The sequence below is a fragment of the Zootoca vivipara genome, chromosome 5, assembly GCF_963506605.1.
Source record: "Zootoca vivipara chromosome 5, rZooViv1.1, whole genome shotgun sequence".
Taxonomy (NCBI): domain Eukaryota; kingdom Metazoa; phylum Chordata; class Lepidosauria; order Squamata; family Lacertidae; genus Zootoca; species Zootoca vivipara.
The window spans coordinates 44,641,724-44,759,073 of record NC_083280.1 but is presented as its reverse complement, the minus strand read 5'-3'; the positions used below and the strand labels follow the sequence as shown (position 1 = coordinate 44,759,073).

At 42.5% G+C, this 117,350-nt stretch overlaps 1 protein-coding gene across 2 annotated transcripts; it reads right to left on the bottom strand.

Moving 5' to 3' along the window:
• Positions 1–38,714: 38,714 nt before the first annotated feature.
• On the bottom strand, positions 38,715–115,366 carry SUFU (SUFU negative regulator of hedgehog signaling). 2 transcript variants are annotated; one of them, XM_035132658.2, is made up of 12 exons: positions 115,032–115,366; positions 106,937–107,071; positions 98,860–98,996; positions 87,905–88,047; positions 83,987–84,072; positions 81,824–81,896; positions 78,922–79,078; positions 77,834–77,945; positions 63,970–64,104; positions 62,979–63,117; positions 48,705–48,773; positions 38,715–45,454 (listed from the first exon to the last, which is right to left on the bottom strand). In XM_035132658.2, the coding sequence occupies exons 1-12, from the start codon at positions 115,304–115,306 to the stop codon at positions 45,365–45,367; spliced, it is 1,551 nt and encodes a 516-aa protein (XP_034988549.1). In that variant the 5' UTR covers positions 115,307–115,366; the 3' UTR covers positions 38,715–45,364. The 2 variants fall into 2 exon arrangements, with proteins under 2 accessions (XP_034988549.1, XP_060130690.1); XM_060274707.1 differs by having other exon boundaries at positions 78,922–79,075.
• Between the last annotated feature and the right edge of the window lie 1,984 nt (positions 115,367–117,350).

Below are 117,350 nucleotides of genomic sequence, written 5' to 3'. Positions count from 1 at the left end.
AATCTCATTGAGTTCATTGGGGCTCTCTGCCTTTCAGTGTGCTTAGGATTGCAGGCTTAGGCTACTTGTGATCCAAACCACATTTACTCGGGAGTGCGCTCTATTGAACGCAATGGGGATAATTTTGGGTAAACATGCAAATGTTGCTCAGTATGTAGTTGTCTCAGCAGTTCTTGTGATTTCATTTTGGTTTGTCCTTCATTTTTCCCATACTTGTCCGTATACATTTGCTATACTTAAGGGCACCCCATTCTTCTTAAATAAGGCAATATATGTGCAATGCAGATGCATACTCTACCAAATATGCACTAGTTGTGATGCAGTGAGTAAATAAAAATCAAAGGACATGTTTGTGTACCCTGTTTCTCATATTTTAAGGCATCCCCATAAAATAAGCCATAGCAGGATTTTTAAGCATTCAAGGAATATAAGCCATACCCCGAAAATAAGACATAGTGATAGGAGCAGCAGCAATGCCGGCCGCGGCAGGAGGAGGAGGAAAAAAATAAGACATCCCTTGAAAATAAGCCATAGTGTGTTTTTTTGAGGAAAAAATAAATATAAGACGTGTCTTATAATATGAGAAACACGGTATGTGCCCTTGAGACTTTTCTATGACATTATAAAGTGGCAGGGACTTTGCAAAGTCAGAAACAACTCTGCCTTTCCTTAGCAGATAATTAACAGAGTAAATCTGCATGGAGTCTATGGTGATAAGGGATATGTGTCTAAAATGACCTTATACTTTTTAATGAAAAATGTCCTGATCATGAAGGGGAAATGGTGGGACAGTGACAATGTCAGGGAAGACAGTGAGAAACTTATTCAGACATAAACAAAGTGGCATGCTGGAAAATTACAATTGGTTAGTTCCTAACTCCCTGAAAAAGACCCTGATGTTGGGAAAGATGGAGGGCACTAGGAGAAGGGGACAACAGAGGACACAGGGCTGGCTCTAGGTAGAGTCCTGGTGGCGTGGCGTGGGGTGCCAGGGCGCTGGGCCAGAAGGCGGGGCACTGCGCGACAAAGCCGCACAGAAGCCATGCTGCGCCCTGAGAGGGCGGGGGCGCCGGAGCAATCTCTGCCCCTCAGCGCCAGGGCGCCCGACCTGCTCAAGACTGCCCTGAGAGGACAAGATGGTTGGACAGTGTTCTCAAAGCTACCAACATGAGTTTGACCAAACTGCGTGAGGCAGTGGAAGACAGGAGTGCCTGGTGTGCTCTGGTCCATGGGGTCACAAAGTGTCGGACACGACTAAACGACTAAAGAACAACAAGTTACTAACCCAAAGGCAGACCACTAACTGGGGAAAGTTGCATGATGAAGTGTGTACAGTGGTACCTTGGTTTGCAACCATTTTGGATTAGAACTGTTTTGGATTACAACCACGTCAAACCCGGACGTACGTGCCCTTTTTTTTAATTATTACAACCCTTTTTTTTTATTACAACCAATATTTTTTGAGAGGCCCCTTTGGCGAAAGCGCGCCTTGGGTTACAACCTGTTTTGGTTCACAACCAGACCTCCAGAACGGATTATGGTTGTAAACCAAGGTACCACTGTACTTACTACACAATCCATTGGGCACTTCCAGGTATGAATCAGCTAAACCAGCCAGCAGTCTGGACTTATCATTGGTCTGGCAAGAAAACCTATCAATATTTAGTGTCAAAATCAGAAACAGATTTAGTCAGGTCATCCAGACATTGGACTTGGCTGAATCTGGAAGAAGCAGACAGCACTGCCTACAGGCAATGGGTAATAATCAAGCACAAAATTAACATCCATAATTCAAGGGGTATAAGTGCATGGATCTTCCTTGGATTGTGGACAAAGCTCTTGCTCTGTCATAAAGAAAGACTTGTGGTGTTCTGTAGAAATGTGGATGCATTGTGGCATCCTTTCTGAAATACTTTTCGACATAGCTAACTCATCCCTCTTCCCCTTCTCATCTTGCACACCCATGTGTCATCATTATCTTAATTCATGGGCTTGCTTCACTTTGCTTTTCTCTTTCTCCAGCATGTCTCTTTCTTCCTCCTTTTAATCAACCAAATTCACCCTGCACAACCCAACCCTAATCATATTTACCTGGGAGAGTCCATGGAACTCATTCCCAGGTACATATGCATAGAGTTACTGCCTTAATTTCCATCCAGCTTTTAGTGATGTCAAACATGACTCTGTGAATCCTGAGATATCTCCAATTATGACATGCACGTTTTCAAAAATTAAAGGCACTGTCAATAATAATAATTTATATTATTTTAAGCTAGTCCCCCCACCAACACAATGATTGTGGCCAAGCACTTCGCTGTGGCTAAGAATAGCATTACACATCTCTGATGGACAATGTTATAGATGCACCAATATACAGTAGGTATAGTTCACTTTCTAGCAAAGTCAGTGAAAAAACTTCATTTCTTACATGTCTTAATTGAGCAGGGACTTTGTGATATATCTGCATGAGCTCTTATTTGTTCCAAGCACTTTCTTGTTGTGAAGCACAAGTACTTCAGAGTCCTCATGTACCAAAATGAAGTGGCAATGGTCCATTTTAGATCATAAACAGACCCATTATTGGAGTGGAGGTGGGATTATGGTAGCAAGTCACTGATCAACATGTGATCAACTGTGTATATTCACAGACTGTGGGCTCTATAGTACACACAGAGTCAATACATGCAGTCAGGAGTGAAGTCCGACATTTCACTCCTGATCCTCCCTCCACTTATTGAATCTACATTTTAAAAAGGCCTGGACAAGGACTGTGTTCTCTAAATTGAGCTACTTCTTGAAAAAGCAGGATATGAGCCAGTTTGGTGTAGTGGTTAGAGTGTTTGACTAAGACCTGAGAGACTGGAGTTCTAGTTCCCACCCAGCCACGAAGCTCACTCCGTGTTCCTTAGCCAATCACTGTCTCCCACCCTAACCTACATTGCAGGGTTGTAGTGAGGATAAAACAGAGGAGAGGGAGAACTGTCTGCGCCGCATTGAGCTCCACGGAGGAAAGGTGGGATATAAGTGCAAATAATAAGAACAAACAAATCAAAGATATTTTTACAGAATTTGAACACTGGGTTATGCTTTTTGTCACTCGTGACTGTGAGTCTTTGAAGGCAATACAAGGTTCTCTGTTTTTGTTGCAATACCTTGGCAACAAAAAATAATCAAGATCAAAGATCCATCGAGCCAGTATCAGACTCACCCCCCCCCTTGCATTCTCCTCCATGCTGCTTTTCCCAGCAACATGACTCCATTCCTTTTTGGAAATTCCAAATTTCACAACCAAGGAACTAATCTTCTTTGGCCCGAGCTCTATAAATTATGCTGTTTGGCTCCGCATCCTATGATTGCATAACACAATCTGTTGCATTTGAACTATCATCCACCCCGCCCCCAATGAATTATTATATCCAAGTCCTGCACAATATACACTGCTGCTTTTTTCTCCACGGGATGCAGTTACTCTCAACTCCCCATCAGAACCGCTTTCTCCCTTCCCACTTTTCTCATGAAAACGGGTGCTCCTTGCCATGAAGAAGGGAGACTATGACAGAGAACAATGAGTAAGATCACTCCCAGGAGGCAATAGGCAATGCTTGTTCTGTTCAGTGCTTGGAATGCCTGCACGGGCTTTAATTATTATCACAACTATAATACTGATTCATCACAGCCAAACCCTACAACAGGAAGGGCTCTGCCAAGTAGGAATTAGGGCAAGACCAACAGTAAAGTGCTAATGCGAATGAACCACACCATGTTGCACTGTTTGCAGTTCTGGGGTGCAGGATTCTTAAGTCCTTGAGTACAGGGCCTTTCCTGCAGTATATAATAGCTCTAGCTGCGTTTATAAGTCAGAGTGTTCAAGCAGTGCTGCAACAGAGCCTTCCATACGTTTAACATCCGAATGCTTCACACCAACTGCACATGTGAAAGCCAGGTGAAGTAACAAGTGTCCAGCCATGCTTCAAACAGCTGCAACTGGGTCTGGGGGTGGAAGCGTGCAAGAGACAGGCAGAATGGCTTTTAGAGGCTGCAGTTCAGTGTGTGTGTGTGTGTGTGAGAGAGAGAGAGAGAGAGAGAGAGAGCACTTCCAGGCTAGTCATACCAAGGACATCTGCCAATAAACATTAAATATATTGTCAGTTTGGTCATCCACTCAGAGGCATGCAGATTTATAAGAACAAACCCAAATAAAAAGCAGATTCTGATATACAAACGGGATCTAACAATTATCCAGATTAAATTAAGCCACTGCGACCAATTAATTATTTCAATGTTAAAGAAAGAAAGAAATCAAAGCCCTACAACTGCTTACAGCACAATCTTGCATATGACTAGTTGATAGCAATTCTCACTGAGTTCCATGGGACTAACTCCCAGATGTGCAGTTAAATTGCATCCTTAATCTAGCATGGCTGCAGTCCTGTCCACTCTTACTTTGCATGGAGGGATGGAGGAGAAATTCAGTCCAGTTTGCAGGTTAATGCCAACCTCCTTCCTCTTCCTGAAACAACATACAAATTGAAATATAGGTACGGTATACTTTGAAATTCCACTTTTTTGAATTTTCTGATATGGTTCTCTACCAGATGTATACAAACATGCATATATGGTACATACAATATGTAAGTGCAAATAGCATACAAAAATGCATTACGTATGGGGAAATCGCTTATCGAAATCTGTATATTACACAAAATTGCATACAAGAATACATTAGAAGAGATGTGCACTAAAACACCAATGACATTTGGTGAGGATATTTTTTTAATATTTTAATGTAAACTGATGCAGAAAATTTGAGCTGAATTTAAGATTGGAGAACAAGAAACAGAGATAAACCCTCACAGATTCAACTATGAGGATTTAATCTGTATGGTCTTCTTTTTATGGCCCAGAAGATTCCAAAGAGATCTCTTCCCCCCCCCCCAAAAAAAGAAACATTGAATCCTATTCTAATCACAACAGAAAATTCTCTCAATGACTTGTAATAAATTCTGCCAATTCTGCCTTTTCATCTTCTACATTGACAGGGTTGATCTCACCCATTTCCTTTCATTTAGGTTTGTGGTGCTGTTGGAAAGCCAACCAGCTGCAGTTTCTTCCAATCTTTTTCTAACCATGCATACCAACACCACATTTCCTGTGCAGCAGAAGTTGCGGAGCACATCAGTTTGGGGAATTTTGCTTCAGTACAGAAGTTACTGTATCAATAATAATTTCACATTTTTCAGAAAAACAGGGACCATCAGGGATAACAGAGCACTAAAATAAATATTTTAAGGGCAGCAGCATAGATCTTTTGTCAGTTTTTAAAAAGTTTTTTAAATGTTGAATAAAAACCAACATCACACCAAAAATGGTTTCATTCAGTTATGTGAACTCAGGGCTGACTATGGACATTTTGTTGCATAAGGCAAAGGACCCCATTCATGACCCCAACCCACTCCGTGTAAAATAAACCATCCATTAAAACAATGGAATTTTACTTTAGTTTTGGCAGTGGGACAGCACACTCTCTTAGCTGGCTCAGGGCAGGTCACATGGCACATACCTACCTCTCTGCCCTCAAAGATCTTCCCACCCACCATCGTCTGTTGCCTGAGGCAGCTGCTTCACTCTGCCTAATGCTGGGGCCAGCATGAACTGTGAAGCCATGAAACTTTTTCACCCCAGAGGTTGGAGGTGCTTCCACTGGACTTTATATTACAATACAGTAGCTTAAACTTCTAGCTCCCTGCTTTTAAGCTGAATTGTTTTACCCTGCTTTTGGTTTTCTTACATTACTGTAATTTTAACCGTTTTTTCCAATGTGTTTTATTGCCATTTTTTGGTAAATTGCTTTAGATTTATTTTACAAAGAAAGGTAAATAAGCAAACACATCCCCTCAACTCAAATGTGGTAAGTGAAGATAATGGATAATATTTTTCCAGACTCCCATAATGGTTTTCTGATGGAATGATCAGCATGCTACCTGAAGAGGCCAAGGCACTTCTGGCAGGGTAATTTTCCCCAAAGAACTGGGATGGAGGTGTTTAAGCTTTCCCAGTATCCCTCCTTCTCCCCCACAACTTCCCTGCTCCAAACTGCTTTTCTCCTAATGCAATTCCATACATGTTTTACCTTGCATCTGGAACCCCCCATGCGGGTGGGGAGACAGCTCAGAGAAAAGAGTGGGGCGAGTTACGCACCTCCTTGCTCATTTTTCTCCAGCACAGATTGCCTCTTCCAAAAGTCTCATAGCAGTTGCTCCTGGACCAAAAAGGTCAAAACAGCCTATGGGCAGAAAAGCTAGTGTTACAGACAGCTGGAAAACAATGTTTTCAGCTGTTCTTATTTTTTATCTGCAAGCCGCCTTGAGTCCTTGTCTGGGGGGGGGGAGAGAGAAGGTATAAATAAATAATTCTAATAATAATATTCATGTTTACTGTGTCCAACGGAGCTGCTTACCCAGGTAAGTGTGTAGGACTGCAGCCAAAGGCTGCTCCTATGTCATTACTGTGTTCAAGCTTTAGACATTACACTATTTATCCATCTTTTCCTCAGTGTACTGAATACACAGCCACACCACCATCTACATACCTGCCTTCCTGCCTAAACTCACAGACTCCACCTCTTATTATAAAAGGATACGTTTCTAATATTGCATTACAGGTCTGTGGCACATAGTGGATATATCGTATTTTTGCATCCTGCAGTGGGGGCTCCTAATCCTACTGAAGAGACCTCCGGCAAAACCAAAGAAAGAGCTCAGCTGCCATTGTCCATAAAATGTTGGTCCTCCCTGTCAGTGTAAAAAAAAAATTGATTCTTTACCCAAGGAACCAGCCATTGGAGCCAGCAGCTTCCTTCCGCATGTAGTCACACAGGCCACTGGCCGGTAGCAGCTATCAACCACCAGGGCTGGACACAAACTGGCACTGTAGCTTCAAAAGACCCCGTAGCCTCTTAGTCATCCCCATGAGTCATTTCTGTCCCAGAAATGTGCCTTTATATGCTGCAAATGCTTGCATACCCTGTTTTTTTTTGGGGGGGGGGAACTGTTTCATGCCCAGGGAAAATACTGTGAGGGCAGTCATGTCACTCAGTTTGCATCAAAAAATTACTGGCTCATGCTGCAATGTTCATGTCCACCATTTCACAGACTCCTCTGAGTGGAGGAAGATGTGGTTTACAAGATGGTTCATTAAAGCAACGGAGCTGCCTATGAGCTGATCTTGACCTGTCTCCTCACCCCCTAAAATTCAGTCACTGACCAAAGACCCTTTCCTTACAGTTGTTCTCACTTATCTAAAAACGTTCCTTTGGGAATAAAATAAAAAAAAATGTGCACATTTCAAAAACAAAGTGCTTTCTAGCACCCCAAGTTTGACTCTCACGTTTTAACGCAGATTAAACTATTTTTAAAATCTAAAAAGAGGTTAAAGGTTTTTTTGGCCTGAGGGGAATGTTGGAGGGTAAACATCACTCCTCCTCTCCCTTCCTCCCCAGGGTGGTGTGAGTTTAAACCAAAGCTTTACAAAAGACTTTAAAGATTTATAGATTGGGTTGTGGCTGGAGACGCCAGGGCTAGTTGCTGTCCAGATCCAAATAGCTGCGGTCAGGACTTATGCATATGCTGCATGACCAGAGCCAGCACAAGAAATTATGTTGTCTGAGGCAAAGGGCAAAATGGCATCCCACATACAGAAGCCAGCCAAACTGACAGTTGAAACTTTCTTCAACGCTGGTGGCGGAAAAGTACCTTCTATTGTAGCCGAGAGCAGCAGATTAACTTAGGGGGTGCAGGGCAGACTGTGTGGCACTTATAGCTGTGTCCCCCAACATTGGCGTACCCAGCGAGGGGCAGGGGGGCAGCTGCCCCCCCCCTAGAAGCAATTTTTTAACCATATTTTACGGACGATAACCTGCACTTTTTCCCTCCAAAAACTGAAGGGGAAAAGTCACTGCGGGTTATGGAAATCGGGCTGCTTTCGCCCCCTCCGCGGCTGCAGCCAGTGACAGGAACGGGGGAGGGGGGAGGAGCAGCCTGAGCTGGGGGGGGGTGGCGGGCGGGAGCTCCATCCTTCCTTCCCCCCTCTTTCTTTCTTCCTTTTTTTTTCTCTCTCTCTCCCTCCCTCCCTTCTCTCTCTCTCTCTCTCTCTCTCTCTCACCCCTTCCTTCCTTCCTTCCTTCCTTCCTTCCTTCCTTCCTTCCTTCCTTCCTTCCTTCCTTCCTTCCTTCCTTCCTTCCTATTTTCCTTCTCTCTCACCCCTCCCTTCCTCCCTCCCTCCCTCCCTTCCTCCTCTCTCTTCCCTCCCTCCCTCCCTCCCTCCCTCCCCCCTTCCTTCCCTCTCTCTTCCCTGCTCTTGTCCCTGCCCTAGTTTTGATCCTGGGTACGCCCCGTCCCCCAACACTAGGCTGCCATTTCCCTTCACATGCCTTGTATGAGGTGGCTGGCTGCTTCACTCTGCCTGACGGCATGGCCGGCTCTGCTCACAACAATGTCTTCTTTGAAATCTGCTCAATAAAGGGCAGAGTGGGGAAGCAGAAGTCGTAGTAGAGTTACTCTATATCTTTGGCCATCTTTGGGTGCTCCGGAAGGTCAAGATCAGGTTGCTCTGCCACTTTAACAAACCACCCACTAAACCTGTATAAATAGCACCATCCTCCAATCAGATTAAAACGGAGTATGTGGGCCTAAAGCTAAACTGCCAACACACCAATTCATGTGGGTAAGCATAATCTACATTAGAAGAAGATGAAGCAGAGCAGCCATTGCTTTGTGAACAGTACAGGCCTATTCAAATGTTATTTACACAAAACACACAATTATTAGACTTCTGCACCGGGAGTACATCGCAGCTGCCTGTAAGATTCGACATTGCTTATATATATTTCTAAATGTGTACTTTTTAAGCTGTAACCCTTGGGCACTCCTTCCTGACAAGGGGCTGCTATGGTAGGAAGGAGATATAAACAAGGGGAAAGCTACTCACTAACACACACACACACACACACACACACAGAGAGAGAGAGAGAGAGAGAGAGAGAGCTTTTTGAGTCTCTGTCCAAAGAGCTCTTTTAGATGTGCCCAACAGTTTGTGTGCTGGCAATGTTCTGGACGAGCAAGTCAAAAGCTACTCTAGGCAGATGTAGTTCTCTGAATTCTGACCATTGCTCTGAAAACCCACTTTTAGGCAGACTGATGACCTGCTTCCAAGTCACCCACAAGGTCCTGGTATACTACGCTGGGACGGCTTTTAAAATAAATAGAGCAAATGAAAATGATAAAAAGCACGACAGAACACAAAAGAGGCCTAATATCCAACACCACACGTTTGGGACATCCGTTAATAAAATAATAGAATGCAAGGTCCAACTTTAATCCTGTGTGGCATACATACATACAACTACCGTATGCCCCTCAAACTGCTGGCACCCAGTGAGAAACAAGAGGGTCCTAGATCCCGGACTGCAATACCCTCTCCCCAGCGGTTTCCCCTTCAGCTTTCTCCTACCTGCAGCTGAGCCTGCTTGCGAATTTGCCCTTTTAAGAGCAAGCGTCACCACTGCAAAGGACAGGCTCCCATCCCTAATTATTAATAAAAGGGGACTTGGAGGCTGCCAAAACAATCCACTCTCTGTCAAAATCCCAACGCACAAAAGGGCCTCCCACCCAGCCTGCCCTGGACCCCACCGACCGACCTACTTGGGTTAGCTCAGTGCAGGAGGAAAATTAATCCCTTTGCAGGCAGGAATCGATTGAGACAATGGAAGCGATGCTAGAGCAGTTTATGCCTGTATCATCCCCCTTGCCAGAGCTTTGTCCTTGTGCAGCCAGCTTAGCAGGGCTCCTCCTGGGAAATAACCCAGGGCCCCCCAATGGCCTTGCCCCGACCCATCCTAATGTGCCAGGGAGGCTGGGTGGCTGGGCCATGCGTGTGTGCTTTCTTTTAAACAGAGGTTTCATGTTGACTTTACAGGCAGCACTTTAAAAAGATCCAGACCCTGAATGTTTGGGGTTCTGCAGGGTGAGATATAGCAGAGAGATGTTTGAAGGGCAGGGGTGGGAGCAGCGAGGGGGGAAGGAGGAGGAAGAAGAAGAGGACAACATATCAAGACAGAAGCCTGCAAGCTAGTTGAACGTGGCGCAGATTTTATTCAGGACAGGCCGAGAGGCCTGGTGTCATTTCCCCCTCCTCTGCTGGTGCTTCTCTTTATGCAAATGGCTGAGAGCAGCTGCCCTACCAGGAGTGACTCATTTCCTGCTCTTGTGTCACATTCTGGTCAAGCCAGTTTGGCAAAGTCTTCTCTCCCCCTCCACTCCACTCCCCTTTGGGTGAGCTGGGATCTACATTCGTTCAGTCCCTGGCAGGACCAGGCAGGACTTTCAGGAAACTGCGTCAGAGCCACATACACATTCAGGGGGAAAGAGGGGTGGGGGCGGGGAATCCCAACCTCCGACACTAGGAACAATTTATTATTAAATCATCTTTCCTCTCCAGGCAACCTCTCCATTTGGGGAGTGTCACAGCAGCCCAAAGCTGAGAGGCAAAGATGGGTGGATTTGCTTTGGAAGTACATTTCTAAGTCTAAAAACAAAGCAGCAAGGTAAAGGAGAAAAGCAACTTGCTGTCTAAATTTAAACACTGAACTAATATTCACAGATCCTGCATGCTCAACTATAGCAGTGCTTTTCCTGTTTTAAAATACAGTCTCGGAAGCAGGAGACCCATACTCAAAATTCCCAGATCTAAAGAATGTGGGGAAATGAACTAGGGCTATGTAGACAGTAATATTTTCCCCTCTGCACACAGTTATTTGCTAGCAGTGTTGTATACCACTGGCAATGGCATTTCTACATTTTGTGTTCTGCCAGGCCATTTGCAAGTTTCTGTTAACAGGCTGTGTCTCTCTAAAACATGTGATCAGCACTGTTAACAATAGGCGTGTGTTCATTTTGGTGTGACATTTGCAGGCGTCGAGTGGCTAATGTCCATTAGTAATACATCCCTCTGTCTCCCATTTCCAGATCACTTTTGGAATCATTTTACTTGATTTTATACAAAAAAGTGTATGTTAAAAGGACTGGAACCCACCAACATCCTTTATCATATTGTCCTTTAAAACAACAAGAAGCAGCACTCTTTCCTTAAGTGTAAAACTGACTAGTCAATATCATATTTCCTTTTAATATGCATGTCCAGTTATCAAGCTACTGCTCCAGAATCAGAACTAGCACCATAATTAGCAGTAAAGACATTCCTGTTCCTTCAGACAGCGCTTGTCTCTATACAGGCTCAGACCAAATCCTGACAAAAATCAGTAAGCGTGTGACAGCAATATTTTCTGCATGTATTTTCTGCCCAAAAGATATTGTCCAGATATACCTGGATTTTACTTTGCCCTGGAAAAGGACTGAATATTATATAGCTATACCTTGGAATGTATGCCAATCCATTGCACTGGGTGGTTAATGGTGTTTGGAAGCATTTATTAGTGTCTGAACTCCAAACACCATTCCTGCAACTCTAAAACCTTATTTCCATAGAAAGACAAAGACACACACACACACACACACACACACACACACACACACACACCATAAAGTGTTATCCTTATGGCACAGAAGCAAAAGATTAGCAGTGCCACTTTTCAGGAGGATTTCTAGCAAACCACCATAATTCTTTCCCAAATACACAGCTTTATGTGACAAAGTAAACTCATCATATTTTTTTAATGAGTGAAATGGCTCTCAGTCTGAATGGATGGTGTGGCACCTACGGTCGTATCTGCCTGGTTGAGTTGAAAAAAGAAAGAAATGAGATTCTTATCCTTGTTCTGCTATGCTGCTTGCTCCAGTGGCATGGTCCTACATATAATCTAAGTCAGGGATGGAAAACCTCTGTCCCTGCAGGTGTGGTTGTATTCCATCAGCGCCAACCAACATGGCCAATAGCCAGGGATTTATTTTATTTATGACTATTGTCTATATATTCCACTTTTCTCCAATGAGCTCTAGGTGATGTACCACCAGGTGCCTCCCTGCATTTGCCCACAGTGGTTCCTGGTAGCTCTCATTATGTCACAAACAAACCATCCTCCAACTCAGGTTAAAGGCATCTTTGCTTGGCTGCTTTCCCCAGTATGAGGAACAGGGAGATGCAGCATCAATAGGCAAAATCAATTATTGCACCCCAAGACAGACATAATGGAAGGCACTGTACTTAATTTCATTTCCGTATGCCAGAGGAAAAGCCAGCTATTACCCTCCCAGTACTACAGCAGTATCATTGTGTCATGCATTTCACAGCCATTCACCCCTGATTCCCTACTCCCGTTTTCACTCATACACCCCAAGCACTGTAGGAGCAGATTGTTAAAGCTGCAATCCTTACCTGGGACTGCAGCCATTTAACTACTAAGAGGCTTCCTTTTGAAAAGGCATTCATAAGATTGTGTTGCAGACACATGAGGTGCTTAGCAGAATGCTCCAGACTAGTGACAGCAGTATGTTCGTTCTGTGTGTGTGTGTGCAGGTCCGGCTCTAGGTGCAGTCCCGGTGGCACGGGGCGCCAGGACGCGGGGCCGACAGGGGGGGCACTGCGCGGCAAAGCCGCACGGAAGCCGTGCCACGCGCTGTGAGGGCCGGAGCGATCTCCGCACCTCAGCGCCAGGGCGCCCGACCTGCTAGAGACGGCCCTGTGTGTGTGTGTGTGTGTGTAAGCAAAAGCCATCTCAACAGCTAATTACAGATATGACGAGGATGCCTCTCTGAGAAAAACAGTGCCTCTCATGCACAGATTGCAGGAATGTGCACTGATCATGGGAGCATAGAGTTCTGTGGTGCACCACAGAACTGATAAAGCCAGACCTTAAATTGCCGCCATGAATTCAATGGTACATGCAGCTAGGGGAAACCCCCCTCTCATTCTTTAGAGGCAGAGAAGTACATGTATGGTGTGGTCTGCCACATGTGACCCAGGCAGGGTGGAAAATGTTTTCTGTGCATGGGTGGCACACAGGGCCGTCTTAAGCATATCCGGTGCCATGGTACAAAGCTCGCTCTGCCCCCCCCCGTTTCCCAGAGGTTTTTTTTAGGGAGGATGCTGCTGCTGGCAGGGCTGGAGGAGGCGGCTCCTCCGGTGGGGCAAAGGTGGAGGCTGGATGCGGCACCTCCTGGCTCAGCTGGCCGCTTCTTGCCGCGGTGGCCACGGCAGATGGAGGCTCTGGAAATGGAAATGGAAAGGGAGTGCCAGGGCTCTGGCAACATCCAAGAGCCCCTACTCCATAGGCAGGGAGAGAGGGAGGTGGAAAGAGAGGACAGGAATCGGTCAGACCGAAGACCCATCCCCCCGACACCAGAATTGAGGAAGAGGAGGAAAGGGAGGTGCTGCTTCGGCGCGGCATGGTGGAGGCAGGCGAGAGGGGTGAGCTGATGCCGGGAGGCGCCGTGTCCAGCCTCCGCCTCTTCCCTGGCGTCCTCCAGAACTCAGCGCCCTGGTGCCCGTGCCACTAACCTCTATGGGTAAGATGCCCCTAGTGGCACTGTTGCTTCCTGTTCATTACCAAACTCCCAGACGCAACTGAGACAGGAAGTTGCAGGCTCTTGTGTTTACTTCTTGGTTCCCAGTGAGCATAGTCTACTCTGCTGCCACAGATGCAGTGGTACTAATCAAGTCTGCATCTTAAAAGAATCCCCAGAGGGAAATAGCTTTCCAGTAGGCAATCCATGGGCACCAGGAAGAAGGGCCTAGGGAAAGATGCATGTACAGACAGGCAACAGAAATTAGACCTTGGCTTCCCCCACAGTGGCAGCTGGGGCATTGCCTTTACTTCTTTCATCTCTCTGAAAAGTGCTTAACAGGAGCATCCCCTGATGTGCAGTAGTTGCATAGGTATCTCACACCTCTACACACCAAAGGCTGAGGGCCTTTCCCCACTTACCATTTATAGTGGTATAGTTCCTGGGATGTTGTTTTTTAAAAATAAAAATAAAAAATTGCATGCTGTCATATGACATTGTCATTATTCAGGTAGTATTCAAGAATAATGTACACAAAAGCTGCTTTGTCTTGTCCTGCAAAACGCCTGACTTTTGTGAAAGATCTGGAAGGGATCCTCACTATTTTCATTTGTGTGGCATGTGTACAAGCATCGTGGTGGGCGTGGCTTGGGAGGCATCTGTTCCGTGCCACTTCCCCCTGACTGCTGTGAGCTGTCAGTTTGCAAACTCAGTTCAGAGGAGAAAGAGAACAGCAAGAGACGATAGCACTGAGCCAAAGTCCTGCCCGTGACAGCAATCATTAGCTGAAGGCAAAGTTTCATCACAATAACCAGGTTTGCTATAGCTCAGGCAGACTCATAGTTCCTCTGCTCATCTCCTCTACTTCCAAAAGATCAGAATTCTGGAATACTAGGTATTAAATAAATAAAATGCCATGAACATACTATCCCCGTGCACATGCTCATAACTCTGACATTCATTGGCTGGTCCAGGGTTTCCCAAACTTGAGTCTCCAGCTTTTTTTGGACTACAACTCCCATCATCTCTAGCTAGCAGGACCAGTGACCAGGGATGATGAGAATTGTAGTCAAAAAACAGCTGGACACCCAAGTTTGGGAAACCCTGGGCTAGAGGAAGATGAGGGTACATAAGGGGACTGACTACAGCCACTGAGCTTTTCTCAATTCTGCAGCAACCCACCATTAGTGTGGAAATTTGGCTACAAATTCGCTTTTAAAAATGTTGGATCAAACAGTGGCTATAACATTTTAAATGGTAAGTTCACACTATACGAATAGGCTTTATGGCCAGTATCTGGGATGACTCAGATTGCAATTTTATACCTGCTTACATGGGGCTAAGCCCCATTAAACTCAATTGGGACTTATTTCTGAGAAGACATGTGCGGTCAGTGAGTCCAGAAGCGTTCCTATACAGTATTTAGTATATTACATATGTAGGCAGCATCATCTTTAAGTAAGTGCGCTAATTACTTGCACTCATGGAATATTGCTGAAATATCGCAGAATCAGTTTCATATAAATGGCATCATAAAGTTTAACCGGCATCCATTCCCATATACACATTCACACTCACACACCCAATGCAAACCAGCATGTATTTGGTTGAAACCTTTCATCTGGGTGCACAGAGGCACCACAGTATTTGTGGTCAGAGGTGCGGGAGGAATTACAGCCCTGAACTAAGCAATTCAATCACTTTTGCTGTTTCTTGGGATGGAGGTGTTAATTTAACTTTGATGTTGGCTGCTCAAGTGCCATTAGATCAAAGCATATTTGCTGGATGACAGTTTCGAAAGCGATTTGTGGGGGGAAACGCAACTGGTTCACAAGCATTCGTTAAAAAGATTAGAAGTTCAGAAAGGTGGCTATTATGTTTTGTGCTTGGGGAGGGGGATAACCTGTGCCTCTCCAGGTATTGTTGGACTGCAAATCCCAACAGCCCCAGACAGCATGGGTAATAGGGATTTAGATGTTGTTAGGGATATAGATGCCAATAGTTAGGGCTATAGACACCGGGTTCAAATAGGGGAGGGTGTAGGATGATAACCGAGAGCCCAGGGGCACACAATAGCAATTAAAAGGAGCTAAAGCGCCATAAAGCAAAATGTATTGTGCCAAAGACATTTGGAAAGACGCACCATGTGCAAGTGTTTAAATACTAATACCAGAAGCCCCCGAACCAAGATGGGTGAGCTGGAGTTTCAAATACTTTAAAATAAATTTTAAATAATTTTGTTCAAAACGATAGTAACAGAAGATCAGCTGGACTGTACATGGCAGCTCAGGAAAGGTACCACCAAGCCCAATAAAATGTTAGTGCGATTAACAAGCCACATCAATAAAGCTGCTGGAGGCTGTAGAGAAATCGTATTTTAAAATTTGTTTACTGGGGCAGTGTTTGTTTTATATTCAACATATAAGAGTTCATTTGTGTATGTGAGGTTATATGAAGAGTTAAGTATCCCTTCGTGGCTGTCAATTGCTTAGTTGCATAAAACTGATCTCAGAAGAGCTGGGTTCTTTTTATGCCATGTTAAAGGATTCTACAATTTAACTTCTGATCCGCTTGCTGGGTAGAAATTCTTGGTCACCCATATTTACTTATAAAGCAGGTCTGGCTGGTTTTGTACCATGTCTAAAATACCACAACTACGGATTAAGGCTTTGGTAAACCAGCGGAGCAGAGATGCACAGCGACGGCAGGTGGGAGGTTTTGAAATGTGTGTACAATGGTGGGAATGGGAACAAAATAGGAACCTCTCCACCCACCTGGTGAATCAGCGGCGGTAAATAGAAGCTTAGTTCTCCATATAAGAAGACTTCCTTCAGAAAATGGAAGCCTTGTCCAAATGAGAAAGGAAAGAAACACAAACTTTAGCAAAAGAATGCAAGTGGACAATGAAGGATACATCTTTTTAAAAAGTAGAAGAGCACGCTGCTAAAAACAAAGACCACCACCACAAATCTTTAGATACATGAGAAGCTGGAGATCACCTAGGGAGGCACTTGGACATAACACTAGTTTTTTGGGGGGTGCAGGGGGAGGGACCCAGGAAATTATTGGCTGGTTACCTTAACATCTGTTCTGTGAAAACTGGTGGAAAGCATTATAAAAGATAAAAATGCCAGGCATATAGAATAATGAGCTTTGCGGAAGCGGAACCAGCATGACTTTTGCAAGGGTAAGTCCTCTTTCGCTAACCTTTTAGAGTTCTTTGAGCGTGTCAACAAGCAGATAGGCAGAGGTGATCCAGTTGACACTGTGTACTTAAGACTTTCACAAAGCTTTTGATATTGCCCTTCACCAAAGACACCTGAATAATCTTAGCAGTTGTGGCATGAGAGGAGAACTTCTCTTGTGGACCAGTATTGTCAGGATTAGGTCTAAACCTTCTTGAAGAGGAAGTGGAGGGATGTAAAGAGTGGAGTCCCCTAAGTATCAATTTCGGAACCTGCACTTTTAAACTTGTTCATAAGAGTTATAGAGTTAGGGGTTAACAGTGAGGCAGCAAAGTTTGCTCATAACACCAAATTGCTAGGATTAGACACAATAATGGATGGCAGGATGGAAATGTTCTACCTCGACTGTCTGAGGTAGGATGCCTCTGAATACCAGTTGTTGGAAATTGCAAGTGAGGAGAGTGCTCTTGCACCCGTGCCCTGCTTGCTTGAAGTTTCTCATAGACATCTAGTTGACCACTGTGGGAGCAGGATGTTAGACTAGATAAGCCTTTGGCCTGATCCTTCTGTAGGCCAGCAACATCTGGAGGGTCACAGGCTGCAATGGTAAAATATAACAATGTAAAATAGAAACACCTATGGAACATTGCCAATAGGTCATTTTCAATTCAGTATTACCGTTCTCACATATTAACTGCAGCTTGGTAGGTCATTTGTTCAAAGCCACTTGCCAAGTTGCTGCAATGGAACAGAAAATTCAGGTGTGGGAGGCATTAAAAAGTGTTACCAGCAGTGAGGGCGGTGGGGGGGGGGAGCTGTAGTGACGATCTGTTGTGCGAGTGAAGTTCTGCAGCTTTAATTAAAGATCTGCATATTAACAAACTGCATGCTGGATCAGCCCTCACAGCAGTGGAAACAGCATTAGATTGCTTCTGCCACGTTTAGAATCGCACATCTGTCTTCTCTCTTCAAGGCCCCCAGTAAAATCATGTGGCCTCCCTATCCAGCAGGATTGTTCAGGATTTGGAATCTTTTAAGGATAAATCAGTGCTGATGCCAATAGCTAGGGCTGCTGTAGAGGTTCAGCACACACCAAAGTCATCTCAGCACACAGATGCAAGCTGTGATGTGGCAATGAGTGCAGTCACCCTGTTTGCTCGCCTCTAGCACCAGCCCTGACATTGATCACCAAGCAAGCAGCCTGAAAACCTCCACTCTGACCTCAGCTTCTTTAATGTACTGGTTGGCATTCCCTCCCCTCAACTATTTCCCCAAAGCCCTTGAGTTGCCGTATTTTCCCACGGCCCGTGATTGTTGGAGACAGATTTGATGTTGGCTGGAACATATATTGAAAGTAAAGTGTTTCCATCCCTATGCATGTATACAAACTTCCTGCTATTTCTCATGATAGTTGACTAGATGACTCCTCATTAAAAGACATTGCAGAATGGAGAGAGATGGAAGGGACCACAAATGTCACCAAATGGTTCTACTTCCTCTGGACGGTAGAATCCCTGATAGGTGCTCACCCAACCAGTGCTTTAAAAACTTATAACGAACAAGAGAGTCCACCACCTTCCAAGGCAGCCTAGAATCATAGAATCATAGAGTTGGAAGAGACCACAAGGGCCATCCAGTCCAACCCCCTGCCAAGCAGGAAACACCATCAAAGCATTCCTGACAGATGGCTGTCAAGCCTCTGCTTAAAGACCTCCAAAGAAGGAGACTCCACCACACTCCTTGGTAGCAAATTCCACTGCCGAACAGCTCTTACTGTCAGGAAGTTCTTCCTAATGTTTAGGTGGAATCTTCTTTCTTGTAGTTTGAATCCATTGCTCCGTGTCCGCTTCTCTGGAGCAGCAGAAAACAACCTTTCACCCTCCTCCTGTTCCCCTACTGTTGGGAAGTTCTTCCTAATGTATAATCAAAATTACCCATCTTGTAATTTGAATCTGTTAGTTTGGGTCCTCCCCTCGGGAGCAGTGGAAAACAAATATTCTATGTCACAACCCTTCAGATATTTGAAGATAGCTATGACATCACCTTTTACTAATCTTTTCTCCCGAATAGATATACCCAACTCCTGCTGCCTCTCCTCTTAGGACTCTTGTCTCCCATAGTTCTTTGCATACAATTGATTGCTTATGCTAATGTTATCGAACAAACAAAAAACAAAACATCAACACCTGGATATTGCCACCACCTGATTTGCTACAGAAAAGAATAATAAAAAAGCAGGCATGTAAAGAAAAAAAGCTATCTATCCATACCTCTGTGTACTTCCAAACCCAGGGAGGGATGTATCCAAAAGGGCATAATTTAAATGGATTTTATTATTGCCTCAAATGTAATTTTCAGCTTGTTGCAAACAAGCACATTTTACAATAACTGGTATGAAACATTCATTTGTTTTAATCTATATTACCTGTATATTTCCCTGCTGGCAAACTAACCGACAGGAGTAAATGACAGCTTGTCTCTGAAGATGCTTCTTTCTATAGGATAGTAACGTTGCATGCCACCCCAATCTCTGAGCAGTGTGAAATTCCAGAGGTTCCAAGCGCTTACCCAGGGTTTGTGTTTCCTTTAGAACAAGAGACAGCGGAGACTGTGGTGTCTTTATAATATGTGGTTTATTTACACATATATACAACCTGAGCCTACGATGAAGGGGTTGACAGCATTAACACTCCAAGAAGCGGGCCTTGCTTCTCCCATAGCCACATAGCTTGGATTCAAGCAGAAATCAGGCATGGCTCTGACGCCCTGGCTTCCCAGCCTGATTCTAGCTTGCACACAACTAAACTCTCCACTCTGTTCTTTCTAACTACCAGGGAACTGAGGAAGGGAGGGCCACCCATTTGCTGTTTGGCACAGAGCCACTTCCTTGGTTACCTTAATCTCTCTGGGCTGCTTCTCTGTATAGAACAGGGATGGGGAACCAGTGGCTCTCCAGATGTTCATAGAATCATAGAGTTGGAAGAGACCAAAAGGGCCATCCAGTCCAACCCTGCCAAGCAGGAAACACCATCAAAGCATTCCTGACAGATGGCTGACAAGCCTCTGCTTAAAGACCTCCAAAGAAGGAGACTTCACCACACTCCTTGGCAGCAAATTCCACTGTCGAACAGCTCTTACTGTCAGGAAGTTCTTCCTAATGTTTAGGTGGAATCTTCTTTCTTGTAGCTTGAATCTCTTGCTCCGTGTCCGCTTCTCTGGAGCAGCAGAAAACAACCTTTCACCCTCTTCTATATGACATCATTTTATATATTTGAACATGGCTATCATATCACCCCTTAACCTTCTCTTCTCCAGGCTAAACATACCCAGCTCCCTAAGCCGTTCCTTGTAAAGCATTGTTTCCAGGCCTTTGACCATTTTGGTTGCCCTCCTCTGGACACGTTCCAGCTTGTCAATATCCTTCTTGAACTGTGGTGCCCAGAACTGGACATAGTACTCCAGGTGAGGTCTGACCAGAGCAGAATACAGTGGTACTATTACTTCCCTTGATCTAGATCAGGCATCCCCAAACTGCAGCCCTCCAGATGTTTTGGCCTACAACTCCCAGGATCCCTAGCTAAGAGGACCAGTGGTCAGGGAAGATGGGAATTGTAGTCCAAAACATCTGGAGGGCCGAAGTTTGGGGATGCCTGATCTAGATGCTATACTCCTATTGATGCAGCCCAGAATTGCATTGGCTCTTTTAGCTGCTGCATCACACTGGACTACAACTCCTATCACACTGTCATTCTAGTGTGGGATTGATGGGAGCTTTAGCCAAACAAAAACCAAAGGGCCACAGGTTTCCCCATCCTTGATTTGGAGGCACAGGCTTTTTAAAAAGTACACACTGCAGAACCCTCACTGATAAGAAGCAGAAATGCTTCTTGGTTATTTCATCTCATCAATCACCATACTAGACCTTGGCAGATACATGATGAAAATGAACATTTTAGGAAACAAAGATTTCATCTTCTTCGCTTCTGTACACAGCCTTGTGCTAAGCACCACAATGCAGCTCAAGCCCACAGGTCCTACCACTATATTATAGACGACAACAAAGACTCTTTTCATTTTATTCTTAATTTGTATACCACCTTTCTACATTGCTGAACACAAGGCAGTGTACAAGCCACAGAAACAACAAAATATACAACCAAAATCACACACCCTAAAACCATCAGATCATATAATAAATCATAATGAAAAATATGACAAGTCAATAAAAATAAGCAAGTCAATCAATTAAAGTAATATTCAATAATCTGCTTGAAATCTATTACATGATAAAAGCAACTGTTAAAATCAGCAAATAATTAAACAGAAAATCACTCCCCACAATGATCTTTACACAAAATCACTACTAGACTATAATGAATAAAAATAGCAGCAAAGTCACAATGCATAAAATATCGCAGATCATGTTTTAAAAAACAAATGAACCAAGCAATGAAGTTGCACAGCTTACAAAATTCCAAAATGTACAGAAATAGTAATCCCGTGGTCCAGGTCCAACATCTAATCTACAAGTACTTGAAGAAGAAGAAAGGTCAGTCTCAGTACTGATCTGGCAGTGCTGAAAACCTCAAAAGGAAAAGACGTTGCAAAAGGTGGACCAGGGTTCATGCATGCTGAAAAATAATTGATGGGCATGAATTGGGGGTGGAACAACAGGAGTCCTGGGTCAGGTTTGATGAGCAACAGTAAAGGAAGGAAATGGAGATAGATGTAGATATAACAGGGTGATAAGCAAGACCCCATTAGCTTTTTACCAAATGTTTTACTGTTTCCCAGATTGCAGTTGCCCCAAATCCAACCTTTTTTCATGGCTGTTCACTACTATTCAAAATCTCCTCTGCCCTTGCTGCTGCTTCAATGGTCATTCCTTCCCCCACCCCGAATTTCATTCCTCCTCAGGGATCCTCAGCCAATCAGGGGTCACATACTGTATGCAATTACAAAATTATGCGCATCTGAAGCAAATGAATCCTGTTTAGAATGAGAATATGTGAAGGGACCATTCACATTTGCTGCATCTGAAAGACTAACAAATGTATTACGGCATAAGCTTTTGTAGAATAGAGTCCACTTTATTGAAAAATGAAGCGTACGAAGCGTAATCCTGAGTTGTGTGTGTATTAGATGGAGAAAAGCAACACTGTTGGGACAGTGCAATTCACTCAGGTTCAATGCGGCCCTTCAGATGTTGTTGGACTTCAACTCCCATCAGCCCCAGTCCACATAGCCAACGATTAAGGATGATAGGAGGTGTAGTTCAGCAACACCTGGAGAGCCACAGGTTCCCCACCCTTGGTCTATACTCTCTCTCTCTCTCTCTCTCTCTCTCTCTCTCTCTCTCTCTCTCTCTCTCTCCCACATCTGCCAGTGCTGTTTTAAATACACTTTACCTTGTAGCACTCTTAAGAATTCAAAATAGCTGAAGCTTAGAGAGTGCTTTTAGAAGTCACGGCGAAAATTCTGTATGAAAGTCTGTATGATTTTGCAAACAGTTAGTATACTTCTAAAGTATGAAAGACCAGGGATGATTGGAATGGTGGGCCTGGGCTCTCAAAGGCAATGATCCCCAAGGCACTGTTTTCGTGTTCTACCATCCACTTTCATTGCAGTCTGCTCTCCTGTCCTATCTCCTCTTTAGCAAGGGTAGCCAAATATGGTGCCCGTCAGAGGTTGAGCTACAACTCCTGTCATTCCTGGCTATGGAATCCAACAACATCTGGTGGACATATCATTGGTTACCCCCCCCCCCAAATGCTGTTTAGGAAGTTTCTTCACTTAAGGAGCCAAACTGGAAGATGCCTGTCTGACCTTCGCATGGAAAGGTCATCACCCGGGCCCCATAGAAAGCTCCTGTGTCAACAGTCAATATTCCTCTTTGCCGGATGATGGGTAGCTAGGAAGCACAGGTGGAGAGGGTGCTGTTGTATGTACTCGGGACCTGCTTTTGGTCCTCTCATGGGCATCTGGTTGGCCAATGTAAGAAGAGAATCATGTATTAGATGGGCCATGGGCCTGATCCAGCAAGCTCTTCTCTAGTGCTGTCCTGGTCCAAGGGTAAGAGTGCATGTCCATTATTAACACATTTGGAGGATTCCCCTGCACAAGACTGAAGCTCCTTGCTCCATCACAGTAGATTACTTAAAGCAGGCATCCCCAAATTTCACCCCTCCAGATGTTTTGGACTACATTTCCCACCATCCCTGACCACTGGTCCTGTTAGCTAGGGATCATGGGAGTTGTAGGCCAAAACATCTGGAGGGCTGCAGTTTGGGGAAGCCTGACTTAAAGGGATCCAGCCTTCTTCAGTAAACCAGCACCTTGTAGTTCAGGTGGGACTAACAATTGGGCTGTACCTGCTGCTGCTGCTGCTGCTGCTGCTGCTACTACTACTACTACTACTCTATAAGGCAGGCATGGCCAAACTTGGCCCTCCATATGTTTTGGGACTACAATTCCCATCATCCCTGACCACTGGTCCTGTTAACTAGGGATGATGGGAGTTGTAGTTCCAAAACATATGGAGGGCCAAGTTTGGCCATGCCTGCTAGTAGGGCTCGATTCAGTTTGTTATCCGCAGAAGCAACTTCAGAGCTCTGTCTCCAATCCTTAACCTTGCCTCGTCTTATACCCAGATTGGGCCTTGTCTCACCACAGGACATCCTGTTCTTTTAAGAGTTGCATATAAGAAGGTGGAGGAGAAATTCTATGATGTGCAACTTCCCCCATCACTGCAACCTAGTACTGTAACAGGGGAAGTTTCACTAGGTATAGCTTTCCTTTTTATGTATCTCTTAAAAGATAAACGTCCATTCAAAATCTGACACTGGCACCCCTATCTATCTTAGCTGCCCTGGCGGATTTTGCATTCTCTGAGTGTTTGCATCAAGCTGTTCTTGATAAGGGTCAGGTGATGTTCCTGGCTGCTGGGTTCTTAGACTCTGCATTGGAAGTGGGGAAGAGTTATGAGGTGTGGGTGAGACTTCTCCTGCAATACAAAGAAGCTGGACACCCAACCGTTGCTATGAAAGACGTTCAGAGAATCTGAAACAGCAACATAGCTTTTGGGCTGATCCGTCTTGACAAAATGTTAGACAGCCTCAGAAGCAGCAGAGCAAAGAGGAAGAGAAAGAGATTGTGCATTTCATATGCAAAACTGATGCTTTCGGAGCGGCTCCAGCTGTGTTCCAGGTCACCCCAGCATTGCTTGCAATTTAAATGTTCAAAGCCAGCAGTGAGGTACTAAAAACGTAAGAGGAGGAGGGGAAACCAGGCCAAAAGGTACCAAAATGAATACTGTAAAATCATCAGCTGAAGATCAATATACTTACAGTGGGCATAGGAATATGCACAGCTGCAATTGTACATTTCAGTATCACAATTTGATAGTTGGTCTGGAAGTATCCGTTATTAGCTTTCCTTTATATAGAATTAGCCTCTAGCAGTGGTTCCAGGCCCTGGAGGAAGGGCATTTCAAAGAGGAGAAGGCAGAATTCTCAGCAGGTTTCAAAGGCCTACTCTAGGATGTTTAACTGCAAGCAAAACAACACAGTCTGCTTGAAGAGCGTTGAATGTGAAGAAAGCCTTTGGACCAACAGTCAGGAAAACTGCACCGCTGAAAACCTCATCTGGAAAGATCATCACAGACCATAGCAAGCAGATGAAGTGATAGGTAGAGCATTATTAAGAACTGTACTTGTGGGAAAACATGGTCTCTGACACAGCAATTGACAACATCCTGACTCTGCCTGTCTTGAAAGAGCTGAATACCCCTCCGTCCCTTCCCTTGATAAACTGAAGGACACCATCAACTCCTAAGCAGGTGGTAAAGCACCAGGACAGACGGAAATCCAACAGAAGTGCTGAAAGCTGACCTCAGTTCCTCCCTCATGATGCACCTCTACAGGCTTCCCTTCCAGATTTGGGGGGGAAAGGATCCGTGCCACAAGACACGTGCAACCCTAGCATTGTGACCCTCTGTAGGAACAAAGGTGATAGCCATGATTGTAATAACTACTGTGGGACCTCAAGACAAGGGATAGTGGGATGGAAAACCTCATAGACTTCATGGTAACCTAGGTTGATTCAAGAAAGATCCAGTAATATTCATAGATTCTCTGGAGGAACTTGCCCATACCTGGGTAAAAACCTGCCCCATGTCTATGTGCTGAGCCAAAGAATGATATATGTTGAGTACTGAATTGTAAACATTTTGGTGTACCAACTCTGAAAGGACAAAAATATATCCTGCAGTGCCACAGGATAGTAAATTACTCCTGGCCACTGGTGTTTAAATCCCTTGCATGTGAACAGTTAACAGTAAACAAAGATTCGACAGACACACACAGATGAGCACCTGCTCTGAACAATTCCATTATTAATGAGAAACTGGTTAGCCAGAAGGTGCTTCTAATGAAATTCAGATGGGAGGGGGACCACAGGAGCTGCCATCTACTGCTTTCCCACAGATCTTAGGTATCTCTCTCTCTCTCCTACAGTGGAGAATACTTGTCAGTGGGGCGCAGCAGGGTAAGATGTTGGAGAGACAAGTGCTAAGAATCCAATAGCCACAGGAAGCAGCTACTGGTCTGAAACTAATTTAAACAGAGGAGGGATGGGAAATGGCAATTCGCTGACCTCCCTCCCGAGGGTTTCCGATTAATATCTCCATATCTAAGCTGAGGGGCTGAATATGAAGGCAGGAAACTCGTTTACAAGGCAGCCCCATTTTAATCAAACCCCTGCGTTTTCAACAGAGTTGTGCAACATATGTCACAAGCAGAGAATTGGTACAGTAAGCCTGCAACTTATGCACATTCAGCTTTATGCACTTGGCTATCTATCTATCTATCTATCTATCTATCTATCTATCTATCTATCTATCTAATCTATCATCTACCTATCTATAAAATGGAAAGGGGGTGGAATCCAGGAAAAGGGACTTCGACAATCCTATCCACCATTGCACCCAATGTGCTCTGCTTCTACGCAATCTTGGCTTGAGGGTGCGATCCCTGGAATGTAACCCTTGCTTAAGTTGCAGGTTTAGCCCCATGTTTCCACAGGACATTTTTTCCATCACTGAGCTTTCCATTAAAGGTAGTTTAAAGCTCTCATAGTGGCTGTTTTAAAGAGACAGGACCAGAATTTGCTTGAAGAGAAAACAGAATTGGTTTGGTCTTAGACAACCAGGATCAGAGGATGTTCATACCATATTAGACCTGTTGAATGATGGGTGATGGAAGAGCAGAAGAGATGGCTCCAGGGGGTCACACAAATATCAAATGATAGCTCCCCAACACTGGAAATCCCATGACATATCTAGTATTGAAGACCTTGCAACTGGCATCCCATAAGAAGATCCAGTCCAGTAAAATGCAAAAGGAAGTTTTCATGCAATTTGGAATGGATTCCTAGAACTCTTTGCTGAATAAGCAGTAGAGCCTATGGTATTGGAAAATGCATTACATAGAGTTCAACCTTTTCTGTATTCTATCATAATATCAACAGCAAAACCTAATAGGCAGCCATGTTGGCTCTTCTTATATAAGCCCCACTGTTTTTTGTCTGCTTGTAGCAAGACTTGTTCTTCTATATACAGTACTTGGCAATTCTGTTCTTTAATAATACGTTAAGCCTACCCATCAGTGAGCTTCAAGGCTAGGCAAGAATTGAACTTTGGACTCTCCAGGACTAGCCATATACTTTTAACCACGGCATGACTTGCAGGTATCTCATAGGCACCTAGTTGGCCAATGCTGGATGAGATGCTAGATAAGGTGAGGCTTTTGGTCGGATACAGCAGGTGAGGAATCCCAATTTGGAGTGGTTGGAAATCTGAAGGAACGCCTCTTCCCATATACTCTTCCCTGGGCCGTGAGGCTGGTTGGGAAGGCCCTTCTGGTGGGGTCCTCCTCAGCTGAGATCCAGAGATCTACAACTCACCAAAGGGCCTTCTTGGCAATAGCACTCCTGTTGTGGAGCACTCTCCGCTCCCAGACTCATTTGGTTCCTACTGCCAGGACTTTTGACTTGGGCACATTGAAATGTATTTTTACTTTTATTAGTTTCTGAAATTGAATACTGCTGTGACTCGTCCCATTATCGCTAGTGATGAGGGGCAGGACATACTTTATATATATCCATAAAAAGAAAATTAGCAATAATGCAATCACCCAATTAAAAATGCATTGCACCTCCTTCTAACTGAACAATAGCAGCCAGTGACCATGTTCGATCTGCCTGTATGGTAAAGCTTGAAAACCTGCAGTCCCTTGCACTGCCTGTCTTTTGCCCAAGGGAAAATATCCGATTTGGGGCACCTTACTGAGCATCAGGTAGAACAAGATACATTTGTCATAGCAGAGATTGGCAGGAAAGGGCTTCAGAGTCTCATGCAGCACCCCAACGTGACCATAAGGCCCTGCCATTCACTCTGTGTCACAATTAATGAAAAACAATTAGACACTGTCAACCAGGGCTAAATCTTTCAGACACACAGCCGACCTCTGCCTGGGGTCACATCCAGTATTTCTTCCCCCCCCCCAAAGACCCTCCATTCCCAATCACCACAGAGCTTTCCCAGTGGTTGGAGAATGACGTTGAGTCATATATTCCCTTATGCTCCATGGATCTTAGACAATGGCTCAGTCCTTGCTTTGACTAAAGGGCTCAGAGCTTGGGCTGCAGAACTGTATGTCCCTGATGAGAAGGTATTTTTTCTTGAGGGCTCTTACAAAACTAAGGCCCTTTCGGGTGCCCAGAATTTTAGTCAATCAAAGCAGACTAATTAAGATGGGAAAGAATAAAATCTCCTCTCCTCCCTGCCAACATCCGGAGTGTTCGTTCCTTTGGCCAACACATTTATTCCGAGGGTCGTGACCTTTGGGGGGAGATCACAAATGGGCATTGGGAGGTTGTGACCCTTTCTAAGCAGAGAGGGAAGGAGTAAGCAGCTATCCCCATCTATTTCCTTTGGTGGTATGGGGTTGCCCTCTGGGAAGGGTCAAGCACTGTAGGATTAGTTCTTTCATCTAGGCCACCCATTAAAAATCCCAGATCATTAGCAACACATTAATGCTGTCTCAGAAAAAAAGGGGTGATCCCCCATTACCCAATACTGCCTCTCAGCAGAGCAATGAAGCCAGTTGCTTCACAAATTCCCCCCAGGACACTGGGATGGCTGCAAGGAGCTCTAGAATTGATCCTCCATTCTTCCTAAACTGAGCTGCACCCAAGTTTTCCTGGAACTCAGAAAGTTGACTAATAGTAAGATGCCTTACAGCAAGTTAGATTTTTCTCCATCTAGCTCAGCATTGTTTGCACAGACAGGGAGTATTACTCCAGGCTTTCAGGCGGGAGTCTCTCCCAGCCGTATCTGGAGATATAAATTCAATTAACCACCACCACCACCACAACACTGCTAGGGATTGAACCTGAGACCTGCTGCATGCATGGCAGGTGCTCTACCACTGAGATACGGCCTTCCTCTATTCAGCTAATTGAAACATTTCAACTCATACTCAGCCCTACAGATCCTTTTCCAGCCATTGATTGTTAGAGCCCATAATGGGTGGGTGGGTGACTATGTCAGTTATCTTACTAATATGACACATTGATGGCTACACAGAAGAAAATGCACAGCTTGCAGAATGACCTTTTGTTGTTTTCCCAATATGTTAGGGGAAAGGCATTAAAGTGGGCATGGCTATAGGCCTGGGCGGGGCAGAAGATAGATCAGGATCTACTGGTAACTCTCCATGTGATCTGCAGTAGATCAACAAGAATTCTGACTCCCAATTGTTTGGCAATGGCAACAACTAAATGGCTCCTTCTTTCAAATCAAATTAAGAACACTTGGGTTAACCAGGAATGGATTTTGCTGCGGGAGGACTGTGAGTTCAGCTGGTACTCAAAACAAATCCCTGTGCTCAGCAGCAACTTCAAAGTACCCTATTCTTTCATCTTAAGTGTATGTCTTTTACACCTGGCCCCAGGTGGCAGATCTTGAGGTTCAAGTCAAACACAAAATAGGTACTAAAAGTCTGAAGTCTGGCCTCCTCTGCTAAAGACTTTTAAGTCCTTTCCAGCTCCACTACCCAATACCTTTTTAAAAAGCAGAGGGGCACCCAAGGACATACAGCATGCAAAGTATTGCCATGTTCAACCTTCAAACCCAGAAGGAAATTCGACTAATGTGACTTTGTTCTCTAGCACTTTTCAGAGTGTGCAATGTTCTGCAGCTCTTGCCTAATTTATCCTCCCAGCAAGCCTGAAAGGTAGGTTAGGCTGAGAGCACACACACCTTGCTCAAGGCCACCCACCGAGCTTCAAAGCACAGAATAGCATTGCTCGAACCAGATGCTCTTTCCATGGCCAAATGCAGTCTGATGAGCTGATTTGAGGCTTTGTAGTTCATTCATTGATATTACACTGTCCTAATGGAAGGCCACAAAGAACCTCCCTGGATTTAAGTCTGTTTCCCCACAGACTTACCATATTTTTCTGCGTATTAGACGAGGTTCTTTGACTAAAAAATTGTGTCAAAAAACTGGGGTCGTCCAATACGGGGGGGGGGAGCGGCACACTCGCCAGCCAGCCAGTTGGCAGGAGCGCAACTTCCCCGGATGCTGCAGCGAGCAGGAAATGATCTAGGGAGTGTTTCCTGCCTGCAGCTGCATAGGGGAAGAAGCTCAACAGCTTTGGGCATCTCCCCTCATTTTCTTAAAACTTGAGCCCCGCAAAACAGGGGGGGGGGTCTTATACATGGGGGCATCTTATAGACGGAAAAGGGTTATAGCCTATGGAGCTCACACAACATCCCACCAAACCATTTCTTGCTGTTCGCCTCATCATTAATGGGCGTATAAAGTGTCCAGAGGTGGTCACAGGGCTTGAATTGAATACAAAGCCATGTGGATCCATTGATTATGCAAACCGTTGATTTATTTTTCAAGTAAGTGGTATATAAATCTTGCTAAATACAATAGAATAAACCAGGAGCACACCAACTCCACACCCCAACAAGCCTGCTAGTTTGGGGAGGGCAGAATTATATAGGCCGTTCCTTAAGAAGCCTGTGATCCTCTTGATATAGAAAGCCAGGTGCTTGTGGAGACCTGATCAGGTGCTATTAAGGTATATAAAGGCCCACAGACCTCCTGTCTTCCATCAGTCTGGGCACTGTGTAAAGGGGGCAGGGGGAAGGGCTTGAGTGAGGTGGCTAAGGGCCATAGCTAGGTGTCAAAGAATCTGGTTTAAATGCAAAAGGTTCCAGGTTCCATCCCCAGTATCTCCAGGTAGGGCTGGGAGAGACCAATGCCGGAAATCCTGGAGGCTGCTGCCAGTCCGCGTAGGCCAGGCACCCCCAAACTTCGGCCCTCCAGATGTTTTGGACTACAATTCCCATCATCCCCAACCACTGGTTCTGTTAGCTAGGGATCATGGGAGTTGTAGGCCAAAAACATCTGGAGGGCTGAGGTTGAGGAAGCCTGCTCTATCGTCTACAGACCCTCCAAGTGTCCCTATGTTCCAGGGGGCCCAATTTACAGAAGCCATCCCACTTTCTGATTTGATCCTGGAATGCCCCGGTTTTCCTTAAGACGTCCCTATTTTCATAAGAGGGTATGTGACCCCCGAGCCAAGGAGATAAGTACTTATACAGCAGGAACCCCCAAACTTCAGCCCTCCAGATGTTTTGGACTACAATTCCCATCATCCCCGACCACTGGTCCTCTTAGCTAGGGACCATGGGAGGTGTAGGCCAAAACATCTGGTGGGCCGCAGTTTGGGGATGCCTGGTGTAGGCAATACAGAGCTAGACAGGTCTGACTCAATGCAAGGCAGCTCATGTTCCATACCTCCAGGTTTCTGGCTTGCGGTCAACCTGCTCACAGCCTGTCTGCTACTGACCTGCCAGCCTGTCTCATCCCCCACCTGCCTTTATGATCTCTTGCAAGACATCCGACAGGCACCCTGCAGGGAGTTGTCTGCAGTGCAAACTGCTCCAGGTGATACTGCAGGGGAAGGCCCAGGTTTCTTGGCCATCTTTCTCCCTTCTTTTTCACATGCCTGCACCTTCAAAATTCCAAGCTGCTTTTCAGTAACCCAAATTAACTTGAGTTTAGGTTTAACCTCTATGTTAATTAGGGAATGCTTGCTAAGCTCATTGAAGATAAAAAGGGGCTAAGAAAAATTCTCAGTATAAAATCCAAGGGAAAGCAAAATGAGGGAGGGGGGAAAGAAGGCTAAGTTAGGAGAAAAAGTAGCAATGAAGTCAGCTTCATGATCAGAGAAAGACTGGGGAGGAACCATAGGTCAGTAAGTAGAGAGCAGGTGTTCTGCTTGAAGAAGGCTAAGCTTCAGTCCAGGGCATTTCCCGTTATAAGAATCAGGTAACAAGTGCCCAAGACCCTGGAAAGCAATCTTGGGTTTGCCTAGATCAGGCATCCCCAACCTACGGCTCTCCAGATGTTTTGGCCTACAACACCCATGATCCCTAGCTAACAGGACCAGTGGTCAGGGATGGTGGGAATTGTAGTCCAAAACATCTGGAGGGCCGAAGGTTGGGGATGCCTGGCCTAGATGGTCAAATAGCCTGGCCCAGGCACCCCCAAACTTCGGCCCTCCAGATGTTTTGGACTACAATTCCCATCATCCCCAACCACTGGTCCTGTTAGCTAGGGATCATGGGAGTTGTAGGCCAAAACATCTGGAGGGCTGCAGTTTGGGGATGCCTGGCCTGGCCTGTTATTCATTAGTTTCTTATCTACCTATGTACTTTATGTCTCCTCCTCTCATAGATGTGAGTGGCTCTGTCCATCTCAAAGAGCTAGAAGATATTCTGGGCCTCTTCAGATCCGCATCATTCTTTCAAAGCACATGGCTTCTCCCAAAGAATCCCAGGAACAGTAGTTTCCCCCTCATGAGCACCCTCAACAAACTACAGTTCCAAAAAATCCTTTGGGAGCAGCCATGTGCCTTGACTGTACGGTGTAGATGAGCTCATGGTAGTTGTAGGAAGAAGGTGTATTTCCTGACACAGAACCAAGGACACTCAGTTGTATCTAGGCAGCAAGGCTGGCCCACCCATGAGGGAAGAACGGTAGGGAATCACTTTGGGTGGCAGGATCCACAAGGGCAGCAGATTCCAATGTAAATCTGTATTCCCCCCCCCCTTACTGATGCAGATCTTCACTCACCTGTTCTTCCCTGACATTTTGTGGTTTGCCTCAGGGGCCAAAATGTATCGGGCTGATGCTGCTAGACTGCCATGCACTTTTATCAAGTTACAGCACATGCAATTTTTCAGAGAGTCACTAAATACTGCATTCAACAGTGATGCGGCAATAGCCTGCAAACTGACATGTGCAGGGCTTTCAGGGTGTTTATCGTGGCATATATATATATATATATATATATATATATATATATATATATATACATACCCTTTCCTCCAAGGAACCCAAGGTCACTCAGTGAACTTTATGGCTGAGTCAGGATTTGAACCCTGGTGTGACAGGTCCTAGTCCCAACACGCTAACCAAAGAGGCCCAACGATCCTAACATGTTTTCAGCCAGCCTGGGGCTGTGAAAATGACTTACCTGTGAATAATTATTTTCCCCACAGCCAGTCTGTTTATCGGACCTTTATAACTCAAAAGAAAAATATTTAATCTCTCTTTCATAAGCAGGGTTGTGACTCTGACCTGGAGAGGGTAGGTGGGAGGTGAGAAAAGAGAGAAACTGCTGTGTTTTTATTTAAACAGAAGAATCTACACGTTAAAGCTCCTAATAGGTTTCAGACTAGCCAAAGCAGGAAACCAAAGACTGTGTGGGGGCCAAGTGAATGCTTATAGCAAGTTCCAGGAAGTGTTACTTAGTAATCTGGCTAAGCCCTCACAAACACAACTTGTGTAGGCAGAGTTGAGAAAACAGCCACGCGGCACAGGCAGTCTGGCTAGGGAGAGAGCAGGGAACCAAGTGAATGAGAATCTAGCAAATGCAGATGAACAGCTGATGATCCTGGGTCCCAAGATACCAGCAGGATGATGATATTCAGGGAAGGCTCCTCCCAGTAAAATGGTGTTGTGGAGATGACAGGAATGCCTAAGATCCTGCACTGCCTGCCCTTTAAAAGCTGCATCATGCAGCACCTTTATCAGGCATGGCTTGTTGCACATAGCCAAACATAGCAGTAAACACGAAGGCTAGAAACACACCTTTAAAAAACTATTTTAGAAACAGAATATCAGGGATTAGCTTGCAAGGCACCAGAAAACTAGGGTCCATTCACAGGTAGTTACCATAATCAGAGCACAATGAGATTTCTGTGTGCCAAAGTATGCAAAAAACAACCCAAAACAAAACTGTGCAATGCAGCATTAATTTTGCAGAGCATGTTTGCTTCCAAGATCTAGATTTCAAATACTTTTTGTTTTTTTAAAAAAAACACAAATGGGAATAAGGGACACTAGCATAGCTAGGGGGTGGGGGGCTCACACTGGGTGGCCACTTACTGTGGGGGTGGCACTTACCGCAGTGCCTGCAGCTCGCCTGAGCCACACATCTTTCCTGGGAGCGACGCGGTGGCTTGGGCACCTGCAGGCACCATGTTGCCCGAAAAGGCAGTGTGGGGCTTGTGTCCGTTCACTGCCTCCCCCTCAGCCACCCTGCAGTGCCCCATGCCCCAGCTCGCCCTGATAAGGAAGGAGAACAGGATATGAAGACTGGGGACAGGCCATTGGAGCAGATAGTAAGGCATGCAGGCAGTTCAGGAGCTGTATGTACCCAGTATCCTCCAGGCTGTGACTGACAGAACATTAGTCTGGTCTTGCCTTTTCACTGCGCAAGGAGAGAGGTCTGGCTCAATTAACCAGGTTCAGTTTCCTCCATTTGCAAGATACAGAATAAGACAGGGGGAAAAGGGAGGGAAACAGTGTTTTACTTTTTAGTTGGAAAATCTCCACCTCTACAAGAAAGTTTGGCTCTTAAGGAGGCATACTTTTTTTTTGTATCTTTGTTGGATGCTGCCCATAGTGGCTGGGGCTACCCAGTCCAGTTAGATGGGCAAGGTATAAAAAAATGAGTTAGTAGTATACTATTATTATAATGTGCGGGTTTGATCTATAAAGCCTTAAACGGTTCAAGGCCGCAATACCTCAAGGACTGCCACTCTCCATATGATCACAAGACTGGACCCTTTGACCATCATCTGAGGCCCTTATTTGTGTGTCCCCTCCACAAGAGGTCTGGAGGGTGGCAACACGAGAACTGGCCTTTTCTGCAGTGGCTCCCTGCTTGTGGAATGCTCTCCCCAGGGAGCTCACCTGGTGCCTTCATTACATATCTTTAGGTACTAGGCGAAAACTTTCCTCTTCAAGCAGACCTTTGATGGATTAAACAATCTATGGCCTTTAAAACTGTGTGTGTGCAGGGGGTATTATGTTACACATTTTTGTGTTTTTATACTGTAAACCGCCCTGTGATCCTCTGATGAAGGATGGTATATACATTTAATATAGAATAACTACTGGTTACACATATTTCTGGGCAACTTAATCTGCAGCACAAGCCCCTTCCTGCTTTTTCCTTAGCTCATGCAGACACTAATGCCAACGGAGTTGGGAGATCAGTTATTTAAATCTTAGCATTCACTCCCCGCACAGCATCCTTGATGCATCTTCAAAGTTCAAAAACCAAGCTGTTTCATATTGCCCAATGTTAAGGCTGACCGGATGCCTAAGGGCACTTCCAGATACATGTTTTGCAGAAGACTGCAACAGCCTGCCACTATTGGACCAGATGGACTAGTAGGATCACACAACTACTATACAAGTAGCAGCTCCTTGTGCTCCCCCCCCCTTTAGATCCTTTGTGGTTTGCTTCTCTCATTGCTGCTAGGATCAATGCCTGGGAGTGCATTACCTTATTTTTTCCTTGTTTCAGTTGCTTCAGAGCAAAAAAATTGCAGACTGAGCAGCTCAGCTCTTGCAAAGCATGTCTGAACTTTACGACGGTAAGAAAATCAGTGGCAATAAAAACGTTCTGCAGCCATTTAGAAGAAACAATCAAAAGCTAGAATTCACTCTGGGATAGTAGAAAAGATTTGGAAGTGGTAGGGAAATGGTGTCAGCCCCATTATTAGTTGACTGCTGCCTAAAGAGGTAAATGTTGGCTGGTCTGCAAGAGCAAGCCCATAGCTGCCTCTATGCTGCAGGCGTATGCCTCCTCCAGCCTCAATGGATATTTAGCATTCAGCCCAACCTCAAAGCAGTTGAAATATTAACTTTGTGCCATAGGCCAGATGCGCATTGCCTGAGGGTGGTGAGCACAGAACTCTTTCTAAATGGCTGAGTACAATGCCCCATTCTTGCTGGTATTCTGTACCTGCCACACCCGTGTATATATACTCTTAATCTGTATGCACCTACTATCTTGTGTGTCGGCAAGGCCTAACTTTTCCTATCATATGAGAATGCCCTACAGTATATGCATTCAAAACAAAAAGAAATTCCAAATTCTGCACTGAAATAAATCCCAGAATATGAGTTAAGAGTGAACCAACTCTGCAGCTACCTTGTGTGTTATGCACCACTTTCCAGTTTCATATAATGGAAACATTTGTAATTTTTAGTAAGGAACTGGGCATTGAATGGTGTGAAGGAGACAGGAGTGGGCTGTAAGGGTCCAGTAACAAGCCTGAATCAGGGCTTTGCCTAAAGCATGGGTGAGGAACTGGTGACCCTACAGATGTTAAAGCATAAATCTGTAATGCATGCTTTAACTGAGATTCCTGCTTTGCAGGGGGTTGGAGCAAATGACCCTCAGGGTCCCTTCCAACTCTACAGTTTTATAAATCTCTGACTACCAACTTCCATCAGCTCCATCAATGCTCAGGGATGATGGTGCCTGTAGTCCAGCATCAATCATTTGGACGCCCTAGGCCCTTTGGCCTATGGGTACCCACAGACTTCCTGACTGAGATGAGATTTGAACTGTTGGTCTTCCAATAAAGTTCCCGCACACACACACACACACACACCTTTGTTTAAGAACACTAATATTTTCCCCAGGGAATATCAAACAATAACAAAATCCATATAAACAGGGGAGTAAGTCCAACAGAGGAATCAAAACTGCTTCCCTGTCAAATAAACAAATCCTGCCACCAATTTCCAATTATCAGGTGGTTCTCAGATCACCTATAATTACTGTATATTCCGGCGTATAAGACGACTGGGAGTATAAGGCGACCCCCAAATTTTCCAGTTAAAATATAGAGTTTGGGATATAATCGTCGTATAAGAAATATGACCCGGCGTATAAGACGACCCCTGACTTTTGAGAATATTTTCCTGGGTTAAAAAGTAGTCTTATACGCAGGAATATACAGTATATATGCAATATATTCATACCTTAGTTCATAAGATATTCCTTGTCTTAATTCCCTTCTGAAGCCTTTAGACTTTTGCATTTGTTCTCATAGTAATACAAAACCCTACACTTGTGTGTATCATTGCTCAACTGCAGACCCCTCTTCTCTTTTTCATGTCCAGGTTATAAATGGCAATCTTCAAGAGGAAAATTGTTAGCTCCTTATCCGTTACTTCTGCCAAATCATTTTGAAAGACTGGTAATATAAATGAAGGGCTCACCTAAAAATATTTGACCAGAATGATTGAAGCCTTGCACACTGCCACCACATGTGGAAATATGTTCCAACCTCTGTGACTCCAACTGAGCTGAGATAATTACGGTATATATCCTACTGAGAGTGAAATACCATCTCAGTGAAACTTTAAATGTGTTCTCCCTGATCCCTGATGACACAGACCGAAATGGCTCCCCTCCCCCAAAGTTCATGCTTTTAACCTACACCAGGCATAGGCAAACTTCGGCCCTCCAGATGTTTTGGACTACAATACCCATCATCCCTGACCATTGGTCCTGTTAGCTAGGGATCATGGGAGTTGTAGGCCAAAACATCTGGGGGGCCGAAGGTTGCCTAGGCCTGACCTACACTCTCTACCAGGCATCCCCAAAATGCAGCCCTCCAGATGTTTTGGCCTACAACTCCCATTATCCCTAGCTAACAGGACCAGTGGTCGGGAAGATGGGAACTGTAGTCCAAAACATCTGGAGGGCCGAAGTTTGGGGATGCCTGCTCTCCACTCTCCAAGGCTGTAGAGCAGCTGTAGAGGATGAACAAGTAACTGTATAGGCCTCTTCCCTCACCTTTCATTTGCTGAATACTGCAAGTCCTTGTTCAGCCTTCACTAAAGCTCTCCTCCACATCCAACACTAGAAAAAAAAATTAAAATCTGAGAAATTAGGATGCTGATCCCACACCAGGTACTATAGCAATGCAAAATACAAAAACAAGACACTCCCTCACAGCCCTATCTATGTGAAATTGATTCTATGTCCTCCTTTGACCCAAACCCACAGGCAACGCTAGGCTGCTAAGGATCTTTGATTAAAATTGTGGATGTACCACTCGTTGACTTTGGGAGTCTCCAATTCAGTTTCAGGCACAAATGAAGCACAGAGGAGTCAAGCACAGGGGAGACAATCCGTCTTGTCAATTTCCTTTAGCTCATTATAACACATAAGCACCATTTTTGTGTGGTTTCTAATGTGGCTGTAAAAGCACAGGGAATCCCATCAGGGCTGAGATTCACTGAATCAGAATTCAGACAGGTACTGTAGCTAGAAATTTGGATGACAGAAAGGTTTTATTTACATTTTTGGGGGGAAAACACATGAATTTAGCAACACTGAAATGCAGACGGAATATGCGTCTATTGGTTCTCAAAGTGACCACTGGGTACATGAGACACAATCTTCCCTAGCAGCAATAACTTCCAATGCTATAGGCCTCTGCCATTCAAGAGCAATGATGCACTAAAGTGAGAAACAAGATCCAGTGAGGAGCCACAGTATGCAGGCGAAGTACAACAGACTGGGGGATCGTGCAGTTTGGGCATGGATGTGTCTGGTGTGCCGTAGCTTGCTTCACATGATACCTCCACAATTGACTGTGGGAGTTATACAGGAATATGGACTTCTCAGTGTGTGTTACATCATCTTGCATGCTAGGTGGGGCAACAAATGTGGTGGGAGCAAGCCTCAGTGAGTATTTCTAACCCCTGAGGAAGGTGTCATCATTTAAACTGCAATGTTTGATGAACAAGATGTTTGTGTATACAAATAAGCTTTATTTTGTGTGAAGGCCAAGACTTGCCTGTTATTACTTTAATAAAGCCCAGGTGTTTTTCACAGATACATTGCAAGGAAGCTTGGAACTATGAATGATATATTAATCACCTTCATTCTCTTTGTCCTTTCTTGCAGAGGCAAAGACCCCAGCAGCCCTATTATGGACATTAAAACTTCGAACGCTTGTCTGCAAGCCATTATTTTAGGATCCAATTTAATGCACAAATGATTGCCGTTAAGGCAAGTCACTATCATGCTCCATCTGCAATTCAGTGACGGTGTGATAACAGTACAAGTGGCCACTGCTACCCATGGGAATGTGATTTGTAGGAGTGTGACTTGAACCCTGTAGTCATTGATCAGAGTATAGAACTCTATCCATTCTCGACCACAGCGGTTTTTGTAGATCCACCCTATCCAAATATAGTACACACAAAAACGTTAGTAGCAGCAACTTAATGTGCAACTGTGGCTGTGAGGGTAAAACTGATAAAAAAAATGGTAAAAGCACCTACCACTTCAAAGTAAGTGCCATGGAAATTATTAATACAAGCCTTCTCCTGAGGCAGATCATATTGTGCAAAAGGAAACAGACCACATCAGAGGACTGTTGATAAGCAAATGCTGGGGCCCAGGCTCTTACGTTTGTGTGCACACAAAGGGCCCCCTAACCTGGCTGAAGCTTGTAAAGCACTGGAATGAGAAAGTTAAACAAGAGTTAGAGTATAAAGTCTCATTTATCAGTTCTGCAATCACTCAATAAATGCACACAAGACACAACTATGCAAACAGGTTTAATGCACTTTGAATACACAGGAGGGAAACAAAGCTTTGTGATCACAAAAATATTACAAAAAAGTAGTTTTCCGCAGGTGAACACACACCGGCACTGTGATAATGTAAGAATATACATTAGAAACTAATATAAAATATTTTTAAAACCTCTGGTAGTTTAGGTTCCCATTGTTTTTTTTTGGTAGAAAAAAAGGCATACTACAAAGTACTGAGAATTTCACTGCAGGAATGGCAAGCCATTTTCAGACAGCTTCTGCAATGTCCTTAAGATTTTTGTTGAGAAACACGCACACGCACGCACACACACACACACGCCACATGGATGAACTACAAAAAGGTTCATCTTAGCTGAAGCTGGTAAATGTAGCCTCAGCAGTCAGAATTAAAAGTTGAGCAGGTCTAAGGATTAGGTCCTCCAAAAGCAAAACCACTCATTTTGTTTTCTAGCACTACAGCCATCCAAATTGTAAAACTACAGTAACAACAAGAGCACTATCATGTTTTAAAAAAATCCACCCTGCTTTAACAGTGAACTCTGGTTCCTACCGATCTAAAACAGTCTCAAGAAAGGAAGGCAAACCTGGAGTGTAACATTATCTTAATTTATTCCTTTAAGTCTTATTTGCTGTGTTTAGCAGCAGAGACAATCTGATCCTCTAGAACTGAACACCAATGCTATGCTCCTGAGCCCTCCCACCCAGGATCCAGCACACAAAATGGTCCTAAGAATGGGGGCTGGGCCACAAAGCCTGTGGCTTTTAGGAGCTTTCTTCCACAATGGCAGTTTGATCCTGGTAAATTGTGAACTGCAGCTCCAGAAAAGCCAGGCCCCAGACTGTGTAATTCATCAGCAATCAGAGCACAGAATCTTTTGAATTAACTCACTGGTTTTATCACTTTAATGGGTTTCGCTTTCCCTAAGGTAGGTGAAGTCTTTATACAGAATTGAGATTCTGTTCAGTGTTGAAAGGGAAACTAGCGAAAGGGATACTCGGCTTAAACATGAGCCAACAGAGCCTTTGAAGACAATTGCACACTCCTGTGTTTCCCCAGAATATTAACCAGGGCTGGCAGTGGCTATCCTCTCTTATTGAAGGGCCTACACTAACATACACTATTGTCAACAAGGCTCAAACCATTCTCCCCCTCTTTCTCCATTATGTAGAGGAGCAGTGATGAATGCAGACCTTTGCCATCAGGACCCAGGAAAGAAAACAGCAGCCATGTTGATTTCAACCCAAACTAGGAAACAAGCAAAGGGAAATGTGTGCAAGAGGGCGAGGAGAGTAGTAAGAGAAGTGTTTGCAAAACAGAACCATCAGCTGGTAAGCAGATTCCGGTCTGAGCTTTTAAACAAATCTGTTTTCGGAAATTAAAGCGTATTTGGTTGAGCCCTTTAAACATTTACTTCACACGCTGGCATTCATTATGTTATTCTGCTATCAGGCTTCCACATTTCAACAGTGAATCATAAAAGTAGGTAGATGGAAAGGGTTTTTCAGAATACTTCTCCAACCTCCTTATTAGCTGGTTGGCAGAAAGTAGAAAAGGCATACCTTTATGACAGCCTTGGAACGATACTGTAAAGCTAATGCACCACTTATTACGACTTTATGGTCTGTAAGCAATCTGAGGGAAAAATAATTGTGTATGAAATGAAGAAGCTGAAAAGTGCATAATGCCCATGGGTTAATTGCCTGAGAGGCAGGTCAGCCTAGGGATCCTTTTGAAACCCTCATCAGCTACAGGCTCATTTTCTGTTTGACATTTTGGATGCTCAGCAAAGGAGGATTCAAAAGAGACGGAACAACTAAAGGTAGGAAAAGCTACAGTAACATAGGAATGCCAGAATATGAAGGTATTCTTTCTGTTCCTATAAATTACAATGATGGTAGTGGTGGAGAGAAACATTAAACATTAACACATTTTTGCCTCAAGCCATTAAAAACACTTCTGCAAATACATTTGCTTTCTGACCCTTACTTCCCTTGCTTTTATGTGTAAAGGGCTTTTCTTTAAAACAATTCATGATTTTCTCCCTGCTGCTAGAAAAACACAAGTGTGAGGAGATGGAGCAATCCCTACAGCAGCAATGAACTCCACCAGCAAGCATGCATGCAGATGTGAAACCCATGCTTTCATCTGCATAGGAATGCCTGACACTTCCAGATCTGCAAAGCTAAGTGGATGATCATGGTGCAGTGCAAAACATGCTGAAGAAGCTTGCAGTGTGCATGTAGAGCATCTCTGTCCAACCAACCATCTGGCTTAGTGGTAAAGTTCAGATTTACACACCAGAAAAACAAAATCTTGAGCTATTGTGTCCAATGGTGCATACAGATGTACAGGAGCAAGCTTCTTTTGTCCCTATGGGGTAAGCTCAGTAACCCTCATTCTTTAGACACACTCTCTCTTTGCAGTGAGCATTGGTTTCTAGGCCACCCTCACCCTTCTATGCCTAGCTGCCTGTCTTTCTTGTTATCTTTAAAGTTCTGCTGGTATGACCTTGCATTTAAACAATCATACGCTGCCTGACTTATTTATGATTAAAGAGCCATCATTTATTCTGAAGCTGAAAATTATTACAGGCAGAGGTTGTTTCATGGTGTCACAAATGTCCAGCCAGTTAGCACATTGAGCAGCCCCTTCAGCTTCAAATTGACATGTGTAATATGGTTTAATGCAAATGAGCAGTGTGCCGGAATGAGCTGGGAGCAACAATCCACAGGTGGTGTGTCATCTAAACTTAAACACATGGCTTGGTTCCCCCAAACAAACCAGGAGCATGGGTTTGGACAACATGACAAGTCAAGTCTTGTAGTTTGTTGCTCCCAGTATGATACAGCCAGGAGCAAGGGAGGAGCAAAGCAGTGTGAGCAGTGTGCACCAGCATGCTGCTCATTCACATTAAACCACTGTTAAATATTAACTATGGTTTAACCTTACATGCAAACACAGCCGATGAGTGTGCTTTGAAGAGGGGAGTGGGTTCTGTTTTTATAACTTCCCTTGCTACCAATGTCAGTGCCATGGGGGAGCAGAAACCCACAGAAGTGGGGATGGAATTTTTTTGTTTTGCTAAAACTACCGGTATATTCTTATAGCTTACAGTGTTCTCATGTGAAATTCTACAGCCCATTTATATTTTGCTCACTTACTTACTGACTGCTTCATATTTAGACAGTAAAGCCTCTGGAATGGCTCTTTTGTTGCCATTTGGTCTGATGGCTAGGTTAGCACTGTCCTGGCACATGGCTGGTGCAACAGCTGCACTGAAAGTTAATAATTGTCGCAGCAACCGAGGAATGGTGTTTACAGCTCCAGGTGCTGAAGGGATTAAGCAGCAGGTGCAAACCAACTGAAGAATAGCCTAAGCTCCAGCTTCCTGTTAGCCACTTTAGTACTGGTAACTAGCAAGTGGAGAACAAGAGTGGAAAGTAAACTCTTCCTGCCTTGTCTTAGGGTGGGAGGAATGGTCAGCACAAGTGACCACAGTGAAAAGTTAGCAATACACAGTAAACAGAGAGACCAAGCTCCATTCCATTAACTCCTCTGGGAAGCCAACAAGAATAGTTTCTAGCAGTTACTGCCATAAACTGTTACTGATTAAACACCAAGACACTTTACCTTTGATTTGCCAAGGTAGTAATTTGTGGGTACTTTCAGGCAGATATGAAATCTGAATACTCTGCAAACTCTACGAGACAGTAATTTTAAATACACTTTGGACCAGTTCTTTCTCTCCAAAGGAATGCTCATGCAGAACAAAACGTTTAAAAGGTTATGGAAAAATGTAACATCAGTGTGGACTTTGCAGCAAACTATCAAAAGCCACAGAAGACTGTAGTCTAGTCTCCAGCTCACAGATCCTTCCTGAAAAACCCACAAGGGTTTTTCCCCCCCCCACTAGCAGATTAACATTTCATAGGATTTCTGACTTTCCCTCCATGGATTCTTTCATTCCTCAGATAGGAAACTCCTCAGCTCTTTACCGCATCCATAGAGGGTAAACTATAGAGAATAACAAATGAGACAGTATAGCTGTGTAAAGCCTTACTCCATTAATTAAACTACTATGGAACACAAGGCTTCCAAGATAAACTGTAGAAAAGCCAGACAGTTTAGACTCTAGAAATGACTTCTAAAGCCTCACATAATTGAATTCTTCTTCATCCAGTAACATTTCTATGTACATAGGAAATTAACGTCAGGCAGCAGGTTTCTACTCTCCTCCCTGACATGCCAGTTTTCTATGTGCAAGGATTTTTTTCTCTTGCACAGAGGAGCATTCTGTCATATGAGACTCCATTGCAGTCCTAAGCACAGCAGTCAAGAAACAGCTTCATCATCCCAGCTGCTGTTTGTGAAAGCTAGGCCTAATAAGGATGGCTTTTGTGGGGAAAATATGCTAGGTATCTGACAGTAACATTTGAGTGATAGCACACCATTTGAATGCCAGAAGATTTTCCTCATAAGCAGGGACCCCTTACAAGATTTCACTCCAACCTCCTATGGCTTGGCCTGTTTCAACCTTGCAGGGTTTTATGCTTAGTCAATTTGGCAATAGCGGTTAGTCAATTTTGCTTACATTAGCACATGTTTGAATTGTGCTCAGGACAGCACAACAGCTTCCAAAATACTACAAACTAAGTGAGTGACTCCCAAAGCTTTTTTGCTTTGTAGTCCCTAAACATCAGACCACACTAGAGTACCATGCTATTCTAAGTCCTTTACTTAATGTGAAAGGTGAGGCTTCTAGGATTCTGACAGGGAGCCTATGGGCAATATTAAATAGTTTATTGTGAGCTACTTTATGTCACCAGCACATATCTATCTAAACTTGCTCGAGGTCCAGCTCCCTAGCCATCATGGGTGTAAATGGGTGTACACCGATTCTGGTGTACATTAGTATACATCAATTCTGAGCAATTTCTGAAGGTCACTTATGCCCGTGACAAAATTTCTGAAGAAACTAAGTTTACACAACAAGAGAATATGGTATTTTGAACAGTTGCCTAGTTGAAGTGGACTTTCATTCTCTTGGGAAGGGAAGAGAACCAACATGTTTCCTTCTACAAACATTGTAACAGAAACTTTCAGAAGATAGTTTCAGATTGTAGATTTCTGCTTTAGCAGTGCCAGATTACATTTTCGGTGGTGAGCTATGGAACTACTACCACGTTCCTCTCCTAGGAAGTTAGTTCAACTGCCTATAAAAAAGTCAAAGTCTGCACAAAATGGTGTTAGAAATACAGTGTAGCTGTCTCAAAATCAGACCATAACTCTGAAAATTAATGCCTGTGTATGCAGCAGTACATCAAGCTGAATTTTCAAAACATTCTGAAATGGCCTGACTCTATATGCATTAAAATTAACAGATATGTCTTCCCAAAATATGTGAATGGAAAGTGAAAACACGATTTCAGCAGAAATAAATGTTCTTAGGAAAACTTTGTTTTTAAAGCCAATTTAGAAACAAGACACTAGGTTTTCAGGCATCTCTTTAACTCATGTACCCTTTTCTATTTCTCTGCAGTATGAGTCAGGAAAATTTGGTACAAATCTACAGGAAACTTCAAGAAGGATACAGTATCAGAATTGTTAACCCAGAAGATCTGCCTGTACTAAGTTCAGCCCAATGAGAAATACCTATAAACCCAATTTTCCACGAACTTGTCCCTTTTACAGGTGACCATGAAACAGGGAAGTTATGCTTATCTTTGAAGAGAATCAATTATCATTTTGGTCTATTGCTCTAGGACACACTAAAATAGGTGTTTAATCCTGCAATCCAGTAAATACTTACCTGGTAGTAAGCCCCACTGAATACCATTAAGTTTTGTTCTGAATAAAAACACGTAGGCTTGGGTTTCACAGAACTTTTTAAAGCAACGTTTTCCTAAATATAACCCAAGCTGTATCTCTTCCCTAGGGCAAACTCCTGACTTAAATAGGATGTTTATAGGCCTCAGAATTCAGAATCTAAAATGACAGCTTAAGTACAGCCCCCTCTGTAACATCATAGCAGTTGAGCCAGTGGGACCATGATTCCCCTGCCAAATCAGTCCCTAGTGTGGCATCAAAACTGATCAGTGTTTCCTCAGTCTGATTGTGTGTACATAAAGTATAAACAAAATGGCCTTTCTGGAGCAATTAAAAAAAATCACACTGAAGGAATAATTTTGGCCAGGAGAAGCCTGGCTAATTAAATAATTTGAGAGTTACAAAAAATACTTCTAATGGATTGTGTGTTCATGCCTGAAAATTGTGTGATTAAGTCAAGGCAGATGAGGCACATAAACCCTGAGTTGGGGGTTGCAGGGACTTCTGGAGCCAGTTAAAGTAGGGAAAGGAATTCTTAGGACTACTATTAATAGTTAAATACTTTTCTCTCCTTGTCTCACTCTCGCACTCACTCATATGCAGTTTATTCAGAGTTCTTCCATGACAGAAGAGAAAGCCAGGTACTGGAAAAATTGAGTTCTGGCTGGACTGCTGTTGAGTAACTCCTCCGTTGTTTGCAGTGGATATGCAGCAGCATCTCTTATTTGCAGGAAGAGCTTTTACTGCACTAAATTATCCCATGAGTCACTGGGCAGCATTCAGCAACTTGTTGCTTGTGGGTGTCAGCTGACTTTAATGCAGTGGGTTGTCAAATACAGCATCAGGCAAGATGGAGACTTTCAGTTTCTTTTCAGGCCAACTATACTCCTTTGGAAGTTTGAACTAAAAAAAAGCAAATAAGTTATTAGTTAATATAACTTACTATGATGTATGATACACAAAGCAAACAAAATAATACCATTAGACCCAAGAGAAGCAAAAGTTTCCAGCTATCAGGTAAATAAGGAAATATTTTCCAAAGTGTTCATTTGGGACAGAAGATTGTTATTTTATCATTATTTATTAAAAATGTATACCACCCTTCATCCAAAGATCACAGGTCAGTTTACATAGATTACATAGCCAAGTATTTTTTTTTCCTATTTCTACCACTCACTTGTGCATCACTGTCTTACTTTGCTTTCTCTTAATTCACCAGGGCCTTTTTGGGGCACCTGCTTAAGAAGGACTGACTCAGTGAATTCAGAGGTTTTCTAGCCCAGCATATCATGCATATAAGACTTCAGGGTACAGCAACACGCAGGGTTCAAGACATTGAAAAATACAGTGATAAAACAGTTTTAAAATAGGTTTGATATACACTACAGCAAACACAAGTGAACCCCCACAATAAGGAAGTTGAGGAAGAACCTGGTGAGACTGGCAAATAAAGTATTCATGCAAAGGTCGTGGGGAAGTAAAGTCCCAATAAGCCTCTCAAGGTTAACATCCATCACAAATGAACATAACAAAAACAGCAGCAAAACTAGAAAACTAGCAGAAATATAGGGACTCATGAGCTTCTGGTTATTTGGGAACAAATTCATTCCCCTGAGGCTGACTCTGAAAAACAGAGGGGCAGAATTCAAGGACACGTAGAGAAGACTTACTCCATGGCAACAGTTCATTTGCTATTATGGAGAATGAGGGACTTAGCTGAGGAATTTTTTGGGGGGGGGGGATTCCATAGAACTGTCCTATTTCTTGGGTGCTTAATAACTTACAGGGATTGATTGGGGAAGGAGCTAGTAAGAGGCAATCCCAAAGTTGGGGGTGGCGTCTGCCTGGTGGGAAGACTGTAGAATCACTTGCTGGATAGACTGTTAGATGGAGGAGTCAATGACCATTGTGCACATTGGCTGAGGAATTGTGAAGTTGCATGGGCTCTTTTCCTGCCAGAACTCAGTTCCAGCAGCTCTCGGGTGGGCACCATTGCCATTCTAAGAGAATGAGGGAGGTGTTCATGCTGAGTTCTGGCACCTCTTTTTCTAGAAAAATAGCACTGAGACATTGAGCCAAAGCCCTCCAAGGTAGTATTTTCAGAAATGCTCTCTCTTCCATATACAGGACCAGCTAGACTGGTGGAACTGCAGGGCCCTAGTTCTTGGATGGGGTAGTGGTATGAGGAAGGGTATAGAGTAAGGAAATTTCTATCACACTATTAAGCAAAGCATTTGAGAGCAGCTATTTGCTAGACATTAGGGTCACTTCTGGGAGAAGCTCAGCCTGTACAAAAGAGGCGTCCTCCACTTCAACTGCAGTGTAACCAAACCGCTGGTGCTGAACATGAAAGAAGTCACAGAGCAGCTTATAGACTTAACTTCTCAGGGTAAGCAAACAGGAGTTGAGGATCATCAAGTTCAGGATGATTTAACACTTAAGGATGATGATGTAAATGTTTTTCAGGTAAAGTGGAGGACAGAGTACAACTCTAAAATGAGTGTACAGAGAAAAATGGTAGCTAGCAAAAACCCAAAGTGTGACTGAAGAAATTGAACTAGAAAATGTCATTTGAAGAGAGATAGAATGTTTAGGTGTTTATATGTTAACATTAAAGAAATCTCTTAACCACGATGGGAGAGCTTAAGAGCTTGGTTACTAAACAAAACAGGTATCCTGGGCATATCAGAAACCTACTGTCAACAGAGAGAACCAGTAGATCATGATTACAGAAAATCAAGAGAAAGCTCACATTAGGGTTCTGCTTCTCTGAGGGAAGATCATTCAGTGGTAAACTTATTTTAAAACTCCTCCAATAATTTCTTCACATGAAAAAATGGTTAAAAAGTAATATAGAACTATCATTTATTCACTAAAAACTTGAATGATCGTGAGATAAATAAAAATTAGGGAGGCAGTTAACTTGGTGTAATAATGAAAGACAAATTCATTCACATTTACTGGGTTAAGTATTAGATGCAAGAAAAAACAGTCTTTTAACTTCGTTCTAGTTTTTGTTGCTGTAAAAAAAAACACCACCCCCATTTTTGATGTTGATAGTTCCTCAAAATGTCTCTCAAATCCATTTTTAATCCATGTAAGAAGTTTGCAAAGCCTTCCTGCATGGTTTTAAGATTCTAGGGAACTATACAGTCCCTGAGCCAGCTGTCTTTCTGGCCCTGATCAAGAGGCAGTCACCAACTCCTCATATGATGAACCAGACTTCTCATTGACTTAAGACTTTGGGGAATGGAGAGGGTTCCCCACTGCCAACCCTGAAGACTGTTATGAAGCACCTCAAACAATAAATATGAAGCACACCTAAAAATAACTTTTCTATAGTAGCCTGCACCTTAAAAGGAAGTTTCAGTTTTGGCCAGGAGAGGCCCCGAGACAGACTCCATTACAGAAAGCCAGGTGTGCATGTTCCAAGTTGGTTGTGTTATCTCCTTTGACTGTAAATTTCTGCCACCCTCCCCTTATCCTTTGTCAATTTAAAAATAAACTACTACTGTAACTTTCATTACAACACAGCCTTCTAATTCTGAGACTACAAAACTTCAGCAATAAGAATTAAACAACAGGGCTGTTTTGGCAGTAGAAGTAGGAAAGGCTGTTCTACAAGCAGATAAACCTTGACTGGAGTCAACAGGAACTGTGAGAATTAGGATTATTTGCTTTTCATGGCAATGAATGAATGTTAGGGAGGATTACCTTATGATATGCACATGAAAAACTATTAGCAGTCCCACAGAGGAGTCATATAAATGCTCTTACCACAATGCAAGGCTGTCAAGTAAGCAGTAAAAAACTACTGAAGTTGTCATTACAGACAGTCACAGTCTATGTCTATATTCAGTAGACTATAAGGGATAGGAACTCCACCGGAATTTTGCCAAGACATCAACAACTGCCAGGGGAGTGGCTAGCATGTCCTAAAATAGAACATTCAATCTTTACCATCCCCATTGCTCCGACCACATAATATTGGGGTGGCCACATGAAGGACTTTCAAGGACTGGGTGATAACAGCAAAGAAAACATGAGCCCTGGATTTATAGCCAAGAAACCAGGCCATCAAATCATCAACCAAGCAAATCAACCCCCTGAATACAGAAAGAGTCCCTTTGGATATTAGAGTTAAGAAACTTACTTCCTCTGAAGAATTCAGATCTTCTAGGTCTTCTAGCATTCTTTCCACAAACTCTTCAGTCAGCAGGATCTGCAAAAGGGAGAGACAGTAGTTTTATTCTTTTACGCTCCAAGCTTCACCTAATTGCCAAGCAACAGACTCTTTCTTAGTGCACAGAGAAGAAACTGTACTGTTGTTCATACAGAAATTCACAAAGCCCTTGGAGGTTGGTTTGTTTCCTCCCCTAGTACCTACAAAATGCTGCAATTATTAAGGAATCTAGTTGTATCATCAATTATCTCCTTGTGTCAAAAACTGAAAGCTTTGATTCAGAGAAGAAGAAAAGCTAAGAATTGAGAAGAGAGATCACATTATCTGAAAAGACAGGCAATAGGAGAAAGGAGGTGTTTTTTGTCTGAAACACCACAAGCTAGCCTTAGGCTTCAATGAACTGATAGGAGGAAGAGGAGCAAGCTACTATTAGCCTGCAAACACATTCCCTACCAAATGGGTCAAATAATCTAACCTTCAAAAAACTTCTTTGTTAAACCATGCCTGAAATACCAAGACATAATCCAGTGCTAATAGACAAAAGATATACCTGCCCTAGCTCAAATCATGTTTCTCCTACAAGGGTCAGATAAACCAGATAGACAAGGGCATTTAGGCATAGCAGCAAAAACCCTTATTTCCTACCCATGTCTTCACCCTCAAGAGTTCCTACTGCATGGCTTTTAAGGAGACTGTACCATTTGCTATCATCAACAATATCTTTTTCACAGCATTCCTTAAATTCAGCACTGTTCCTGCAGTGGCGGTACCACATTACACTAGAAATCACATGCATTTGATGTGCATGATATTAAAGGTGACATCTGCAGCAAATCAACATCACAGGCTGTCATAGCTCTAGGCACCTCATTTAATTTCTTCTGGGATTTAGAAGCTTAGAAGTTGAAATTGAACAAATAGGCCCTGTTTCTTTGAAAAATGTTCAACTTGAACTGAGCACCACCTTTTGAGAATATTTAAGAGCTCCTATCAACAGGACACTATGAAGAGACTGGCAGCAGAGAGTAGCCATTTATCCCCCTATTTTTTGGGGGGGGATTCCCCGTAAGTAAATGATAGGAAAATCTGAGATAAGTATCTCTGTTGTTCTGCACACATTCAAAACTCTCATCCATGAGGATCTTTTCCTCCCAGGGAAACTTTCAGCTACAACTAACATGGTAAACAGTCCCTAGAGCAGCAAACAGTCCCTAGGCTATCAGATGGTACTCACTATGGGGCTTTTGAAATGCCACAACACTTCAATAGACCTGGTGGCATTGTGCAAACAGTTCCTGTCTCACTAGCCTGCTGTAACTGGTTTCTCAAGCTAGGACATGGTTCTGCCTTTGTATGGAGACTGTTTGTAAAACATACAACACTCCCATCTACCTTACAAGTGTGCTCTGCCTTTAGCAACCAATGCTAGATTTTCTAGGCTTGGGCAAACAGTGGACATATCTGGACAGCAATAACTAGAAATATGCTTCAGGAAAGACCACAGCAGGGGATGAAAACAGCCCCCCCTGCTGTTTGCATCTCAGCTATGGATGTTCAGAGAAAGACAATCTCTGAGACTGGGAGGCTCTGTTTAGCTATCATATTATGCAGTGATACACCCATCCTCTAGAAGTGTGCCACTCTCATTTTAAAGTCATCTAAGCCTATGTGCCACTCTCATTTTAAAATCATCTAAGCCTGTGTGCCACTCTCATTTTAAAGACATCTAAGCCTGTGGCCCTCACTACATTTTGCAGCACTGAATTACAGTAGGCAAGATAGAACAATGAGAATACTGTGCAAACACAGAAATGATGCTTTACATTTATGGAGAACACATGTTTGTATTTTGAGGCTATTTCCCCCATCATGCAGGATCAGCAGTTAGGAATTTGAATCTCTCTGTCATTGACCAAGAGCACTTTTTTAAAAAACCAACTGAACTCACATTTCTTGCTTACAATGAAGGCTTGGCATACTATGCAATGACAAAATAGGAAAACTGAAACATTTTCTAAACATGTAAAAAAAAGAAGCAGCAGAAGTACAAGTGGCATGCCTAGCAAAACCTCTCTCTCATCTGTTGGAGGGAGTCTCTACAGCAAAGCTAAAGGAAACTGGAGGTTTTGAGGAAGCAAAGGTAACTCTATAGGTCTGGTTGCTGATGCTAAGAAACAATAACAAATTCCTTAAAATTACATTTTACGAACTAATGTTAACAGGAAAAACTTGGCTGGCCAACAATAGATGCTCTCTGCAAAAAGCGTTTGTCTGCACCAGTTGTTACCCAACCCCAGGTGTATCCTGGAAACATTCTCATTCTAATACAGTAGTCAATCTCATAGAGCAGGGGTGGGGAACCAATGTGGCCCATGAGGCAATTTCTCCCAAACCACGCCTACCTGCCGATGTCAGTGGTGATGTCAGCAGATCAATGGGAGGGTGGGGTTTAATTCTGGCTTGGCTGTGTATCCTGTTCCCAGGATGTAATCTCTGCTCAATTGCCCATGGGTGGGAATTATATCCTGCTCAGAAGTGCTGTTTGAGGCAGCTCGTGTTCTTCTCCTACAAGTACTGTACGCAGGCAGCAGCAGCGGTGTGGGGAAGAAAGGTCTCTCACACTTTTCCCCCTGCCACTACCACCTGCTCACAAGAAAAGTGTGCAAGTGGCTTCAAACAGTGCTTTTGAGAAGCACTTTAAGAGAGCCCCATGCTCCTGTTTCAGCAAAGGGTTGCATAAAAGCAGTGTTTAAAGGATAATGGGGATGGATATTTCAAATAGCGCTTTTGGAACTCAGTACCTAGGATCTGGCATGAAGGAAGAATGATCCTCCTAAGCACTGGGCTTTCGGTGCATGTGAGAGCTCTTTGCCGAGCCCTGCACTAAGCAGGATCACCACCACCATTGGCTGCTGCAAGGGCAAGCGAACCTGTTTGGTCCAGGAGTGCAAGAGTGCACCCTGCAGAGAGCTCTCTCACATGCCTGAAATTAGCATTAAAAGAACCCGCCTCCCTAAGCACCAGCTATTGTGAAGGGTAAGCAATCCTGCTTGCTCTTCAAGAGACAGCAGCAAGTGAGGCTTCTCTGCTTTTGCTTGCAAAATATAGCTTTATTTCTCCCACCCGGAGTCAAGCAAAGGGGAGAGGAGAAACAAAGCTAGGTTTTGCCATTCTTCTCTTGATCCAGGTTATATTGTTCAACACACATTGTCTGACTTCTTCAACTATGCTGGAAACCACCGACCTGTCCCTCTGTACACGACTCCCTCGGCCTACAATGATGACATGATGACCATGGACATGACAGAAATGTGGTAGGTGGCTGAAGTGCCACAGCAAAACAGCATTTTTTGGGTAGGGAGAGACAATGCTGCTGCAGCTTCTATGGAGGAAAAGCTTTTTTTGGGAACAAGCAGTTTGCTGTTGGAATCCTGCTAATTATTTCACTTATAAAAGTTGCCACCTTAGACCATTCTTGCTGTGACATATTCACACCATCTAAAACCTGAGGAAATATTTTTTTGTCCTTCAGAACGATTGTTTAAGCCACCAAATGGAATCACACAAACTAAGGTTTATTAAATTAGGTTGATGACCTGAACATGGACCTGGACCTGGACCAGTTCAAGCAGCCAGTTCACTTTCTGGACACCAGTGTGCATCTATGCAATGAAATGAAAGCACCACCTTATACCAGAAACCTACTGCATATTTGTACAATATTCTAACTTTCACCCCAAAGACACCACAAGATCCACTGTCCATAGCCAAGTCTTATTAAGAGAACTGCATCTGTTCCAACTGGTTGGACAGGGACTCACACCTTTAGGATTTACACCAGGCATTTCTTAAACTATTAACATCCACCCAATGAAGTGAAAAAGCAGGATCATCAAGTTTATACTTGTATCCAGAAATAATCTACTACAGGAGAGTCCCGTAAGGGGGAAAAATTGACAGAACCCCACCTGTCATGTACAGCTCACAAGTAAACCATGTCTGCAAAATGTCAAGGATCTACAGGCCATCCTGAACAATGATACTGTTTTCTCACAGGCCTTGAGTTGACTTATCCTTGCTTAAAGATAAAGGTAAAGGGACCCCTGACCATTAGGACCAGTCGTGACCGACTCTGGGGTTGCGGCGCTCATCTCGCGTTATTGGCCAAGGAGCTGGCGTACAGCTTCTGGGTCATGTGTCCAGCATGACAAAGCTGCTTCTGGCGAACCAGAGCAGCGCACGGAAACGCCATTTACCTTCCCGCTGTAGCCGGTACCTATTTATCTACTTGCACTTTGACGTGGTTTCGAACTGCTAGGTTGGCAGGAGCTGGGACTGAGCAACGGGAGCTCACCCCGTCGCAGGGATTCGAACCGCTGACCTTCTGATCGGCAAGCCCTAGGCTCAGTGGTTTAACCCACAGCACCACCTGCTTAAAGATACCTACTCTCAAATTCAAGGTTCTGGTTGACATATAAAGCCCTGAATGGTTGGGGCTCTGACTACCAGAAGGAGTGCCTCTCCTGCCCAGGGTCTGATATTTGCTGATGAGATCTTTTTAAGTACAGTACAGACCCTACTGCAACCCTAGATGCCTGAGTGTTTATTAGGACAAAGTTGGTGCACTATTGTAAGACCTAATGTTAAGGACTCGTGCACCTGCTCATATTCCTTTGAAAGATACTGTCACCTGCCAGCAATGTCCTTCTACATAAAGGCCAGTCTCTATGCAAAAGAGGAAATGTTCGCAAATCAGACACTAGAAATGGCAGCATTCAGAAACCAGTAAGAGTACATTTCAACATCCCAGAGCACTGTTGCTAACCTGAAAAATTGCATTCTCTGAAATTATTTTAAAGGAGTCTCCAGCGTGAAATTGTTGAATTAGAACCAATAAGTCCAAGTCTGTTCAGGCTTGAACACAGACAATAGTTTCCTGTTCAGTACAAATGTTAACTAACAATTGCAAAACTTAGGATAATTATATTATCACCAATTGCTGGTTTTGTTAATGTTTTTCCCCTTCTCTTCAGGTTTATAGTTGTGACAATTTATGTACTTGTTGCTGTTCACGGCCATTTGGTCCTATTTTCCTCTCTTTCTCTCTCCCTTCTCTATACCCATACTGCCAACTGTGTACTGTATCTGATGAAGTGGACTCCAGCCCATGAAAACATGATAATATAAACACTGATGCCATGGGACCCGTTGTTTTCAAATCTCTGCAATGTACCTACCCAATTCTGGACAGACATTGCCAAGAACAGTGCTTCCTTCCCTCCAACAGTGGAAGGGAGGGAGGGAGGCCTGCATCTTTCTACTGTTCATACTGCTAATGGACCTTCTTATATGAACAGCAGCCAGGAATTTAATGGGGCAAGAGCTGGCAAACTTGAGAGAGCTGACTGTTTCTTCTCTTGCTAAAAATGGGATGGTGCGGCAGAGTCATTCAAGCTTAGACTGTAGAATCAACCCTACGCTGGTCTCTAGAGAGGCTAAACATGGCTTAATAGTGCCTCTCAACATCTACCAGAGGGTAAGGCACAATTGCCTTGTTTTGCTTCAACAAACCTAGGGGATGCTTTGCACAGTGCTATGTATGTACACAAATCTTGAGAAAGTGATAAACTGCTAAATGGTTGCCTCTGGATAACCTTACTAGAACAGAGCAATTGTACAATATATTAAGCCAGCTCTCTAAGTTTGTTCAAGCAACAAGTAAAGCAGTTTGCAGTGGGTGTTGGTAATAGTGTTGGAATGTGCTTGTCACAATCATCACACTTCCCCTGTAAAGCTACACTACTCAAGGGAGACTTGAGGAAATGACACAAAAGACTCAACCTATATTGTTCCACAAATCTTTAGCATATATTGGTATTCCCAACATGCCACTGGGACTTGGGGAACTTTAAAGAAAAAAATTATCATTATTTTATTGAAACAAGAAATTACTCTTCAGAGGTAATCTCAAAAACTGCATGTCAGATACCCTTATTTTCTTATGAAATGCTTGGATAAGGATTTTTATGAAGAGATATCCTTCTTTATCAACGTAACAGAATTTTTTGGGCATGAAACCTAAGAGTGATTCAATGCACATCAAAGACATGGACCTTTCAAAAAGGTACATCAAGCTCCCTGCTTTAAAAATAAGAACCCAAGTCAAGGCCTGTTAGGGATTAGCCTTCTGTTAAATATTAAAGAAAAGTAGCTATCAGGAGGCAAAAATGGCTGAATAGTAGGACATTCCAAGGACTGGTTTTGAGTCTGGCTGGTTAAGTACAGTTGCAAATTATGTTTGCTTTTTTCACCTGATGCTATGGGTTTCACCTGTTTTGCCATATTTGTGACTTGTTTCCCTATGCTGCTGCATACCACCTTGGGACCCTACATGAAAAAGGGTTAAATAAATAAAATATTTGTTACAGCTGTTGCTATTATTACTGTTATATAGCCAAAGCTTGAGAAGAACTTGATAGCAAGGGCGATTAACAGAATGGCAGACTGAAGCCTTAATAGTGACTTCAATGTGCACAGTGGAGCTTCTCATTTCCCATGCCAGGCCTGGTTCAAGTGCTGCCCTGCATACTTGCTTGACAAGCCAAACTCCAGGCACTTTTGAAAGCAAATTTTGAATGCAGTATGAGCAGTGGCTGCTGCAATTTCTTGTGTATTTCTTCCCAATGTTCACATATGCAGCTACACTTAGACTACACCAAGCACAGAATTAGTTGTTACCACTACCTAAAAGGCAATGCCCATTTCTCACAGTGTCCAGCTCCTGGGAAGATGGCAAACACAACATAAAGGAAAGAGCCCTCCAACACTGTTGCTCCCAAGCATATTGTTGTATTCACTGGCATACTGCCTCTTAATATGGCATACTGCCGGGAAGGGGCAGCTGCCCCCCATCAAGTAAATAAATAAAAATACTTAACTAGAAGTAGAAACTGTAGAAAGATTTTTGACAGATTTTTCTGAGCAAAAGAAAGTAATGTAAACAGTTGTTGAGACATTTCATTTCAAATCTGCCAGACAGAGCCAGACAGAGGATGACAACAGGTGGGTGTCCTGCCTCCCCCCCCCAACATAAATCCTGCCTATGTCTATGGCATGGCTGTTTCATGCACCCATTATGGCTTACACCTGTTGACATGCCTATGCTCCGCAACAAATAGGAAGTTAAATTTATTTGGAAACAGATAACACACAGCAACATCAAGAGGAGACATTTTTTACACAGCTCATACCTATAGGCACAATCAGGTATGGCAGCAGCCTTCTTATATGAACAGCAGCCAGGAATTTAATGGGGCAAGAGCTGATGAAGTTAAACAACAGATCAACAGAGCCAGACAGATACCTAGAGAGAACCTGCTGCAAGACAGACCCAAAAAAGAAAATAACAGAACACCACTAGTCATCACATACAGCTCCCAAGCTAAAACAGTACAACGCATCATCAGAGATCTACAGCCTCTCCTGGACAATGACCGCTCCCTTTCTCAAGCTCTGGGAGGAAGACCTTTCATTGCCTACAGACAGCCACCCAATCTTAAACAACTCCTCACCCACAATAATACAACCACCAGACTTAACATGGACACTGGTACCAGAGCCTGCAATAAACCCAGATGCCAACTTTGCTGCCACATACACCCAGACAACACCATTACTGGCCCCAACAACATCCAACATACCATCTCAGGACTATTTAATTGCTCATCCTCTAACATTGTGTATGCCATCAAATGCCAACAGTGCCCTTCAGCTCTCTATATTGGACAAACAGGCCAAACCCTACGCCAAAGGATAAATGGACATAAATCTGACATCAGGAACCAGAAGACAGAAAAACCAGTAGGAGAACACTTCAATCTCCCAGGACATTCTATACAAGATCTCAAAGTAGCTGTCTTACTACAAAAGAATTTCAGAAATAGACTGGAAAGAGAAGTTGCTGAATTGCAACTTATCACCAAGCTCAAAACCATGGAGGGACCTGGTTTGAACAGAGATATCGGGTTCTTATCTCATTATACATGATAAGCGATCTTCAGCCATCCCAACCCTTGCTTTTTCATGCAAAACCATTTGCAGTCGTTTGCGGTCATCAACAGCTATCAGTCAGTCAATCACCCATTTCCACCACCCTTCTGAGTGATCCCCCCTCCCCATCCCCACCCCTCCCCACCCCTTCTCTACATAAGTGCCTGGAAACTTCCATTTCACTGTATCTGAAGAAGTGTGCATGCACACGAAAGCTCATACCAAAATAAAAACTTAGTTGGTCTTTAAGGTGCTACTGAAGGAATTTTTTTATTTTACTTCGATCCAGACCAACACGGCTACCTACCTGTAACCTAAATTGTAGGAAGTGACTGTGTCAAGGAGGGAAACGTTTGTATTTGTGGAGGCTCCCTATAAGGAAAAGTATGGTTCCAAAATGTGCTGGAAGCCTCCACATATATTAAAGGCTCCCCCATTAGACAGTCACCTTTTACAAAGTGGAACATGACAAAAACTGATGAAGGCCAGAGCTAGAATACTCATCCCTAACAGACCCTGTTTCCTTACCCACATTTCTTACAAGTGAAGGCAGATAGTGTTGCTATTTTTAATACTTTAATAATAGCTGGGAGGGGGTGACAGGGGAGATCCAACCAGAATCACAAAACTGGAGTGTGTTTTAACCACTCTCTCCACACCATTCTTTCTGTGGGTCAAAACATGCAGATATTATAAAGCAGTGGTGTCCAAACTTTTTTCAAAGAGGGCCAGATTTGATGAAGTGAAGGGCTGTGTGGGCCCTTTTTTAGGTTTGAAGTTGTTGACCTTTTTATGATTTTACCCCAAAGTTGTTCAGTTTTTTTAAGATTGAAGTTGTTGAGGTTTTTTTTTAGGATTTTACACCAGGAAATAAACTGCCAATAGGGCCAGATTAACCCAACCGGTAGGCCAGATTAGGCCCCTGAAACGGACTTTGGACATGCTTGTTATAACAGTAGTAATTTCTGCCCAAGACAAATGACAGCCCCAGGGATAGGCATTATCCCTTTCCTCTTACACTGTAGTTTCAATGGGGGGAGGCATGGCTGTAACTATTAAAATACTGTTTAAAAAACCAGCTGCCTACTGTTGTATCCAGTTTGGCCCTGAGCTGTAGAACTTTTGTCACCAGCAGCATAGTAACATCCAACAGCAAAATCATGTTACAGAAAATGGCTAAACATGTTAAAGAGACTGTAAATTACAGGACTACTTTTCAAATGAGTTTTCACCTAGATGAAGGTGAGGTCAGGCTCAGCACACCAGTTTCTCCAACCTGTGTATTTACAGCAAAATGAACATTTGTGCCAGTTTTGAAATAATGATGTTCGCCATTTTTCTTACCTTTCACATTATATTGTTAGATGTAAACATACAAATTCAGAGTGGGCAAGCAACAACTATGCATTTGCAAATGCCTGCTAAGCAGATAAAGACACAATGGAGCCAAGAGAGGGGTGGTCCTTTAATAAAGCAAATGCACTGGCAAATGCTTGTGTGCTGCTACATAAAGCATGAAGCAGCCATTCTATTATTTCAGAAAAGGGAATGTCTTGATGCAAGTTCTGTCTTAGCTTTTTAGTGCTTTGACTATTCCTAACCCCATGGACTGACAGATGCTAGAAGAAAACAGGAAGAAATGGAAAATGCTGTTTTAATAGCTCCAATGCTATTAAAATTTTTGTATGTAGTTTCTATGACAGAAAGCCCATTACACTACACTGGATAGGCTATTTGTTTGACCCAGCATGGCTGTTTTAATGCACACCTGAAGCATTCACTCTGCCCCCGGGAAGAGGTTTGCCTTAGCAGTATCTTCAGAAAGAGGTGCTGATGCTTTTGGCAGCCATTATTCCAGAGGAGCTGAAACCGTTGCTGGAAGCCTTTGATCATGTACAGCATTAGTATGAGTGTTACACATCAGAGACACTGCCACAGTAACTAACATACAAACAGAAGCTTAGTGCTAACAAATGAGACTTCTTGCTTGCTTAGCATCTTTGTGGCTCAAAGTGATTTTCTCATTGAACAATACCGGAGACAGTGGAAGGTGTTAGGGAATTAAGCTAGGCTGACACAAGGAATCCTGAAGTTTCAGCTTTGTGTAACTGATTAGCAGGTATAAAAAACTTGTAGAAAAGTTTTCTTCGTGGACTTTAATATGTAATGCTAAAAAATCTCAAATTTTGTGGCAAAAACCCCTTAATTTGCTATGAGATTATTATAAAACCTAAATAATAATATTAAGTTGCACTCCTCCCCCCGTACTATTTGGGGGAGCATGAAGAAGAAGAAGAAGAAGAAGAAGAAGAAGAAGAAGAAGAAGAAGAAGAAGAAGAAGAAGAAGAAGAAGAAGAAGAAGAAGAAGAGGAGTAGTAGTAGTAGTAGTAGTTTGGATTTGATATCCCGCTTTATCACTACCCAAAGGAGTCTCAAAGCGGCTAACATTCTCCTTTCCCTTCCTCCCCTGCAACAAACACTCTGTGAGGTGATTGTTTAGCTTCCTAAACGATCTGGAATTGTGTGTTCCAAGTTGGTGTTAGGGAGCTCAGCAAGTTCTGAGCTTAAAAAGGTGGAGAAAAAGGTATGCGACTGCAAGAGAGTATTAAAAAAGACATTGAGGAAGAACTATGAGCTGTACTGAGGGCAGAAGGCTCACTTTGTGACTAATGGATGCTCTCTGTATGAAAGATGGATAGAACATGCATCAAGTACTAGCAATGGTAGCTTTTGGGGGTTCCGGAATTTTGGTGTGTTCAATCACCTCACATGTAAGCAAGGTGGGGCCAACTGTAGAACTCAAACCATGAAGTCAAACAAAATGGGGTCTGTAGTCACTGCAAGTCAGCTCATCAGTGGCAGCTGCAAGCCCCACTTCCAGCAGGGACTGGCTGCACTCGTGAGATCCTGTGTAGAACCAATCCCAGAAGCGGATTTGACACCCATTTTAAAAGGCACCAGATAAAAGCCTGCTCCCAATGCAGCTGTGTCTTTTTACCTGCCTCACACCTGACATGTGATGTCAAGTGTGGGGTAAGTGGACATGGATTGGGGGAAATTGCCTCCAGAGGTATCTCACCACTGGGGTAATCCATTGGACGTGTGGCTGTCTTTCAACAATGTTCACTGAGGCAGAGTGTGTGCCTATTAACAGATACTGACTGCCAGGGATTTTATTATTTCAGAGTTAAAACATCTAGACTGGATTTCAGTTTGCTTCCAAGGTTTTGTTTGTTTGTTTTTACCAGAGAAGTGAGTAGTTTGCTTCCAAGTTAAATGCAAAATACTGGGTTATGTTTTGTTTTCCTTTTAACGCCTTAAACAGGCTAAGGTCAGGGTATCTAAGAGCAGCCCTGCTGGATCAGACAAGGGGATGAGCTGATTTTTCTTGCTCAATTTAATTCACCTTCACCTTGGCAAGATTAGTACTTAAAGTGGAGCTAATCAATTCTTTGTAAACACACCTTGTAGAAGTATGGCCTTAGGGGTTTTGGCAGCTGATTTTCTGTAAGGTAGTAGTAATAGAAGGAAAAGGTGCTTTGGAAACATGAGTGCCATATTTCCAAAGAAGGCATACAAAGCACTGGTTGACCTCTGTGTAAAGATTCAGAGAGCACAGCTGGATTGCTGGCTGCTAAAAGGTTTAAAGATCTTTCTATAAGGATGCACATTGTATTTAATTTATAGCTGAACGTTTACATTTCATCATGTTCAGAATCAAGAAAAGTCAATCTGGATCTTCCTTAGTTCAGTCACATGCTCACCTTTATATAAATCCATCCTTGCTATCACAATTTCCTGGTGGTTTTTACATTAGGAAACATAATATAATCCTCTACATGTCTACTCAGGAGTAATTCCCATTATGTTCAATGGAGCTTATTCCCAAGTAAACGGGCAAAGGTTTATAGTCTGAATCTTAGTACATTCTCTATTGTTATTGTTCTCCAAAACATGCTTTCCATTTAGAGAGAAATACCTTTATGCTTCTAATGAGAAGTCAAACCACTCATTTAGAGGTCACATTTTTACACTTTCACACATCTCCCACTTCCTTGCTAGACAAAATGAAACACAGTAAAAGGGCTGGGTACGAGGAGACACTGTTAGGTACAGAATCGAACAGGGAGTAAATGTGGTTGGGTGTTCAGAGCACACCCAGCCCCAATGAGGATAAGCAATTGGTAGTTAAGTTCTTTGTTGGCAAAGCACTCAACTACATCAGCTCCTAAGGTGCAAGGGATATACACAGCACTCCTACTAATTAGCTAGCTAGGCACCTACTTCTTCAGACTTGTACTCTGGCCCAGACAGTTGGAGCAACCATGCCCCTTCCAGCTCACTTAAGCCCCCTCACACAAGCAACTGGCGGCTTCACCTGCACAGCAGCTCCAGCTGCTCCTGTCGCTTTAAGCCCCTCCTTGTCCTTGGAGACAGCAGGGGAGGGACAGAGGAGCCCCCCCTTCTTCCTCCAACCCCAGCTCCTGCCTCATCGGTGGCACGGAACCCCACAAATGGCCTCTTTCCCTGCCCCATCCTCCTACCCCCATGCCTTCTCTGCCCACCCCTTGGGACTCCTGCTTGTCTTGTCCCTGACATTGGGGCATTCTTTATCTGATTATACAAAACCTCTGCTGAGGACAAATGTGCTCTTCCATCCCCCCCAAACATGGGTTGTGCCAAGCTGCTATTTCATTCTGAAAACTAAAAATATTCTACAACTACAGGTTCACCTACTAACCTGCTTGCTCTAGGCCCTAACTACTCATTCTAGCTTTCCTATATCTGTCAGTTATGTCTAATTATAGGGCAGGTATCAGCAAGAAGGAAGGCCAGAGGTGCATGAAACTGGGTAAGGTTATTTCCAAAAATGCCACACCCACAACCAGGAAATGTAGACTATTCTTTGTCTGTTCTGAAAAGGGCCTGTACTTTCACTCTGTGCTTTCTTAACAGCCGGAGCACTAACTGAGAAGCTATATAGGGCTCTTCAATACATTCCCACATGGGCAAATCCTAAAAAGCCATTATCTGGAGCAAATATTCAGAGGCCACAGGCAATAGTACAAGAACCAGAACAATGGACTACTAGATCCTTTGAGTGTCTATCCTAAATCATTAGTGTGCTGGGAAAGCGAATCCATTTCTCAGAAAACAAGCTTACAGGGACTTCCTACAGATCTTCAACATGTTCTAAAAGCGTATCAGGCTCATATGCCTTAAGAAAATTAAAACAAACAAAAAAAGTTCATACCCAGCCCAATTGTGACACCTACAGGAGCAAAGAACTGAAGGATTCTTAGGAAAGAAATGCATCTTGAAAACTAGGGGGGCAGAAATGGCCACACATCTAAACTTCCTGTCCTTTTCTGAACTAGTTGTAGATTATATACACAAAGCTACAGCCTCTGAAAGTATTTCAAGACAAGAAAGAGTCCTAACCTAACTGTATCTTGTGAGATACAAAAGCCATGCAGAGTCCCATCCTTCATAGGCATGGATTTCACTCAGTTGTTTCAAATAGTTCCTCTATTTCCTGCCCCCACTAGCTCATCCTAGAGGATGTATGCAGTTATTATGGCAGGATTTTAGGAAAGGTGAAACATACCCAGTGTACAAAGGGCCAGGAGGAGTGCTGTCATTTCTAGGAATTCATGTTGTGGATACCTTAAGGAAAAAACTCTTAAATCAAAAGTGTGTTACAGTTTCATCTTAAGGGAAGCGGAATTCTATGGCTCTCTCCTCAAAACCCAGGCCTCTTCACAACAGCGCCCTAAGCGAAAATCATTTTGCAAGGTTCCCATTTCTGCAGTTTTGATTTTCCTTTTGAGTTTTTCATGGGTTCAAGTATTGTAACCTTGTCTTCTAGGCTGCATCGTGCTGTTCAAAAACAGTAACTACAAAAGGCAGCTGCATTGCAGTGGTAAGAGAGGGAATTAGAGGATGCAGAGTTTGTAAAATGTTCTGGGATTCTGGGAGAGAAAATTGCTGTTTACACAGAACAGAGTATTAGAGACTGCCATTACTTTTTGGCTTTAAATTCTCTTTCCTAAACACTTCAAAAGAAACTGCAGCAGAATGCAAAGGCTTCCTTGGCCTAAAAATAATATAGCAAAATGAAGTGAAGAAATGTTCTTTTGGGAAGAAGGCGGGAGTGACTGAAGCAAGATGGAAAGAGGATGAGAGGGCTCTTACTTGTAACCAAGGCCCATGTGCTGCATATGGATGCTCCTCTGTAGCAAAAGCCCCTTCAACTCCTGTTGACACAAAAGTGATTGCTGTATCTCCCGTAATACTTTTGTATGTAAAGTGCCGTCCATGTAATAGTCTGCCCCTGGAAGAGTAAATATAAACACTCATAAATGCGATCTCTAAATCCACAGTATCTTCTCCATGTGACACACTACTGTATCATAAGCACTAAACTGCTCGGTCATACCCCATTTATGTATCCCTCTGATGCCTTCAGTTTTATATTTTTATATTTTATGTATCCCTCTGATGCCTTCAGTTTTATATGTTTATCTTTGTATTGAGAAATGTTTTTGTTTCTGACTATCGGTCGAATAAAGTATATTGATTGATTGACTAAACTGCTCAAGTCTCACAGCATCTAAGCACATTACTCTAAATTCGCAGATAATAAAAAAGTAAGGCATAAGTGGGTGAACATAACATGACCACACTAACATATGATTAAGGCCCTTGCTGACTATTTTGGCCCTGGGTAAAAAAAAGAAGACTTAGATTTGACCCATGTTTCAGTTTCATTACTGATGAGCATAGTGCAGCCTCATGGGATCACACCACAGGGAATTAGCTCCTACACTATTGAGTGTGTTATAAGGGAGCTCAAGAGAAAGCAATTCCATACCTAAACTCCACTTTCAACAACTCCACTCAATCATACTCTTCCTCACTAACTGCAATACACAATCTTTCATAAATCAATCAAATCAGCTGACAATTACTTAGGATTATATTGATACAGGGCTGTATATAAGAGGGTGGTAGTTCACAGAAAGCTGTAGTTCACAGAATTATAGAAATGTAGAGTTGGAATAGACACAGAGGATCATCTTGTCCAATGCCCTGCAATGCAAGAATATGCGGGGTTCGAACCTGCAACCTTGGCATTATCAGCACTATGCTCTAACCAACTGAGAAAACCAGGCTGACTACTCACCTTAAACAAAGTGGAATCAATGCTCCTGATTCCTGGTTGAATTTCAGGTGCACACTCTCAAGCTGTCTTGTGCGAATCAACTCATGAGGAATAATTGTTGCCGAGCTTTCACTTTCTAGGCTGTCCTTCCGACTCCTAAGAGAAATAAAAACATAGGTGTGCTTTTAGAGCGCAAGACCAATACCCTGCTTTACATCACTTTGTAAAGAAGATTTTTATTAATGGCAAAGGCAGACAGCTGTGCCCTGGAAAATGGACAACACACTTTTCCAACGGAGAGGAGCATGGCTGTATGCAACCATCCTCAGCAAGGGCACACTATGTTCTACCCTCCAACTTAATATTTCAGCGTATCACATGCCATTCCATTTTGATCCAGTAATTCTGGCTCACAGGCAACTTGTTCTCCAGCTCTCTTCATGTGCTCCAAAGTGGTTACAGTAATCATGGGGGGGGGGGCAGTAGGGTAAAATGTGCCAAGTCCACCACTATTGCCTTCAAACCTTTGAAAGCATTCCAATACACACAGGAAGCCACTACAGATACAAAAGCCTTCCACTGCAGACAGACATTCTCCTTTCCCAAGGCAGAAGGCAAAAAAATAGAGAGAGGAGGGGTGAGCGATGAAACAAACACACTTGTCCTTGCTGCCTCATCTCACAAGTTTCAGGACTTTGAGGCACCTCATTTTAGTATAATCTATATATATTTTTAAGGTGTAACTCCTACTTTCTAGTATCCAGGCCACGCTTAGGTCTTGTGATTCAACTGGATTTGTGCCTCACTGGGGGAAATGGCCAGAACTGTCGAGGGAGGCTTGACAACATTTTCCAAATCCAAGCTTTTGCAAATAATCATGAAGACGTTTGTCGGGATTGTATAACCTGAAGGTAGTAGCTATGGGTTGGGAATATAGAATCATAGAATTGTAGAGTTGGAAGGGACCCTGAGGATCATCCAGTCCAACACCCTGCAATGCAGGAATATGCAGCTGTCCCTTACGCGGACTGAACCTGCAACCTTGGGGTTATAAGCACCACTGAGCTATATGCATTGCACGTGAACAACCAGCTGAGAAGTGACCTGATGTCATTTCCCTGCTGGAGGAATCCTATTTGAGATATCACTTAGAGATGGTAGCATACCATGAAAATACTGGGAACCTGCTAGAGCCAAGCTCCTGCAGTATCCATATTAGTATTTGTATGCCTGCATAAATTTGTTAAGTCATCCAACCTCTCACATAGCCGAGATGTATGTAGCAAGCATGTCCCGCTGAGTAAAATAGGATGGTTCACAAGTAAATATTCATAATATTGCCTTTTCACAGTTAAAGACCCACAGGCATATTTTCCAGAGGATTTTTCACTGCACAGCCTAGCCAGATCCTATCATGGATGGCCTATTTTTACAGGCATCTTATAAGGCACTGTGAATATCCTCTTCAATGTAGAAACAACCTTACTGCCAATTTTATTATCATAGTGAGCTGGAATCAGTGTGAGAAGTTACTGATGCTTCTAGACATCATCTGTGATGATGGAGTCACTAAAGGAAGAATGACCGTGTCTGTTAACACTTAGTATTGATTCAAATATACATTCACACACAACGGTACCTAAAGACGTGAAACGTCTTCCTAAGTGGTACTCGACAAGTCTGGTTGCCTTAGAAGCAAAGTTTCAAACACTGTTATATGGAATTTTTAAGAGATCAGGTCAGTTCTTTTTATTATTTAAGAGATCAGGTCAGTTCTTTTTTATTATTCCATATAAACACTGTTATATGGAATTTTTAAGAGATCAGGTCAGTTCTTTTTTATTTCTTGGTTTACAAAGATATGTGCAATGTCTCTCATAAAAATTTTACAAATCAGTTTCATTTGTCAAGACATTGGGAAGAAATGGGGAAAAGAGCTAGATGGGGTGGGGAGGGGTGACGATTTTTTTTGTTTTTGTTTTTTAAAATCAGGTCAGTTCTTACAGTGCTGCTTGATTTACATATGGGAATTAGCAAAGGTGTGTATCATGCACACAGTCTGAAGGCAGTCTGAGGTCCAAACACAAGGTCAGAATAAGAAGCAAGATCTGAAGGCAGTCTCAAGTCCAAACATCAGGGTGGTGGCGAGAGGTCCTAGTGAACAGTTTGGTAATCAGGGGATATTTAAGTCTAGAAGCTGGTGCACGCATTGTTCCAGGACTCTGTCTAGAACTGAAGGCTTTTAAGCTTCAAGTCTTCAGAGCCCCTACTTGTGAAGAGTGGCTTATTCTCAAATAATATCTCTTTACTCAAGTGGATACTTTATTCCTCAGGCAAGTACCTGCAGCTGGAGCTTGACCAATTCTGCACCATTAGGTACCTGCACTCCTGAGGACTAGGTAGCCACTTGGCATCTGTCTCCAAGACAAAGATGGGGTTACCTGTCCCGAGGGCACAGAATCAACATATCTGCTTCAAGAGCCATTGCCATAGACTGCACCGTTGTGATTTTATCTTCAGGAGCTCCACGTGAGCCCTCAAAAAAGATTCCTCCAGCAGGGACATGACATTCGGATCACTTCTCAGTTAGCCGGTTGTTCACATGCAATAAATATCCATAGCTACTGCCTTCAGGTTATACAACCCTGACAAACTTGGTCATGATTCTTTGCAAAAGTTTGGTATTGGAAAACTTTGTCAACCCTTCCTCAACACTTCCTGCCAGTTTCCCCAGTGAGGCACAAAACCAGTTGAAAGAATCACACCTAAGCCAGCAAAAGTTTTATTAATGCCAACCTCTCTATAAGATACTAGCCATTCTTTAATAGATGGAAGGCATAAAGAAAGGATGGGGAAGCTATGGTTCTCTGGATATTGCTGGACTCTGGCTCCTAACATTCCTGGTTATTGGCCACCCTGGTTGGGGTTGATAGAAGAGCACAACAACATTTGAACGGACACTGGTTCCCTACCCTGACTTACCGAAGATGGCTATAATCTAAGGGTGAAAAAAGGGAATAAACCTCTCCATGCAAATAGTGAAGAAAGATGTGAACAAAACCCTTTGTGATTTCATCTAAGGCAAGCATGGTGAATACTTTTCAACAAAGGGCCACAGACTCCTGTGGGCAACCTTTCAAGGTATTCATGTCAGTCATGCATACAGCCAGATCCAAAAGTAAGTAAAGTAGAACAATGGATGTGACTCTTACCTTTCTATAACAGGCTATATCCCAACTATGTACAACTCAGAGATTTCTACACATCTCCACTCTGACAACCAACAGAAATGGCAAGGACACATTCCTCCGAGGGATAAGCACTTGATCGGGGTACAGAGCAGGGCTAGTGAGAAATATGGATGGGGAGAGAGGCCTAGAGGGCTGCATTCAACTTGCAGGCCAGAGATTCCCCACCCAATTTAATGAACCCTGGCAAGAAGGCAGAGGAGGATGTCTTCCATGACTCACTGATTTATTCCAGCCCACCATTTCAGAACTGTTGCCATGTGGGTCATAGAACATTCAGGTTGATACAGCTGGAACCTCTGGAGAAAATATATTTCACTCCCCGCCAAATGCTTTCAGACTAGATAGGATACAGAACTGCACTGATGTGTAGGTGGGGCCTTTGTTTTTTTGTTTTTTGTTTTAAAAAACCCAACCATAGCATGGAGCAGACTCTTGAATAATGAGTTTGGCAGTTTAACATTTTGTTCTAAAAAACAAAATGGCGAACATCATTATTTTGAAACTGGCACAATTGACCACTAAGTTAAGCTTTCTTGATCTCCACTGTACATTTAGCAAAATTATCCTGCTACCCACACATTCTATTTATCTGACATTAACTCTTAAAAGCAGCATACAGTTGAACCTTTACTTAGCACCACCTCTTCTTACAGCCATTCCAAGTCATGACCGCGGCAAACCGGGAAGTAACCGGCGGGTTTGCCACCGTTCACGCATGCGCAGAAGCAGGCAATCGCTGCCTGCGCACAATGGTGCCTCTCCCAGTGACCTGTTTTGACCCCCAGATGGACCTTCGGAACGGATTATGCTTGCAAATAGAGGTTCCACTGTATTGTCACCAGAAGAATATCAAATTTTGACTGTGAGTTGTGGAAGACTTGCTCCCTGTCTTACCAGCCCATTCCACCTGGCTTGGGAGGGCACAGCCCTGACTGACTCCAGCTATAAAAGCTGAGGCTGCTGAATAGACTCTTGGGTTGGGGTATTGTTTAGGAGGGATTGTTGGGGGTTCTTTTTGGTGCTGTTATATTATTTTTTGTATCTTTATGTTTACATCTTATTTATGCAGAAATTGTTCAATAATGGTTGTGTACTTTTGATATGCTTTATTCATTGTTTTTGACTACTTTTGATATGTTTGTAATTATGTAAATCTTTTCACGTGTAAGCTGTCTTGAGCATGGTTTTAACTATGGAAAGATGGCATACAAATTACTGTAATTTTCTATGTATAAGACTAGGGTTTGTTTTTTTACCAGAAAATTAGGTTTAAAATTGGGGCTCGTCTTATACACAGGTAGTGCTAAGGAGTGTTTTCTTAATTTGGAGTCCCCCAAAATAGGGGGTGTCTTATACATGGGGGCATCTTATACATGGAAAAATATGGTAAATGGTGATGGTGAAATTTTTCATTCCTAAGTTGCAAGCTAAGAAAACAGTTGCAAACCTTATGGACACTGGAACCAAACTGTCTTTACTCTGTAGTTATAATAAAAGATGAGATTAAGTATTCATCGTGATGCTAAAAAAAAGGGCAGAATTCATGCTTATACTCTGATGCTCCAACTGTGACAATATATTTAGCTCTAGTGTTAAAGCAGTAATAATGGCAGCTGTGTGTTTCTCCAGACAGCAATTTACAAGTAAATTTACAAGTTTTGGGGATTAGGCTCACATTATTTTTTTGTATGAGGTCCACTGCTGAGAGAACGCTAAACCATAGGAGTTCTAGGGCATAATGGAAATAACTGCATCCACTTAGATTTACTTAGCTGTGCTTCTGTTTACAAAAACCCCAAATAGAACTGTTCTTACTGTAGATTGTGCTCTAGTGTTAACTTGCCCACATGAATTGTGCTTCAGTGCCAACTTCTCCATCGCCAAGCCCTAATCACAAGATCAGGTTCATTCATCTTACTGAGAAGGGGGTTGCTATTGACCAGAGCACCAAACTACACATAAAACAACAGTGACCAGAATGCAAATGCCATGTTGTCCAAATGCAGTGTTATGCATCCAGAACTGCTGTAGCTGGGTCCACAGAACGTCATAAATCAATAGAATATTCCGTACTATTGTATAAAGGCGTCTCTGCAGCTTCAGAAGCCCATATCTGTTTCTGGCAAGTGTAGCTGCACAGCATATGTTGTGTATCTGATCACAGGTTACATTATAGTTACATTATAGTTACATTATGATTAGCTACATATCTCAGGTTCATTCTGGACTGCTACAGAATAGGCTGTTAGCATAACAAGGGATATTTATGTATTTTTCTTTCTCAGAAAAACGAACAGAACAGATTTAAAAGTCCATGAACCCTCCACATGCCTTTTGCTGCTGCAATTTCCTCCCTTAAAGCTCTGCCTGCTCCAATATTCCAGGAGTCTGTTCCCCTAACCTGAACAGTGCCTCATTTCCTGGCTTGACCACATCCTGATGAGCTTCTTCTCAAAACAAGACAATATATTAAGTCCCTGGAATAAGCTCCCTCTAACCCATATGTGATTCAGATTTGCTGGTTCTAACTCTTGAACCAAGAGATTTTCTTTACAGAGTGACTCTGGAAGCGTAGAATTCCCCATATAATTTGTCTCCTAAGTGAAGGCCCTTCTCTTTGCCTTGCCAACCTTTGAATGGGAGGGTACTGGAAAGGCCACCCACACATTAGATGTTCAATAACCTACACACTAAGCTGAAAACCAAGTATGCAGGAGATTTTCACATTCTTCAAGCATGAATGAAAATCCATGCCTGGCCTTTGGAAAAGAAGGCAACCTAGATAGGGAGGGGGGGAATCAGTGTGGGAGGGGAAGAACCCAATAATTCATTACTGCACTTTCTTTTATCTAAAAATTGTAGCTTTAAAAATGACAGTTTAGCAAGCCTTTTGTTTCAATTACTTGTATTTTTGTGACCACCCATCTTGGCCTCTCACTGCTCCTTCCCAAAAGTGTTAGTAAAAGGTGGCACAAGTTTTCTTTTTTGCAGTAACTAGCATGTAAAAATATTGTAAACATCTCCACCAGACTGAATGCTTCACCCAACCAACACAAATAATTCATGATCCTCAGTTTGCATCCAGAAAGAAATGAAACAAAAAACTGACAAAAGCCAAGGCTGCTGTGTTAGGAGAGGGAGAGCATTTGAATGAGAGCAATGTGCCGGAAATGCCCCAGTTTGAAGACTGCATATCTAGCATTTTATGGAACTGGAGGGGAATCTGAGATTAAAGCTCATTCCCTAGTGATTGAAGGATTGTGGGAGGTGTAAGTGTGGGCAGTTGTCAGATTAATTCTTTAGATGATTAAGTTCTTTTTGTTTCTTTAAAGCTGTTTGTAGTCATGTTTGAAGTCTCTTCATTCTGAGCGAGTGTAATGCAGCAGTTACCAAGGTGACTTTTGCTGACTTTCAACTATTTCTTCCCCCATCTTCTGTTCTTACCAACAGCCTGAATTGGTTTTTAAATCTTGTGAATTGAGATGAACAACAGTGCTGTTAGCCGCAGTGCTGTTAACTGCAGCCACATTAGACTTTGGCACTGGGCTTGTGCAGCAGTTGGCCAAACTAGTAACTTGCAGCAAAACCACATACTGCAACAGCATCTCCTTATCTTTTTACTATATGCAAAATGACTGAAGAAACAACCTGGTTAAAACACGGCATGACCACATGCACAAACCTGCAACCACCTTTGGTCCTCTTGCCACATTAGAAATGGATGGCTGAAATCAGCATCCCTTAATGCCAATTAGTAAAAATCTTTAGGCCCCTGGAGATATTCCAACATTTACTTGCTACAAAAAGTTTATCCATTCCATTCTTGGTTTAAAAGTCACATGCACAAAACTGACACAGAACCCCTTGCAAACTCTTAAAGGTAAAGGTAAAGGGACCCCTGACTGTTAAGTCCAGTCGCGAACGACTCTGGGGTTGCAGTGCTCATCTCGCTTTACTGGCCGAGGGAGCCGGGGTACAGCTTCTGGGTCATGTGGCCAGCATGACTAAGCCGCTTCTGGCAAACCAGAGCAGCGCACGGAAACGTTGTTTATCTTCCCACCGGAGCGGTACCTATTTATCTATTTGCATTTGACGTGCTTTCGAACTGCTAGGTTGGCAGGAGCAGGGACCAAGCAACGGGAGCACACCCCGTCGTGGGGATTTGAACCGCCGACCTTCTGATTGGCAAGCCCTAGGGTCTGTGGTTTAGACCACAGCGCCACCAACTCTTACTTTGCCGCAAACTATATTTTGCAATTTTATCCAAACCAGGCAAATTCTGGTTTGCAAAAGCCAGAGATTGCAAGCAAAGCAGAGTTCACAGGTAGCTGAAGAAAGAATCTAACCACACAAATTCAAGGCTCAATAATGCCAAACCACAGTTCAATGTTACATTTGAACTGACACTATGTCCATTTTATATGCTAGGATAGTACAATTCAGCAAACAGGAAAATGATAATCTGATGTTAGTAGAGTTTAACTTGCATGTAGTGCAACAACCTTAGCATTGTGAAAGTCAGTCTCCTCCGCTTCACAACTGAACTGGAAAAAAGACAGCATTTGAGCACTATTAAGCTGAGTAAGACATTTATACTTCAATTTTGCCGTATTCATAGTTGAGAAAGCCTTACTGCCTAGAATATTGCTTTGGTTAACCCATTATTTAAACTGCTTTTAGATTCTCATACCACACAACTTCCCTGTGTTTCACCTGAACAAATGGTGCACTCACACTAATTCCATGTTGTATCACAGACTACAAATGGTCTTTAGAACATTCTCACTGAGAAAAGGTGTTTAACAGATACATGATAAATAATTTGAGTTGCATTCAACTAAGTCCTACTCAAGAGTAGAACTGGCACCCACCCTTTTATTTCTAATCCCATTTTGAAGTATTGAGACCATGGGTTTGATCTGCATCTCCTAGATTTCTAGTGGGATGAAGCAGCAGCTTAAAATATGTTAAGGTTTCTGATGCAGGATTTATTGTACTGAGAACTATTAAGAAGTCTGGCTGATCTTTGCTACTCTGAGCCAGGGCATTTCATACCAGCCCATTATGCTGAAAGTGTGCTTAAGATTGTTGCCAGTTCTGACAGTTGTGTGCCCGTGCTAGCCTTTCTTCCAACATCCATCACAAAGTATACATCAGAAAGAATAAAATACAGCTTCAGCATACACAATCATTCTAATACTCCAATTTTACTACATATACCAGTTCTCTCATATCCATTATTTTGGGCATTTTATTTGGCCAAGAGGCAGAGAACTAACCTTTTCCATGATGGTGTATATTATGATAACTGGAAGTAAGAGAGCTTTTTCATTTTTCACATCCTGACTGTTTGTCTGAGGTGCTCCCACGGTTCCCCTCATCTTCCTTAGAAGCTGCATATCTTAACTCTCCATCTTACTCATTGATCTGCCTTGCCCTTGCTCCAACACAATATGCAATGCATGGCTACCTAAACTGTGTTCTAGCTGCATCTGGGTGGGCTTAAACAATCCAAACCACCACCCTTAACAAGACCCTAATCCTAAAGATTTGTTCTGGTTCTGAGACTCTGAAAAAAGTCACCATGTCTGTGATGGTACATTCCCATGGTTGAATTTGCTCTATTTGCAGGTGAAAAATGCTTGGGATCAAACTATTTGAAAGGCTTAGCATAACATAGTTTAACAACTCCTTTTCTAAGCTGAGAGCAAGAGTACTGGGTAACCAATATTAATACTTTTTGCAGGTTTGCTAGTCATACATTTCAGCATATACACTGAGTCAATAAGTGCTATCAACAAAAATAATTTTGATAATTTTGTCTATAGGCCTCCACTTACTAGGCTAATGTGAAAAGAACCTACATCACAGGCAGTAATAACCTTCTTTAGCATGCTCTGAAGAGTTTAAGATCACACACAATGCAAGATAGAGAGCTTGTCTTCAGCTTAAAGTTTGTAGACCTAATACCATGTGCCACTATCCTTGGCCAAACCAAGGTCCAATCTGGAAGGTAAATTCTGTGGCCAGTGCCAGATGCTTCTGATCAAGTGCATGGAAAGCTGCAGAAAAAAACAGTCTTCTTTAAACAAAACAAAACAAAACAAAACAACCAGAGGATACTAGAGGCTATTTAAGAGTTTCTGCAAGTAATTTAGGCTGCCACCATAACCTCACTAACCTGGGAGTGAACCCCATCAAATTCAATGGAACTGAGTAAGCATGGTTAGAATTGCTCTGTTAGATAAATGGCAACAATCACCATGCCATCACTTCCTTACTTCCACTAGCTTAAAAGGCCAATAGCTCAGTTCAGAGGTAAAGGTAAAGGGGACCCCTGACCATTAGGTCCAGTCGTGACCGACTCTGGGGTTGCGGCGCTCATCTCGCGTTATTGGCCGAGGGAGCTGGTGTACAGCTTCTGGGTCATGTTTCCAGCATGACAAAGCTGCTTCTGGCGAACCAGAGCAGTGCACGGAAACACTGTTTACCTTCCTGCCGGAGGAGTACCTATTTATCTAATTGCACTTTGATATGCTTTCGAACTGCTAGGTTGGCAGGAGCTGGGACCGAGCAATGGGAGCTCACCCTGTCGCAGGGATTCGAACCGCCGACCTTCTGATCGGCAAGCCCTAGGCTCAGTGGTTTAACCCACAGCGCCACCCGTGTCCCTCAGTTCAGAGGTAGGTCTCCTTAAATATCTGAAGCCCAAAGAAGCAACATTCATGCAGACATGCAATCCCATCTCCAGCCCAGCCCAGCATAGACTGTATTGCAGTTTACTGATTATGCAACAGAGGGCTTTCTAAGGCTACTTCATGGAAGAAAGAAAACAAATATTCCCTATTAACTGTTATTCTTGGACTCTTCTGCTCAGTTACACACATGGGGCTGAATCTGCACAGTTCCCCTTCCTCTATAACCACCTGGAAGCAAATAGCAGGGCACAGTAGCTTCTCATTTAGTTATTTCACACCACCAAAAAGCTGCAATTCAAATCATGTCAGTTATATTCCTCTTGAGGAGGAGAGGAGTACAATGCAATTCCAACATAAAAGGAAAAAACTTCATTTTCTTCATGACTTGTGCGATCCTACATACAGGAGACTAGCAAACTGGCTTACATGGAAAAATCTGTCAATTACACAACGGAAGAACTGCCTGTTCTACTCGTGCAGCCTCTCTTGGTTGGAGGACCCTAGTGTAGGCTAGATGATCTTTAAGAAGATTAAGAAAGACCATGTTGCCCTCCTGAAATGTCTGTTAGGTATTAGCCTTACCAGAAAGCAACAGAGGATAACAAAGACAATCAGCCAGACTACTGTACATACAAAGTCTACATCTTTGAGAAAGACTGGCAAGATACCAGCAGACCTTTTTGCTATTGGCAAAACCTGTGGAACAGCTGGGAATTTTGATAATTCCTGATTCTGATTAAACGAGAAAGTAAGGGCTTGACAAAACACAGTGTGGAGAGAGTATGGAATACAAAGCAAGTAATGAAAGCTTCTTAGCTTTCTGAGGCCGCACCAAACCAATTCTATGACAGCATCTCACGTTCCTTTGCTTGTTCATAATCTTATTCTTTGCTAACAGTACACACCACCTCTGTGGAGTTTATTCAAACACCCTCAAGACTCATGTCATTGCTCTTCATTCCAGTGAACTGACTTGTGTTCTGAGATCACAAACAACCTCCCTTTCAATGAGTATACCAACCTGTCACAAGTATTTAGAGCACTCTGGAACAGCATCTTTGACAAGGGTATAAACCACATGTTGTCTGAGAGCAATATTCAACCACCATTTTGGGGTGGCTCTAAATTATACATTTTTGAGGAGGGATGAAAGTAAGCTATTAAAGTTCTAATAAACTATGACAAAAGGCGCTTGGATGTAGTAGTAGGCATAGTAGTCTCAGCAGTTATTATTATTTAATTAAATTTATACTCTCCTATTGTAAAGTCCATCTAAACTCACATTTTAACCCCCCCCCCTTTCTTGTGACAGGCAACAACAAAATTCCTTTTGTGTACCTGGAAATTATCATTTTGGGACCACCCTACTCTTTTGTGAGTCTTTGTACATCAGAGGCCAGACTTCCCCAACCTGGTGCCTTCCAAATGTTTTAAACTACAGCTGCCACCAACTAGCACAACCAATAGTCAGGGAGTGGTGAAAGCAGTATCAAAAACATCTGGAGGGCACCAGGCTGGTGAAGCCTATCAGAGATTATAAGTACCTGGACTCAGTGCATCTCTAGGAAACCATGAAATGTGTGTTTCTTGCTCATTTTGCTGGCATCCCCACTGTCTCATGGATAGCTTTTATTGTAAATCATTAAATTGCCATTTTGTTAATCTCCCAATAAAACTCCATTTGTGTTCTTCTCTCTGTTGTTCCCTGTATGCCTTACACGAGGGGGATAGACTAAAACAAAGTTACTTATGCTACACTCCTGTGTATTTTAATAAGTGAGCTAGTTTCTGAGTCAGCTCTACCAGATGGACAGCAACTTATCCTCTGGCAGAACAGGCAGGGATGCAGTGGGAAAGTGTCTCCCTAGCGCACGTAAAGCCTCGGTCATTTGTGTTCAGGAATATTTTATTCCCTGAACAGAGAAGCCATCTGCAGACATGTTTAGGGATGTGTGGTTAGAGCAAGCTGGGGCAGGCAAGTAGAGACAAGCTATATACACTTCTGATATTCCTTTGAAGGGACAAAGCCCTACAATAAAGGAAATGTACCGCTAAATCAGGAATCAAGTAGCAAATTAGCAATGGATCCTTTGCACTGGTTCCAGATGGGTTTTCTGGCAAGACTCAAGCTTGTGTATCTCAAGTTCAGCACACGAAAGTCCACAAGTTATTCCTGAAGGGAATAGCATACTTAGTGTAGCCAACTAAATTTTACTGAGAGTAGGGCAATTAAATTAACGGATCAAAGTTAGCCATGCACATTATTTTCAACGGGTTTGTAATGGGTAAGACTATAATTTGCTACAACCCAAGGATAGCAGAATTGTTGATGTTGCTGCTGCCTCAAACAGGGCACTACACATCCCTATTCATGCACTTTTAAAAAACCATCAATGCCATGCATAAGATGAAATATGAAGATATATGTCTTTCAGGTCCAAGGACACAAACTGCTCAGTGGAGCAGGATTTCTAGCAAACAAGGCATCTGGAGTTCTACGTGGCCAAACATGTTCAACAACAAAAGATTTAATACTGGAGGGCAACCATCTGCCTATCTTGGGAACTGCAAATTAGTAAGAACAATCCCTTGCTCTCCTCCCCAAGGGGAACTGTTCTCTCACTCTTGAACAGAAGTGTTTCCGACTCCTACAGAAGGAAGAAATTCTGACAATTCTTGCAATGTCCTGGTCTCTGTCAAGATGATTAAGAAGGCTCTTTTAGAACTCTATAAAGAGTAACTGGTTCTGAACTGGATGGACACAATGTTCCAAGTAATGGATTCCCACACTAGAAGGATGTGATTAAGCTGATACCCATACGAATGGCTGGCCAGGATGCAGTACTTACAGATACTAGTAACCTAAGGCTCTGTCTCTCGTGGGAAGTCAGAGTTGGCTACGCTTTTTCACAGACTTTTAGCAAGATTCAACAATGTAATCCTCTCCAAGGTATACTGAATAGCAAATGTAGAAGATGAGATCTTGCCCTCAGAAAGACAAGTGTTTTTTAAAAAATAATTCACCCCTTTGAGTCATCTACAGATATCAGACGCTGATAGTGCTAAGAATCACCTTTGAGAACAAATTATGCTACTCATTACTATCACAAAAGAGAGTACGAAGAAAATATATATTAAAAAACCCCAGCAATATATAATAGTTATACAAACGAATTTCAGAGAACAGTGCTCTTCGTTATCGCTACTAATGCACTGGTCATAAGGGGCCTCCCTACAATCTCATGTGTGAAGTGCAAAAGGCCTTCAAATGAAGTGAAGGATGAATATATGCTTCCAAGAAGGCTCTACTATTAACTGGATGGCAAGCAGGACAAACATAAAATACCCCAAGTATCAGTGACAGGCCTTCACCTTCACTCGCTTGCTTGCAGTCCGTAAGCAGTCATGCTTATGTTCTTTTTTGCAATTAACTTTATTAGTTTATCAATATTCCCCAATAATAGCCAAATTATAGCAATATTAATTAATTTCATAACAATATCAATTAATTTCCATGCTTATGTTTTGCCCACCCACTGATAAGATCACTTAGGCCTGTCTTGCAGAGCTATGTTTATTTAACCCGTTAGTATTTATGTTCCTGTTTGGCCATCATCCACTTTGCTTATATCATCTACTTTGTCAGTCTGGTAACACCATGGATGACTTAACTATCAGAGGTACGCACTGTGTAATTCTTGGTCAGCAGTCTATAAATTCTGAACCTGCTCTAAAACACAAGCCTACCTTTATGTTGCATTCTCCCTTTTCAATTTCTGTCTTTTAGATTGTGAGGCATCCGGAAGTATTGCATAAATAGCTATCACCAGGTTAGAAACATTAAGCCAGCCTTTCTTTCCACTATTTCCCCACGGCTAAGCAAAATTAGACACATCTTCCACCACCTCAGGGCCCCAAACACAAGACTAAACTTACGGAGCTCTGTCATTATTCAGTCCATTCTGTCTCTGATGGTTAATTGGGGGCAGAACAGGCTTGCTGTTAATCTCAAGTCCCCTTCGCAGAGTCTCCCGGATTTGCTCTGTATCTGAAACGATAGTTTAAAAACTGAGTCAGGTTCAGTTCAGACGATCCTCCAGAGCATGGACCGGAAGGTTAGAAACAAACTTCACACGCCTCCCCACTCATATGGCTTCCTTCCTTTCCTGCACTATGACAAACTATTCTTGACTAAGTTGGGAGCCTCCGAGCAGCTGGGCAACCCAGTCAGGGGTGTGTGTGTGTGTGTGTGTGTGTGTGTGTGTGTGTGTGTGTGTAAATTTACTGTTGTTGTTCATGGTGCTTACCCTCCAAACCACAAACAGAAGCTATAGAAGTGGAAGTTAAATGTAGTATTTATTTGTTTATTTGTTTTAAAAGAAAGTGGTTGGGGAGTGGGGGAGATGAAACACCACAGAACCGACTCTGTAACTGCAAAGCAGCACACAGAGTACAAAGTGATTCAGGTTTGCTATAAGTAAATGAACAAAAATTGAGAGGGTTGGGAGAGCTAAACCTTGAGTTTTGGGCTTTGAATTTAACTTGATATAACAAAAAAAAATCCAAGTTCCATACGAAGCAACTTTGCTCAAAATAATCATATTAAATTTAATGAAGACCTCATAAAGCACACCAAATATCTGGTTTCCTGTTTTAATACATAACTTGAAGCAATATAGCCTCCCAATTTAATACTATCTTAGTTGGACTGAAACTAGCAACTTTTAGCCATGCCTTCTACCACTTTTTAAAATACCTGTGATTATCAAGTATGTGACGTTTAAAAATAATTATAAAAAATAGGAAACTATCTTCTTATAATAGTCCAAAAACATCATATTTTTTGTATGCTGACTTGGGATGAAAATGAAAGATCAGGATTGTAATGGAGGAATACTGCAAGTACTTCAAGTTGTAAACAAATTGTACCTATTCAGAAACACAACAGTGTTGAGAACTCCAGCCAACTTAGCTGTGATGCCGAGAAAACAACCTTCCAAGTAGCTTTCAGGGTTCCCTCTTACCTTTTCCAGACAATCGTCGGGGATGTGTGCCAATGCAGATACTTCTACTGTCTTCGTCATCCTCTGGCGGCCGGCTAAGATCATCCCAGGCACACTTAGCACTGACACCACTCAGGTTCGAACCGTCTGTCTCAATCCCTTTATCAACTCGGTCCTGCTTAAAAAAGATCCAAAACAGCCAAGTCTTTTGAAGCCAAAATCCCACCTGTGCCACTACAGGAACTACAGCCTCATGGAGTATGTTTTCCTAGATTGTGGATCACCAACACAGAGCCTGTGAATGCCCACAAGTCTTCAAACGCCTGTCATGTCACCCATTGGGTCTCCCCACCCCCCACCCTGGCTCCTTGAAATTAGGCTTCAAAGTAGCCGATCTGGTGAAAACAAAGGAAAAAAGATTCCACTACCCTTGACAAAAATGCAACCTAACAGAGTTAAGGGGGGGAACATTCAATTCTAAACTGTATAAAAATATATTTTTAATATTCCGTAAGATAAAATGAACATTATAAATGAATATAAATATAAGCACTTCTTTTTCACTTACAAGCCACTGCCAATTAAAAATAAGTGCTTCTAAAAACAAATCAGCCAGAAACATTTCAACACTGAGTCTTTTTCTGTGGCTCAGTCATTATTATCTAAGACAAAGTAGAAATCGTTAACTAGTCAAAATCCCAGATAGGCAAAACATTATTTCAGAAACAAAAATATAGTCAATTACTCACCCTTATGCCTCCTTAAAAAAACTTTTTAAACTGGAATGATAACCTAAGTGTCCATACATGTCTACAAATCAATGAATTCCATTGAAGACATATAAACACATTTCAAATATCAAAGCAAAGCCATTCTGGAATATTAAAATATGGAATATTAAAACTCTATATTTATACAACTTATAATGGAAAGCCTTCTAGTGTGGCCATTAGAAGACTTTTTCCAGGGCTAATTACAGCAGGGGAGGGCAACTTTGAGGGTCACAGCTGGGGAGGAAAGGGTTAATCCTCTCCTTTGGAGTGAACCTCACCCTGAAAGCACCCCCCTCACCACAATTAAGATTCAAGGAAGCCTTCTATTGGCTACAATAGAAGGCTTCTTTGAAGTCTAATTCCAAAGGAGGGGCAAAGTCTGAAGTTGTCACTGCTAGAGAAGGGAAGGGTTACTCTTTCCTTCCCCACCCCCATCCAAGCAGCTGTGACCTCCCCACCAAAAAATCCCCACTCCCCACTGTAATTAGGCTTTAAAGTAGCTTTCTACCATAACATGCCCCTCCTCCCGCAATGTAATTTATGGGATGGAGAAAACTGTGTGTGTGATCTCCTAGCTGAGGAGCCACAGTTAACTCTTACCTCCCCAGGTGACCTCTCCAGGAATATCACAGGCTGAAAAACGTTTCCCCCCCCAAGACTAATTGCAGGGAGGAGATGGGATTGTGTATGCCTCTGCATGGTTGCCATGTGAGCACTTGATGGTGTGTGTTTGGAACCCAAGGTAGTGTCTCCAGTTTGCAAATGGAAAACTGGAGATCCCCATTCTACGTTTTATTGGCAGTCAGCACTGGAGAAATGAAGAGCTTTTATACTGTCCCACATTGCGCCAAAGGAAATGAAATGTGAGCCACAGCTTTTAATTCATCAAAACTAAATTTTGCAAAAAGTTGTTACATCAAGAATAGGTTTCAGTGAATCCTCAATACATCCTTCCAACATGTGTCACTTGTGATGATCAAAATTTCCCCTTTGAACAGTGCCTGACTGTACAAGAATCAACCTCAAAGTGATTCTACAAACTTAAATCTGAATGAAAAGTTCTGAACATAGTATTCCTGCATTACAGGCAAACCAGAAATTCAAAAGTAGACAGAGCAACTTAGGGAAAATACTTGTTTCAGCTTCTAACATTCACCACCAGATGATGCTGTTAAGCTAAATATCGCGGTGAGGGGGGCCTTACAAGGAGAAGCAACTGCAGCAGTTTAATGTAAAAACCAAGGCGAAAATATTTATTCAAATTTTCTATTCCCATGCAAGCATATACACTCGATTCTACATGGAACTAATTTTAAGAAACTTATTTCTCTGTTTCACCAATCAAATATGCTTAGCTCTTTGACATGGTGAAAGAAAATTTCACTATGGGCTACCAGATTCACACATACTGTACAGTGTTTCGCCATTTTTAATGCCAAATTTGGAAAGGTAAGCTTCTCCTACTACAGCAACAAAATTCTGCATTAAATGTATTTATGAACAGTTTGACATTGTAGCTTTATTAAGAGCTGTACAGAGGGAATTGTTTTTCAGCTTTTTGTATTGTATGGTTGCTGTGTTGTTCAATATGATCTGAAGAGAACCAGAGTATGCTCTGTTGGTAATTATGTCCTTCTGGTGAAGGTTAGTATATAAAATTCTTCATAATTACATGTGCTAAATTTCCGCACAACTGTTAAAGGCACAGGAAGCCTACTCTGTCATTGTCATACCTTGTAAACTTGGAGAGAAAATTGCATGTAGTAAGTGACTTCCCCATTCATTCCCATCCCCATTCATTCCCACCCTCTCCAAGGCACACACTAGAAAACAGACAAGGCAGGGAAAATAGAGGTTCAGTAGGGTAGGAGACTGAGCTGCTTGTGGTCCAGTTGCCCAATATGAAGCCGTTGAAATGTGTTCAGGGACACTCAGTGAAGCCAATCACACTTTGATCAGGCAATCAGGGATCTACAACCATTGCCTCTAGGAAATGGAATTCCAAAGATACCCAGGTTGAGCCCAACAGCTTCTGACAGTAATCAACAAGACTACCCTGAGCACATTCAGTTACCAGAAGGTAGCTGTTCCTCATGACAAAAAAAGCAATGCTCTGCTGTCATCAAGGACCAGATTGAGTAGTTACATACTTGCAGGTGTGGATCTATTTCAAATATGGTCTCTCCACGTCGCATGTCTGTTATCAACCATGGGCCTCCTGCTCTATAAATAAAATCAAAAAAAGAAAAATAAGTGAGTTTACTGCCATTGCCCCAATGCTTCTAGGTCTCCAACTATTTTAGTGCAAATGCAATAAGAGACAGAAAGGAGGGATAAATTTGGGGTTGTGGATGAATAATTAGCACTTCTACCTGTCCATTTTAGATGTTGGATTATTGTTAAGTCTTTAATTCAACTACAGAAAATGGACAATTTAACTACAGGATGGTAATCTGTACTGTTTTCCCATTTATCATGAAGAAAACAGACCCCAATTTTCCATATGACTAATATCTCACAGCAAGAGGGTAAAAATGGTTGTAACATCAAAGAGAGACAGGGATCTTCATGGACTGGACTTAACCTTCCTGCATATAAATGGCCCCTCAATTCAAAAGCAGAGAACAATTAGCAAAAAGATTATTCATGTCCAAAGATAAAAGTACAGAATTGGAAAGAACCTCAAAAGTCATGTAATCCTTGTACTGTCAGCATTCTCTAGAATTAAACTGTACAAGACAGATGACAAACCAGTTTCCTTCAGATAAAACTCATATTGAGCTTCTTCTTTTTCACAGCTTTCGTTCCTAGAAGTGAAAATTCTGTAATTCATGTTTAAGGGTAGAGGGTTTGTATTAAATAAGCGCCTGAGCACTAAATACTTTTCTAGGGCAAAAGGTTAAGATTGCTAATGGAATTTTAAATACAGAAAAAGCAAATGGTCAAATATGCATTTCTAAATTAATTTCTAAATTAAAAGATATTTTAACATTCCCAAGCAGAGGTGGAGAACCTCATATGTGGGGCCCAAAAGCAGATCTTCGGGTTTCTGCATCTGACTCTCAGGAGCTCTCAACTACCGTGTTTCCCACATTTTAAGACACCGTCTTATATTTATTTTACCCAAGAAAATAAGCCTATGGCTTATTTTCGGGGGTGTGTGTGTGTGTCTTTTTAATTTTTTTTAACTGTAATTACGGCAGCCAGCGCTGCTGCTGCTGGGTTCCGGAGGCGGCCTGCAGGGTCGGTGCCCAGCTGCGCCGGTGCTGGACACTGGAGAGAGCAGGAGACTGAGCAGCCACCGGCGGCCTCCCGGGTTGGCGCCCAGCAGCGCCGCGCGGAGCACCGCCTCCTCAATCCAGCGCCGCGCTGCTGGGCGCTGACTCTGCAGACCGGCTCCTCGATCCGGCACTCTGCAGGACAGCTTTCTTTTGGGCAAGGAGTTTGCAAAGAGTTTAACAGCGCAGCCCTGTCCCTGCGCATTCGGAAGCAAGCCCTGGACCGCTTGGGGGGCCTTACTCCACTTCGGGCGAGGAGTGGGGGGCCCTAAGCATTGCCGTTTTCGGCGGCACGTGGGATCCGCGGGCGGGGGGCGCCTCAGCTCTGGCGTCTCTCCCCCGGGCTGTTTCCTTGGCAATGGGGAATAGAAGCCACGTCTCCCCCGGGAGCAGGAGAAAGGGCGGCAAGGCGAGAGCCGCCTGCAAGCCCCGGCGCCGCAAGCTCCTCAGTGGCTGCGAGTCTCTGGCAGCGCAATGCCACAGTGGCTGCTCAGTCTCCTCTCTCCCATGCCCAGCGCTGCTGGGCGCCAACCCTGCAGGCATGGCTTATTTTCGGGGTATGTCTTATATTTTACAAAGGCTTTAAAATCCTGCCATGGCTTATATTATGACTCCGTCTTAAAAAGGGGGAAACACGGTAGGTCATGTGTCTCAGTGAAGAAACCTCTTAACTTTGATGTGGATGGAATGTATCTCACAAAATCTAGAGAGGTATTCTCTGCCCACCCATGCCTCTTATCCTGCCCACTTTTGCCTCCAGCACGCACCCCCGCACCCAAAGTTTTCTATGAGGGGCTGTAGCCACTGGTCTGAAAAAGGTTTCACAAACTTTGAGCAAAAAGCCTGAAAAATTCAAATCGAACTTTGACATCAGAATAAAACATGTCAATGTATATGCAGATATCTGAAACTACATAATTTATTCCAGCTGTAGAATTTATAACCTTTTATGATTGCATTCATCTTTATCAGGCAATATTTCTTTAAAGAATATTTACAATATTGTTTTTAGTCAGCTGGCAATGCTGTACTTACACAGGAACAGTCCGAAGCAGTTCCAATATACCCTGTCCATTCCACTGCTGTGCTGCATGAAGCTCCTCTGTACAGACACCAACAATCTGGAAAAGGGGTTAAAAGGGGAGGGGTACACACTTGTAACATATATTAGGATCAGGTTCTACATTGGAGTACCATCTCCAAGGCTTGAGATTCTCGCTATACACTCTTTTTTGAGAAATCCCTCCTCTATCACGTTTCATCTCGATTTCATTTAGCATGAACTAGGAACTAGATTTACTATGAAGGATATCACAGTTGGTAGAACATGAGACTCTTAATCTCAGAATCATGGATTTGAGCCGCATGTTGGATGAAAGATTCCTGCAATGCAGGGGGTTGGACTAGGTCAGGAGTCCCCAGACTTACCCGGGTTTGGGCCACTTCCCACCGCGCCGATCGCACGGCGGGCCGGAGGGCGGGGGAGTGCGCGCCCGTGCGCATGCGCACACGCACTTTCCGGCGCGACGGCGCGCTTCCAAGACGAAAAAAGCGCCGGAAATCGCTTGTGCGCATGCGTATGGGCCTCCCCCGACCCGGAAGTGCATCGGAAATGACCTCTTCTGGGTCTGGAGAGGCCCATACGCATGCTCACAAAGGATTTTCGGCGCTTTTTTCTGACGTGGAAAAGTGGAGGGCGACGGCGGGGGTCGTCGTGGGCTGGATTGGGAGGCCAATTGGGCCGCACCCGGCCCCCGGGCCTTAGTTTGGGAACCCCTGGACTAGGTGATCCTCATGTTTCCTTCCAACTCTACAATTCTGTGATCCCTGATTGGCCATCTTATGATGAGTGCTAATTCCATAATATGCATTTGTACCTGGGGAGGTTAGATTAGTAGTAGTAGTAGTAGTAGTAGTAACCATAATTTATTATTTATACCCCGCCCATCTGGCTGAGTCTCCCCAGCCACTCTGGGCGGCTCCCAATTGAATACTAAAACAATATAGCATTAAATATGAAAAGCTTCCCTAAAGAGGGTTGCCTTCAGATGTCTTTTAAAATTAGGGTAGCTGCTTATTTCCTTGACATCTGATGGAAGGGCGTTCCACAGGGCGGGTGCTGCTACCGAGAAGGCCCTCTGTCTGGTTCCCTGTAACCTCACTTCTCACAATGAGGGAACCGCCAGAAGGCCCTTGGTGCTGGATCTCAGTGTCTGGGCTGAATGGTGGGGGTGGAGACACTTCTTCAGGTATACAGGACCAAGGCCATTTAGGGCTTTAAAGGTCAACACCAACACATTGAATTGTGCTCAGAAACGTACTGGGAGCCAGTGTAGATCTCTCAGGACCCGTGTTATGTGATCCTGGCGGCCACTCCCAGTCACCAGTCTGGCTGCCGCATTCTGGATTAGTTGCAGTTTCCGGGTCACCTTCAAAGGTAGCCCCACGTAGAGCGCATTGCAGTAATCCAAGTGGGAGAGAATCAGAGTATTGACCATAGCTTTCCTGATTCAACTATCATGTCAAACTATAGTCAAAGGAAACCCAGAAATGAAAAAGGAAAAGGAAATACAGTGGAACCTTGGTTTATGAACACCTTGGTTTACGAATTTTTGGTTTACGAACGCCGCAGACCCATCTGGAACGGATTAATTCACTTTCCATTACTTTCAATGGGAAAGTTCACTTCAGTTTTTGAACGCTTCAGTTTATGAACAGACTTCCGGAACCAATTACACCCATGCTTCGGGTTAAGTACACTTCAGGTTGAGTACTCCGCGGACCGTCTGGAACAGATTAATCCACTTTCCATTACTTTCAATGGGAAAGTTCGCTTCAGTTTATGAACGCTTTAGTTTATGAACAGACTTCCAGAACCAATTGTGTTCATAAACCGAGGTACCACTGTATGTCAGCCCATGGCACATTCTCAGTCTTCGTGTCAGAACTTAGCAAGATGACTAATAAGGACAAGGGCATGGCTACACAAATTCTTCACATTTGTTTTCACATGTTGAGCTCCACAACAGAACCATGGAGATGAAGCAACACCCTTGCATCTGCAAAGCCTAGATCTTGTTTAGAATAATACACACAGCCAACTGTATATGGAGTGATCTGTTCATTGGCACAGTGGAAGCCAATACATCATTCTGAGGTTAAACAAGTTTGCTACCATTGCAACATACCAAGGTATGCCAGATCAGTAAATATCACCAGCTGCCTTGGAAATCAAGACACAGAAAATCACTTTAAACACACAATAATTGCTAAGTTAACTACAATACTTCAATACCAGTTGGAATATACTTTGTTTTGTATGTAAAAAATAGATATTGTGGACTGTATCATGGTAGTGTTACCCCACTGCCCCATCAAAGCCTACAAATAAGCAACTGTAGTAATATTTAGCAAAAAGTCAGGGATATCGATTCTCCCAGCTTTACTCTGTTTAAACCCAGATTTATGTATTTGCAGTTCTTCACTTTTCTGCTGCTATTAATACTCTCAGAATACTTACAAAACCTCCTAGGTAAAGGTAAAGGGACCCCTGACCATTAGGTCCAGTCGTGACCAACTCTGGGGTTGCAGCGCTCATCTCACGTTATTGGCCGAGGGAGCCGGCGTACAGCTTCCAGGTCATGTGGCCAGCATGACTAAGCCGCTTCTGGCGAACCAGAGCAGCGCACGGAAACGCTGTTTACCTTCCCGCTGTAGCGGTACCTATTTATCTACTTGCACTTTGACGTGCTTTCGAACTGCTAGGTTGGCAGGAGCTGGGACCGAACAGCCGGAGCTCACCCCGTCGCGGGGATTCAAACCGCTGACCTGATCGGCAAGCCCTAGGCTCTGTGGTTTAACCCACAGCACCACCTGTGTCCCTTACAAAACCTCCTAGTAGCTGGTATATTAGGCTTAGGTATACGATGGAAACCAACACTAAAGCAGGAAAGTATTTCAACTAAGATTGTTGGTTTATTAAAAAGATACTATGTACATAAGGAATACTCCAATTTACACTGCGGTCCTAAGCTGCCTCGTGACAGTTTCTGTTCCTGACACTAGCCTTTAAGCGGCTTTTACCTCAGGCCAAATTTACTGAACCTCCACCCCGGTCAATTATCCCACAACCAAGTCCAGTTACTGGGGACAATCAGCCTCTGTACCCCAAAGCTCCTCTTACTGTACTTCTGGCTGCCTGAACAGTTTAGGCAACTTAAGAAACCCAGTTGTGTGACCTGCCTCTGGTAAGACCTTACACAGGGCAGCCTCTCACACCAGCTCCCTACTCCTGATCTTCACCAGACAAGTGTTATTATCACAATGGGAATTAACATTCAGGCCTCAACTTTCCCCTCAGCTTATATTGGAGGTTTCCTGAATAATAATAATAATTTATTATTTATACCCCGCCTATCTGGCTGGGTTTCCCCAGCCACTCTGGGCAGCTTCCAACAGAAGTATTAAAATACTATAATCTATTAAACATTAAAAGCTTCCCTAAACAGAGAACAATAGCACATCACCTGAACCATTTCTCCATGCTTCTTTTATGGGCTAGCACACCATAAAAAAGCCCCTGGAAATCTGAATCCAAGAATATGTATTTCATGAATGAAAGCACTCCATGCAATTAAGTTGACAAGAACATGAAAATATGCAGAATTTGCTCAGGGCTCTGGAAAGCTTTTCACAGTTGAAAAGGCTCAGTATCATATTAGATATACATATTTAAAAAAAACCTGACATTTGAAAAATATTATTAAAGTGACATGAAATATTACCATACTGGATGATGGAAAAGATCTAGTTTGGCCTTCACCCATGCCAAACCTGCACTTGCTTTTAAGTACCCCATATTTACAACAATCTCATTTCAAAGAAAACCCCATTGTTCATTTCGGTTATTAGCTCCTTAAATGAATACCCAGAATATTGATTCTGTTACCATACCTGAAGAAAAGTCACCACCCCAAATGGAGTCTGAACTGGCTGCATTTGTGGATCTTCAGTCAGCAGCATATGTTGGATCCTTGACTCACTATTGTCCAATGGACTATGCCACGATACATGATCACCACTACAAAATGTATTTTCTGGTGGGGAAAGAGAAATGTGAGCAATTAATACATATTTCTAGCTGCTTTTTTTTTAAAAAAAAGATGCCTGCACAAAAAGCCTTAACAACACTGAGGAAACATCCTCACAAAACAAGATATATAATTTTTCCTATTACTGTTACCCATCTTCAGTGGTGATATAGTACAAAAAACAAAAAAGGAGAGAGACTGTTTGATAAAGCTATGCTGGTATTTAGTGCATCAACTTGTTAATGCCAACATTATAGAAAGGCGAGTAGCTCTTGCCTATGTACAGGGAATGTGTATGTAAGATGAGTGGTTAATGTACATAACAACCTGCCATTGTGCACATGCACCAAACCAGACCCCACTGTCATCACATGGTTGCATTAGGCCTGATTCTGGCTCCAGACTGTCATGGAGATTTGCCTCCCCCATCTCACCTAATGACCCTGCTCACATGAGCAGCGGGTACTGACCATAGCTGCCAAGTTATCCCTTTTTTACAGGGATTTTCCCTTATGCTGAATAGGCTTCCTCGCGAGAAAAGCGAAAACTTGGCAGCTATGGTACTGACTGTGGCCCCAGTTCTATATTAAGCCGTATGTAGAATACTCTTCTAATTTAACATGTAAATTGCAGCACCACTCAACCAGCTGAATTATGCATTTTAGTTATTTCAAGTCAACTGTTGTCTGGACTACATATGGATAATGTACACTGGCCTCACAAACATAATGCATTGCTTGGTAACAGGCTGTTTGAAAGCATGGAGAAGAACAGCAAACTATAACACAGCTTTTTTGTTGGCTCTGTCTTCTAGATGCAAGGGTTCCTGGAATTTGGGGTTCCAGGTGAACCACAGCTCTTGAAATGCTGGTTTAACACACATTTCATAAATGATCAGCTTCCCCACTCAATTTGATTTATGTATTTAAACTGCTAAACGTTAGCTGTGAAGTCAAGTGGAAAAAGAGGTTAGAATCTACTTTCTCAGGAGCAAATCCACTGAAATAAAATCATGAAAACCAGCCTTATAGCCTGCCTGAAGTTACTTTCCCATTTGGCCAATAGAAGAGGTGACAAGTACATGATCTGCACTAATTTCCTCCTGCTATGGAGAGATACATACGATAATGAAGTCTGAAAGTTTATTTAAGTAAGGAACTGATCATCTTCTTTCTTCTTGCCAGATCGTAAATGGTCACAGTGAGAGTCAGGATAACAGATAGAGCTTTCTAAATCAGGCAACACTTCAGGAATGAAGGTAAGGTGGAGCTCATCCCATTAACACATTATAGCTTGCTTGGTTCAGACATCTGGTATTCCTAAACTTATACTTCTCATACACACAAAGAGTGCATGGTGCATTTCAGTTGTTGTTGTTTAGTCGTTTAGTCGTGTCCGACTCTTCGTGACCCCATGGACCATAGCACGCCAGGCACTCCTGTCTTGCACTGCCTCCCGCAGTTTGGTCAAACTCATGTTCGTAGCTTCGAGAACACTGTCCAACCATCTTGTCCTCTGACGTCCCCTTCTCCTAGTGCCCTCAATCTTTCCCAACATCAGGGTCTTTTCCAAGGATTCTTCTCTTCTCATGAAGGCCAAAGTATTGGAGCCTCAGCTTCACGATCTGTCCTTCCAGGGAGCACTCAGGGCTGATTTCCTTAAGAATGGATAGGTTTGATCTTCTTGCAGTCCATGGGACTCTCAAGAGTCTCCTCCAGCACCATAATTCAAAAGCATCAATTCTTCGGCGATCAGCCTTCTTTATGGTCCAGCTCTCACTTCCATACATCACTACTGGGAAAACCATAGCTTTAACTATACGGACCTTTGTCGGCAAGGTGATGTCTCTGCTTTTTAAGATGCTGTCTAGGTTTGTCATTGCTTTTCTCCCAAGAAGCAGGCGTCTTTTAATTTCGTGACTGCTGTCACCATCTGCAGTGATCAAGGAGCCCAAGAAGGTAAAATCTCTCACTGCCTCCATTTCTTCCCCTTCTATTTGCCAGGAGGTGATGGGACCAGTGGCCATGTGGCATTTCAGTTACTCCCACTCAATGGCATTTCAGTTACTCCCACTCAGTGGCATTTCAGTTACTCCCACTCAATAGCATACTGTATTATGCATCAAGACTAGCATTCCTCTATTATCATATACTGTAAACTGATCTGTGGGGGAGTGTTTGTTTATGGATGATCCTTCTTCTCAACAGGCCTAAAATTGTAACATTCACACCTTGAATTAACAGTCATGCACTTCTGCAATGATACTAATCTTCCTTTCATTCTAGATTAAAAGGAGACCCACCATAGCAAGATGCTCTTTAGAAAATTCTGATGATCCTGACAAAATGAATGAGCTTTGAATAGAAACTTTCCCAGTCTAGAATGCCTAGGTATATTTCATGGAGAGCTCCCTTGACGTGAAATTCTTCCTCTTGCTTGAAATGTAAACCGAGATTATTTCAAGTTTATATAGTGACTATGAACCTGTGACATCTAGATTCATCATACTAACTAGGCTCTAGGCTCACATAGTCTATGAGATATCAGTTGGCCAGGAAATCTCATTAGCTCACCAACCTTCCCTGCACTACAAATTCCCAAGGCAGTGCAAGAATGCACATAAATCCCAGAAAGGAGGTTTACAAATGCAAAACAAGACAGCAAGAACTCTTTTTAAAAAAGCAGAGGTTTTTTTAAAAAAAAAATGTGTTCTGCAACTGATGCTTGTAATTGCATTTCTGAAGTTCACACATCACTATATGCTACTGATCTTGTTCTGTACAAATGAACACATCTTGGATGGATCTATCATTTCAACAAGCATTAATGAATTGGTGACGAGAAAGGTTTCAGACAAATTCTGTTCAGTTGACAGGTTGCAAGACTGAATCTACTTACGGTAGCCTCTTGTGGTAACTCTGATCATCCACCAGATGTCCTCACAGTTAATTTAGGCATAAATTTAGTTCTACAAATTTTTTTTAAAGCTGAATTTGAATTTTTACTTTTAAAAAAATCAAGCTACCCAGGATTCCCAACCTTGAAGATAGAAGACTGAATTGAGGTTTAAAATTTATTCAAAATTTAAGAAACCTTAAACCAAATTTGTGACAGTTTGCTCAATATCAACATTATCCTGATGCTGGAAATACAACTGTAGAGTATGGGGAGCACCCAGATTCTAAGCACAGAGAAGATTTTACAACATTACAACTTAGATAAACAAAACAAAAGAGACACACATAAGCAGAAAGTAACGCCACACTAAAACCCACAAAGGCAGGGACATTAATTTCTACTGCACTGTAGCCCATAAGAGTAGGGAGAAAATAATGAGCAAAATAATTAAGTCTACTTAAGATATACATGGGATTGGATCAGAAAATGCCTTCATCCCAATGGAAACCCTTTGCAGTTTCCCAGAACAGCCTCATTGTATCATCACCAAGCTACAACAATTTGGCCAAAGGGTTGGGTGTGGGGAACAGAAGTGCTGACATGAGTATAAAGGAAATGCCTCTCCATTAACTGGCAGATAAGGAAAATACAAGTATCAGATAAGAATTAACACTAAATATGATAAACTGTTCAGTTACACCAGTTGCATAGTGTGAAAAATGAACTTACTGGTTGTTTAAAAGCCAGTGTTAATGGACTCCATATGCATTTAAAGACTTTGGTGGAAGAAGAACCAGAAGTGGCTGTTCTACACTAGTGATGGCGAACCTATGACACACATGTCAGTCGTGACACGCAGAGCCCTCACTGCTGGCATGCCTGGAACGCGCGCCATCGGCCCATTCATGCTGGTTCCCCCCCCATTTGTTCTCCCGCTCCCCCCCACATGCTACAGAGCTACTTCTGCCTGAGCAGGCAGGCACGATCCCTTCACGTGCACGCAGGATGTTTTCCTAGTCCTGTGCAACTGGGGGGGGGGGGAATCCCGGACGTGTCATCCACTAGCCGCCCAATCCGGTCGGCTGGGGTGTGTAGCCTGTCTGATTCAAGCAGACCACGACAGACGAACAAACAAGTCACTAAGCAGGTAAGTTAAATAATTAGTTTTTGGTTTATTAAATACAGTTATGTATTACAATTATACATTTTTGTTATTTAAACTATAAATACCACAAAATTATGGGTTTTTTTCGGGTGACACACCACCCGAGTTATGCTTGGTGTTTTGGCGAACTTTGACACACCAAGCTCAAAAGGTTGCCCATCACTGTTCTACAGCATTAAATAAACTTAACAGTCCAACTTAAATTTCAAGTCCTAATACTTCCCAGGTCAGATGGATCATCCAAGATTCTGCTGATTAACAGTTCTCCAAAATGAACAAAGCTACAAAGGCCCTCATTCTTGAAGCCTGTCTTTCTGTAACAATATTCTGCATGTCAAATGCTCACTCAATTCTATGCTGATCGATCCCTGCATTTTTTTGCTGCCCAGGCTCTTTTTCCTGGGAAATCCTAGCCTTTGGAGCTGGTTTTCAAATGCTAATGTCTCTGCTGGAGACCCACCTGTTTGTGTCTATTCGGGTGTAGACTACTTTAAAAATGTCTCTCTTCCCCACACAAACCACAAAATTCACAGTGACTGCTCAATTAAACTACAGAAAACCACCCATGTGAAAAATGATATGAAGGCCAATTCAAATCCCCTAGACTAGAGCCAGTAAACCCGATGTTAAAGCTTGAAAGCCAGGCCTTAACTCACCATACAGTGTCATGCAAGATCAGTCTTTCTATGGCAGTCCCAACAATACTAAAATGAAGTTACAATCTAGAGGACTCTTACTATGCAACTTGAGTTTAGTGACAAAACACAAGTTCTAAGGCAAGATTTTAATCAAATAAGTAGCAGTTTAATAATTCCTCTTCTCTTCTGCGAATTCAACAGTTCTAACTAAAGGGTCTTGTGACCCAAAAATTGAAGACAACTTAACAAAATTCTTGACACAGGAACAATGATGTGGCAAAAGTAGCACAAACAAGGGTGTAGGACACAACAGGGCTTCTGTCTGTACTGTGCTTACCAGATTCTGCTTCAGCCAATTAACATTTTGTTGGGAAGCAGAGGCGGGGCAGGAGGAGCAGCCTACTTAGCTGTCAGAGAGTGTTTCTGTGTTATACACCAGGTTTAATCATTCATGCCTGCCAACTTTTGAAGATGTAAAAGAAAGATTTAGTTCTTTCCTGGTCCACAGCTGCTGCTGTCCTTATCACAGCAACTACCGGTACTACTAAGAGAAAATGTCCAAGGTAAAGCCTCCAATTATTGCATCGACACATGTCAACCACACATAACATTGCTAGATATACTAGAAGCAAAAAGTATGTCAAACTGAGACTGGGGAAACCCAAGTACAAATCTCCATTCAACCATGAAGCTCCCTCCCTGGCTGACCTTGATAACAATATCTCAGCCTAACCTACCATACAAATCAGAGATTGGTCAGCTGTTAACATGCAACCCAACCCTTGCGGTTAACAGCAAGACAACCTCTGGTTTGTTTCCTGCCCACTGAGCTTGAGAATAGAGTAGTCTTTTTATGCAGCATTAGCACACAGCTCATTCATAAACTATGGTTTCAACATGTCATGTGAATCATGACACTGACAGGCACCATGTTACAATCATTTTGGTTCCAGGTTAAAAGTTATTTGCAGGCATTTTAAATTTTAGAATTGGTTTTATAGTCTGCTTGGCTTGTTTTTACTTTCCTCCATGTCAATGATGCTTTGAATGATAACTTTACTGTTTTCAGTGTACAGTCATACCTCGGTTAAGTACGCTTCAGGCTGAGTACTTTCAATTTAAGTACTCTGAGGACCCGTCTGGAACGGATTAATCCACTTTCCATTACTTTCAATGGAAAAGTTCGCTTCAGGTTAAGTACACTTCAGGTTTAGTACGGACTTCCAGAACCAATTACAGTCATACCTCAGGTTAAGTACGCTTCAGGTTGAGTACTTTCAATTTAAGTACTCTGCGGACCCGTCTGGAATGGATTAATCCACTTTCCATTACTTTCAATAGGAAAGTTTACTTCAGGTTAAGTACGGACTTCCAGAACCAATTAAGTACTTAACCTGAGGTACCACTGTATTTTATTTTTATGTTCTGTTGTAAGCCCTTTGTATACTGCCCTCGTATCTTTATAGATGGACAGTTAAAAATATTTTTAGTAAACAAGTAAACAAATTTTCATTACCTACAACATAAAAGAGAAGGGCAAAAGTCTGATGTTCACACTTGCTCATTCTCAAACTCCAAGCCATTTGGTTATTACACTTCAACTGGACATTATTTTTTGAAAGAATGTCAAATCCTGCCAACAGATGGTATCAAACAAAAAATATCTTATAGAATTAACAGAAGCATGAAACTATTTTAGTGGAAAGTGCGAATTTCAACACTTAAGGTAGTTAAGCAATGAGGGCAAGTATAGTTTTGAAAAGCTTATGCAGATGCCTATTTGCCTGTGGATATCCATGATTTGGGCTTCTTCCACTCAAAGCTTTATATTATCACCCATTGGCTAAAATGGGGAGCATCTTCCATGCACATACAATAATCCTGAAAAGCAAAGCTTTACAGAGTAGAAGTCCCCTATCTAACACAATACCTAAACTTTGTAAATCTGAAAGCAGACACATTTCGCCAAGGGGAAAAGGCAGTATTTTATAAATACTGCCTTAAAAAGTGCCAGCTATGATTGGGTTCTTTCCCACACATTTAATTTGTACCCAATATATCTTTCTGATGGTTACAGCCTTATATTTTGCCTTAGTAATGAATAAATAAGTAGCTCCCTAAAATCTGAGAACTTTCCAAAATCAGCACAAGACCTTTCTATTTAGATGGTATGAACCACCAGGGTTTTTATTTTTATTTTAAAGAAATAAATACATAGAAACTTGCACGGTTAAGTATACATAGACAAAATTATAATAAATTCAAATGAAAATTTTAAAATATTAATAGCACAAATTATATTATTCATAAAAAGACCAAACAACTGAAGAAATACTAATGTGTTATCACTTTCTTTCTCTGCTTTTCTTACAGAGGAAGCTGGCGGTAGCCTAGAGTTATTGTTTGCAATCCATGCATCTTTCAATAAATTACTGTAAATATAATTAGATGTTCCAAACACTGAGATATTGCGGCAGGGTCCTGTGAAGGTCATGTGTACACTTATGTGTTTATAGTTTGAATGTGAAATAAAAGTTTTGCAAAATCTCGAAGAAGCTGTCTTTATTTTGTCTTTGTTGAATGACTGGAAAGTGGGACAGCTTTAATACAGCTGAGCCTCTTAATTGTCTAGGCCTAGCCTACTAGCGTACTATTACAGAAGGACCCAGGTGGCGCTGTGGGTTAAACTACAGAGTCTAGGGCTTGCTGATCAGAAGGTCGGCGGTTCGAATCCCTGCAATGGGGTGAGCTCCCGTTGCTCGGTCCCAGCTCCTGCCCACTTAGCAGTTTGAAAGCACATCAAAGTGCAAGTAGATAAATAGGTACCACTACAGCGGGAAGGTAAACGGCGTTTCCGTGCGCTGCTCTGGTTCGCCAGAAGCAACTTTGTCATGCTGGCCACATGACCCAGAAGCTGTCTGCAGACAAACGCTGGCTCCCTCGGCCTATAGAGCAAGATGAGCGCCGCAACCCTAGAGTCGGATACGACTGGACCTGATGGTCAGGGGCCCCTTTACCTTTACATTTTTAGCCTACTATTACAATGATCTTGGCTCAAATCCATCTGAATTAGGGTGCAAAGCGAACATATAAATTTGTTTAATAAATAATTAAATGGAAAATCCTCACACTCAATGACTTGCATGCAAACTGGCTATATTTTTTAACATGTTTGGAAACTAAAAATAAACATTTTTTCCATGAAGCAAGCCAAATCTAAAACAGCCTTTGATGCTAACTTCCCCTGCTTCAGTCAGATGCTCAGCATACACACACCACTGGCACTCTGCAATGTTCTGTCACAGAGCCCCACAGGGTGATTTTAGTTCTCCAAGGGTCATTCTTTATGTAACTAAAATAGCATCCATGCACCAGCCTGCCTGTGAGAAATGACACATTTACAGAAGTACAGTTTTGCTTTTTCTGGTGAAGGAAATCTCCCCATTCCCTCACTCTTAATGGTGCGATGAGGATTGGGCATGCTTATAAACTGAAGGGATAAAAATTGTGATTTATTTTTTTTAAATGGATACATACAAATTATCAGTGGCTTTGTACTTTGCATTCTTAAAATAAAAGAGGAGACAGCTATTTTTCAATCTGCTGGCAGAACTTTAAAAGATGCTTAAGTTTTGTAGTTTCATGAAGTCCAGACCTTCTATAATCCTTTTAAAAATAGTCCTGATAATTCACTTTTTTTAAAAAAATTGGCCACTCAAGCCCAGCATTCTGGAGAAGCAGGAGGAAGAGTAGAGTAACAGTGAAGTATTCATGGCTAGATGTTGCCAACATTCTAACAGCAATCAACAGCAGAGGCTCTTCTACACACAGAAGGCCCTATCATTTTACTTTCTCCAAAACAGCTTTCTCCCTAGATCATGAAAATCAATAAGTACAATACTTTAGGTTTTCGGCTATTTTTTTTTTTAAAAACCACATTATTATAGTAGTGTGAAATATAGGTTCATTATAAGCATTTTTTTAAAAGACAAAGAGAGACACAGGCAGAATAAAAAGGCTGGAATGGATCTGCAGCTTCTGCTTGCGTTCCTTCCTGGAAGTGATGTCGGCGTGATTGGCTCCAGCAGTAGTACCGGTAGTATGGGAAGAGGAGGGTGTGACAAGACACCCTTCACTTAAGCCAGGCATAGGCAACCTTAGCTCTCCAGATGTTTTGGAACTACAACTCCCATGATCCCTAGCTAACAGGGCCAGTGGTCAGGGATCATGGGAGTTGTAGTTCCAAAACATCTGGAGAGCCAGGTTGCCTATGCCTAACTTAAGCTCAGTAATATGACCACTGCTGTAGGTGTGTTATAAATCTCTGCCTGTATTTCTTCAGCAGAGTTTTTCAATTAACTGTTCATGATAGTGTTTATATTTACCAGGAGCAATATATTATAATTAGGTGAAGGGGAACCCGCGAACACTTAACCCTCATTCAGAACAACTAAATAAGGATAAGCCACTTTTAGAACAAAACTTGAACTTTGTTTACACTCAAAGATGTTACAGAGATTAATGGTTACTTTTGACAGGTACAAAACTGTTTCAAACAGAGCTTTTAAGATTTTAAAAAATAAAATAAAATAAAATAATGATTTAAACCTGTCACTAGACATAACTTTTTTGTAGGATGACTATTGCCTTGCACTATCCATACAACACTTCCAGCCCTTCTAGAGTCTTGACCTTCCCCCCAGGCAGATAGAACCTTGTCTGTCCGCATACAATCTCTATCTCTAACTGACAGTCAATTCATTATCTGTCCTCACTGACATCAACCCTTTCTAATGCCACTCAGATAGTCAGAGACCCCTTCTGCCCACCCAGACAGAAAGTCCCTATCTCTAATCTCAGGTCCCTATCAAACCCACAGACAATCTCTGCCTGCATTCTCTCACAGTCCCTATCTGGATCTTAAATTCCACTCTCCCTCTCCCCCCCCCCCCGCCCCATTGGCTGCCCTCAGCTAGATCTGCCCTGCCTCTGGTCAGCTCAACATGGGTCTTTTACGCTGCATGAAAAATGTCCTGTTTTGGCTTCTTGGCCATTCTTTCATGGTTGCTTTGTTAGTTTTCTGCCTCTTTATCTTTTCTTCGCTATTTTCTTTTACCTATTATTCCGTTTCTTCCTTTGTTGAAATAAACAGAGAAAAATTCCTGGCTACACACCCCAAAGAAACGTGCTGCACATGCCTATTCATATAATATGAATAGGTCTAATGAGTAGGCCCTTTTGGAAATGTATTAAAAGAAATAACAAGCATACTGAGTTATGATCTCCTAAGAGATGCTGAGATAATAATATTTGCATACCTTAAGGCCTGAGAAATGACAGTTCATTTATAGACAGCAGCAAAAATTATTTGCCCAAAATGGATAAGCTCTACAGACACTGTGATATTGAATATCTGGGATATGGCATATATGGTGAAATTAAACAACTTCATGAGACAGATAGACTGATTAGCTTACTATTTCAACAAAATAAAAGCTTAATTTTTCAATAAAGTACAAGATGAAATTAACCTACAGTTTTTATTCCAGTAATTTTAGGTGCAGCAAAAATACATTTTATATTTGCACCATAATATTCATAATATTTGCTTGTAATTTTTAGCATTTTTAATCAGCTTGTAATAATATTCCTTTTATGACTTAATTGCATATATTAAAACAACCACAGTTGTTTAAAAGATTTAAGCTGATCTGTATATTTATATCTGATATTTTAAAGTTCTCTATAGACCAATCCATATACAAAGGATGAAACCAAGGCCAAGATTATGAAGGTAATTGGACATAAATTACTGAAGTCTGCATCAAAGGAATTAAGAATAGTAATACTTGGATGCCGCATTTGTTATCCACAAATCATGAAACAGTCTCAAAAGGCTCAGATATATAAATGGCAGCATCTCACTCTCTTTATTTTACTTCCAGCAAAAGAAATATTTGAATTCGTTTGATCAGTCATGCAAAAATTCACAACCATATTAGTTGTAAGTAAACGGAATAAAAGCTGAGTGCCTCATAAAAGGCATACTACAAAAACAAAAGAACAAACTCAAATATCACCAACCTTTTGACATAAAACAAGTCACATAAATAGTACCTGATTGGAAGACATATCTGGCTAAGCCTTGCATTAACTCTGCTGGCCACGTCGGTGGTGCAGATTCCCCGGTTTCACGCTTAAGTCGAAATGTCAGTTCAAATCCAAAACCACTTGGTCCGTCTGATCCAGTAAACCTGGATGAAGTTAATGACAAAAGGTTTCACAACAATAAAGCATCATAAGCAGATGAGATTATGATGCCACTATGTCATTCATTCCTTGTGCAAGGGAAAACATTAGAAAGAACCCCCAAATATGTCTCAGAAAATGACGTCAAAATCTGTTCAGGACCAAGAGTTAATTATCTAAGATCCTACCAAGATCCACGAGCTATAATGCCTTCCCCAACTTTAACTTGTTATTTATTTTTAAAAAATATTATCATGAAAATCAAGTCAAGGAATGGAATTGTATGAATGGATCATCTACGTTTCTCTCTCACACACCTGTATTTCCTATTCTGTTCATATTTACCAAACATGTTTGCTCTGCATTCCAGGCTTTGCCAACTACCATGATACAGAAAAAATACTGGGACACTCTACAAGTATACATCTATTATTATTTCTATTAATTAACCTATACAAAAGATACAATTAAAAGGGAGCATTCAGAACTGGTTGTTTATATAGCATAAGCTGTTCAAATGTTGTATACAAAGCATTGGAAACAACTGGGAATACCAGTGAATGAATGGTATTAATAAAATATGGAAGGATGCTGTAATGACTAAACCAACCAACTACAGAAGTCTGAGAGAAAGATGCTAGACCTGATTTACAGGCGACTCCCCACCTATGCAGGGGTTACATTCCAGGCCTACGTGTGCATAAGTGAAATTGCATAAAGTGGGGAGCACCCTCTAAACACCTTTTAAACATCCTCTCTGCTGCTCTCTCTCCAATGTGAACCAAAAATACTGTATGCAAAAATATCCACAACTAGAATTGAAGCTATGGGACTATAAAGTGGGGAGCTATGGGACTATAAAGTGGGGAGCACCCTCTAAACACCTTTTAAACATCCTCTCTGCTGCTCTCTCTCCAATGTGAACCAAAAATACTGTATGCAAAAATATCCACAACTAGAATTGAAGCTATGGGACTAGCAGGAGGCTCGGGGACCAGCACATCAGCTGTTAGGTGGGGAGGCTGAGCAACATAAACAAAGCCCCGCTGCACCTCCAATCTCTCTTTTTTTTTAAATATTTTTTATTAAACATTTTATAAAATATTAAAAAAATACAAAAATACATCAATACAGACAAAACAAAACAAAAGCATATCATCTTCAATCAATTTTTTTAAAATCATTGTCTTTTTGGCTTCCCCAATTCCCCACTATCTGATTTTCTTTTTAAATACATCTATAGCAGTTTCTATTTCATCTTTTTTTTTTACATCCATTCATAATAATCCCTTTGGTCTTATGCTCATCTTTCTACTTATGTACCAATTTTTCTACAATTTAAATTCCTCTTTTCTCCCTATTGCCTTAACTTCTGTATTTCCCTAGATATTCAAACTTTCTACTTTCAAAAATAGTTCCCTAAATATATTTTAAATTTCCTCCAATCTTTTTCAACTCTATCACTTGCTTGATCTCGGAGTCTTCCTGTCAATTCTGCCAATTCCATAAAGTCCAGAATTTTCATTTGCCATTCCTGTAAAGAAGGCAATTCCTCTTTTTTCCAATATTTTGCAATTAAAATCCTCGCAGCCGTGGTGGCATACATAAAAAAATTAACATCGTTTTTGGGGATTTCCTCCCCCACTATTCCAAGTAAAAAGGCTTCCGGTTTTTTCAAAAATACATTCTCTTCAGGGTTTCCTTTCCCCTCACTGATGTCCACTTTGGGCTGGGGGGGGGGTGTCTCCTCACAAGCCATGACCACTCTCCAGCTCTCTCCTGCCATTTCCGGGTATGAATTGAATTATTTGACGATTTCCTGACACAGCACGTAAGTGGGGGGACACCTGTCTTTATAATTAGGAGGAAGCCATACAACTTTATACCCAGAATGATCCCCCCGACTGCAATACTGTTTCAATTAAATATGAGGAAACAAAATAGCAATTGCGGTAACTACAATCTTTGTAAATTGAGAAATCTGATTATTCAGTGTCCTGTGACACCTGTATTTCAGAACACAGCCTTCTATTTTGTATTTATGAATTATTATCTGAATTTTTTCTTTGTAAGAGTGTCAGATGGTTTTAGAACTAATATATATGATTATATGCAGCTAACTATGGAAGGCAATCAGCAAAGATATGTATGGGTGGAATAAGCTTAAGTTCTCCATTATAGTTATACAGTACTCACTACTGCTAAAATGATAGCATTTTCACGTCTTATGTTTTTATTTCAAACTTGGCCAGTAGAAATCACATCAGCACATCCGAGTCTTTGGCAGAAAGGTGAATGTGTTCCTATTTCAATCTAAACATCCACATATTTTAAAAACCTTACTATATACACCCCCACATTCCAGCATCTAGGGGGTTCACAACTTCTCCTTGTATTATAAAACACATGATTCTAGTTCATTATAACTAGAGACATAAATAGATAATGAAACTAAAAGTGGGTGAGTATGGAGACATTCTTCTAAGTGTCTATCTGTTTTTAAAACACAAATTTTGATCTCTACAAATTTTTGATCTCTCTCTTTGCATTAACAGGCCCCCCAAATTTTAGGCTTTCTAATTCAAAGTTAAAGCTCTTTGCCAAAATGTATACATTCTAACTTTAGTAGGTAATTTCCCCCACATTCCAGTGTAAAATAACTACATTATTGAAAGAAAGATATGAGGTACCTCTTTTTCACTGGACAGGGAGAAAAGTATATCACATATTTACTTTAAAGTAAGGAGTACTTGCATGTAAACATATTTATGAAGATGACCACTGGGGCAGTAGGCAGGGGGACTTAACTGTTTATGTGTAACTATGCAACCATTCCAATGAGCAAAGTACAAGCAGCACTTCAGGCTAATTTTCAGTGTAATTTGAACTTTGTTTTTAGAAGCTAACACACTGCCAACATATACACCACTGAAGTCTTTAAAACAGGCCAGGAGTCTTTTCAATTAGCCAATCCCAATTCAGCTAGTAACATCTGCAGTACTTTGCATGCTAGTGTGTTCCCAATACCACAAAATGCTGCTAGAACATGAAAACTGAAAATTAAGCTAGACTTGTCACACTGCCAAATTACATGAAACCAATAACTTTAGACATTTACTTTGCACTATTTTTGCTCTCTTGGACTCAAACTGCGTATTACATGAGATTTTTCTCTCAACACTGTTTATTTTAATCTAAAGCAGCATGCCCCATGCTGCCCAAAGGGGGGGGGAGAGGAGAGACTGCTCAACTCTTTCTTCACTGGTCCTTTTCTAGTTTCATGACCACATCTCCTATCAAGCCTTTTTTTTCATTTATGGGTGAGAAATGCAGATAACCATATAGGTGAAAGAGAAACTTGGGAAGAATGATTTTGAACTGGTTAAGGTTAACAGAGGAAAGAGCCTTAATTGTTCAGTTGGCCAGGTTTTAACTGAGTTTGAACTATATCACCTGGTGTCCACTTCAACCATGTTTGATGGCCTGGATTCCTACCTTTGGTTTTTTTTCATTTTTTTAAAGGGCAAGTCCCTAACCAGAAATATAACGCAAAAGAGGCAGGGACAACTCTGCTCATCATTCTGAAAGAAGCATGTTCCCTGCTTACTTTCATTGTGCTTAATCAATAAGGGAAGCAGTGCCAGACATGGAGGCACAGGACACATTCACATGTACCATGCAGAAGCCAACAGTGTTTCACCCCTGTTCAAAATGGGGAGAAACAAACCATGATACCTGGCTTAGTGTGATGTGCAAAATAGATAGCATGGTTTATTTCACTCAAACAAATCACAATTGGTAAGCCAACGCTGGTTTGCATATGCTGATCCCCAGTTTCAAAACAATGCTAAGCCAGGAGGTCGCTGCTTGTTCCTCCCAAACACAAGCGGAGAGGAGTGAAGTGACCAAGATCAGCGCATGCAAAGTTTGCCATCGGCAGCTTTGTATGACATGCAAATGCAGTCACTGGTGCCTATGTGAAACTTATTCCAAACGCAACTAGTATGCTTGAAAACAAAAATTCCTAAGGAAGAGGAAGAAAGAGTTAAACTCCCCACTCCATGCCTGTGGCAACCCGAATGTAAGTTGCAGAGTTGGAAGGGACCCTGAGGGTCATCTAGTCAGTATTGTTAGAAACTCCTCAGAAAGGCTTAACAGATCAGGACTCGGAAGACGGCACGTGTAATTGTTGTAGGATTAAGTTTGCTTTTCAGTTTATAATAAGCAAGAATAATTTTCCTTGCAAAACTCTTGCTCCTGTGAGCTCACACACATTGGTGCAATATCACATTTACCGTACTACAATTTCTGGGGGGAAATGTTCAAGATCAAACAGTATTCAACTTTTCAGTATCCAAACTAATAAGTATTTCTAATATTTTTTCAATTAGTCTTACATTACACAATACACAAACCACACTGGAATTGTTTTTATGGAATGTCTGTAACTCACATATATAAAAACAATTAGTTCCATTTAGTTTATCTGGCTGATGTCTGTTTTTTGCCAAAGGAGACAGAGAGAGATCTGGTAATGCTGCCTTCCTAGGCCTCACAGAGAATGCTATAATTAGTCAGTTCAGTGACCTGTTGCAAGAAGGAACAGGATTTTCCCCATTCCTACAGAGCCCATGAACAGATACAAATTAATCAGTTAGAAAACAGGTAATTAGCAGTTTAGAAAACTGATTAGCAGTTTTGGAGGCTCGGAATATTGAACAATGTAGAAAACAAGCATGATCCAGCTTGGGTTCACCTAATGCAGGAGAGAAATAGTTAGGAGGAATGATGCAATGAGGACTAGCATGTGAAAGCACAGGTCACACACAGCAGCCCAACCTCCCAAAGACCTTGAAGAACTCAGTGAAAGGGGAACTGGGATTCTCAGTTCTAACCTAGAATGCGTAAGTCAGGAGTTAACAAAAGTGCCAACATGCTAATGTCTTAAAAGAAAAGAAAATGCTCTCGGACATTTGTTAGCTTTACTGTTCTTGAACAGCCAGCCCTCCCTGCCCCCCACACCACAACTATTATCACTGTGCACTGGGAAACTATTTTACACTAGAAAGGAAAGAGGGTTATTCTCCAAAGAAGAACATGCAAGATATGCTGCAGAGCGGCTTTGCCCCGAGCTAAACTTGGTTACATTCCTTTTATTAAAAGCAGCCTTCCTTGTAAGTTCAACTACTGTGCTGTAAACATAAAACAAGTCTCCCTCCACAGTTAAAAAAAAATCTTGAACTCTAAAATATTTAACAATAAGGATGTGTTTTAGTTCCAGGGATTGTGTGTGAGTTTAAGCAGTGCAAGGCAGCCTCTCTGTAGGTGGCCCGTCTTTTACATTAACTACTTTAAACAAATGACATTTTAAAGCCAAACACACACAAGAAAATAAATTCCACAAGGTGGCCATGGCTTCAAGGGAGGTCTACCACCAACAGAGAACAGGAAATATGAAAAAGTGCCTTGATGCTGTGAATGAGGGAGGCAGGATACTATTTGAGGTGTGTGGCTGAATGTTTCAAGATTTATAAAATTGCCCTAAGCAAATGTGCATGAAATGGGGGACATTCATTTTCCTCCTTTTTGAAGAAAAGTAAATTGCTATGGGTAAAATAGTTTGGATAACAAGTAGAGTTGTAATATTTTCTAGATTTTATTGTTTTATCTTTTTGTAAACCACAAGGCATGGGTCTTTTTTTGGACAATCAAACAGTGTAAAAACAGTATAAAATTTATGAAATAAAATAAAATAAGATAAAGGGATATTCCAGATATCATACACCAAAAAGGGCAAGTTAGTTGTCCTTAGTCCTAAACTGAATCAGACCTAAAGATATTGCCTCTTCCTGATATATTTAAGAATCCAATTTCAACAATATTAATTCCACAGCTACAAACTCCATCCTGACAAATGTACCGTACTGACTGAAGATGTTGACATTTAAAGCTGGTGTCATGTTTGCCATTACAACATAAAGTTCTTTTGCCTAGTATTTTTTGAATGAAAAAGACATCTAAAATCAGGAATAATTCATGCCACTACAGTGCTTTTAAATAAATTTATTTATTTAGATTTAAACAACCAGTATTTAAGCAGAAAAGGAAAACCACACCCTTCTAACTAGAAATAAGTTTGCCAACAAGGAAGCATGGGTGGGCTACATTTCTGCCTTTGCAGGATCATTAAAATATAAAATTTAAGTTAACATTCACACCTCACTTGTTACATCTGTTTGCAATTCCATTATTAATACAGTGGCCTCAATTCAAGCTAGACATTCTTATTTCAAAATACAGTACTGTGAGCCTGTGTTGCCCTGATTAGTGGGCATGGCCCTTTCCTTTCCACAGAAACTGGGGACCAAGGAGCTGATTCTAATGGCATTCTGCTGCTAGCAACAGGGTAACAGATTAAATTAGAGTTGATTAACTTAAAATATTACCAACCCAAACCAGTGGCTTCAAGTTACAAAAAAGGAGAGTCAGACTAAACATCAGGAAGATGTTTCTAATGATAAGAACTATTCAACATTGGAACAGACTCCCTTGGAAAGTGATGGACTCTCCTTCACTGGCGGTTTGTAAGCAGAGGTTGGATGGCCCTCTCATAGGTGCTTTAGTTGAATTTCTGCATTGCAGGAGGTTGGACTAGATGACCCTGAGGTTCCCCTTCCAACTCTATGATTCTGTGACTACCTTGAAGCCTAATTAGTGTCATATGGGAAGGGGCATTACCTCAAAGCCTGCTGAATCAGGCCAATGGCCTATAGAGTCCAGCATCCTGTTCTCACAACAGCCAACCAGATGCCTGCGGGACTGTGTCCTAGAGGCTTGCAGGGTGCTAGATGGGCTAAAATGCAGTTTACTCCAGATCAAATAACTTGTGCCACCACTGCACTGATTGTTATAACCAGGCCTCTCTGTGACTAGCCTGACACTTTTCTGTCAGTGTGGAATCTACAAATGACATAAGGTTAGCCCAACACCCATCCACCTGAATCCCCTATTGTCACAGGGGCAAAATGAAACATGGTACACTATATCCTAATCAACTACATATTTAAATAAAATGTTAACAGATATGAAGCTACAGTTTAAATGGTTGTATGTAACCAACCCATATTCAGTGCAGACCAATTTAAGTTATATTCAAAACAAACACACTGAAATCAATGTACTTATGTCATGTTAGGTTCACACTTCATAAAGTGGTATACAGTCCATGAGCACCACAGGCATGCTGAGTCAACTGATTTTAATGGGTCTACTCAGAGTATGACCAATAACATTGTCCTGACACTCAATGCTGCAGAAAATAGAGGAAGTCTTCAGGACTGGGTCTCACTAGCAACACAGGTGACAGGGACAGGGCAGCTAGTTGTAAATGTTACTGTGTATATGCTTTAGAAAAGTTGCAAAAACCAAAAGCATGGCTTTGGTGCTCATGGACTGTATACCACTTTAATGACGTGTGAAGCTAACATGATAGACACACAGAGGTATAAATGGCAGAGAATTGTAAACAGCAATGCCAAAGGCCATAAAGTGTTACAGGAACTTTAAGTGACATTTCCTTGGAAAAGTAAGCAAAGTTACTATTCACAATAGCAATAATATAATCCTTCCTATCCTTGCTATGCTAATTTAACACATACAGTGGGAGACTTTCTCTCAAACCTTGAACAAATATAATAAAATTTGCTGATAAAATTCTAGTTTAGCAATTTCATATTGAATTCCAGTAGCTATTTTTTAAAAACTTTTGTTGAAATCTGGTACTTGCAGGCCAGCAACAATGCTCTGGGAAAAGACAGCCCCATTCTATCTTTGTCACATAAATCTATTTTTTGTATGTCTGTGTGCATGCATGCTGCTTCTATCACATTTCTGTCTACTACAGAAAGTCACAATCCACAGTAAATGGGAATTATTAAAAACTTACTCATGTACTCTGTTATCACCATACAAGTCACTCAGTCCAAAGCTTACATAGTGCCAGTGCTCAGGAACATTCTGGGATGGACTCCCCAAATTCCTGTACATACTGACGTAGTCCAGAGGATCAGGTCCACCTAACCTATTTGAAAAAAGGACACAAATAAGCTGCAGGTCAGTATTAGAGATGGGGATGGTTTTCAGCAAATGCATTTATCAACACTCAATATCATTAAACCCACTTCCTTGAGAAAAAACTCATGGTAGACAGGCAAGAACTTTGCCCTGTTGTTGTTGTACTAGATCTATGTTGTTGCCATGCCTTCAAAGCATCTCATATATTTTGTTTTATTACCAAATTACATTTTTAGTATTTTTGTTTACTAAATTAAAGGCAAGTCTGAAAATATACTACATGTCTCACAAGACAAAATGCTTCTTTTTCAAAATGAGCGATAAGAATGAAAATTCTTATACAAGAGCCAGTCCCTTCCAATACAAGGTAGAAAGGTCAGGAATAAAATATATTTACTATATATTTAAAGTGTTTCTCCAAAGTAAGTCATTTGTCTCAAACACCCAATTAATGTTCACAAAACAGAGCCACAGAAAATATTACTTTTTAAAAAAGAAAGAAACGTCATAATGCAAGCCCTAATTAACTTCAGAAATAAATAACTTAATTTCCCACCTAAGCTTTCTGCTCTGAAGGAAATAATGTGGAATATTCAGCTCTACAAAATGCTATTAGGACCATCACCTGTTTACATACATTTACATATACATATAGGTAAAGGAAGGACAGGTCGTGAACCTGAGGCTCCAATACTTTGGCCACCTCATGAGAAGAGAAGACTTCCTGGAAAAGACCCTGATGTTGGGAAAGATTGAGGGCACGAGGAGAAGGGGACGACAGAGGGTGAGATGGTTAGACAGTGTTCTCGAAGTTACGAACATGAGTTTGACCAGACTGCGGGAGGCAGTGGAAGACAGGAGTGCCTGGCGTGCTATGGTCCATGGGGTCACGAAGAGTCGGACACGACTTAACGACTAAACAACACCACATATAGGTAAAACCAACAGTTATAAAGCAAGAGGCATTGCTACTTTGTTTCTAATAAGATGCAGAAAAGGCAATTAAAAATAAAGTTGGCTAACTGAGGACATCTTCTAATAATCAATTAAGTTGTTTTAACTCAAACAATTAAACATTGAAGCCCTACTATTCATACTCATGAAAGCAGTCAGAATCAGTAGTGTTGCCAGGCATACCACCTTCTTAAAATCTGCAAAGAAATGTGTGTCAGACTATTGGTGCATCTACTGCAAGGGGGTGGGGACAGGATGCAGGGGACCCAATCCACACAGAGTTCACAATCTGGGAAATCTAGTTGGCATCCCTGTCTGCATTCACCATTCCTCATCTAGCTAGGGGAGAAGCTGGGTGGTAATAATAATAATAATAATAATAATAATAATAATAATTTATTATTTATACCCCGCCCATCTGGCTGGGCCTCCCCAGCCACTCTGGGCGGCTTCCAACAGAAATATTAAAATACACTAATTTCTTAAAGATTAAAAGCTTCCCTAAACATATAGGGTATAATTATGTAGCCCTCACCACCCACGCAAAGGTGGGGGACAGCAGAGTACCCTTGTCCCAGGCCTCAGAGGACTAAGCTGGTTGCCCCCCCCCCCCACTAGAGACTAGCTGATTTTTTGAGTTTATAATTTTATTCTAACAAGACTTCCACCCCAGGCCTCAGACAAGCTCTGCACAGGCCTGCTGCCCCCGCCCACTCCTGAATAACATCTTTCTTGATGAAGAGGAGTTCTGGAGAACTAGACGGCTTGCTACCATTTTGTGAGATTTTGGTTGGTTGTAATAAAGGTATTGCCCAACTGTGGATTTTGGAGAATATTTCTGATGCACAAACACACCTACTTTTGTTTTTTATGTACTGTAAACAATTATTTTCAGCAAAATAATGAAGAATGCTGTGTCTAACCACTACCGGTATTTTTTTTCCATGAATCCCAATTATAAGCAAGATAACTTTTCAGAATTCTATTTGGAACAGTCACAAAGGTTAACACACAGGATGTGAGCCTTCTAAACTCCCTCTACCAAAGGATTCATTTGGAAGAAAGAACATTAGCCTCAGGGACAAAGGCCATATTTGCAAGCGGCACAATGTAGCTTCAATGCTTTAAACATTGGGAAAGTGCTTAATCAGCACTGTTTTTGAGAGCGTGAAACTAAAGCAGAGTATGCTGATCAGACCATTCTCACTAATGAAAAATAACCCTTGCACACACTTTAGGAGACTATTCCTGGGGAAGCATTAAATAAATAAAAACACTGAAGTTTAAGTCATGAATTGTTGTGTTCCACTTTGAGAAACAAAAAGCTGAGAAGAAAGCCCTTTAAAAAAGGAAACCTGTCCTCAGTTTGTTCAATCAACCCAAAACCTGAGTGCAATCTCCTTAGTGCTTAAGTATTGGATTACATGCTATAAAATTTTCAGATGGCATCTCCATTTGAAAGGGAACAGATGAGGGGAAACTAGCATCTATTACTGGTAATAGATTGAAGTAATTTTAATCTGTTTTTGTATTTTAATTCTTGTGTTTTTAAGTATGGTTGTACATTTTTCTTGATTATATTGTTTTATCTTTTTGTAAACCACTGTGAGGCTTTTTACAATCCAGTGGTATATAAATGTTATGAATTAAATAAATAATAAAGCTATGCTTGATTCCACTGGTAACAGCAAAAACTGGTAGGAACATATAATTTTTTGGGTAATTCTACTCTAGTGTCTAAAGCAGGCATCCCCAAACTGCGGCCCTCCAGATTTTTGGCCTACAACTCCCATGATCCCTAGCTAACAGGACCAGTGGTCAGGGATGATGGGAATTGTAGTCCAAAACATCTGGAGGGCCAAAGTTTGGGGATGCCTGGTCTAAAGTACCGTAATGGGAATGTTATTTGAGCATTCACCAGCCACTGTTCCTGAAAATATTTTTTTTTAATTTTGCTTTTGCCTAGAGCTTTCTAAGAAAAAGGCTATACTGTAATACAATGTTTAGTATACTCTCTAGTCTTCTCCAGCTTCTGCTGGGTCACCAGCTCAGACTAGACCCCTCCTCCTTCACAAAGACCATTAGAACAGACTGCCTTGCATGCAGAAGAAGGGACAGCATGTGAGGCAGACTGTCCTCACCACCATCTCTATCAGCAAGGGCTGCAGGCCCCCAATATCACAGCATGCTATGTTTTGCAGCAACATCTATCTATACATACATATTATACTCTACCCTACCTCCCCAAAGAACCCAGAGGTACTTAAACTAGAAATGTGGGAAGTGCTACACATGGATCAGGTAAGACTTGAAAGTTTGGCTGGAAGGAACTGAGATAGGTAACTGTTGCCAGGTGGACCAGCCAGAAGAAAAAAGCATAGAGGTAGCAGTTACCTTGCCTGGCTTATAATTTAGCTGCCTCAATTGTCACAGAGGAAGGAAAAATAGGCAAACTATAGTTCATGAAAACTGGTGCCATAATAAAATGTGTTAGGCTGCAATCCTAACCCCACTTACCTGTGATAAGTCCCTCTGAATACAACAGGACTTACTTCTAAGTAGGTATTGTCAGGATTGAAATCTTAGCTTTTAAGGTGCCACATATTCTTTTAGTTCTTTCTCCCTTTAAGTAACTGATAACCTTAAGAGTCCACAGGCAGCATGTTTACAGTATGTGTGAGTGGACATAGATGCATGGTTCCTCATGGCCACCAACTGAGCCATTCAAATTTCTTCTCCAGTTCTTTTTTAAAAGGTTTCCCAATATTTGACAAATTCAGTCATGGACTATGGCTCAAATGACGACTTGTCTCATGAACTTCTTTGTAAAAGATAAATGAACCTAACACAGAGATCGCTTAGTTACAGGTAGGTAGCCGTGTTGGTCTGCCGTAGTTGAAACAAAATTAAAAAACTCCTTACAGTAGCACCTTAGAGACCAACTAAGTTTGTCATTGGTATGAGTTTTCATGTGCATTCACACTTCTTCAGATCACCTAAACATTGCCCCTGTGTTCTGGGCATTAGCATCCCATCTGAACATCATAGAAAGGAAAAGTTGAAAGGGACCATGAGCGTCATCAACCCCAACCACTGCAATGCAGGAGTCTTTCACTCAATATGGGGCTCAAACCCACAACCCTGAGATTAAGAGTCTCATGCTCTACTGACTGAGCTATAAGGATGCTTCATATGCAACCTTCATCTAGAGCAAGGTGGTCCAATCTGTGGCCTATGGGCTGTATGCATTTGACACCCACCCACCCCTTGTGCTGTCTTCCCAAAGCCAGGTAAGTGAGGCACTGTGCTTTGGGAAGGAGGTATGAGGGCTCTAGGACCCTAGGACCCTACCAGAGCCTCATGCCTCCTCCTCATCTTAGCATTTGGGAAGGCAGCATGAGAGGTTGGTGGGGGTGTCCCCTCAAACTTTTCAAGTGGGGCCACTCTGATCTAGATAGTTACATTAATAGCTGGCATACAGAGTTTCCCCATCCATCCATTTAGTTGAGAAAGCTACAACTCCCACCCCAAACCAAAGCATAAGCTAATTTCCAACCAGAAGATAGGGGCAGAGGGCATACAGCATCCCCATGACACCAGCTGTTTCAGCATTTTCAATTTCTATATAGGCAAAGAAAGTGGTTGTTATGAAGAGGAGAGACAACTTTACAGAAGAGCTTCTGAGACACACAAAATAACAAATTAGCTCTGTGCAAGCATCCAAAGATATGTGCCATTGGGAGGCTAAAGAAGATGAGCATTCCAAATAAGTTTTGATCAGCATTGTCTGGGCCAGATGCTTGTCTCACAACTATTCTTTGGCAAACAGACATTTCAGACTACCTCCTAGTGCTTGTTATTTCTCACTGAGGAAGAGCAGCTCGGAGCTATGTAGGGTTACTGAAGGAGATAAAAATACCACTCCAAATCAAAGTAGCTAAGGCAACACTACTTGAAATAGGCGGAGTTTGTTTTTTAATCTACATATGGCTCTGCTACAAGCAGAATTATCCTGACTCTCACCAACATAAGGTTATTGCAGTCCCTAGTTTGCATTTTATTTTGTGGAAACCAGTGAAATCCCATGCCTATGCAGATTTTTTTTTAGCTTATTGCACATTCAAACAGATTTGTCACACTCAATCCAGGGAACTCATTGCCACATCAGATGCAAACAGCCTGTGGTAAAACTGCATTCAGTAAGAACTAGCCAGATTCACAGAAAGTAGTTAAAGACATCACAGCACAAAATATTCTGGTGTCACTAAACATAAATAGCCAGAAAATTTTATTGGAAAAGGTAATGCACACATTACTATATTAAACCAGTATAAGCTAACTACTTATACTGGTTTAAGTAGTGATCGTGAAGCTGAGGCTCCAATACTTTGGCCACCTCATGAGAAGAGAAGACTCCCTGGAAAAGACCCTGATGTTGGGAAAGATTGAGGGCACTAGGAGAAGGGGACGACAGAGGACGAGATGGTTGGACAGTGTTCTCGAAGCTACGAACATGAGTTTGACCAAACTGCGGGAGGCAGTGCAAGACAGGAATGCCTGGCGTGCTATGGTCCATGGGGTCACGAAGAGTCGGACACGACTAAACGACTAAACAACAACAACAACAAGCTAACTACTGTCTAACTAGGTTTCCTGTCCTGAATATGGGTATGATGGGTGTCACTTATATTTGTGAATAGGTCCTCCCATTATAAAAAGGGTATAGCTGCATAATGTTCTCCCAATAGCATATTTTTGACTCAACAAAACCTAGAATCGAAATAACAAAGGCTATAGCAAGCTCAAAACTGAGTAGAACAGACAGTTCCAGCTGGGACATTCAAGCTACAACCAATAATCCCAGCAACCCCTAACTAAGTACAGTGGTACCTCGGGTTACAGATGCTTCGGGTTACAAACACCGCTAACCAGGAAGTGTTTGCTCCAGGTTAAGAACATTGCCCCAGGATATGAAATGAAATCGCGTGCCAGCGGAGCAGCGGCAACAGGAGGCCCCATTAGCAAAAGTGTGCTTCAGGTTAAGAACTGTTTCGGGTTAAGAATGGACCTCTAGAACGAATTAAGTTAGTAACCCGAGGTACCACTGTAAAGGTAAAGGACCCCTGACAGTTAAGTCCAGTCGCGAATGACTCTGGGGTTGCGGTGCTCATCTCGCTTTACTGGCTGAGGGAGCCGACGTCTGGCCACAGACACTTTTTCTAGGACTGGGTCATGTGGCCAGCATGACTAAGCCGCTTTTGGCAAAACCAGAGCAGCGCATGGAAACGCCATTTACCTTCCCGCCAGAGTGGTACCTATTTATCTACTTGCACTTTGACGTGCTTTTGAACTGCTAGGTTGGCAGGAGCTGGGACCAAGCAACGGGACTTAGTCGCAGGGATTAGAACCGCTGACCTTCCGATCAGCAAGCCCTAGGCTCAGTGGTTTAGACCACAGCGCCACCCACGTCCCTAACCCTTAACTACTGTGCCCAGAATTCCATGAGAGAAATGTGCTTTGAGTGTGCTTTAAAACATAGCACGTACAAAACTAAAGTGTATAAGACACAGGAGGTTAAACTTAGGAGATGGACATGCAGCATTGGGCCACACTAACAAATGAACATGTACACATTAAGTATCAGCACAGGTGAAGCAATTCATGTAAATTGTACAGAGTCCTTGTGTAAACAGTTGCATGCAATCATTCAGGGCACGCACAATAAGTCTTTGCCTGTCTGAAGATCAAAGAGGGCACGTGCATATATTTAACTATAGAGGCACACAAAATTAGAGAGAAGGAAAGATGAAGGAAGGTAGAGAGAGAAAAAGAAAAACAGAGGGAAAGGAACACACTTCTGCAAAAAGTATTGCACAAGAATGTCACAAAGCAGTTTTAATAACAAGTGCAATATACAGTCAACAGGTTTACCACACCTATCAGCCAATCACCCCTCCCCACCCTCTCACTATATATAAGGGTCTGGTGACTACTCTTTCAGTGCATCTGAATAAGTGTGCATGCACAGGAAAGCTCATACCAATGACAAACTTAGTTGGTCTCTAAGGTGCTACTGGAAGGATTTTGTTTGTTTGTTTCAAGTGCGATATAGAGAGGCTTCCTTAAGTCTATGCACCCACTTTTGCAAAACTTGCAAGCGGCAAGTGGAACACCGCTCACTACTTTATTTTACCTCAATAAAAGGAAAGTATCTTCAGCCAAGTCCTCTAGCTAGTGTATTACTCAGGGTGGAGAAGTATTTCACCATCCTAAGGGGACTACTTATACCAAAGTTTAAGAATGGCTGCTCTCTCAACCCACCTCACACACAGGTCAAGATTTCACCGTGGCTATGGGTCCCCACACAGCTCGGCCTGCTCCCTAGCAAAACCCCCCTCTCATATCAACGCCGCCTCAACCCTCACCTCTTTACAACACTGTGCCCAGATCAATGAACGAAGCTCTGAAAAGATCACGGGCCCCTCTTAAAAACCCCTATTCCAACTGAGGCCTAAATCTGCACATCCTGTGAGGGTTGAGGACTCTGACCAAGAGGCTGACCCCCACCTCCTCGCTCAGAGAGATGCCGCCCTCCCTCCTCCCTCCTCCTGCCTCCGCCCCTCACCTACCAACTCCCCGAAACTAAAGTCTGGCACATCCGAGGCGAAAAGGCCCAGGGCACCCGGGAAACCCCAAACTCTCCCACCACAAAGCCCCTCCGGGCCTTCCGAGAGACCCTCCCCACAAACCCACTCGACCTCCGTCGCCAAGTCCTGCCTCAGATACCGCCCCCCCCCCGCCGTTTCAGGGAGCCTAGATACCTCCCGGGGCTTCTTCGCCCACCCGCTGCCCCTCACCCCCACAGCCAATGCATACAAACAGCAGCCTTTCCCGTAAAAACTGCCCCAGACCCTGAACCTCCTTCAGGGACCCCCAAGGCCTCCCTCCCTCCCTGGGAACCCCTCGCCCCCCGCAGCGGACGCCGAGCGGGTCCTTCCTTCCCCTCCACTCACCAGTACTTGATGATGGCGGTGACCTGCAGCGGGTTGGGCTGCTCCGGGTACAGGCGCCGGCACTCGCCGTAGATGCCGTGCAGCCCCGGGGGGAAGAGCGGAGGGAAGGGGGCCGCCGCCGCCACCGCCGCCGTAGCGGGGCCGGGGGGAGCGGGGGCGGCGGTCTCCATGGAGGAGCCTGCAAAGCGGGGGAGAGGAAGAGAGGGCGCGCGGGAGCTGCGCACCCCGCGGGGCACCGGAAGGGCCGAGCGAAGGACGGCAGCCCTGTCCCGCATGCACAGCCCAAATGGTCGCTCCCAACTCCCTTCGCGACCCCGGCCCCGAGCGGCGGCGTCCCGCCTCCTCCCGCCTTGACAGGCAGGCGACATCGCCAATCCCCCGCGCCTTGAAGCCGAAGTTGCCGACGCCGCGTTAACCTCTTCCTGAGGCACAACCCTGACACCTAGGGGCGCCCACCTGCCATTGCAAGACGTCTTTCTGCCCGGAGGAAGAGGGAGGGCTTGAGGGGGGAGGAAGAGTCGCCCGAGCTTCAAGCTCAGCCAGGCTGTGGAAAAGCAGGGTTTTGTGGCAAAAACTGGGAGAAGGGTATTTGCGATGTAGGCTCCTCTTGGTCTGAAGCCCCTTTGCCATCTGCTCGCTCTCTCTGCTATGGGGGTTGGTAGTTGCGCCCTTGCTATATGGGGACTCCGCGCAACGCCAAAGTAGAGGCGACATGAGGTCATTTCAGGATAACAAGCATCAATGATCATGTTTTTCTTATCATTATCCCCACCCTTCCTCCTTCATTACAGGATCAAAAAAAAAAAACCTTGTGAGGTTGGTTAAGGCTGAAAGAGTGACAAGTTCAAAGCCACCCCCACGTATCATCCAGAATGAGGGGGTATTTGAACCCAGTTTTTTTTTAACCATTCTAGTATGACACAGTACCTTCAGCATCAAGCCAGCTGTCTCTTAAAAATGATTTAAAATAATTGATCCTACAAATACATGCTTATTTATTTTATTTCACGTGTTTGTATACTGCTTCATTGTCAGAATTTTTAAGCAGCGTACATAAAATTGTGATGAATAAGAACAATTAAAATTCAGCATAGAAACAAAAAGGAAAAAACACAACACAGGCTTGGGACCACAGCACTCAATGAAACAGTACTTACGAGCTATGCTCTGTGATTGGGCTGGGATATAAGGGATCCGGTGGTCTTTAAGATATCCTGGACCAAAGTTGCTAAAGGACTTGTAAATGCAACAACCTTTACCCAATAATATACAGTATTAGTAGCCAGTGCAAGCTTTTAAGCACCAGTATTATGTGCTGAAGTTACTCTGTCCCCATCAAGAGCTTTTGGACCAGGCACAAGGATAATCACACATGCAGTGTATTCCAGTAATAAAGTCCTGAGTTACCAATTGCTGCAGATATGCTATCCCTGACCAAGAATGGCTGTAGTTGACACTAAGATGGATCCAGGAGCACCCCACAAAACCTTTTCTTTCTGTGGCACAACAACCCAATCCAGAAAAGGCAAGTGTCCAATAGCCTGCACACAGGAACCACCTACCCACAATGTCTCCCTCTTCCCAAGGTTGAAGCTCGGTTTATTAGCCTTCATCCATTCCACAACTTCATCCAGGCAAGTGTTCTGGACTGTGTTCAGCCTCTCCCAACTCAGATGTCAGAGAGAAATAGAGCAGCCATGTATCATCAAACTTTTGGTGACACACTTCTCCAAAACTTCGACCAGCATCTACTGTACAGTATATAATTCTCTGTAAACTCAAGTCACATTGATTCTACTCCTGCAAAAGACAGGGCCTATTGACATAATAATTCCAGGTTGCAAGCTTTTAGTGTTAATTGGTAGTTTCGCTTACTCTGTGAGCTGCATGTGAGCTTGCAAATGATTCTGTATTTCATCGAGAATAGCACTTTCTAAACATATATGTTGTGTTATGTTTCAGCCACACCGAGAGGCATAGTATAGCCATATTGGTGGGAGAGTAACAAGGTACTGTACTTAAGCATGGCATTTTAGGGTCAATTTTTAAAGTATGCATCCAAATGTTTTTTTTAAAAAAATTCATTGCATGAATTTGTTTTACAAATTAGAAAAAAATAGGTGAAAAAGTATTTTGGTGTGCATGTAAAAACAGATTTTTACAAACCCACACTGCTAAAATGGCACTAACAGGAAACGCATGCCAAAGGGAACACATGCCAAAGTGAAGAGGTATGGTGGTAGATCTCAGTCGCTTGAAATATCATTGTAATGGCTCTTTTGAAAAGGAAAAGAATAACACCAAGGCAGAGGTGAGGAA

What these genes read in the sequence shown, in the direction of transcription:
- SUFU (XM_035132658.2), bottom strand. Translation starts at nt 115,306, where the DNA reads ATGCGGGACAGGGCTGCCGTCCTTCGCTCGGCCCTTCCGGTGCCCCGC. An exon ending in CCGACGATTGTCTGGAAAAG is followed by an intron (nt 77,946 to 78,921) that starts GTAAGAGGGAAC and finishes CTATCGTTTCAG; the next exon opens with ATACAGAGCAAATCCGGGAG. An exon ending in ATCTGAATTCTTCAGAGGAA is followed by an intron (nt 45,455 to 48,704) that starts GTAAGTTTCTTA and finishes GCTTTTTTTTAG; the next exon opens with TTCAAACTTCCAAAGGAGTA.